Here is a 129,487-nt window from a genome sequence, read left to right as displayed (position 1 = left end):
TTCTATATCCCCGTTCATGATACCCGTGAAATATCTTAGGTCTCGTTATGACTCCATAAAATTAGAAACAACAATATATACTTCCAAGCAAACTAAAAGTAAAGACCAATACTGTATAAATTAGAAGAAAAAAAAAATGTAAACTTCCTTGCACACTGAAAATTCCCAAACTAACACATATATCAAAACTTAAAATACTTAGAAATATAACAATAAAATATGGTTATGATTCTTCTGGTTGGCAGGAAATCACTTTCAATGTATCACGTGCATAGAAATACGAAATGTGAAATATGAAATCAGCCACCATCAAATCAATAGATAAATGAAAATTTTAAAACAACTCAAAACTCCTAATAGTTGTAAAGCCCTCACACTCTCAGTTTTCCTATTTATATGCAAGAACTATGGAATTTCATGATATTGAATAAGAGAAAGTTTGGTCCAAAGAGGGGCTAACTTAATTACAGCAACATTTGATAATTTTAGGGGAAGAGTTTCATTGAGATTTGTTTACTTTAAAACATTATTTTAAGTCATACACTTGCTTGCATTAATCCTGACCCTTCTCAACTACCCTGACCCCTTGCAATCAAAAGACATTCCTTAAAATTGAGTACATAATCATAAAACTTTAAACTAAGTGCTTAAATTTCCCCTTTACTAGCATTTTCTCAGCAACCAACCAAAATGTTTAAACTGATTAAACATTTTGATAAAACCCTAGCCAAAAAAGTTCAAACACCAAATTTCCCCCAACATACCCATTTGATTCACATGCAATTAAGTGACTTAAAGCCTCACAAATTGCATAAACAAAGAGAACGCAACCAAATCACAAGGATCCCATCACAAACTTGGGGTTGCAAGGCTACCAGAACAGAGTGATACCAAAATAAAGTGAACAAACAAATCACACCATTTTAATCACGAATTTAAAAATACCCAAATCACTACTCAAAATCTCAGATACCACAAACCACATATCTTAACTCGTAAGTCTTAACCACAAATCATATCGCAGAATCATTATAAAAAAATTAAAAATAAATAAAAAAAGAAGAGAGAAAGAATAGAGTGATACCTGAGATTGGTGGAAAACCAAAGCAATGGGATAACGAAGGCAGTGGCGGCTTCGACGAAGATGAGCTAGGCTTCGAAGTGGGTGAGGAGGATGATGAATCGGGTCGGCAATGGTGTGTGGGTCAGCGATGATGCGTGAGCTTCGGCAATGGTGTGTGAGCTTCAATGGCGGTGGTGAGGAGGTTGATGAATCGGTGAGAGTTTGTGGATGAGGATGATGGGAATCGGTGAAGCTAAAGCCTTTGTGGAGGATGAGAGTTTGAGCGCTATAAGAGCTGAGAGCTTGAGGAGTTGTGCCTTTGTCTTTGTGTGATAAATGGAAGAAAGAAAAGAAATAGAAAAATAATTAAATAAAGAAAGAGAAGAAATATTATTTTAATGCTAATGGGGGAAAAAAACATTTTTTCTATTTAGCTTCAAGCTACAGTATACAGCCAAAAGTAGCTGCGTACTATAACTCTAAAGGTAAAATATTTAGATATACCTTCACTATTGTAGAGCACTTTTTGTATTTTGGTGAAGCTAAAATAGCAATATAGCTATTTAGCTTCATTTGTGTTTTTGAGTTTTTTGAAAAAAAATTTCTTCGTTTGGGACCATGAAACACTTTCCTAGTTAGCTACAAACTCTTGAAACCTATTTAAACTTGGTTAGGGACTAAGGTAGCTTATTTTAGCATCTAACCTGCAAACAAATCTCTAAATCAAAGTTATCAAGAAACAATAATCACATGCAAGAGTTATCTACGGCTAACAATCAAAATATTCCTCATCCAACCATTCATGATATCAATAGATGGGTTTGTAGCTTTGATTTTAGTACTAAGACCAATTTCATAGCCTATAAGCTAGAAGGAATCAATGCCATGAGGAATGTCAAGATCAAGTGGGATTTCCTCCATGCTGTAATGAAGTTCTGGGATACTGAAGACCTTCTATTTCAGTTTAAAAGCACTGAACTTTGTCCCACAATTGAAGAATTTTCAGCTATTTTGGGTTATGATCCTGGCAAAAAATTCATAGCAGTTTCTTGTGATCCCAAGCATAGGTAGATTTTATCTGGTGCTCTAGGACTTCCTACTTCAATTGCTAGTAGTATGATTGAAGGCCACATGGTTAATCTTCATGCAGCTGTTTCAAGACTGATTAACAAGTGTACTCATGAAGTTACTGACAACATACAGGAAAATTTTGGCTTAGCTTTTTGCTTCACGGGAGAATTTTTGCTTTGCTCAAGAAGGCTTGGTTTTGTGGATGCTCGAGCCATAGGCATTGTGAGTCAAGTTAAGGATGGTGATAATCCTGCTTCTCTGATCTTGGCAGAAAATTTTTTAGGATTGGATTCCGTATTTCTTGGTGGAGAGTCACAAAACTTTCTTGGGAGTCCCTTGACTTTGCAGATATGGTTGATGGAAAGATTGGACATGATTGCCACACCTACTATTGCTGATTATGGTCCTAGAAATTTCCTCAATAGGATTGTTCTCAAAACCGAATGTCAAACTAAAAGTGACTGGGTGAAATTTTTGAACAAAACATCTAGTGTCTCAATTCGATGGAATTGTTATTGGTGGAAGTGCCCACCTCCTTTGTTGTGGTCCCTAAGATCAGGTCACATCTTTATAGTTGGATTAAGGAGGACAACTTTATATAAGGCGGATAGACTCTTGAGGCAATTCCAATATGAGCAAGGAATGCTTGATGGAAGAGGAAGAAAACCTTTTATCCCTGTGGACACTAATCCTACTTCTATAAGTAACATGTTGTTGGGCTTAGAGATGGCTAACCGAGTGGATCAATCTTTTGTTAAAGTTCACTTTCATGGGATGAGCACAGACTATTCTAACTGGCTGGTGAACAAGATTGCGAATAAGGAGGCTGACATGGTTGCTATGAGAAAACAATTTCTTAGAGACAACTGAGAAAGACATAGGGCTAACAACTATGAGTTTAAAAGGAGGGAAAAAGATGACAAAGTACCTAGTACAAATGGAATCAATGAACAACAAAAGGAGAAAAGACTGAAGAAAAAATGATCTTCTTATTTTTGGCTTTGAACAAGTTTATTTTAAAAGTTGATGTGAAACTCTTGGGTTTAGAAATTATTTAGGACTTTCAGGTTAAGGGTTCTGTTTAAAGTTTAGGTTTTTTTATTTATTTTTTTTTAGGGTTTGGGTTTTGAATTCTGTGTAATGGCATGGTTTAATAGAATGGTTGAATTTTGGAAACAATTTTTTTTGCTTAATGGGTAAATGTTGGGTTTGGGGAAGTTGTAACCGAACCAATATGTGGTTTCCTATGTACCTCCTGGGCAGAAGGATCAGGTCATCATGTAGTTCATTTTTTATTTGCCTTAACTTTTGTCTAGGCCGCCCTTTCAAGTTTTCAACCTAGTAAGCTCTCTCACTTTTTTTTTCTCTCTCCTTTTGCATAAATCGCCCTTTCGGGTTTTCAACTTTTTTTTTTTTTTTTTAACGAATTTAGGAAGGGAAATAATATAATTTACAACCACTTTAGATGTGGCGCTTTTAGACTACCACCTCAGACGTGGTATTTCCTTCAATTAATCCATATTGGTTGGCTCAGTAAAAGGGTTTGTATTTAAGTCCATCAACCTTACTACTTCACCAGAGTATATTTGCTTAATAATATATGGACCTACCCAATTTTGCTTGAACTTCCCGTTTGTCACTTGAACCGGGGCTCGAATATCTTTCAGCACTAAATCTCCTTTGGTAACCTTAAATGTGACACAAGGTCTTAAGTCTCTTCTCATCCATCATGCATAATTGGTCATATCTACTTTGCAACCAATCTACTTTAGGGATTTCACTTTCCAGTATTATTCTCAATGAACAAACACCTGTTTCTATGTGAAGGACTGCTTTCATCCCATACACTAAGGAATAAGGAGTGGCTCCTGTGGAGGACCAAATTGATATCCTATACCTCTAAAGTGCATAGGGTAATTGTAGATGCCAATCCTTATAGTTTTTTGTGCTTTTCTTCAGAATTTGCCCTATATTATTGTTAATAGCCTCAACTACTCCATTAGTTTGAGGACGGTAGGGTGAGGATCTATGGTGCTGAATATTGAATTGTCGATGTAGTTTCTCTATTTCTCCCTTGAAATGCATCCCATTGTCTGAGATAATTTCATGTGGTACCCTATATTTGCAAATGATATTAGTTTGAATAAAATGAGCAACTTTCTTCGAGTTTAAAACCTTGTATGAGGCAGCTTCCACCCATTTAGTGAAATAATCAATAGCAACCAGTATAAATTCATAGCCATTGGATGCCGTTGGGTAAATCTTCCCAATAATATCTATTCCCTATGTAGAGAATGGCTAGGGTGAAGTCATGGTATGTAATGGCATAGGTGGCATGTGCTTTAGATCTCCATGGACTTGGCATTGATGGCACTTCCGAACATGAGTTGTGCAGTCTACTTCCATTGTAGTCCAGTAATAACTTTGCCTTATTATTTTCCATAACAGCATGTGTGCATTCATATATGGCCCATAACTTGACTCCTCTTCAATTATTTGCTGTGCTTCCTTGGCAGTCACACAAAGGAGATGAATTTCGTCATATAATCTTCTGTAAAGCCTCTCCCCACAAATAATATAATTAGTGGATAACCTTCTGATGCTCAATTGGTCATTCTTGTCTGCAGACTTTGGGTATGTCCCATCCTTGAGGTACTGTAGAATTTCTGAATACCATTCACCTTCTTCATTCATTCCCTTATCTTCTTCTATTGACATGCAAAAAGCTGGCTCTTCTTTTTGTTTTGTCACTATTGGTTGAGCTTTATCCTCCTTAGGTCCATCCATCATGGATGCCATTGTTGCTAAAGCATCTGCAATCTGATTCTGCATTCTCAGCACATACTGGTATTGGATCTTACTGAATTTCGAGGCCCACTTCTAGAGACATTCATGATAAGGCATTAGCATTTCTTCCTTGATCTTTCATCTATTTTGAATTTGAGAAATTATCAAGGCTGAATCACCATATACTTCCAACTCTTTTACTCCAAGGCTTAGAGCCGCTTGTAACCCGATAATGCAATCCTCATATTCAGTGGCATTATTAGTGGCAAGAAAGTTGAGCCTACCAGAGAATGGGATATGTGTCCCTTTTGGAGAGATTAAGAGAACTCCAATGCAATTTCCACTTTGATTAGTTGCTCCATCAAAATACATCTTCCATGATTCTAACTCTATCCCCATGATATCCTTATCTGGAAAGTCTCATTAGATTTCTTCAGCTTCTTCAGGTGAACAGTGGGTTAAGTGATCAGCAATTGCTCTCCCCTTCACAGAATTCTAAGTCACATATTTAATATCAAATTCTGACAGAAGCAAAACCCATTTAGCTGTCTTCCCATCTTACACGGGCTTTTCCATTAGATATTTCAAAGGGTCCATTATTGCAATCAACAAGACCTTGAAAGCAAGCATGTAATGTCTAAGTTTTCGAGTTACCCATAAAAGTGCTACACATGTCTTCTCTATTGGTGAATACTTCTCTTCATAATCCAACATCTTCTTGCTAATGTAGTAGATCGCATTCTCTTTCCTAGACTCCTCTAGGTACTGAGCTAGCAAAGCCCCCATTGTTGTATTCGTAGTTTTGAGATACAACAATAATGGTTTTTTAGGTACTAGTGGAACCAGTATTGGTGACTTTATTAGATAATTCTTAATCTTCTCAAAAGTTTCTTAGCATTGTTCATTCCATACTTTGGGAACTTCTTTCTTGAGTAGTCAAAAAAGTGACTCACATGTCATGGTGAGTTGGACTATGAATTTATTGATGTATTGTATCCTCCCTAAAATCCTTGGATCTCCTTCTCAGTTCTGGGAGGCTTCATCTCCATGATTGCTTTGATTCTGTCTAGATCGACTTCAATTCCCCTCTGACTTACCATAAACCCCATCAACTTTCTGAATGTTACACCGAAAGTGCACTTCTTTGGATTCAATCGTAATTTATAGACTTGGATTCTTTCAAAGAACTTCCATAAAGCTAGTATATGCCCTTCACGGTCTTTAGACTTCACTATCATGTCATCAACATAAACTTCTACTTCTTTATGGATTAAATCGTGCAACAAAGTAGTGGCTGCACATTGGTAAGTAACACCAACATTCTTAAAGTCAAATGGCATGACCTTGTAGCAATGCGTCCCCCATGGAGTAATGAAGGAGGTCTTCTCCATATCTTCTGGAGCCATCTTTATCTAATTGTATCCAGAAAACCATCCATAAATGACAGTAAAACATGTCCTGTTACCAACCAAGATATTAATATGAGGTAAAGGAAAATCATCTTTCAAGCTAGCCTTATTAAGATCTCAAAAATCTACACACATTCTCACTTTCCCATCCTTTTTCGGTATAGGAACCACATTAACTAACCATTCTAGATAGTTGACCATCCTCAGGAATCTCGCATTGTACTGTTTCTTGACTTCTTCCTTGATCTTGAGAGTCCACTCTGGCTTCATTCTTCTCAACTTCTGCTTGACCAGCTTCATGGTTGGATCTATTGGAATGCAATACTGCACTATATCTGTATCAATCCTAGACATGTCTTCATATAACCATGCAAATGCCTCTTAGAATTTTGTCAGTAGGGTAACTAATGCATCTTTCTTAGAGGAGGTTAGGGTGTTGCCCACTTGTATCATCTTAGATTCATCATCAATTACTAGGTTAACATGTTGGGTTTCTTCTTTTATAGGTTCTACATGCCCTTGTTTTAATTCCCTATTATTAAGAGTTTCTTTACCAATTTCCAAAATAAAAAAATTCAAAGCCAACAAATAATTAGAATCAGAAATCACATTATAAGGAAAAGAGTTCTCAACAGAAACAAACTCTATAGGAATACGATCATAAATAGACTCAATAGGAACAATAATACTAGCAGAAACAAACTCAATAGGGATAGAAACAATGTCTTTGGCAAGAGTGATTGGCTCAATGGACTTGATCTCCTTCAAAGAGTCTTCCATGGGGTGGGCATCTCCTTCCTATTCCTATCTTCAACTCAATTATGGCTTCATTGATGGCAAGTGGCTCCCAATGAGTTCCTTCTTCCCTTAGCATCAGTACCATGGGGTCTTCATCCATATAATTCTTGCCTTCACCATCAATCTCCATATCTATGGTCTTGTTAGTCACATAAGCATCTAAACGCTCTATACTGTCCATCCACTCACCAAACAGATCTTGCTTTCCTTTGTTGCTTGGGTGGATGTATTGGGGTAGGTATTTTGACTCATTCCCTTCCATTCTCTCATCTTCACCTTCAAGACTCTCTAGTGTTAAGTTTCTAAAATTATGGATCATCAGCTTTTTGTCTAGAGTGGCTAATCTAGTGTCTATGTCATCTTATTCCTCAATGTATGGGGTCGGTGAACCAAGTTCTGAATTATAGAATGACTCTAACTCGGGAATTTCTCTACCATGCTTGTTATATCTGGGGACTGACCTTGAACTAATTTATATCTACCTCGCCCATAGGGGTAATCTTGATAATTTATATCATCAGCCTCTTCATCTTCAATTTCAACCTCATCTCCTACAACTTCGAGCACATTTTCTAGTTCTTTTTCTTCACTTTCAGCACCATTCTCCATATCTATAGGTTCAGCTTCAGCATCATCCTCTATATCTCCATCATAGTAGTACACGTTCTCTTCAAAGTGGTCTTTAAGGAAAGGTCTTACATCTTCATCTTCTCTATCACTAGAGGGTTCACCCCAATCATTGCCATTAATATTGGCAATCATAGTCTTCACTATTGTTGCTATCAGTATCATTGTTGTTGTCATCCTCACCATCTCCATTGTCACTACTACTACTATCACTACTACTATCATTCTTATTGTTGCTACCTTCATCATCATCACTATGGGCTTCTCCCCCTTCCTCATTTTCATCACTTGTTCTTCCTTCATACGGGCCCTTCAATGCATGTTGGCAAGCCTCCTAGTACTCTTCTTCTTCTATATTGCAAATGACATCTCCCAAAAGCATAGACCTTGCATCGAGGTCCATGTAATCAACCCAATTAGTCAGGACCCAATTTGTGTCTTCCTTCTTCAGCGCTAGAAGCATGTTGTTACAATCAAATAATAGCTCAAACCCAGGCACCATTGTTCTTGACTCAAGATCAAATCTCAATTCAGGGAATCCCCAATAGTAGTGACTATCTCCAGCTTTGACAAACTTTCTATTCAACGTGGGAGTATAGGGCTTTAGGGGTTCTAGGGGACAAGGAAGTCCCTTGGCTTTAGCCTTTGCACAGGCCATTCTTCTCACCTCTATCTCTAGCAAGTCATCATCAATGGGCTTATAACCTAGCCCAAAAGGTAATGTGGCAGTGGGAATTATGGGGACTTTAGCAATTTCCTTCTTCCTAGTCTTCCTAAGTTCATCCCCGAAAAGTAGTTCATTCTCCTCATCATTGCCACCACATTATTGTTGTTGTAGGGAGCAAAGTCCATGGGGGATCCTCTCTACTTCCTCTTCTCTTCTTCCAAAATCAAGCTTCTCAATTTCAAAGCCATCCAAGGTCAATGGCTCATTCTCATAATTGATACCAAAAATGGGCTTTGGTATGGTCAAAGTATCACCATATATGGTAACTATGGCTCCTTCATGCGCAAATCGAACCTTTTGGTATAGGGAAGAAGGTATGGCCTCTATGTCATGGATCCATGGTCGACTAAGGAGCATTTTGAAGCACGATGCTATGTTCAAGACTTGAAATTCCACCTTCTTGATTATTAGCCCTATAGTGAGCTCCAGTTTCACGATTCCTAAGATCTCCCTTCTACTATTGTCATATGCCCTCACGTGCTGATTAGTCAACACAAAATCTTCAATACTTAGGCCCAAGTAACTTGTAGTCTTTAAAGGACACACATTTAAGGCACTTCCTTTGTCAATTAGGGCCATTGGAATCCTTTTGCCTTTGGCGTCTTCAGTAATGTGCAATGGGTCATTGTGGTGCTTCCCCTTCTTTGTCAAATCTTTGTCAAAGTAGGAAATTGTGAGTTCCCTACTTATAAACCCAATCATAGCATTCAAATCTTGAGATGTAATGGTTGTAGGAACTTGGATTTGATTGAGAAGGTCTACTAGATTCTAACAGTGCTTGTATGATGCCATAAGTAAACCCCGCAAAGATATATTGGCTTTTGTCTTCTGCAGCTACTTGAGGATCTCATCCTCTTCAGTGGGTTTTTGTTAGGTAGATTTTTTCAAGGCTTCTATCAGGTTGTCTCTCTCCAAGTGTAGGGGTTTGAAGTGTCTCCCCCTTATGATATGGGCAATTTTTTATGAGTCATTTAGATCGATATCTTGGGGTTTGAAGTGTCTCCCCCCATATGTGGGTGTTGGGTTATTTGATTGGGGTTTAAAATGTCTCCCCCCATATGTAGGTGCTTCGTTACTTGCTTGGTATTTGAAGTGTCTCCCCCTATTTGTGGATGTTGGGTAGTTTGGGGTTTCTATAACATCTTCACTCCATATGTCATACCCTGTAGTGGCTGTCATACCAATAACTCTTCCCATGTCATCATAAAGCACTCAAGTAAGTCACAAATCAACTCAGATAGGTCCTTTTCTCCTTCCTCTTCACTCATCAAGCAATTAATCCTCGCTCCTCTCCCAAAATTGTGGTTGGGCAAGGGATTATTAGTGATGCTAGGCCTTGTAGGCGGTGTAATCACCTTAGTGTCTATTAGATCTTAAATTGCATGACAAATACTAAAACACTTGTCAGTGTCATGGTCAAGGCTTTGATGGTAGGCACATCTCTTACTCACAACAAATCTTGCAAGCACTGGGTTTGGGATTGATCTTGGGTGTAAGGGTTTTAGTAACCCCTTTGCTTTTATTTTTTCAAACACTTGATTAATGGGCAAACATAACTTATGAAATTGCCTCCTAAGCCGTGGAGGTGGCCCTTGTGATATTTGCACAGGGTTAAGAGGGGGAATAAGTTGGTAAGGATCATTTTTGTATATATTAGAGACTTCTGTAGTTTTAGAACTAGATCCTAAATTCTTTTTAAACCTTGGTGGGTCCACATTCTTTATAGTGCCATTATTTATTGCATCCTCAATTTGGGTTCCAACAGTAATCAAAGCTTTAAAATTAGGGAAATATTGAGCAAACAAATACTTGTATTATATAGGTAATAAGTTTTTTATAGCCATGGTTAATTGTTCTTCTTTACTTGGCCTATTCATCATCTGTTCAGCTTTAGACCTCCACTTGGTAATGAAGGTAGAGAAAGATTCTTTTGACTCTTGCTTAGTGGTCTCCAAATCTCTCCTTGTCACATCCACCTCTATGTTATACTTGTATTGTTTGTGAAACTTGCGGCAAATGTCCTCCCAACTCCTTGCTCTAGCATCATCTAGGTTAAGGAACTACCTAAGAGTGGCTCCTGTCAAAGTATTTTGGAACATTTGAGCAAGTAGTTCTTTAGTTGCTCCTAAGGGATACATGGCCCTCATGTACATCTTCAAATGAGACTTTGGGCAGCCAGTCCCATCGAACTTGTCCAAGCTTGGCATCTTGAACTTGGGAGGCAATCTCACATCAGGGAAAAGTGAGAGTTATTTATAGTCCATGAGGTCTTCCATCTTGCGAGCTCTCTTGATCATCTCTTCTATCTTGTTTATCCTCTTGTTGATCTTCTTCTCACCCTCTGTGGTTGGGGAATTATGATTGGTCTTGTTCTCCTCTTTAACTACCCTTCAGGTTCTAAAATTGTTGTACGATAAGGTTTATGTCTTCCCTCAATTGAATTTGACTAACTACCATGGTGTTTAGTAGCTCTTAAGTGTTCATAGGTTCTTCAGTGTTTGGATGTTCTCCCCCTTTTGCCATAGTGATGGAGTCTTCGAACTTCTTGTGGCTTAGGCTATCTTGTAGATCAGACACAGGATTGTGATGTTGCAGTAGTGTAGTGTCTTCTATGCTCACGGGCTTCAGTACCATGATGGGCTTGGAACTGGAACTACTAGCTTGAGTGTCGGTCTTGGGTTCTCTTTGGAGTCTTCCCTCTGATCTTGACCAAATTCTCCCTTAAGAAAAGGCTTGATTGGGTCAATCAAAACTAGGTTCCCATCTACATCAATTAACCAACCAAACAAACACACACAACATGCAATGCAATTTTAACATGGACCGGCCTAAGGGTAGGTTCTAAGTCATTACATTGTGGGTGGGTTTGTTGTTTCATTGTTTCCTATAGCTAGGAGGTTACACCTTCCAAATTGTAATGTAATGAACATTACGTTGGTCCAAACGGCATGGTCTATCCTTTATAGTCAACAAGAAATGATCCAGTGACTTTGGGCTATGAGTTGGTGAGTTCACCATTGGGTACCTGAATCTAATGAAGACCGATGATCCCTGGTTACTACCACCATATGTTGAGATGGGTGTATGCATATTTGTTGTTTTGATGGCACACACTATGACAGTTAGGGAAAGCTTTTAACAATCAACATGGCAACAAAAACAAATAATATCATACAAACATCTCAAAACATAGACAATCAAACAAACAACAACAACATACAAAAAACAAGGGTATATAGTTGGTCACTTAAAGTCTAATACGAAGCTTAGTCCTCGACATCCCTAGTGGAGTCACCACTGTGAGAGACTGGGAACTTTCAGGGTGCTCTCAAAAAGAGATTTGGGTGCTTTAAAGCCCTTCTCTTTTGGGTAGTGGTGTGGAGTTGCCACTTATTTTTTTTTTATATACAAAAAAATAAGAAATAAATAAATACAATTACATATTCAAAATACATCAAATGTCATTGATTGAATAAAAAAAGTACAAATTGGTAGATTAACCTTACAAGGCTTTGGCCCTAGTTACAATCTATACAAAAAATCTACAATCTTCCAAAATTAAAGACAAAACACTAATCTACTAACCAAAATCCTAAGTTAGGGGGCTAGGTTACGGAATGGGAAAGACAAAGTCTGGTCTTCTAGGCTCTAATGACCATTATATACCCTTTTTGATGATGTTGAATGATATGTTATGATACATATGACAAACACTTGACAAAAATTAATTTAAATAAATTTTCCTTATGAATAATGTCCTCTTTTTGAAGAAAAATCAGATTTGTTTTGAAAAAAAAAGGATTTGATTTGTAAAAATCAGATATGTTTTTGTAAAAGAAAAAAAGAAATATTTTAGAAAGAAAAATCAAAACTGTTTTGAAAAATTAAAAAAAAAAAAATGAGGTTTGATTTGTAAAAATTAGATCTATTTTTGAAAGTAAAAAAGAAAAAAGAAAAAAAGATTTTTAAAAGATGATTCATATTCATGAGACAAACTTATTATGCGTGCATCACATATTAAAAAAGAAAGATTTTAACCTAACTCTTAATTCCTTCTTTGGAAATTTCAAAATCTACAATTTTATAAAAGAAAAATTTTCAGAAAATTTTTTATATTTGTATTTAATGAAAATACAGATATGTTTTGTAACCAGAAAAATTCAAATTTGTATTTAATGAAAATATAGACCAGTTTTATGACTAGAAAAAAAAAATCAGAACTGTATTAAATGAAAATACAGATCAGTTTTGAGACCAGAAAAAATTCAGATCTGTATATAATGAAAATACAAATCAATTTTGAGTTTTTAAAAAAAAAGGTTTTGATGATCATTAGTAGATTTTGAAATCAAAGAAAAATTTAAAACAAACAATCAACTAAAGAACATGTCAATGAAAATTTCAACTAAATATCTAAGCATGACAAACATGAATTAAGAATAGGCACAATATAAAAATTAAAAAAAAAAAAAAAAAAACACATATTAACCACATTCATGCAACGAACAACCACAACATACTAATTAATGGAAAAGAAAAAAAGCATATAGAAAAATATAACTAAATACCTCTTGCATGAGCATGCTCTTCATATAAAAGAATATTTTAAAAATCAAAGAAGTTTTCACTTCTTTGAGGTCTAAAATACTTTACTTACAAGAAAGAAGTTCTTAAAGCAAAAGCCTCTCGAACGTCTTTATCGTAAGGGGAGCAGAGAAGTCAGAAAAGAAGAGCCCTTAATTTTGATCTTTTTCCTCTATTTATATAGGTTGGGATGCTCAAAAAATAGCTGAATGAGATCAAATACGAATTGAAACGCGTCCTTAACTCTAAAAATCTAAAAAAGATAGACTATATCTCAATCAGGAAGCTCCCAGGCCAGGTTGAGCCTTCGGGCCAGTCGGCATTTGAGAAGTGCCGATCGGCACTCCAAGAGTGTAGATAGGCCTTCTTGGGCGCCAGGCCCGCATTTGAAATTTGGTCTAATTTGGACTCCTTTTTTGAGGATTTTTTAGTCGAAAATTGCACCTAGACGCATTTTTTATTCGTATTTTAAAAATTAATCCATTTTTCTTGATATTCAAGTCTTTAAAGTGATAATTATCTTGTAGATAAATATTCTAAAAAGACTTAATTATCCACAACTTCTTTGTTATCCGATTATCTACTTTATTCCCATGCAAGCAGGCTTGCTTTTGACACTAACCAACAACCAATCACAAAATTATTTAATTAATTTTAATTGTTTGACTAATCCGAATTAATTTAAATTAATTATGCATGATCGGTTCCATCCAAACAAAAGGTAGACGGACCATGAAAACTTGATCGTGTGATATCTTTCAATCCGATGGTCCGATTTGGAAATCGGGCATACCGTCGCGACTATTAGAATCTTAATATCATTTTTATGATATGCAATGAATGAATTAATGCATGTAATACAACTCTAAATTTTGGGTATATGAATGGTCACTGCGGTCATCTTCCAAGATTAAATTATTGGTGCAAAATCGAGTGTCTACACAAATATTGATGAAAAACAAAGGTACTTCCAATTTGGTGCCTAGTTATTTCTTGATATTATTGATGATGTCAAAAATCGTTCATTAGATCACTTATCCAATCTGGAGCTTTTGAAGATAAGAACTACATGAAAAAACAGAGTTGATCAAAGAGACCATCAAGTTGTGCTCAGTACGGGAGCCTTCGTTGCTTAAGTTAATATCAACCTATGTATTTTGTATATAGATGATGTTTTGTAGTTTTTTTTTTTTTTTTTTTTTTTCTCATACATTAGCAATTAAGTCAGATTATCCCTTTTATAGGTGATTTGGGTAGCTATTGTACATAATTGGAAGCGATTATTACTCCATGTGCAATGGTTATTGTATTGATGGGAGTTCAAGGTTGACGAGTAATGGTTGTCTTCTAATGCGTTGAATGTGCTTGAATGGTTACTTCTTTTACTTTGATGGCCTACTAATTAGGCAGTTCACTCTAATGATTTTTCTAGACTCGTTAGATAATAATGCTTTTTAGTTGTTAATGTGTAATTGCAAAAATTACACCAAATATAATTGCAAATATAACCAAATATATATAATACCATTATAATTAGACATGTAAGTAGGAGTTACAAGTTAGTTTCATTATAAAATCAACAAAATGGTCTAAAATGTCCTTTCAAATTTTCTATCAATTAAATAATAACATCAACAAATTAACAAAGACTTTATCCTTCCACTTTTTTATACGATTCTACCAAACAAGATAATAAAGAATTTATCTTATTCTTAGTGCTTCGTTCATTTCTATATTTTATTTTCCACCACTCCATTTTTTAATCCTCCCAAGACCCAACCGAGAACTTGGCGAAGTACTAACCAAGAAGTTTCTCACTTTTCCCTCGAATGTGTGGTACCAACAGCTAACGCTTCATTAGTGCAACGAGCATCAGCTTCTCAAATCAACTTTCTTTTCCTACTTTTCCGAGTGCCAAGGCCTGATAGAAAAGGAAACGGAGAGCCGATCGATCTCTAACTATTTATGAGTTTCGAACCTCTATAGTCTAAGTCTATAATAATCAGTAATCACCAACACGACCATCGATCACAGTATATTACTTCTTCCATGACTTTCCAATTCCAAGGACCCTTTTCTTCTTTCTCTTCTTCTAATTCTATCATCACCCATAGATGTACTTACGACGTATTCTTAAGTTTCAGAGGCAAAGATACTCGCTACAACTTCACTGGCGATCTAGACAACGCTCTGCATAAAAAGGGAATCAATACCACCTTCATAGATGTTGATGATGATGACCTTGAAACTAAAAGAGACGAAGAACTTTCAGAGACCCTTGTCAAAGCCATAGAAGGGTCAAGAACTTCAGTGGTTGTACTCTCTAGAAACTATGCATCATCCACACGGTGCTTAGACCAGCTGGTGAAGATCCTTGAGTGTAAGCAAACAAAGGGACAAGTAGTTCTACCAGTGTTTTGGAAAGTAGATCCATCAGATGTAAGGCATCAAAGAAAGAGTTTTGGGAAAGCATTAGCTCAACTTGAAGACAACACTAAGATGCAGAGTTGGAAGACAGCCTTAAAAAATGTTGCCAATTTGTCTGGCTGGCACATAGCCAGAGGAAAAGGGTATGTGTATCTAATTCTTGTGCTTTCATTTTACTTCACTTTCCATGATCTTTTCTCTGTTTACTACAACACATACACACATGACTATAAAAAGAGATCTGGGTATTTACTTCACTTTACCATGATCTTCTATTTGATTCTTCTTAAAATTTTGTTTTTAGACAAGAGAGTAGGAAATTGAAGAGAAATTTTGAGACAAATGTCCTGGATCTGGAGATGAGCTGCATCTTTGACAAAACTGTTGTGAAAATACACCCACTAAAACAAGATTAAAGAAGAGAGAAGAAAATAATAGACACAAGGATTTATGTGATTCAGCAATTGCCTCCAGCCACAGGCGGTGACAAAGAAAGTTTCACTATAAAATAAGGAGATTACAAGAGTAGCACAAGAGCACTCTCACAAGACCCACCCAAGCCCAAATACCATTAGCTCTCTCACACAAAGAATAAAGCACCCATTATATTTGCACTAGTCTTGTAGAACTATACTTTCTCACGTACTACAATTTCAAACAACTGCCGCCCCCCCCCCCCCCCCCCCCCCCCCCACACACATATATTTATATTATATAAGGTCCACTAGTTCAATTCCTAAACCAAGTGGAACTTGGTTTACTAGTCCTTGTTGTTCACGGCAAAACAGGCAACACAATACCAAGTAGGCAAAGTCACCAACTTTGATTTCCATATTACAACAAATCTCCACCTTGGCTCAAGCCTCACGAACTAACACCTCTGTCGCCACCACCATAACCCATAGCGCTATCACAAGCTACAAACACCAAGCAATGCTTGAACTTGACCTTTGGAACCGGCTTTGTCAACATATCAGTTGCATTCTCCAAAGTGTGAACCTTTTCAGGAGACTTTTTTTTTTTTTTTTGTTAACAATTAACTCCCTTATCTTGTGGAACCTCGCAGCAATATGCTTTTGTCCTCACATGATAAACTTGATTCTTTGCCAAATAAATGGCACTCTAATTGTCACAATGCAACTGTATTCCTCCTTGGTTCAAACCAAGCTCTTCGACAAGCCTTTTCAACCATAGTGCTTCCTTTGCAGCTTCACCTGCAGCCATGTATTTAGCTATAGTAGTAGACATGGCTATTACGGAATTGTAATGTGGATCTCCAACAAATAGGTCTGCCTGAAAATGTGAAAATAAAACTTGTAGTAGACTTACTATCATCCATGTTGCCTGCAAAATCTACATCCACATACCCTACCACTAAATTATCACCCTATTGCCCCGCAAACAAGATCTCATGTTCTGAAGTACCTTTCAAGTATCTAAATATCCATTTCACTACATTCTAGTGCTCTTTACCAGGTTTTGCCATGTACATGTTGACAATACTCACTGCATGAGCCAAATCCTGCCTAGTGCAGACCATCGCATACATCAAACACCCAACAACACTTGCATACGGGACCTTTGAAATTTCTTCGAGTTCTTCTCATCCTTCTGGCATTGACTCTCAGATAATCTAAATGATTCGCCAATGGAGTGCTTATAGACTTAGCATCTTGCATGTTAAATCTTTCAAGAACCTGTCTAATATAGTTCTTCTGAGACAACCACAACTTTCTTGCCTCCCTATCCCTATGAATCTCTATACTCATAATTTTCTTAGTAGCACCCAAGTCTTTCATGTCAAACTCTTTGTGCAATAGAGACTTTAGCTTATCATCCTACACATTCTCTTAGTAGCAATTAACATATCATCGACATATAGTAACAAATAAATATAAGATCCATCGTTAAGAACTTTAACATATACGCAACAATCATTCGTATAACCAATCTGAATCATATAGGAATCAAACTTCTTGTTCCATTGTCTAAGTGATTGCTTGAGCCTATAGAGTGACTTCTTCAATCTGCAGACAAGATTTTCTGTACCAAGTTTCCTCAACCCCTCTGATTGTTCCATGAAGATCTCCTCCTCCGAATTCCCATGAAGGAATGTCGTCTTCACATCCATTTGTTCCAATTCTATCTATTGATGTGCTACCAAGGCCAACACCGCCCTGATAGAAGCCTAACCACGGGTGAGAAAATCTCATCATAGTTAATCCCTTGTTTTTATGAGTATCCCCTTGCTACCAACCGTGCCTTGAATTATTCTCCTTCCATATCTAATATTGCTTCCTTCTTCTTAAACACTCACTTGCAACCTATCGGTTTCTTACCCTTTAGAAGTTCTCATAACTCTTGAGTCTTGCTCTTATTCAAGGATTCCATATCCTCCACCATAACTTCCATCCACTTGTCCTTTTCAAAACTATCAATTGATTCCTGAAATGTGGAAGCATCTTCGCTACTGATTAGTAAACAATAAGAAGCAAGATCCTTGAATTTATACCTGACCGGTGGTCTTTTGTTGCATTTAGGCCTGTCTGATTTCGTACTATGAGCCTCCTTTTCTAGCTGAGGCTCCACTTCATCTAGGTCCACTTGCACGACTAATTTACCACTATAACTACTGCCTCACACTACTTGAGATTCATCTTCCTTTCTGAAAGCTTTTATCATGGACTTTTCGTCGAAGACCACATCTCTGCTTATCATCACTTTTTCTACAATCGGATCCCAAAGCTTGTACCATTTTACCCCTTTCTTAAACCCAAGAAAGATGCACTTCTTTGATTTTGAATCAAGCTTTGACCTTTCTTCACTAGGAATATGCACATAGGCAAGACACCCGAAGATCCTCATCAAAGAATAATCAACTTCTTTCCTAATCCAAACCTCTTCAGCAACTTTCCCATCAAGTGAAAACCTAGGTGATCTATTAATGGTGTAACAAGCCATATTCACAGCTCCAGCCTAGAAGACCTTAGGAAGCACAACATTCAATCTTATGCACCTATTTGTTAAGCCTCTTAGCTCTTCCATTTTGTTGAGTTGTTCTTGGTACCGTAAAGTGCCTCTTGATGCCATGCTCTTCACAAAACCTCAAGAACTCCTTATTTGTTTACTCAATGCCATTATTAGCTCTAAGGCACTTGACCTTCCTTCCCGTTTGGTTTTCCACTTCTTGAATTTTTCATAAGGCATCAAAGTTGTTTTTCAAGAATTAAACCCAAACTTTCCTAGATTAGTCATCAATTAAACTTATATAATACCAAGATCCATCTTTAGAGACAACCTTTGATGGTCCCCAAATATTAGAATAAACATAATCCAAAATATCTTCTGTCTTGTGTGTGGAAGTTTTGAATTGCACCTTACACTGCTTTCCCATAATACAGTATTTACAAAAATCTAATTTGCATGTGTTAACTCTAGCCTACAGATTTCATTTCTGCAATTTTCTTATACCATGCTCACCTATATTCCTTGATCGCATATGCCACAAGAGTATATCATCTTATTGAGATTCAGTAACTACAACAGCTCCACCTACAATGGTGCTGCCAAGCAATTTGTAGATATTATCATCTACTTTTGGTCCCTTCATCATAATCATAACACCCTTTAATACGATCATTATCCCATTTTCAGACTTATATCTAAAACCATTAGAGTCTAGGGTTCCCAATGAAATAAGATTATTTTTCAAATCTGGAACATGTCTTACATCTTTTAATGTCCTCACAACATTATCAAACATCTTAACTTTAATTGTTGTTGTTCCAACAACTTTGCAAACAAGATTGTTTTCCATTAGAATAGAACCACAATTAACTAACCTGTAAGTGTTGAGCCAGTCCTTGTGAGGTGTCACATGGAATGAACATGCTGAATCCAAAACCCAAGAATCGATCAACTGGTCTACATTTGAAGAAACATAACACAGATGGGTGCATTTGATGAAAAAAAAAAACACAAATCTCCATTTGAATCTACATCTACCGCCACTACGTTGGTAGATTTTGAGGACCCTTCCTTGTCTTTATCCTTATCTCTTTTCCACTCTGGACAGTCTCGCTGTATATGCCCCTTCTTTTGGCATTTATAGCACTTCACTGTCTTACTCTTAGATTTGGATCTACTGTGTCCCTTGGAAAAATTGTTATCTCTGTCTTTCTTTCTTCCACAATCTTGATTACCTTTTACCATGAGTCCTTCCCCAGAACTCTTACCTAAATTCTGTTTCTGATGGTAGTGATCCATCAAGGCTCCTGAGATCTCTTTAAATTCTAGAGTCTCCTTCCCCCAACATAGGGTTGTAACCAAGTGTTCATAGAAAGCTAGGAGTGAGGTCAAAAGCATCATCGCCTTATCTTTATCATCGAATTTTATATCGATCCTCAACATGTCACTAATAACTTGGTTGAGCATGTTGATGTGCTGAGCCAAATCCGCACCCTCTACCATCTTAAGCTCATAAAGTTTCTACTTAAGATTCAATTTATTTATGAAGGAGTTGGACATATACGGGCTCTCCAACTTCAACCATATAATGGTAGTTGACACCTCATTCATGACATTGTACATAAGCTCATTTGCCAACATAGCCGAATTGTACACACTACCCTCATCTTGAGTTCTTCCTACTTGTTATCGTTCATCTTCTCTAGTTTCTTTGTTTTCCCATACAAAGCGTTCACCAAACTTTGTTGTACCAACAAGTCTTTCACCCTTCTCTGCCATAACCCGAAGTTACCAGTTTCGTCGAACTTAACTAAGTCTACCTCGGCAATAGAAGCATTAACCTCCATTGGATCAATCAACCTAGAACTCTAATACTAATTGCTGTGAAAATACATCCACTAATGCTGCGAAAATAATAGACACAAGGATTTACGTGGTTGACAATTGTCTACATTCACAGGTGGCAATAGAGAAAGTTCCACTATAAAATAAGGAGATTACAATAATAACATAATAGCACTCTCGCAAGACCCAAGCCCCAAATACACCCTTGGCTCTCTCACAAAAAGAATAGAGCACCCTATTATATTTGCATAGTCTTGTAGAACTATACTTTCTCATGTACTACAATTTCAAACAATAGCCGCTAGCCGCATAACAACCCACACCACCACCCCCCTCCGCGGCAAGTTCAATTCCTAAACCAAGTGGAACTTGGTTTACTAGTCCTTGTTGTTCACTGTGTGTTTTTCCAATACCAAGTAAGCAAAGTCACCGACTTTGATTTCCAAAGTCAAGCCATATTACAACAATATCAACCAGCATTCTTTCAACAATGACTTTGATTTTGTTTTGTTTTAGGCTAATTGATTATATATATATATATATATATATATATATATATATATATTATTTCTTGGCCAAAATGCAAATTTCACCATCTAAGCTTTATCTCTATTCATTTCAATCCTCTAAGTTTGCATTCGTTTATTTCAATCATCTAAGTTTCAAACCATCTCAATTCAGTCCTGAAGAACTTGCCATCCATTGCTACTATTAAGCTCCCAAAACAGCGTCCTTTTAACCTTATTTTAATATTTAATTTTTGTTTTATTAATTAAAAACGTTAATTCAAAAAACCCCAAAATTAAAATAACAAAATAAGCAACCACGTTGTCCCTCCCCACATCTAAAGAACACAAAATTGAAACCCCACCCACCCCTAGCCTAATTGGATAATTGAGAGATTGGGAGAGAGATATCGCAAGGGAGAAGGAGAGCGAGAGACCGAGAGGGAGAGACAAATGGAGAGGGTGTTCTTTTGTGGCTCGGCTCCAAGTTTACTCAGCTGCTTGGCTCTGCTCAGCTCAGCTGAGTATTGGTTTTTAGTTGTGGACCGAGAGGAAAGAACGATTTCTATAATGCCGTTGGTTATTTTTTACTAATCTGTGTAATACAATAATTCACCCCGAGTTATTAGTAATTTTTAGGTACTCTCGAAACACGGAGAATATTACTTCATCCTCTCATATTTATAATAAGGTCCATCATGAATTAAGAAAAAGAAATACCATTTCACTATATTTCGGAAATACTTAAAAGAAATTTCCCCCAAGTCATATAGCCTTGCAGAGGAATTGACGCAGTTTATAAATTTCACGTTCAGGACGTTGCAAATAATGCAATTCCCTTTATCCCTACTCCTTACTAGCACTAGCACTAGGTAGGGATGTTATTTAGCATTTAATGCTATTGGCTATCAGCTGTCAATTACTATGGAGGTGGCAGATCCTTTCTCTTTACAACTTTACTCACCCCCGTCAGGCTGCCGTTAATACGTAGGTAGGGGCAACATCGGCCCGTTCAAGACTACTTGTGCCATGTGGATTCTTTACTTCAGTAGGCTTCCTCGGTCCAATCAGGCGGGTCGAATTACTTGGGCCGAGATTTGGTGGATGCATCGTACTTGTCTCACATGCCAAGTAGCAAACTAGATGCATCATGAATTTGATACAAGAAAAATATTGTAACTACATCATTTTCTTTTTCTTTTCAGGTGTAAAATACTCGACTAACTCTATGTTTTATCTTTTTATGGGCAGGAATGAATCTGAATTCATCCAAGAAATCATTCAAACGGTCTCTATCATAGTAAATTGTACATATCTAAATGTTGCCAATCATCCAGTTGGAATAGAGTCTCGTGTACAAGACATCAATTTGCTTTTAAGTATTAGGAGGAATGACATACGCATGGTAGGAATCCTGGGAGTTGGTGGAATTGGTAAGACAACTATTGCCAAAGCAATTTATAATTTGATTGCTCACCAGTTTGAAGGTAGTTGTTTTCTTTCAAATGTTAGAGAATCTTCCAAGAAAGAAGTTGGACTGGTTCAACTACAAGAGACACTTCTTTCTAAGATCTTAAGAGATGCTAGAAGTTCAAAGGTTGGCAGTGTTGACCGAGGAATCAATGTGATTAAGCATAGGCTTTGCTCTAAAAAGGTTCTTTTAATTCTTGATGATGTGGATCATTTGTTTCAATTAGAAGCATTAGCTGGAAAATGTGATTGGTTTGGTTTAGGAAGTAGAATCATAATAACAACAAGAGATAAATCTTTGCTAACTAAACATGAAGTTAATTTCATAATAACAACAAGAGATAAATCTTTGCTAACTAAACATGAAGTTAATTTCATATACGAAGTGAAGGAGATGGATCACAATGAAGCTCTTGAGCTATTTAGTTGGAATGCCTTCAAAAGAAACAAACCTAATGATGAATATGTTGAACTCACAGAATGTGCAGTACATTATGCTAGAGGCCTTCCGCTAGCTTTAATGGTTTTAGGTTCAGATCTATATGGTAAAAGCAAAATTCAATGGAAAAGTGCATTGGATAAATATGAAAGAGTTCCTAACAAAAATATTCAAGAAATACTCAAAATAAGTTATGAAGGATTGGACGAAACTGAACAAGATATTTTCCTTGATATTGCATGTTTCTTCAAGGGGCGCAACATATATGATGTTATGAGTATTTTAGATTCTTGTAGTTTATATCCAGATTCCGGTATTGCAAGACTTTTTGAGAAGTGTCTCATAACTGTTGATCGATGGAACATATTGTCAATGCATGACTTGTTACAGCAAATGGGCATGGAAATTGTCCGTCAAGAATCCCCACAAGTGCCGAGAAAACGTACTAGGCTATGGTGTTATGAGGATGCTCTTGAAGTACTATCTAAAAATAGGGTACAACTTCTTTTCTTCACTTTTTTTTTTTTTATCAATTTTATTTTTATTTTTTTCCACAGGGTAGAAGCAATGAATTTTTTTATTTAATATTCAAGAAAATATACATTTGTTGATTTTTATTTTCAAAATTTCAAATTGTAAATACTTTTGACAAATTCTAATGTGCACTGTGTTTCACTTAATGCTTTGTCCAATTAGGGATCAAATAAAATTCGGGGCATAGTGTTGCGCTCTTCTAAACCAATAACTGTGCAATTGGAAGCTAAAGCTTTCAAACGGATGAAAAATCTCAAGTTTCTTATTGTGGATGATGTACGCACTTGTGGACAACTAACATATCTCCCCAATGGGTTAAGATTGCTTGATTGGCCTTCTTATTCTTTTGCCTTACCATCCACTTTTTGTCCTAAGAAACTTGTCCAACTCAACATGCCACATAGTCACATTACATTGGAGATGCTAATCAAGCAGGTATGCCTATTAGTATTTATGAATTTAGATCTTTAAATTTAATTTAAAAGTTTGTTGAAGACTTTTGAATTTGTTTCTTCTACAGGGGATCCAGTTTGCAAATTTGAAAGTTATCAATCTTAGTGAATGTGATTCTATTATAAAATTACCTGAGTTGTGTGCTCCAAACTTAGAAATATTAAACCTTCATCGTTGTAAAAATTTAGTTGAGGTTGATGAGTCCATTGGATATCTTGATAGCCTTCAAAATTGGGAGCTCACTGATTGCGAAAATCTCCACATTCTTCCAAGCCGCCTTATGTTGAAATCTCTTTACATTTTTCGTCTTGAGGGCTGCTCAAGGCTTGAGAAGTTCCCTGATATTCAACCAGAAATGAATTGTTTATCAGTTTTAGAATTGCAACATAGTGGTATTAGAGATTTACCTTCATCAATAGGTTATCTCACTATGCTCAAATGTTTAAACCTATATGATTGCCAAAACCTTATGGAACTTCCAGATACCATCTATAAGTTGCGGCTACTTGATGAATTATCTGTTTGTACTACCAAATTGATACCGACACACGATCCTTTTGATAGCTTTTCTGAATATGGGTTTATGAGGTTAAAACATCTATATCTCAATGACGGTGGAAATCCAATTGCATTAGATTTTTTATCAAAGCCCAATTACTTCCCTGTATTGAAGTTTCTAGATCTAAATGGAACCAATATAAGTGCCATCCCCGAAAGAATCAGCAAATTTACTAGGTTAGAGGGACTTCGAATAGACAATTGCAAGCAGCTTCAGGAAATTCCAAGTCTTCCACAATCTATATCAAAAGTGTACGCAACAAATTGCCTGTCGTTGAATCCACAAGCATTAAGCAGATTATTGACAATGGTATCTCTCTCTCTCTCTCTCTCTCTCTCTATATATATATATAAGTCATAAAGAAACACATTTGTTATTTTTCCCAAATACATTATTAGATTATTAAATTGTAATTTCTTGAATTTGCTATTTGCTTGCAGTTTGAAGAATCTTACTACGAAGAACATGAGATTCTACAGTCACCAGGCCTATCGTTTCCAAAATATGAACTTATACTACCAGGAACTGAGATTCCAAAGTTGTTCAACCATCAAAGTTTTGGAAATTCCATCTCATTTTGGGTTGGTCAAGATTTTCCAGCAATTCTTTTGTGTATTGTTTTTGGGCTGGAGGAGCACATAGGTAATGGATTCGTTCCCATATTTCATCTAAGATTGATCATCAAATGTCGTGAAAAGACAGTAGATATTTTGGCAAATGTAATTGACGGAGAGAGCGAGTCTGATCATCTGTGGGTTTCTTTTGTACCTTATGGCGAATTCCATGAGACATTTGATGACTTAAATCTATATGATCTGAATGAGGTTGAAATTGTATTTAAAACCGTTTCTACATATGATCCACCAAAAATTACTCCAACCATAAAAAGGTGTGGTGTCCATACAAAATGCATCTGTCCTCAAAACTTTGGTGAATCAAACATGCACCACCAATGCCACTCCGCCAACCCTCTCCAGCCTTTACTACCTCTCTTCCCTAGTTCAACGAAGATAACAGATCATGGGATTGACTCTAATTTGAGAGGCCTTTATGGTGATGACTCGGATGTAAGAGAATGCCAACCTCCTCTGGTCCCTGATGACACTAGGCACCTTTTGTTTCCATCTACAGTGGGGCTTCAATTGGATATGATAAATGGATCTGACTTAGGCTTAGGCCGATTGGTATTTGAATCAACCATGAGTGATGGGTGTGATTTGGGTTCATCTTCAATGGCCCATACCGTAAGCAATGAACCTGATCTGAATTCACATCCGCCATTGAAGAAAATGAGGACATCATGATCAGTTCAAAGAAACAGGACTTCATCTTCAGTTCTTTCACGCACGTTTGATGTAAGGTATGTCACCTTCTTTAGTGCAATGTTTCATTTGCATCTTTGTTGCCATTTTCACGTTCTTCTTGCCGTTACTCTTATTGATTATCTCCTCTCTATTATGGTTAGAATTAAAGTATGATACATCTTAATCTATGGACATAAGGATTATGTTACCTTTGAGGTTGATCCATCTATGGATTGAAAATTTCAAGTTTGAATTGGTAAAATGTTCTTATTAGACTTCTTTGTTATAACACTAGTTGAACCTTTTTGCCTTTCTTTTTTTGCTTGGGCATGCTATTTTATAGCATTGAAATGTAAAAGGGTACACCGAAGCCTTTGACTTCAATACATTAAAAAGTAAAGAATTTCTTTCTCAAAAAAAAAAAGTAAAGAATTTCATTATGCACATTATGGAGCTATCAGATATAGTAGCTCCTAATGAAACACTTTCATCCTCAAATTTTTCTGTTTTTGTGTCTAAAATTGATCTTTCTGTCCTTTAGGATGTATTTTATGCTGATGAACTTCGTATTTATGCAAATCAGTACAACTGTAAGTCCTTGTTTCTATGGTATGTGATGTCCTTATTTTCGAGACACGTCTTCTATACCTCTGAAGATTATAGTTATATATTTTAGATATCTTTTGGATCCCCCAACTTATTCAATTTCTTTGGATGCAATTTAGATGCCATGGATATCCACTTCATCTCTTGCGTGCTTGCGTATCTTTCAAAATAAATTAATATGATTACTTCCAACATCCCAAATACTTGGGTTGAAGCTTTTTTTGATTATAGTAATTTTCTAAGGTTATGTGATAATCGATCTGTACAAAAAAATTGGAAAAAAACAATGTGATTGTTTAATAATATTACCTTAAAAATCACCTTTTTATGTGAGTGTGTCATTAGTCCCACATCAAGCATGTATCAAGTTGATAAGCTTAATTAACAACTATAATGAGTTTCAATTATGACTAGACTAGTGTTAAGACTCTGTCACTTGGGAACATGTTATTAACCAATTGTTAATTGGGATATTAGTTATTTTGATTCAATTGCAAAATAATTTTTGTAGGGAATTGGTGCCCTTTATGTGAGTAATTGCAATATAATTTTGCAGGTTGTTCTCTCTCTCTTTCCTGCTTTAGTGCTTTTGGACCTTGAATGTTGCTTGCTTTTGAATTTTTTTTTTCCCCCAATTTGCAGGCAACAGAGCTGAAACCTTCATAATAACTTTTGCTAAAATTGCCATATTTTGCTGGTGAAGTCATATTATGCATTGTCTCAAAATTATACATTGCGATTGGGCTCCCGATTTGGTACAAATTCCCTGAAGACCACATATCAAAGTTGAGGTAATAGAAACCATATTTGACGCTGTCTCAGTTAAATTACTAATGTCTTTGACTTTGAGATGTCAATTGATTCTGATAAAGACACAAACTTGGAAGTTGGAACTAGAATCTAAAATCTCCTTTTAGAAGTGGAAGTAATAATACAATGGGAACTAAGTACCACTAGAGAAGATTGCCGTTGAAAGGATGAACACAATTAAAATTGTTATGCCACTGTTGAGAACTAGATTTCCAATTTTGATGAGTTTTCTTTGTTGTTTACTCTTATTAGCTAGTTTTTTCAAATGCAAAAGGTGGAAAGGCTGAACACCTTGTGGCTACAGTACACGAGCAACTCAATGGTTGATAGATGAATTGTCTGTTCAGTTGGTTCAGTAGAGCCATACTCAACTCATGTTGCAGTAGGTCCTTAGCATCAGAGAAGACAAGTGATTTAGCAACTTGCATATTGTTGCTTGTCTCTAGGATGTATCATTCTTTACACATCTGTGGCAAAGATAAATCCTTTCGGTTTGAACAAATTTTTATTATTGATGTGACGCTAAGACACATAGTCACTGATCATTTTATGGGTATGCGCTAAGACATCACTGATTTTTAATAGAGTCGATTGTCTGTGCATGAATATACTCAATGAATTTTGTCTCATTATATTGAAACAGGGCGGTTTGATGTATTTGGAGGCTTTAGGTGAAAACTGAACCGAGAACTTTTTTATATTTAAATGACTTTTTAAATTTACTTTTTTAATATTATCTGAACTCTATTATCTTGTTTTAGATGCAAAATTACTAATAAATCTAATAGATTTTTTTTTTTTTTTTTAAAGAAAGCCTATAGACACAAATTTGACAAAACTTTTCACACTTGTTAATGTGGCAGATTAATAGTGATAAGTAAAAATGTAATATTAATGGTGGACCTACATGAAAACTAGTAAAAGTTTTCCAATGTGAAAAATGTTATGAAATTTTTTGTGTATTGTTTTTTTTTTAAGTGTTATATTCACAACATTTTCACAATAAATCTTAGGTGTTAAGTTGTTACTAATTCTAATTTAAACGTACTACTAAAATTATTTTTTTTTATCTACCAATAACAGGTAATAACAACCTGATACTCAGAATTTACTATGAAAAATATTGTTGACGTAACATTTTTCTCTCTTTTTTTTCCTATTTTTCATTTGATAAAAAAATATTATTTTATTTATTGACTAATATTTTGGTTTAATTAATAATATTACAATGAAAGAAATAATCCTATTGGTTAAAATTTATTGGGTGGCATTTAGTTCAAGAAATGTTGAATTTTTGAAGTTTCTAATGGTTAATAGAACTGAAAGATTGATGGTTGATAATACATTGATGGCATATTCTTGGTGCACAAACATATCCCTCTTGACGAATCAATTGGAAATGGGCAGAGATCTATACATCCTAGTAAGCTGTAGACTCTGCTTTGTTGGGTAAGCAACAGCGAAGATTTTGCCTTACCTATTTTCCTCCCCTTTATGTCTTGGGGCCTTAGGATTTTTTTTTTTCCCTAATTCAGCATCTCTAATAGGCTCTATAAAGCCAATTTTGGAGAGTAAAAACATAAATTTTAAGTAAACACCCTCCAACAACCTCTCTAACTCTTTTTCTTTGTTTTTTCCCCAGAGTTGCTACAGTAGTTTTCTTGGCATGAAGAGCACTGTAACAACTTCAAATCAACATTCTCTCTTAAAAAAAATTAAAATAAAAAAAAACTGGCTGAATAAAAAAATTATTCTCTTTCATCCCTTCCTCTTTTCTCTTTGTTTCTTCAGAACATTCTCTCTCTCTCTCTCTCTCTCTCTCTCTCTCTCTCTCTCTCTCTCATTTTTTGTCTCTCGAATGTCTCTAAACGAAGACAAATAATCAAAGCACAAAACACAATCTAGTTCTCATAAAAAAAATTGTAACAATAAAGTGTTGGTGCAAACACAATAATAATGGAAATAATACAAAAAGAAATTGAATAATACTTTTGAATATTATTAATTTGAGATTAGAAAATACATAATACTATTTGGACTGTGGCACGGCACTCGCTCTTTTTAAGGAGATTCAAGCCATTGGTTGGCTAAACTTTGTAATCAATGCAGACATTCTCTGACTTGTCTCCCTTAAGATGCAACATCCCAACAAATGTCGTATGACTAAAACAACATCTTGCATAAAGTGTTCAAGTCCAAAACTCCATCAGAAAGAAGGGTTCCATTTTTTACACCACCCTAAACTATAACCTAGATTATGCTTTGCACCATAAACTATTCGAATGTATAGTTTGCACCTTAAATTATGATTCTTGTTACATTTTGCAACCCTACATTAGTTTTAATGTTAAGTTGGATAAAAATATGAAACATGTGACTTGCACATGTGATTTTCTTAGAGCCAATTTCGGAGAGTAAACACACAAAAAACACCCTCCAACAGCCTCTCTAACTCTAATTTTTGTTTTTTTTTTTTTTTTTTTTTTTTTTTAGAGTTGCTACAATAGTTCTCTTGACATGGAGAGCACTGTAGCAACTCCAAAACAATATACTCTCTTAAAAAAAGTAACTGGTTGAATAAAAAATTATTCTTTCTCTCTCATCCCTTCCTCTTTTGTCTTTGTTTCTTCAGAGCATTCTCTCTCTCTCTCTCTCTCTCTCTCTCTCTCTCTCTCTCTCTCTCTCTCTCTCTCTCTCTCTCTCTCTCTCTCTCTCTCTCTCTCTCTCTCGTTTTTTGTCTCTTAAATCTCTCTAAATGAAGACAAATAATCAAAGCACAAAACACAATCTAGTTCTCATAAAACAAAAAGCTCAATTAGTGTGAAAACACTAAAACTTGTTTAAACCCCCAATTTTAAATTACAGCTAAATTGCTTTTACTCTAACTTATCTAAATGCGGAACAAAAGTAAATGAAGTGCAATAAACGTAACACTACTTTAAGCCATAAGCACACCACAATGATACAAACACAAGATAACACCAAGAAGTATTATCGAAGAGGAAACCGAAGTACTCGGCGAAAAACCTCTCCGCGACCCTCCAAGTTGAAATTGATCTACTAGTGAATAAGTTGAAGTACACAAATATCAAAAAGACCCTCCAAGCCTAATCCACCCAATGTACTTAAACCCTCCAAGTTCCTACTACCAACGGACTTCTTGGAGCCTTGTCTTCACTAGCTTTTCGGATCCCGCAATTCTGCGTGATTGCATCTGCCACTCAATGGCTTCTTCCAATACTTCCCAAATGTACCAAAACTTCTCTCAACACTCATAATGAGTAAAGTAAGTGTTTGGACTAAGAACCTCTCAAGGATGTGTAAATGGAGAGGTGGGAGTAGATAAAAACTTTAGAGAAATTATGTAGAGAATTGTGGGTAAAACAATCTCTAACTCTCAAGTGTTTGGCTAGGGTTTCTTTCTCAAAAGTTTCTTCAGAAAATAATCCTCCTTCTTCTTACATTTCTTGGGTAATAAGGATTTATATAATGTTGGTAAAGAATGGGAAAAGTCACACTCTAAAAAGCAACAGGCAGTGAGTTTCATGGGTCACTCGCGACTCAGGCCTGTTAAAGACTTTTAAATTCCAGCATGTGCTTCTCACATGACTTGTTTCACGAGTCATCAGTCGCGAGTCAGTCACGAAAACCACTTCTTCACAAATTCTTCACCAAACTCTCACACACAGCCCATATATAAAATCTCACAAAAATACAAGGAAATGATTGAACAGAATTACAATCAAATTTCACACGGAATTAAAGCCAACATAAAACATAGTTGTAAATCACAAATTCTTTACACAAATTGTAACAACAAAGTGAATTAGAACAAGAAAAGAAGGAAGAAAAATGGGTAATTATACTTTACCACCCTAAACTATAACTCAGATTATGCTTTGCACCCTAAACTATTTGAATGCACAGTTTGCACCTCAAATTATTCGAATGCACAGTTTGCACCATAAACTATTCGAATGCACAGTTTGCACTTTAAATTATGATTCTTGTTACACTTTGCACCCCTACATTAGTTTTAATGTTAAGATGGACAGAAATATGAACATATGACTTGCATATGTATATTTACTTAAATGGCACAAACTTAAAAGACTAAAAACCCCATATTCTCAATCAATTAAATTTGTTTTTCCCTGCTTGCTCTCTTTCTCATGCGTATACCCCTCCCCAAATCAAAATCCCTACAGTCATAAATCCACAAAGAAAAATCATCTTCGACACTACCACTGTTTCACCACCATGACATTTTATTTATCAACTTTTAGATAAGCCGATGATTTTGCAACATAGCATGTGAAAATTCCTAAATGGTTTTGAAGGAAAAGTTGTTACGATAGAGCAATGAGTAATGGTTTTCAAAATAACCCTCCATGCTAGCTTCCTAGATTGCTATAAAAATGTGCACAAACAACAAAGAACAGCAAATGGTGATAAAAAAATTCAGTTGAAAGCTTTGTACATAATTCAATTATTAATACCATGGAGTAGTATCTTCTTTTCCTTCCCTAGGCATCAGGATTGAAGAATGTCAAATGTCGTCCATATATACACACTTCCCATCCTTGAAATACACCAAAGAGACCACGTTACCAACTATATAAATGTGGATAGTAAAAAAAATACTGAGCTGCAACAAGCATGGAAATCTAGATAATTTTTTTCCCCGAAAGTTATCTAAAATATGAAGTCCAAAGACTGATGCTTCTAGGCATAACAGTGGCAGAGTAGTAGCAATTCCAAAGATCATTTTGATTTGGGGATAAGGTTGCAGGGATTTTGATTTGGGGGAGAGGGGCTGATATGCAGACACATGTGAGAGACTAGGAAAAAAAAAAGTTTTGTTTTTAATTGACTAGGAAGAGGGGGTTTTTGGTCTTTTAAATTTGTTTCACTTAAGAAATACATATTTGCAAGTCACGTGATTCATATTTCCGTCGGTAAAGTTGTAATTTATAATTATGTGTTTTGTTGACTTTAATTTCGTGCCAAATTTGATTATAATTATATTCAATCTTTTGTACCTTGTATTTATTGTGGGATTTAATTGTAAGGGTTGTGTGATAGAGAGAGAGAGAGAGCGTGAAGACTTGAGCAATTGAAGACAGAAGAGTTTTTGTGGGTTGCTCGTGACTAAGCATCCCATGAAATAATGCATGTGCCCTGCACATGACTGGAATGCGAAGAGTCAGGACAGATGGAGACAGCTGTGTTTTGCGAGTAGCTTGCGGGTAAGCCTTCCAGCGAGACATTCGTGAAACATTCTGTTTTACCAGACTGTGTTATCCGATACACATTTTCTGTACCCACACTATATATACCCACACTATATATACCCACAAAAGTTGAGGAGTGCTTTAGAGAGAAAACCCTAATCACAAACCTTGAGAGTTAGAGATTGTTATACCCACAATCTTCTACACAATTGCTTGTGGATTTTCCTCAACTCTTACCTCTCCATTTCTATAACATTGAGAGGTTGATAGTCCAAACACTTACCACACACTTTCAAAGTGTTCAGTGAGGTTTTGGTGCTGCTGGGAAGTATTGGAAGAAGTCAAGGATGGCAAATGCAACATGGAGCTTGTTGCGGGATTCGGAGAGCTAGACAAGACACGGTTCAAAGAAGCCTTGTTGGAGTACGAGCTTGGAGGGCTTAGGTACATCGCGTAGATTAGGCTTGAAGGGTCTCTTGCTAACCCATGTATCTCAATTGATTGTCTAGTGGATCAATTATCGCTTGGAGGGCAACAGAGAGGTTTTTCGCCGAGCTCTTTGGTTTCCTCTTCGATAACACATCGGCGTGTTATCTTGTGTTTGTATTCTTCTTCTCTACTAATATCGGGGTGTAAAGTGTATCAAGGATCATAATTTAGCGTGCAAACTGTGCATTTAAATAGTTTATGATGTAAAGTGTAATATAGGGCATATTTTAGGGGGATGAAGTGTAATTTCTCCACAAAGAGAGAGAGAGAGAGAGAGAGAGAGAGATAAAAGTCGATCTGATCCAACTAGGTTCGCATGCACTTGGTGGTGGGGAGAAGGACCAGCGGCGGTGAGTGGATGATCTCCACTAGCCTTCACAGCTACAATCTCTCTCTTTGGGCAATTTCTGTGTGTGTTTCACAAAGGTACTTAACTTAAGTGAGGGAGGCCTTCTTCGAGGGTGTGGTGACGCGAGGGTGTGGTGATGATGTGATGGAGCAGGGGTGATTTCTCTTATCTTCTCATTTGATGATAATGAAACCAAAAGGGAAAGGGGTGGAGGAAAAAAAAAAGAAAAAGGAAAACGTGTGGTGTGTGACTGTGTGGTGGACTTTTTAAAAATGATAATTAGTATATAATTTTTTTTTAAAGAAATTAATTATAAATTAATGAATAATAAGAAAAAAAAAATTATTGGTCTAAACATGTGGTGGACTTTTTTTAATGATAAGTAAGTTTTTTTAAGGAAATTAATTATAAGTTAAAGAATAATAAGAATAAAAATCCCTTAAAAAATATTAACATTTGAGAAATATGACTATTGGAAATTTTAAAAATGTTATCGTTAGATAATTTAAAAATATAGCTATTAGAAATTTGAAAAATATAGTTATTGGGAATGAATAGAGGAAGAATAACGAAAGATTTTAAAGAAATAATAAAGAAAGAATGAAAAAAATAATATTTTAATGAATAGAGAAAAAAATGTAGAGTTTATTGGAAAATGTATTTAAAAAAGTAGGAAGATAAAAGAAAAATATAAATGTTCACTGTCCAAATAGTACTAAAATTTGGAGAAGCGAGATGCTCTAAAGTGTATTTAATTATTGATTACAGAAGCAAATAGAGAAGGAGGCGTTTGGTTTGCCGTGATGTTACATTATACCGTAATATTACGTTATTGTAATCTTACATTAATTTAATCTCAATACAAGAATACAAAATTACATTGTTTAGGAGGGTGATGTGATTAAAATAATGTGATATATTTTATAATTTTAAATTATGATAAGGTTAAAAAAAATAATATAAACTAAAAATTTTAATATCAAATTATCGTAAAGTCCGTTACAACAAACCAAACGACTCATCAACGATGGTAATATTGCGATGGTACTTAGAGCATCCACAGCAGTGGAGCTAAAAATTTAGCTTTTTAACTCCACCAAAAGTTACTTTATCTATTATACCTACACATATGCTACAGTAGTGGATCTATTTTAGCTATCAACGCAATAAAATAATATAAACATCACAATAAAATAATATATCCCCTACAATAAAATAATATATCATACTATCCAAAAAAACAACCCAGCACAAACCATAACCACCTCTACCATCAGCCACAACCACAACCACAACCACCACTACCACCACCACCAGACACAACCAAACCCACAAACAAAATAAAAAATCAAACCACCATCATAGTCACCAATCCACCACCACAGCCACCAAACCCACAAGAAAAAAAAAATTCAAACACTGTACCACCAAACCATAGCCATAACAACCACCATCGCCACCACCACAGCCACCAAACCCACAAGAAAAAAAAATCAAACACCGTACCACCAAACCATAGCCACAACAACCACCATTGCCACCACCACAGCCATCAAACCCACAGAAGAAAAAAAAAATCAAACGTCATTCCACCACCACAACCAAAATCCACAAACCCACTGTCAAAATCATCCACCACCACTACCATAGTCAAAATCAACCACCACCACCACAGCCACCAAACCCATATGAAAATACATTAAAAAAAAATAAAAATAAAAAAAACTCAATCACAACAAAAAGAGAGGTACGGACTGGGCGATGGGGCTTGGGGAGATCAGCGAGCTGGGTCGGCAATGGGGCTTGGGGTGGGTCGACAAGTTGAAAGAGAGTGGTGAGAGTGACTGAGAGAGAGAGGCACGGACTAGACGATGGGGCTTGGGGTGGGTCGGTGAGCTGGGTCGGCATAACATATCGGAGATGAGGGAGCTGACTGGCGAGCTGAGGGATGAGGGAGATGAGAGAGCTGGCCGGTGAGCTAGAGAGAAAAAAAAAATGAGAAAGAAAGAAGAGAGAAGAGAAGCCACAGAGAGAGAAAAAGAAGAAATGTTATTTAATGAGAGAAGGAAAAAGAAGTGCAATAAAAAAATATTTTTTTTTTACCTTTAGGCTGTGTTTGAATCCACTTCAAAGTAATTCCGGAAATGATTTTCCGGAAAATAGGTGTGTTTGGTTGGTCCGGAAAATTCTATTTTCCGGAAATTGAAATCCGTTGACTGAAAAAAACGGCCTTTGACCACGGAAATCAATTACCGTCTCTATTTTCACTTCAAACGATTTCCAGAAAAAGAGAGAGAGAGAGAGAGAGCGCGCGCGTGCGAGGGAGAAGACCAATCCGCGCCGATCTCCAGTCCGCGAGAGGATAAGAACAGTCCGACGACGGCGATCGACGCTTCGCGAGATCGCGCCGTCGATCGCGATCTCGCGAAGCGTCGATCGCGATCTCGCCTTCGCGAGATCGCGCCGGATCGAGATCGCGATCGACGGCGCGATCTCGCGAAGCGTCGTTGGCGAGATCGCGCCGTTGATCGCGATCTCGCCTTCGCGAGATCGCGCCGGATCGAGATCGCGATCGACGGCGCGATCTCGCGAAGCGTCGATCGCGATCTCGCGAACGCGAGATCGCGCCGTCGTGAGATCGCGACGTTGATCGCGATCGCGCCGTCGCGAGATCGCGACGTTGATCGCGATCGCGCCGTCGCGAGATCGCGACGTTGATCGCGATCGCGCCGTCGCGAGATCGCGACGTTGATCGCGATCTCGCCTTCGCGAGATCGCGCCGGCGAGATCGCGATCCGCCGGCGAAATCGCGATCGCACGATCTGGATTTGTGTTTTCGGGTTGTGGCTTGTGTCACAATTTGTGTTTTCCTTTCTTCTTTTCCAAACACTAGAAAATATTTTCCGAAAAATTTTTTGGAATGCAACCAAACACACAGAAATATTTTCCTTTTCCAGAAATTAGCATTTCCGAAAAATACATATTTTCCGGAAAACGTTTTCCGGCAACCAAACACAGCCTTAAACTACCATGCACATTGTGCACGGTAACTGAGGAGATGCTCTTACCAAGGCGAAAAGCCACAGAGCCATTCCAAGAATAATTTCTCTCTTTGAATTTCAGTCCTTGGTTCATTTCTATATTTTATTTTCCACCACCCCATTATTTTAATTTTTTTATTCTCCCAAGAAGTTTCTCACTTTGACTTGAAATGCGTGGGACCAACAAGCATCATATTCTCGAAATAAACTTTCTTCATCTAGAAGTTCTACACTGTTACTCGATAGTGTATAGCAATCAGTAATCATCGACACGAGAATTAATCACAGATAGTTTCTTCTTCTTGAGAATTTAGCTATTTTCTTCCATGACTTTCCAATTCCAAGGACCCTTTTCTTCTTCTTCTTCTTCTTCTAATTCTATCATCACCCATAGATGTACTTACGACGTATTCTTAAGTTTCAGAGGCAAAGATACTCGCTACAACTTCACTGGCGATCTATACAACGCCTTGCATAAAAAGGGAATCAACACCACCTTCATAGATGGTGATGATGACGAGCTTAAAACTAAAAGAGAAGAAGAAATTTCACAGAGCCTTGTCAAAAGCATAGAAGGGTCAAGAACTTCAGTGGTTGTACTGTCAAGAAACTATGCATCATCCACATGGTGCTTAGACCAGCTGGTGAAGATCCTTGAGTGTAAGCAAACAAAGGGACAAGTAGTTCTACCAGTGTTTTGGAAAGTAGGTCCATCAGATGTAAGGCATCAAAGAAAGAATTTTGGGAAAGCATTAACTCAACTTGAAGACAACACTAAGGTGCAGAGTTCGAAGACAGCCTTAAAAGATGTTGCTAATTTGTCTGGTTGGCACATAGCCAGAGGAAAAGGGTATGCGTATCCAACCATATCTATTTACACTTTACTTTGATTTTGATTTTGTTTTGTTATTTCGCTAAACGATTTTGTTTTGTTTTTTTATTAATTACTTCTTTTATGTCTATGTTGGTCAATAAATACTAAATAGGCTGCCAGATAACTCTCTCTTTTTTCTTTTTTCTTAAAAAAAAAATTTTTGGGGACTTGTTTTAGAAATTTATCCGAAAGATCTTTCTCCTCAAAATCTGACTTGGAGAGGTAACATTTGAACTAAAGAGTTTGGTAGTAGCTACCAAATAACTTCAACCACTGCTCCTGTAACTAAATTCCACTATGTTTTGTGCTTTTAATTTTCTTATTTTTCAATAAATTTGGGTTTCTGATTATGGTCAAAGAGTATTTAAGTAGCCTTTATGCAAAATCATTATAAAATTTTCACTTCATTGCTCTGTAAATCACATACAAGAAAATTAACAAAACTAGATGGAGAGACCAATAGAGCTTGTTTTTAAAATTGTAGGACTAATATCGCTTATTTGAACTATCATGAGCTAAAAATGCTCAACATGTGAACTTCAATGGCAAAAAACGTATTTTGACCGGGAAAATAATAATAAATTAAAATTAAATGAATTCGATTTAGCTTTTCTTTTAGAAGAAAATTGATTAACCCAAGTTACGGAAATTTCATTCTGTTAAGTCCCCTATTGTTACTAACGTCTAGAAATTCATACAACAAAAACTCTTTTTGATTTATATTCTTCATTATAAACAGCCCGAATAATAGTTAAATTACTTAAATTGATTATATGCTATTTGTTAAACCCAATGTTTTACCAAAATAATACCAAAATGTTATCTTCATTTAGCTCATACATAAACCATTCTACATCATTATTCTATATCACATATCTCACACACCAAGAAGCATGCATGATGAGTTTGGTACAAGAAAAATATTGTCACTAAATCTTCTTCTTCTTTTTTTTCACTTGTATAAATACCTAATTGACTAAATGTTTTTTTATTTTTTATTTTTTATTTTTTTTATGGCTAGGAATGAATCTAAATTTATCCAAGAAATCGTTCAAACGGTCTCTATCATAGTAAAATGTACATACCTAAATGTTGCCAATCATCCAGTTGGAATAGAGTCTCGTGTACAAGACATCAATTCGCTTTTAAGTATTGGGAGGAATGACATACGCATGGTAGGGATTTTAGGAGTTGGTGGAATTGGAAAGACAACTATTGCCAAAGCGATTTATAATTTGATTGCTCACCAGTTTGAAGGTAGTTGTTTTCTTACAAACATTAGAGAACATTCCAAGCAAGAGTTTGGATTGGTCCAACTACAAGAGACACTTCTTTCTGAGATCCTAAGAGATGCTAGAAGCTCAAAGGTTAGCAATGTTGATCGAGGAATTAATGTCATTAAGAATAGGCTTTGCTCTAAAAGGGTTCTTTTAATTCTTGACGATGTGGATCATTTGTCTCAATTAGAAGCATTAGCTGGAAAATGTGATTGGTTTGGTTTAGGAAGTAGAATCATAATAACAACAAGAGATAAATCTTTGCTAACTAATCATGAAGTTAATTTCATATACCAAGTGAAGGAGATGGATCACAATGAAGCTCTTCAGCTCTTTAGTTGGAATGCCTTCAAAAGAGACAAACCTACTGAAGAATATGTTGAACTCACCGAATGTGCAATACATTATGCTGGGGGCCTTCCACTAGCTTTAATGGTTTTAGGTTCAGATCTATATGGTAAAAGTATGATTCAATGGAAAAGTGCATTGGATAAGTACGCAAGAGTTCCTAACAAAAATATTCAAGAAATACTCAAAATAAGTTATGATGGATTGGATGAGAATGAGAAGGATATTTTCCTTGACATTGCATGTTTTTTTAAAGGAAAGCATGCAGATTATGTCATTAAAATATTAGACGGGTGTGGTTTCTTTCCAGATATTGGTATCCAAGTGCTTATTGATAAGTCTCTTGTAACTATTGATGAGAAAAAAAAATTGGGAATGCATGACTTGCTGCAAGACATGGGTAAAGAGATTGTTCGACGAGAATCACCAGAAGAACCTAGCGGGCGTAGCAGGTTGTGGTTTCATGAAGATGTTCGTCATGTATTAGAAGAAAACAAGGTAAGAGTCACATCTAAAACATTTTTCAAGAAATATATATACTTAATCATTCCAAGGAATGATTTCTTTTTTTTTTTTTTTTTTGGTTGGCACCATGAGTGTTTCAGCATAAATAGAATTTCAGCATAAATAGAATTTCTTAATTACGAAAGAATAAATGAAATTACTTGGTCACCCTTTCTCCTATCAAATATGAAAAATTGAAAGCGGTTACTCACTTTGGACATCAAAAAAAAAAAAAAATTAGGACAAATTACAACTTACCCACTCGTGGATTGACCTAAATTTAAGTTGCTTACTTGTGGTTTAAAAGTTGGCTACTTTGGCCATCTGAGGTTCACTCCATTAGACTTCCATTGCTCACCTCTGTACTTTTACCATTAAAAACATAAAAAGCATAACAAAAACATTAAAAAATCATGATCTAAATGTATATTTCTTAAAATGGTGAAGCTTTCGCTTAGGAACATTCTTTCTTGTCATAATAACACTCTTAAGCCTATCAATCCAAACAAAACTGTTAAGGGATATTCTGATATGAGAATCAAAAAGAACTTGACAACTCAACAATTGTTAAAGTTGTGGTGAAAAATGTTGTGTATCTGGCATTGCTTCTTTCTTATTCTTTTTATTTTTTATTTTATTTTATTTTTTTGGTTCCCTTCATTTTGATTGATAGTCCTGGTTTAGCTGTAATAGATGGTTTATTAGTGTGGCTGAGATTTAACTTCCTCCCAGCAGTTGAATACTTATTCATAATTCTAATTCACAACAAGATAAAAATAGAAATCCTCTTGAAAGTACAGAAAATGCTAAAGGAGTACAATACACAAGGTGGCGTCCTACATGGAGTATATCACACCAGGAACTTAAAAAATGTGTACATTTCTGACTTCTACATCCAAAATTTAAAAATTCATCATTTCATAAAAATTCGAAGTAAAATAAAATTTTGATGAAATTCAAAATCATTAATCTCCCCCTTCTATCTCATCTTCATCAACTCTTGGTAATACCCAAAATGAACTCCATTCATGCACAACAACAGAGTTGGAGATGAAGATGGCCTTTCTCCTAGTATATAATAATTTGGTTTTGTCTAGTCCAGAATAATTTTATCGTATCAAAATATGCTAAAAATTAGTTTGTAAGAGGCTAACATCTGTGATTTGCATAATATCCATAAGTCCAGACACAAAAATTCAAACATTCATTGATTAAATGGAGGAAGAATATCCCCTTGACAGTTTTGTTTGGATTGATAGGCTTGAAAATGTTCTTAAGCTAAAGCTTCATCATTTTAAAAAATATACTTTTAGGCCTTGATTTTTATGTTTTTGTTGATAGTTCTGTTTGGATTAATAGGCTTGAAAATGTTCTTAAGCTAAAGCTTCATCATTTTAAAAAATATACTTTTAGACCTTGATTTTTATGTTTTTGTTATGCTTTTTGTGTTTTTAACGGTGAAAGTATAGAGGTGGGTAACAGAAGCCTAATGAAGTGAACCTTAGGTGAGCAAAGTACCAACTTTTAAACAACATGTAAGCAATTTAAATTTCAGCCAAACCATAGGTGAGTAAGTTGTAATTTTCCCAAAAAATTATTACCTATTTACAAATCAAAAAAGGAGAAGCAAGATAAAGGGAAGACAAAGACATAATAAATTTCTTTATTTTCCACAAAGTGAATATATTTTGTCAATTAATTTTTTGAAGTTACTAGTATAATTTTCGCAAATGTTAAATGTGGAGAGCGTTCATTTTTTGTATCTATTTTTGCTGGCACACTTACCCGTTGTCTTGCTAGGGAACAAATAAAATTGAAGGCATACTGGTAGATTTGCCTAAAAGAGAGATGATAAACTTGAGTTCTAAAAACTTCATGAAGATGAAAAGACTCAGATTGTTTATAAACCGCAATGCACTCTTTTCTGAAGGGCCTAATTATCTCTCTAATGAGTTAAGATTGCTGGAATGGCCTGAATATCCATTACAATATTTGCCATCCAATTTTCATGGAAAGAGACTTGTTGTTCTTAATATGCGTAATTACCTCTTCAAGGGATTGCATAATGGATTCAAGGTACAATTATTATTTTTAATATTCTGTCCTCTAAATATGTTGGGCACTAATTGCTCGGGCTGATTTATTTCCTATTTTTTTACAGAATTTGCAAAACTTGGCAATCATGAACTTCTCAAATTGTGAATTCATAACCAAAGTCCCTGATCTTTCAATGATGCCAAATTTAGAGGAATTGAATCTTGAAAATTGTACAGACTTAGTCGAGGTTCACTATTCTGTTGGACTCCTTGATAGGCTTAGACTTATGAAATTTGTCGAATGCCCTAACCTCAGGAGTTTCCCAAGAAGCCTCAAGTTGAGATCTCTAGAATTACTTATGCTCGAAGGTTGCTCTGGGCTTGAGAACTTTCCTGAAATTGATTGCAAAATGGAACGTTTAGAATACATTGGCTTAAGAAGTACTCCTATAAAAGAATTGCCTTCATCTGTTGGGTATCTCATTGGGCTTAAAGAATTAAATCTAGATGGCTGTGAAAATCTTATGAATCTCCCAATTAGTATTCATCAATTGCAACGTCTAAAGCGACTTTTTCTCAGAGATTGTTCAAAACTTGTCATACATTCCATGCCCTTGATTGAATCAACAAAGGAACCCGGAATTTCATCAAGTGCGGAATTAAGCATTACCAATGATGATTATTCCTCAATCGTATTTCCGGAAATGCGACTATTAGATATTGGAAACTGTGGGCTATCAGATTCAGATTTCTTTATGACACTTGATTGTTTCTCCAGATTGGAGCAGCTAGATTTAGCAGGGAGTGATTTTGTTAGTCTGCCTTCGTGTATTGGTGGATTTGTTGGATTGAGGAGCCTTAAATTGGATGATTGTAAGAAACTTCAAGATATTCAAGTACTTCCACCAAAAATGGAAGACGTATATGCAAGTGGGTGCATATCATTGGAAAGATTTTCAGAAGTTTCAAAAAGACTTCAATTTAATACATGCGAGTTACCAGCACTCGAGTGGATTGATTTGTCCAGATGCCATAAACTGGTACAGAATATAGGAAATGATGCGGACAATCCTCTATTAAGTGAGGTAATTCATTTTATATATATGTATATGCCTAGACTAGGGGTGGCAAAATCTTACTCGACTTGCGAACCCAATACGACTAATCCATTTATAAACAAGTCATGGGTTGAGACTAAATGAGTTTGAGTTATATTCGGATTAACACGGCTAATCCGTTTAATAAACAGGTCATGTTTATGTTCAGCATGCAAACCCGTCTGACTAGTTTGATTTGTTTAGCTTATAAAGTTATTAGTTATTTTGATATTATTACTTAATTTGTGGTTGGTTTTATATATTTATTACTATATTTATAGTTGTAATTGTATTTTAATTATATATATATATATATATATGAGAATTGATAAAAATTATATTAGTTAGGTATGACCTATTAATTAAATAGATTATAAAACGGGTTGGGTCATTTATATTTACCTTTACATGACTTGTTAATTAAACGAGTTAAACATGTCGGGTTGGGTTGACTTGTTTAATAAACTAGTCATGTTCGGGTTGAGGATTCCTAACACGTTTAGTAAACGGGTCAAATTCAGCTTAACCCATATAGTTGAATACTCATGACTTGATATGACACGAACTCGACCCGCGAATACGAATTGCCACCCCTCGCCTAGACATATAGAAGAATGAGTTTAAATTACATGTTAACTTAATAATTTAGTATATTAAAATAGTCTGCATAATTCATATTTGCATTATGACTTCATATACATACAGTGAGGTATAATGCATGTCTGTGTGTGTGCACGTGTGCCAGGGTTTGTTTTAGTAAGGTATGATGCTCCAAATTTTTTATGGTTGTGACAGGGACATCAATTGAGTATGATATTTCCGGGAAACAAGATTCCACACTGGTTCAGCCATCGTAAAGAGAATTCAAGTAGCAATATATGTGAAATAGATATTAATGAGCCTTCAAATGTGGATGGGGAGATAATAAGAATGGCTCTTTGTGCTGTTATTGGACTAAGGGATGCAAAAGTACCCAGTCGTATTCTTTGTAGTATTAACATCATCAGTAATGGTTTACCAATATATGGAGATGATAAAGCATTTCATTTATCCAACTCAGATCATGTTTGGCTGCGTTACTATGTTCCAGAACACAATGAGCTAAAGGGGGACAAGCTGCAAGTTAGGTTTTGGTGCTCTACGAAGTCAGTGTCCTTTACAAGTTGTGGAGCTCATTTGGTTCGCAAGTATGAAGAGAAACCAAAAGATTGTATAGTACTGAATGAACACAATGATTTAATGAATGATATTCAACCTACCAAGAGGCGCCGCAATGATGATGGTGATGGTAGCAATTTGGAATCCAATTTGTACCCACTAGTACCACAACAAAAGAGGTGTCCTTCAACCATGAACTTCATAGTTTCTGATGATTGACCACTGGCAAATCACATCTGCAAGCTTTTCTGATGGTTGAGGTGCCCTTCAACCATCACAATAATTGTTCTTGATTGTATCTGATTAACTGCTTGATATGCTGTGATCAAACTTTGGAGGGATGGCTGCATCATTTGAATCTTATCAGCCTATTCTTGATTGCTACTAAAGGTAACATTTTTAAATTTTTACAGTAATGGAATGACTTAGCTCTACCGTTTGCCTCTTGATTTGGATCTAATCCAAGTTTGGAAAACTCAGGTTCAATTCGGGAAATCTGGGGACATTCAGATTTGACTATGAAGTAGTTTGTGCAGGTAAGCATTTGACAGAGTCACTCGCTTCATAACGTAATGAATGAAGTGTTTGTAGTCGTTCTGGTCATTGACTTAGCTATTTTGATTTCAAATTTACAAAAAACTTGTTTCATTCACACAAAATTGAAATTCAGCAATCATTCCCAAGTATTCCTTTATTCATTGGTTGGTTTTAAAAGATACGTTATCAACTTGTGATAGATTGATCAAATGACGGTAATGGTGATGTTGTATGTAGTTTTTGTGGAAATCAATTGGAGACACGGGATCATTTACTCTTTGAATGCACTTTTCTACTAGAGTTTGGAAGAATATTTTCTGACAATGTTTCAGGAAGTAAATTGTTAACAAGTGGGATGTAGTCATTGAGTGGGGCAAAGAGTTGAAGGGAAAGACTATTCAATCTCCAATAGGAAGACTATTTATTGCAGCTTCTGTTTATCACATCTGGAGGTAGTTAATAAGCCATTTTAGGAAATATTTGATACCAATTTTACAAGAAATATTTTTCTGTTTATCACATCTGGAGGTAGTTAATAAGCCAATATTAAGAAAATTATTATACCAATTTTACAAGAAATATAATATATTGTAAAAAAAAAAAAAAAAATCAGTCATTTTTTCCCTTTTTCATAAAAAGTTTTTAGAAGTATTTTGTTAATGAATGTCCAAAAAGTATCCGCTAACAAAATCCTTATTTTTATATTCTAAATAAAGTATAAAATAGCAATAAATAATTTTATTTTGTTATTATTGTCATAGTTCCAAGAAACTTGAATGCCAAGAAGCAAGGTAAAGAAAAAAACAAGATATTAAAATAGAAGAATGAGAATCTATTGTAAATGTTGAAGATGATGAAAAAGATGATGGATAAGAAGAAGATGCCTCTAATGAGAGGTTTGCAAGATTATGAAGATGTTGTAACCTTCATTTTGTATTATGTAGATGAAGTTGATCAGTCAATATGAAAAAAAAATTATTTTTGTTTGCATTATCTCTATATATTAAAAGGATTTAAAAAATTAGTTATGACTTAATAAAATATCAAAAATGCCTCTAATCCAATTAGATAATCCGTATTCTTAAAAAATAAAAAATAAGGTTAAAATTGTAATTCAAAAAAAAAAACCAGATAAAAATTTTTTCCTAAAAATTAACAAACTCTCTATTTGAATATATTTCACGTTTATTTATTTTTTTTCTTAAAACCTAGCACACACTAAACCCAACAGTATACTCATTTTTAAATCTTAAATTTTAGTTTTTTAAAAGTTCATTTTTGTGTAATCTCACTAACAGTAGATAAATTCAAATTGAAAAAATACATTAAGCTTAAAAAAAAAAAGTCTCATTGCACGTGTGGAGTGCGTGTGATGAGGCTAGTCACGTATTATTACTAATACCATCAACCAAGTGTTATAAATAAATTTGCATTTGATTTACTTACTTACTTTTGCTATTGAATAAGTTATGATTGATCAATCATTAGTTAAATATGTTTCAAGTTTATAACAAATTGACTTTTTATATAGATATATTTAAAATTTTCTATAAATTTATAAAGTGTGTATTTCAGAATACATGTTACAAGGGTAGTTTTTTTTAAAAAAAAAATCAGTACTCAATTTTTACAATTATATGCACAGCACGCATCACTGGTACAGGAAAATTAAGAGGGTCCTCCCTATCTTTAAATGACATTCTAGAATCAATTATCTAGTATTTAATGAAAGCGTAGCTAATGAAGTTATTACTTAACCAGAACTAGAAGGGCTGATTATAACTTACTTTCTATGGTTTGACTGAAATTTAAGTTGCTTATTTGTAATTTGAAATTTAGCATTTTACTCATCTAAGATTGGTTCTGTTAGAGATCTGTAACCTATTTTTGTTAAAAATTGAACTAGATATGTATTTTTCTTCTCCTTTTATGTCTCTCTTCTTCTAAAGCATAAAAATCATAAAAGAACAAGAGAGATTAAGAAAAGAAATAAAAATAAAAATTCCAGAGCCAACCTAAATATAACACAACTCTTAAAAAAAAAAATTTACTCAAAACAAATACTTAATTTCATAAATTAATTTTAACTTGACAACATTGTGTTGTAAGTTATTTCTATGTATTAAAATCATTTGTAATTGATCTTGAATTAATCAAGAATTACATTCTAAGGAAGCAATATCTATTTATTTAAGTTTAAATCTTTGAACCTTTCTAAGGGGTTCAACATCTAAAATTTCATCATTTGGAACAAAATATTGAGCAATGGCTTCTAGAACTTTTTTTTCCCGCTTAAAATATTTATAAATCAGATTGTGGATATTTTCCCATTAACTTAATTTGAAACCAATATGTTTGAATTTTATAAATTAAGTAATTAAAAAATAAAATTGAAAAACCATGTGTAAATTACTAGAAAAATTATTAGGTACTCCCGGAGTACCATAAATGCGTACTCCCCCTCTCTCACATGAATGGTAGATCTCACCATGAATTTAATTAGTGGAACCTACCATTCATATAAGAGGAAGGAGTATGTACTTATGGTATTTTTGGAGTACACAATAATTTCCCAAACTACTATATTTACGTACCCAATACCAAATAAAACCTCCAATTATTATCAAATATAAAAATATATAAATACATAAATTCTAAGCTAATTACTCGAAACTCAAACCATCATTTCCGAATCTAAAAATACAGAACTTATAATAAATAACACTATTATATCTTATATTATAATATATTATGTAATGTAATAGACGGTACACTCAACAAACATATATTATATTATTAATTAGGATGGTCAGACAAGCTTGGCAATTGTGTTTACATCCAAACAAACGCATATAATATTTCTCCAAAAATATTTTTAAAAAAATAAAAAACACACACACATGTACACATACAATAAAGTCAGTCAAAGTTGAAAGTTACAACTGTACATTCAGTAACAACAAACATTCTCAATTCAGCACAAAAATTAAAAAAAAAAAAAAAAAATCAGCAAATATGCTCAAATCAAAATTAAAAAGAGCAGAAACAAGAGAAATTATAATATTCTTCTAGTAAAGAATTGCCCTGTTTAAAATTGTTGAACAAGAAAAAAATTTTAAATAGAAAAAACTAGTGACTCAGCAATCTATATTATCTATCAAGAGGTGTTATGTCTATAACATTTTCACAACATAACAAATCATAAGTAGTTAGTTAATATTGGTTTAAATTTAAACCTAATACTAAGATTACATTTTTATCCTAACAATAACAACCAATAAAATATAGGATTTTTTTTTTTCCCTTTCATGCGCACCTCTTTTTTCCTAAAACATAGTATTTTTTTATTCACTTTTCATCCAAATAAAAGTAAAACACTCCAATTTAAAAAATAAAAAAAATAAAATAAGAGAACTTCTAAAATTTAGCATACTTTCCCCTCACATTCATATTATTTTTCTTACCAAAACTTTTCTCTATAGCCTATTCCAATACACCATTTTCAAATACACGTTCAAAATAGAAATTACAGTTATGACTTATTTTTAAAGTTTATTATTTTTTATTTAAAAAATAAATAAAAATATATATTTTCAAATTATAATAGATGTAAATTATCAACTTTTATTCAGAAAAATAAAAGAGACCCTGAATATGTACAAAACATGAATCTTTTAATAGAACGGTGGATAAATAAGTAATGCGATCAAATTACGCTATAATTTCTCCGGAAACACGCATGAAATCACGAAGAAACCCAGAGAGAGACAGAGAGAGAGTGAAATATCAGTGGCCGCAAAAGTTGAGGCAGTTGCTAAGAAGCCCTCTAAATGCGTAAATTTCACATTATGGAACGCATAATTTTCTTTTTTATTATATATGCTTATATGGAACACGGTATCAAGTTCAAGCGTCGGAAACCTCCGAAAAGACTTTCTTTATTGACTATTCAACTTTCATTTTCTATAAGATTCACTCGCTCTACTTTACCTTCAACCCCTTGTTCTCCAACTTCTTTTCTTCTATGACCTCTGAATTCCAAGAATCCTCTTCTTCTTCTTCATCTTCTTCTTCTAACACCCATCAATGGACTCACGATGTATTCTTGAGTTTCAGAGGCACAGATACTCGCAACAACTTTACCGGGCATCTGTACAACGCTTTGCATAAAAAGGGAATCAACACCTTCATAGACGATGAGCTTAGAAGAGGAGAAGAAATATCACCCGCACTTCTCAAAGCCATAGAAGGGTCAAGGATTTCAATCCTTATACTCTCTAAAAACTATGCATCATCCTCATGGTGCTTGGATGAGCTTTTGAAGATCCTCGAGTGCAAGGCAACAAAAGAACAAATGGTTCTACCAGTGTTTTTCAAAGTAGATCCATCGGATATAGGGCATCAGACAAAGTGTTTTGGAAAAGCATTTGATAAACTTGGAGACAAGGTTAAGGATGATGTCAAGATGCAGAGGTGGAAGGATGCTCTAACAGATGTATCCAATTTGACTGGGGGCTGGCATTTGTCCAAAGGGTAAATCTATCTCTAATCACTTCTTACCTTCATTTTACAACCTTTTTTTTCTCATTCCAATTACTAATAATGCATTCTTGTATTACAATTACATTTTGATCCAATTCTATTTGTAGAATACTATATATAATAAATTAACTTTAGATTCTCATTTTTTGGTTGCAGGCCAACTTAAGAATTAAGATGGATACACATATTTTAGGGGCTAATTTTATTTATATACTTCATATACTGTGTAATCCTTTTTTATATTTTACTGAACTAGAATGAAATAGTTTTGGAATTAGCCACTCTCTCAGTATTTAATTTTTCATTTCATTATAATTAGTAAAACAGATTTGAGACGAATCTATTTTCAAAGCTACTCTGTTTCTTTCCTTAAGTTTAGTTTTGGTTTAGATTTTAACAGAGAGAGAAGCAATGAATGAATATATATATATATATATATATATATATATAATCCCACCTACTAGTCTTAGACCCCAAGGAACACAGTGATTTATGTAGCTTTGGCAGCCCCCTCTCACTTGCATCTCTGGAATTACATTGTTGTCATTTTTAGTGCTTTCAATTTTGAAATGGATTGCTTAAGTCTATAGTTTAGTGGAGATATTACTGTCACTCAATGGCCTGGGGCAGAAGAGTATCACTTTCCAAAATAAAAATAAAGATTTTAGAAGTAAATAAACCTACCTTGTAACATAGAAACCTGTTTCCGATTGAGGATCCAGTAAAGGGAATCCGGGCTTTTCTAATAAGGGGAAGGACCTGTGTTCAACCCATATATATGAGGAGTGTGAGGTGGAGGTGGAGGATTATTCCCTATCTTCTAGCCTACCATTATCATTTGTTAGTTGTTGCGGGGAAAAAACAAAAATCTCATATCTAGATCATGTTCTTGTATTTCAATGTTTAAAGTATCCAACTCATCAATACTTCTTCTCTATTGACTTTGTAGGAATGAATCTGAACTTATCCAAGAAATTGTTCAAAGGGTTTCACTTCTAGTAAATCGTACATACCTCAATGTTGCTAAATATCCTGTTGGAATTGAGCCTCGTGTAGATGATGTACATTCGCTTTTAAGTATCGGGAGTAATGACATACGCATGGTAGGGATCTTGGGAATCGGTGGAATTGGTAAGACAACCATCGCCAAAGCCATTTATAACTTGGTTGCTTATCAGTTTGATGGTAGTTGTTTTCTTGCAAACATTGGGGAAACTGCAAAGCAAGAATCCGGGTTGGTCCACTTACAAGAGACCCTTCTTTCTGAGATTCTAAGAGATACAAGAATTTCACAGGTTGGCAATGTGAATCGAGGAATCAATGTGATAAAGCATAGACTATGCTCTAAAAGGATTCTTTTAATTCTTGATGGTGTGGACAAATTGGTCCAATTAGAAACATTAGCTGGAAATTGCGATTGGTTTGGTTTAGGAAGTAGAATCATCATAACAACAAGAGAGAAAGCTTTGCTAGCTAATCATGAAGTAGACTTGATATACCCAGTGAAGGACATGGATCATAACGAAGCTCTTCAACTCTTTAGTTTGAATGCCTTCAAAACAGAAAAACCTTCTGAGAATTATGCTGCACTCACAGAACGTGCGATAGGTTATGCTAGAGGCCTTCCATTAGTTTTAACAGATTTAGGTTCGGAGCTATATGGTAGAAGCATAGTTCAATGGAAAAGTGCATTGGATAAGTACGAAGCAGAGAGAAAAAGAAAAAGAAAAGTACGAAAGAAATCCTCAAAAAAAATATTCTATAAAAATTCAAAATAATTTACTCATACCTAAGTTGAATGCTATTGATGGTCATTATTATTTTTTTGTAAACTCTTTGAAAAAGCTTTGTAAGGATTTTATTTGGTAGACTATGCTAATTGTTCATCATTGATCGTTTTATTTCTAAAAAATATATAATATTTTGTCACTTCTTAACTTAATTCTCGTTATTTTGGTACAATAAATTTTTTTCATGTTTCTATATTTCAAATGGGATATGACCAACTAAATTTTCAGAATATGATAAAAATTTTCAATGAAGTTTATATTTGTAAAAAAAAAAAAAAAAAAATGATTAGTTTTAAGTGCATCGTAAGTGGTTTCAAATGAGATCTTAATATAATTGGATGAAAGTAATTTTAGGGACTTAAAATAGTTTTAAATATGTTAGAAGTATTACACATTCAAAGTGTTACACAGATGTATAATAAATTCTAATTAAGCACTTTATAGTTTTTTAGTTGAGATTCGTGAATCTATATTGTAAGGACATTTGTTTCTAGAAAAAAAATATAAGGACATTTGAATGACTTGGTACAAAATAGAAACTCAGTTAGATTCCAAAGATATAAGGCATCAAAAATTAAAGAAAAGTTGAAGGATATTTGACACAAAATTAGAATGTAATTAGAATCCAACTTGAATGTTTGATTGAACTTTATCTCAATTTTTCATTATCATATTCGATGGATGCAAGTATTATTTGCATGGTATGGCACATTTTGATTGGTATCAGTGTGTCAGTTAGATTAATATTCTTTGGTTGGATGGGTGATACATGGTTAATGAGTAAAAATTAATATTACGATTCAAACATGATCGCCATAAATAAAGGTCTTTCAAAATTAATAAATCTACCGAATTTCAATGTAATTGTTAGGATACTGACTGTGTTGTGCCAAGTGGTGTGCTTAACTGTGCCTGTAGTTGTAATGTACTTAAGCCATGTGCAAGGTGTAATGCTTGGTGTTGTATTTCATTGTAGCAGTTAAGTAGTTGGTTAGTGCTGAAGAAGTGGAGGCAATTAAGGGAGTTAGTTAGAAGGTTGTTAGTCAGTTAGTAGTTACTGGTTTGACAGTGTGTGCTTGGCAAGATCATGATTGATTGTAATTGTATATAAATAGAATTGTTGAGTGAGAATGGATAAGCATAGAATCAACTAAGTTCCTCTTCTCTATTCTTCCCTAATCCTTGCTCTATTTTGGAGGTGGTTACCCTCGAAGTAACTGACATTTCATCATCCCAATTCTCCATTTCTGTCATCACCCATTATCTTCCTTCCACTTTTTCAGATTGGCCAAACCCTTAACAGTAATGGATGAATGATTGATATTTATTTTCCTCAATTTTTGAAATGAGCAATAAACACTTACACCAAAATTAAGAAATTGAATTGACACATAACACAAAATTAGACTCTAAGGTCTATCTTGTTGATATCATTGGTTTAGTTATTTTCACCAATACTTAAGCCAAAAACTAGCTATGCCCATTTCATAGCTTTTGTGGCTATGAGAAGCCTCCAGATCTTGGCTATGGAAAAAAATGTTATTGTTTGTGCCTTAGCCGTTGATTCCACTAGATCAATGGGATCCCAATTTTGATTTTCTAGGTATTCTAGATTACGTTGCTTTGATTTGTGAAAGTTTTTATACTATTTCTTTTATTAGTGTTCTATTGGGATGTAATAAAGCTACTTTAACTCTTACTAGTGTCGCAAAAGAGAATGAGAAGGTTGTTGTTTGCCTTGAAGAGTGCCCCTCTTTTCTCTCCTCATTGTACAACATGAATATGAATGAATTCAACAATTATTGTTTCTTAGTTTTATATATATATATAGTCACATATAAACATAAACAATTTTCTTCTTTGAAGAATATAAAACAAATAAAAAACCATAAACAATAATTTGAAATTTAATATTAAAAATATAATCAAACTTATTTGAAATCTAAAATTAAGAAATAACACATATCATAAATTAAGAAATAAAAGTAGAAAAAGGACGAAAGAACATACATGATTGTTTCCTCTTTGGCTTTGAGATGTAGAGAGAGAGAGAGAGAGAGTAATGAAAGTGTAAGAATGTAATTGAAACTTGTTGATAGGAAAGAAAAAATGAGTATGAAAAATTTGACAACTCATAAATGAAAAAATGAAAACTAAGAATCAGTTATTGTAGAAGAGAACAAATGAATATAATTTTTTAAAAAAAGAAAAAAAGAAAAAGAGAGAGACAAATTCATACCTATTGATAGGTAGGGTAGATAGAAGAATGGGAGAATACACCAAAAAGTTGTACGGTATGTACAAGAATGGAAGAATACATATTTTATATATATATATATATATATATATATATATAAATTCCACCATTATATATAGAATTTTAAGTTTGGTTGAAGTTGATATGGAAAAAAGGAGTTTACGTTTAACTTAAATACTTATTAATCTCTTCTCAAAACAAAATATATTTATTACGTTATTGACAATTTTTTTTACTCAATCCAAAAAAAATTTGTAACTCAATATGAACAAATAACGTTGCAATCTTTTGTTTCTTATGGCTAGTAATCAAATTTAAGTTAAATTAATCATAAAAGATTAGATGACAAATTTATATTGTAACCAATTTAAGATATTTAATTTTTTATAAACTTAGAAATTATAGGAGAATATTTTGTTACAAATATCTATTTTTTTAGATCTAAAAGATATAAACAAATAATTATTGTTGCTATTTTTGGTTTCTTATGGCTGTGTAGTAATATAATTTATGTAAAAATAAATAGTAAAAAAATATATTGATAATAAAATGACTAATTGAAGAATTTATTATCAACTTAGAAAATATAGAAGAAGATAAGAAAAAAAATTATATCTAGTTTTGGGGGGTCAAAGAATTTGGCAACCCCGGCCCACCTTATACTAAGCCCAAGACCCACGCCGAGAAGGAAGAAATGCTCGAGGACGAATGAAGAAAGCCTAAATTGCCAAGAAACATCGCCGAGGACAACCCTGTTCTCGGCCAACTGAGATCCTAGAAGGGAAGAACAGCACGCCATCGAAGGCAGCCTCCTAGAGCATCCCAAGAAAAAGGACAAGTACAGTAGGACAGCCATGGAAGCATGGTGGAGGAGCAATTCAAGCAGAAACTGTCTTCTCTACATTAAATGCCCACAACTAACGTTCTGGCTGCATTAATGAGGAAATGACCCTTGAACAGTGCTGTCTTGGTTGCTGCAACGCACAGAAGGTTTGGGAAGGTGGCCAATGAGACAAGCACTCGAGTAGTGACCTGCATGATCAACAGATAGAGGGCCAAGATCAATCGGAAGGGAGTATATAATGTGAGAAATCCTCCTGTAAAGGGGGATCGGGAATTAGAAGGAAATAATACAATAGCAATTTGCATGATCTTGGAAACTTTTGTAACCAAGCACTGAATAAATAATAAGAACAATAAGTTCCTCGAAAGAAATGCCCAAGGACAGAATTTCATACTTTAGTCCACGTCATTGTTATTCAACCCATTCATAACCATGTCTAGTTGTTGTAACCCTCACTAAGGCCTAGTTGTTAAACCCATTTTCTATAAAATTAATTGTATTGAACTAGTTGGGCCTAAGTCCACTCATCTAATAGAAGAAGTGCTCAATCCCAGTCCCTACAATTGGCGCCGTTTGTGAGAAGAACTTGTGTGTTGGTAAGGGCAACAATCAAACATGGTAGGATCAGGCCCTCATCAGGTAATCTCCCATCAGCCTGAACCGGCTAGATCCCAACAACAGGGTAACTTTCCCAACCCTGAGCGTGACCAAAATGAAAAGAATGGAAGGTTTCGAGAGGGAAGCGTGCACACCACTCAAACCAGCAGAAGCCACTCTCGTGTGGGCAGTCACGTGCTCCAGAGACAAAATAACAACCGGGCCATGCAACCAGAAGAAGTTAGGAGTCACGTATCTCGGAGATAGAATGATAAGCAAGCCATGCAGCGAGAGATAGATGATTTGAAGAGAAAGCTGCGCCAAGCACAATAAAGGCGATCTCATTCTAGCCCTGACATGCCCTCCGATGATGAAAGCGATGATGACTATAGGCAAAGATTGAGATCTCCTCCAAGCGAGACCTTCTCTCACGAAGAAGAGCACTACCGAAGGCGTAAACGTAAAAGCCCATCTCCTAGAGGCTTGGGAAACAATGCCATGAGCAGGGCACTGGATCAACTTTCCAAATCACCTTTCGCACATCGCATAGAAGGGGCTACACTTCCTCGACGATTCCAACAGCCAACCTTTGCCATTTGTAACGGCAAAACAGACCCCGTAGAGCATGTGAGCCAATTTAACCAAAGGATGGCTATCCATTCTAAAAACGAGGCGCTGATGTGCAAGGTTTTCCCATCTAGCTTGGGACCAGTGGTGATGAGGTGATTCAATGGCTTAAAGACGAATTCCATAGATTCGTATAGGCAGCTAACCTAAGCTTTTGGCTCCCGTTTCGTTACAAACAGCAGAGCTCCTCGGTCCTTAAGTGCTTTATTGTCGTTATCCATGCATGATGGAGAAACTCTAAAGGCCTACTCAGACAGATATTGGGAGATGTATAATGAAATGGACGATAATTTTGACGATGTCCCCATCAGCACCTTCAAAAATAGTCTTCTAGCCCAGCATGACTTAAGGAAGTCTCTGACTGGCAAGCCTGCCACTAGTGTGCGCCAACTGATGGATCAGATCGATAAGTATAAACGAGTAAAGGAAGAATAGCTGCAAGGTAAGGGAAAAGAGAAGGTTATCCCTCAGGAGAGGAGGGATTTCAGGTTAGACTGATATAACATCAACCGCCCAAGGAGAGATTTCGTAGGGCAATCCGGAGTAACCAACACACAGACTGTCAATACTGTATTCCGAGAACCAGTACATCGAGTATTGGAAAAAATCAAGAACGAGCCATACTTTAAGTGGCCGAATGAGATAGCGGGAGAGTCCATGAGGCGCAATCAGAACTTTTATTGCCAATACCACTAGGACCACGAACATACCATGGAGAACTACAGGAACCTTTGGAACTATCTAGACCAGCTAGTCTGAGAAGGAAAGCTGAAGCACCTTCTGCATCATCCCAGTGGTCATCAAGTTCAAACCCATCAGGAACCCTAGAGAGATACTGCCCTAAGGCCACCAGTAGGGACGATCAATGTAATCTTGGCCGTGCCAGGAAGAACAGGCACGCGCCCTTCACAAGTGTTATCTGTGGCTCAACGGCCTGCCAAGGAGTCCCAGCCAGAGCCGAAGAGGGCCAGAATGAATTTTCACCCAATCTTAAGTTTTTCAGAAGAAGACAAGATCGGAACCATCCAGCCCCATGATGATGCGCTGTTGATCACTCTTAGAATCGGGAACTATGATGTGAAAAGAGTGATGGTGGATGGTGGCAGTGGGGCCGAGGTTATGTACCCTAACCTCTACAAGAGGCTGAGGTTAAAACTGGAAGATTTGATACTCTATAACTCTCCTTTAATGAGTTTCGACGGGAAGCTTGTCATTCCAAAGGGCATGATTAGGCTACCCATCCAGACCGGCCCAGAGATAGTGGAGGTGAACTTTATCGTGGTGGACACCTACTCTCCCTATACAGCTATCGTCGGTAGGCCCTGGCTCCATACTTTAGGGGCTGTTGCCTCCTCATTGTATCAGAAGGTGAAATTTTCGTCAGGGGATCAGGTTCTCGAAATCTGTGGATGCCAATCCACGGCAAGGCAGTGTATGGTGGCTGCCATCTCACATCGGCTCGATGCAGAGTCCTCGGCCTTTGTTGAAAAGAATTTATAGCAATCAAGGGCCCTAGTGTCGCCTCCTGATACAGCTGCCGAGGAGGCGAAATGTGAAGATCTAGAGAAGGTGGTCATTGGTTGTGACTCGGAGAAGTTCTTTCGTGTAGGGGCTCAGCTGCCTCTTTAGGATAAGGAGGAGTTGATTGAGTTTCTTAAAAGAAATATTGACGTATTTGCATGGGATACCTGCGATGCTCCTAGGATTGATCCAACCTTCATCTGTCACCATCTCAATGTCAACCCGTCCATCACTCCTAAGAAGTAGCCACCCCGTCGCCCATCAAGAAAGCACGCCGATGCTATTAGGGACGAAGTGGTGAAGCTTAAGCGTGCAGGGGCTATCAAAGAGGTTTTTTACCCCGAATGGTTGGCCAACACCGTGGTGGTCAAGAAGAAAAGTGGAAAATAAAGGATTTGTGTAGACTTCACAAACCTAAATAAAGCATGCCTAAAAGACCCATTCCCCCATGCCTCAGATAGACCAGCTGGTGGATGCAACAACAGGCCATCCTCGGATAAGCTTCTTAGATGCCTTTCAAGGCTATCATTAAATACCACTAGCCCTGGAGGATCAGGAGAAGACAGCTTTCGTGACACCTACTGGGAACTACCACTACAAGGTAATGCCATTCGGTTTGAAGAACGTAAGGTCCACTTATCAAAGGATGATGACAAGAATGTTCGAGCCGCAGTTGGACAAGAGCATCGAAATCTATGTTGATGATATGGTGGTGAAGAGTAAAGTGGTGTCCGAGCATTTAGGAGACCTCGGCAGCACCTTTGATGTCTTAAGAAAGCACAAGCTGAGCCTAAATGCTTCCAAATGCTCATTTGGCGTGGGATCAAGCAAGTTTTTAGGCTACATGGTTACTTATAGGAGAATTGAGGTTAACCCTAACCAGATCAAGGCTATTAATGATTTAAAACCACCGCAAAATGCCAAGGAGGTCCAAAACCTTACTAGAATGATCGCAACCCTGAATCGATTCATTTCCAGGTCGGTGGATAGATGCAGACCATTCTATCTCTTGATCAACTAGTGGAAAGGATTTGACTGATCCGAGGACTGTATTGTGGCCTTCTAGCAACTCAAGGAATACTTATCCTGGCCACTTATCATGTCTAGTCCTGAGGCCGATGAAGTCCTATACGCATATATTGCTGTGGCCCTTCATGCGTGAACTTAGTGCTAATACAGGATGACAATGGCCTTCAAAAGCCAGTCTATTACGTGAGCAAGTCGCTGCATGAAACTAAGGTCAGATACTTACCCTTAGAAAAAGCCATACTAGTTGCAGTCCATGCTACGCGAAAGCTTCCCCATTATTTCCAAGCCCACACAATGATTGTTCTAACCTAACTACCCTTAAAATCCATACTTCAGACTGCCGATTACACTGAAAGGATTGCCATATGGAGCACAATTCTGGAAGCTTTTAACATCAAGTACATGCCTTGGACCTCTATAAAAGACCAGGTCCTAGCTGACTTGGTGGTCGAATTTGCTGAACCACCAGTAGAAATAGTAGCAGAGGAGCGCAACATGGATGGAAAATCGGTTGGAGTGATCTCTATGCCAGGACCCCCATGTTGGAAGGCGTACGTTGATGGCACAACAAATCAAAGAGGGTCCGGAGTGGGGCTAGTCCTAGTATCTCCTAAGAAGACTATCATAGAGAAATCCTTAAGACTTAGGTTCTCGACCAACAAAGCCGAATATGAGGCCTTAATACAAAGAATGGCCATGGTGTAGAAAATGGGAAGAAAAGCAGTAGAGATGTTCTCAGACTCGAGGTTAGTAGTGGGCCAGGTAAAGGGAGAGTTGGAAGCTAGAGATGCAAGGATGCAAGAGTACTTAAGCTAGGTCAAAAACTTGCAGTCAGACTTCGATCTTTTCAGCCTGTCACACATCTCCAGAAGTGGAAACACCCATGTAGATTCCTTGGCCACGCTTGCTACCTCCTCAGTAGGGGGTCTGCCTCGAATTATTCTTGTCAAGCATCTGGATAGAGCAAATGAGGTTGTAAAAGGCATGGTCCATATCCATGAGGTTAGAGTGGGTCCTAGCTGGATGGACCCTATAGTGAGGTTCCTCAAAGATGATATCCTACTCGAGGAGAAGTCAGAGGATGAAAAAATATGAAGAAACGCTCCTTGGTTCTGGTTGTCCGAGGACCACAAATTGTATAAGCGCTCTTATTCTAGGCCATATTTACTGTGTATTCACCCTGAAGCATTAGAATTACTACTTGAAGAGTTGCACGAAGGGATCTGTGGGAGTCACACAGGAAGAAGATCTCTGTCGCACTGAGACATTACCCATGGATATTAGTGACCGGGGATGCAGAAGGAAGCCCTAGAATATGTTAAGAAATGTGACCAGTGCCAAAGGTTTGCCCCAAATATTCATCAGTCAGGAGGGGTCCTCAACCCTTTGTCCAGTCCATGGCCGTTCGCCCAATGGGGCCTGGATATTGTAGGCCCTTTCCCCAAGGCAACAAGAAATAAGAGATATCTGTTGGTCAGCACAGATTACTTCACCAAATGGGTCGAAACTGAGCCATTGGCCAACATCAGAGATGTGGATGTTAAGAAATTCATTTGGAGAAACATTGTTACACGATTCGGGGTCCCTTGTACCCTCATTTCAGATAATGGACTCCAATTTGACAGCAAAGCCTTCAGAAGATACTGTTGGGAACTGGGGATCACTAACAGGTACTCAACTACAGCTTATCCTTAAGGAAACGGACAGGCCGAGGCTATCAACAAGGTCATAGTCAATGGGCTTAAGAAGAGACTGGATGATACCAAGGGAAGATGGGTAGAAGAGCTACCGCACGTCTTATGGACTTATCGGACTACACCACGGCGGTCAACAGGGGAGACACCTTTTGCCATGACCTATGGGGCCGAGGCTGTTATCCCTCTAGAGGCAAGCTTCCCAACGCTGAGGATGAGCTCCTTCACTCCAGGCAGTAATGATGAACTATTAGGGAAGAGCCTAGATCTGATCGATGAACGAAGAGAAAATGCAGTGATCCAGTTGGCCTATTACCACCAAAAGCTCAAACAGGGATATAATGCCAATGTGAAGTTGAGACCACTAGCACCAGGGGACCTAGTGTTGAGGAAAGTTGTGGGTGCTGCCAAGAACCCATCTTGGGGAAAGTTGGGACCCAATTGGGAAGGACCATACCGAATTACTTCAGTAGCAGGAATAGGTGCATACTACTTAGAAGACTTAAATGAAAAAGTTGTACCTCGTCCATGGAATGTAAATAACCTTAGAAGGTATTACTATTAACAAAAGCATTTCTCTAATTCAAATTTTAAGTCTATTATGATAATATGTCTTGTATTTTGGCAACCGTCTAAGTACTAGACAGAACCAAGGTCTTGCATGGTCCTCGAACTCAAACCTATGGGGGAACTAGTTGCTTCCAGAAAAGTCTAAGTATTAGATAAAACCAAAGTCTTGCATGGTCCTCAGACTCAAATCTATGGGGAAACTAGTTGCTTCCAGAAAAGTCTAAGTATTAGACAAAACCAAAGTCTTGCATGGTCCTCGAACTCAAATCTATGGGGAAACTAATTGCTTCCAGAAAAGTTTAAGTACTAGATAGAACCAAGGTCTTGCATGGTTTTCGGACTCAAACCTATGGGGAAACTAGTTGCTTTCAGAAAAGTCTAAGTACTAGACAGAACCAAGGTCTTGCATGGTCCTCGGACTCAAACCTATGGGGAAACTAGTTACTTCTAGAAAAATCTAAGCACTAGACAGAACCAAGGTCTGGTATGACCCTTGGACCACAACCTTTGAAGAAATTAGCAAGATCAAGCATTCATGCAAGTTGCAAATACAGCCTAAGTATACGCTCGGTACCTCGGATCATCTACTTGGCCCCCGCCCCCTAAAGATGTAAGTAAACGTAAACGAAGTGTCCCCTTAATGCCGATGAGTTAGAGTTTAAAAGTCTAATTTCAGATATGGTATGTACATAACCATTTTTACCCATTAGGATAACCAACTCATGAGACACAAGATTCACACTAATAATAATAATAATAATAACAATAAACACATAATGTAAAAAAAAAAAGAAGGAATTTCATACATTTGATCTAAAGGTCTGATTACAATGATTCCAATGTTCAAAAAAAAAAAGGGGCAAAACTAAAACAGAAGCTAGCCAAGATGGCCTATTTCTGCAGCTTTATCTTGATTCCATCATTGGAAAGCTGAGTAGAAACGACCTCAGGATCCTTGGAGCCCTCACTTGGAGGAATAATCTGAAAGGGCTCAATAGGGAGAGCTGACTCCTTGGCATGAGGGACCTGAGCATTAGCTGTAGACTCTGTAGTCTTCTGAGGCGCTTCGGGGTTCAAGCATTCATTTGTTGCGATCGCCCCAGAAAGCTCACTCTCCTTGGCTAGCTTGTCAGGAACGGTTATGGCCAGAGCAGCTTCAGGCTGAGCAGTCTCAGCCTCCTCAAGAGCAACCTCAACCTCAGAGCTAGCGGGGGCAGTTTCCCGGATGGCAGGAGGGTAGTATACATTCTCCATCTTCCATAAGTCGGATGACGCCTCAACCCCAGCATGTTTAAGGGATTCATTCCAAACCTGGGAATAATAGAGCCTACATACCCCAAGTACTTGAGCCTTGAAAGTGGCCTGGGTCTCAGCCACTCCCAAGGCATAAGCCTCCTCCTCGGCTTTCTCCTTGGAGCTCTCGACCTCTGCCCTGGCGAACTCCGCCTCTGCCTAAGCCCTCAAGGCTTCATCCCTGGCCCACTCCATGACATTCTTGGCCCTCCTCTCCCTCGACCAGCTTCTTCTTTAGGTCAGTGATTTGCTTCTTGGCAATCTTCAGTTGATCCTCGGTTTCTAGCAGGTGCCTCGTCTGGCCTTCAGCCTATTTTTGAGCGCCAGCTAGGCCTGCTTCAGTGCTATCTCTAGCCCTTGTCATCTCCTTCAGATCCTCCCTTGCTTCCAAGAGATCGGCCTCGGAGTTTTTAAGGGTCTATGTAGCATCAAGGCAATTGTCACGCTTAAGCTCCAGGGCCCTGCTCTAGTCGTTGGCTGCCTCTTCTAATCTATAAGTGGCCTGGATAGCCTGCCAATTGAAACAAGCACATGGTAAGTTGGAAACCAAGGAACAAAAATCAACGGAATCACAAGTGTTAGAAGTCTTACCATGCCCAAGTACCTCTTGATGCTGAGGAAGACCTCCTGCCTCCTCAAATTCCCCAACTTGGCTATGTCGGAGGGAAGTAACAGGGACCTCTCCTGCGTATCGGCCATGTAGGTGCCTTCACCCCCTCAGAAGTCCCTGAGGGAGGCGTTGTCCATCAAAGGCTCCCCGTGGAGCATTGGGGCAGGAAGCCAAGCCTGGGGCTCGGACTGAATGGCGACTTCTTTTTCTTAGCCCTGGTGCCTGATTTTTAGTTGTTTTGAAGCTCGTCGAGCTTCATCTTCCTCCTGGAAGGAGTGAGACCTCCCCCTATCCATGGGCTCCTTGCCTTTGGAAGCCCTCTTCCTTTTTGGATCGGCGGGCTCAGGTCAAGGAGGCAAAGTCGATTGAGGAGGAGGAGAAGGAAGTTTGGACTGTGGAGATGATGGCTGTGATTGGTTGGAAGATGACCTGGTCTGAGCAGGCTGAGGCTTTGGTGGAGGAGGAGGAAGCTTAGATTGTGGCTTTCCCAGTTGGCCTTCAATTAAGTCGAGCAAGTTGGTTGGAGGTTTCCTCTTAAAACCCATTTCAGCTTGAGAAGAAGTCCCTACTGATAGGAGATCCGCTTCAGTCAAACTGGGGTCACCTAAGTCATCAGAGGGATCCTCGGATAGATTAACTTGGCCGAATACACTAAATTTGTCCTTGGGCATACCCAAATCAGCGACCTCTTCTTCACTTTCTACTTTTCCTCCCTCAGTCTCTGCAACTTGATGGGATGAAGAAGGGCCTACCAATGGAACGCCTTCTGGGACAAGAGATCCTTCGGGAAGCAAGAACTTGTGTTCTGCTATGGTGATTCTGTGAAGTTGAGGATCTTTAACTCTGATCACGTACTTCAGAGCCGAGAATGATTTCTGGATGGGATTGTACCCGAGGATCTTGTGAGCGGCTCTGACTTGGTTGTCAGCTTCGTTTACAAAGACCTCCGCCTTAAGGATGGTTTCCAAATCTTCCCGGTTAACCAAGTGAAAGTGTCGTTCAAAGGCGTGTGGATCTGTAAAAAGAAAGCATATTCATATTAGCAACCGAACAATGCAAACTATGATAGCACAAAAGATTAACCATCTCCTACTCTGAATACCCCACCTAGTTCCCCCCCCCCCCTCTGTTGGACAATGAAGGCCGTCATGCCACTCCCCAGACACAATGAGAAAGTCCTTATTTAACCCCTTGCTGGTCTCGGGGAGGCACTAAATAAGCCAAACCTTATCGTCCCTCGTCTTCATATAATAGGATTTACCCTTTAGGTGTTGGAGGTTGTAGCACCAGTTTACATCGTGATGGGTTAACCTCAACCCCATTTTCTCGTTTAAGGCGTCCACACAACCCAGGATCCTAAACACATTGGCGGTGCACTAGGTGGGAGCTATTCGAAAATGCCTAAGGTGATTATGGGAATCACTACTTCACCCTCTTGCCTCCTAAAATGCCACTCCCCTTCTTCATAGTATCTCAAACCTACATTACAGGGTATTCTATAATCAGCGACAAATTTTTTCATTGCCTTTTCGGACTCAACCAACTTTTTTAACTTACTCATCCCTAGAAACGTCTAAAAGACTCAAGGAAGGACGAAAGAAAGAGAGGAATAAGAGGAAAAGAAACTTAGAAGAGAGAAAACGTGAGTTAGAGAGAGAAGAAAACTTACAGAAATGAGGAAAAGCTTATTGGACAGGCTTTTTATGCTGAAAAGAGACGTGAGTTTGGTTGGAGATTTGACCGAACTCAGGATATGTGCGCAAGAACTCTTGAGTGTAAAAGTAGAGAGGCAAATCGATTCAAATGGGTATTTATACTTTTAATTAAAAATAACCGTGCGAGTTTTCCCGCCCGTAAAGTTAAAGAAATCCCCATCGTTAGATTACCATCATACCATTGAATGTGGGGAGCACAGAGCCGCCAGAATTTAATGAGGACACACTCCGTATACCAAAGCACTAGGAACGTGCCTTAGACAAGTGAAAAGGCTTTGGCACTGATGGAGGATAAGACTTGACAAGCCATGACAAAAGCCCGAGGACATCAAAATCCTCCTCTCCGTCCGAGGGGCCGAACAGCAGGATTTTGAGGGGCTATTGTGGGGTCAAAGAATTTGGTAACCCCGGCCCACCTTATACTAAGCCCAAGACCCATGCCGAGGAGGAAGAAATGCCCAAGGATGAACGAAAAAAGCCCAAATTGCCAAGAAACATCGCCGAGGACAACCTTGTTCTTGGCCAACCGAGATCCTAGAAGGGAAGAACGGTACGCCATCGAAGGCAACCTCCCAGAGCATCCTAAGAAAAAGGACAAGTACAGTAGGACAGCCATGGGAGCATAATGGAGGAGCAATTCAAGGAGAAACTGTCTTCTTTGCATTAAATGCCCACAACTAACGTTCTGACCGCATTAATGAGGAAATGACCCTTGAACAGTGCTGTCTTGGTTGCTGCAACGCACAGAAGGTTTGGGAAGGTGGCCATTAGGACAAGCACTCGAGTAGTAACCTGCATGATCAACAGATGGAAGGCCAAGATCAACCGGAAAGGGGTATATAATGTGAGAAATCCTCCTATAAAGGAGGATCGGGAATTAGAAGGAGAGAATACGGTAGCAATTTGCATGATCTTGGAAACCTTTGTAACCAAGCACTGAAGAAATAATAAGAACAATAAGTTCCTTGGAAGAAATGCCCTAGGACAGAATTTCACACTTTAGTCCACGTCCTTGTTATTCAACCCACTCATAACCATGTTTAGTTGTTGTAACCCTCACTAAGGCCTAGTTCTTAAACCCATTCTCTATAAAATTAATTGTATTGGGCTAGTTGGGCCTGAGTCCACTGATCTAATAGAAGAAGTACTCAATCCCAATCCCTACAAGTTTATTTTTATAAATCTAAAAAATTACTCAATTTAGTGAGGGAAAATATCACATGACACATTAATTTGATTGTAAATCAGTGTCATGGGCGGCTAGCCATAACACAGGGGTTCAAATGAACCCCATAACTTGGCCAATCTATAAGTATATATATAATCTATTTTGACCCTCTAAAATAAAATTTTGAACACTCTGATCCTTTTTTTTTAAGCATAACTAAAATAACCTTAAATATAATCCTCTTACTAACATCTTAGCATTTAAAAAAAAAAAAAAAAAAAAAAAAAAAAAAAAAAAAAAAAAAAAAAAAACCCAACAACAAGCCAATTTAATCTAAACCTTGAAAATAAAAATTAGTTATTGAATCTAAAGTGTTTTTTATTTGTTATTTGTTAAGTGAGGACCGGGCGAGTAGAACAAGTCAAGAGTGATTGAGTGACGACAAAAGCAAATGTTAACACAATGAAAATTAGTATCTATTTGGGAATCATTTATCTAACTTTTTGCTAAAAGTATTAAATAAGTAGGAACTCACATGAGACCTGCAAATATTAGGAAAAAAGTGAAGTAATAAGTTGGCTTATAATCAAGACCCAAACACACTTAATACAATTACAAAGGACAATAGTTGTCAATGTTGCGTTGAATTGTTAAATACAAGAATTGTTAAGACTTAAAACAAACTAATAAATAAAAGAATTTTGAGCAATAATAATTAAAGTTCACTTAGTGACAATGATTAATATGTTTATTGTATTCGAAAACAATGGATGATTTCCAAGATTTCATCTTAGTAATAATTAGTATGTTCATTATATTATGAGACTATATGTCAAATGAACTAATAGTTTATATTTTATTTTTTTGCTAATATTATTGACAAATTTGTAATAAAGAAACATCGAAAACAACAAGATTCATTTATCTTCTTATTGGGCCTCCTAAAAAAAATTTCTAGAGCTGCCATCTATCAGTGTCACTACTTTTCAACACAAAAAACAGTTGGCCAGTTGGCCTGCCTTCAAATCTAGCTGATATTGAATCGAATCACGTAAAAGAAATTTCATTCATAGAAGAAAGAATCTAATTCTCCACCATTCCCTTAAGTGCCGAATATTGACATATGGTACAAAAAATGATTCCTGCATGGTTCACTTTAAAATCCGTAGGAACTGGGTCTAGCACCATTAGGTGTTGTATGCAGAACATTAAGTAATGGAAGGCAAAAGTGAAAGGTGCAGTTGGTGTGGGGTGCAACTACTTGTGCCCCCAGAAACCAAAAGCATTCAATGTTCTGTATGCAATGGCATAACTCGGGTTCGATCAAATGATCGTTGGGTTCAAGTCCAGGACTCAATTAGCCATACAGCAAATCGGTTTAAAGACCTTGTCAATACAGTGGTTTCTGGATCGGTAAACAGCTATCCAGCATGGAATGCACAAGTTTATGGTTATTATCCTCAGCTGCCACCACCACGACCATCACCGCCATTGACGCCTCCTAACCCGCATGGGAGGAAGCGAGCCCTTTTATGTGGAGTGAGCTATTATGGGCGTAGTTACAAACTCAAAGGAAGTGTGAATGATGTCAGGTGCATGAGATACTTTTTGGTGGAAAAGATGGGTTTTCCCAACGAGTCAATACTCATACTCACAGGTACTAATTAGAGGACCTAATGGATTAATTGAAATGACAGTTCAAAATAATTAGGAAAAACATTTGGATGTTTAAATTTTTCTATATTGTGCTGATAAAAGTCAGGACCAGCAGTTAGTTCGCACATACATTCCAAAGCTAGGACCATCAATTTCATACAAGGTACTGACTTATAAAATTGATGTAATAACACTATCCACAAGCATCAATTTTCAACTCAATTCTCCTCATTGAAAAGAAGCATCCTCCTTTCAAAAGAAGCTTTTAGTACCAAACCATCTTTGGAATAAACAATATCTCAATCTGATGTAAATGTGTGTACTGCGTTTAACTATTAAAACAAAGAAGTTCAAGGACATTAATTTCATGAGCATTAGTTAACAACTTATAAGCTTCTTTGACAAATTAAATGTCTAAGTTGTCACCTAGTTACCAAGTACGGGTAACATTCTAAGTTAAGAACCTGTAGATCAATGAAAATGCAGGTGAGCCTATCATTATATATAATGATATTAGCTAGGTGCCAATATCTGATAGTTATGTTTGAACTGAATAATTTTATTTCAATATTTCATAGAATTCTAATCTTAAATCATGAACGTAATCAACAAACTAACTAGCACTTCAAATTCTAGCCTAGTAATAGCTGGACTCTAAATCTTTCTAAAATAACAAGATTAGTGACTCGCGGTCTCAAGGGAATCTGGACCAAAAATAAATATCTTACCTTCCCAAAACGAAAAACCAAAAGAAAAACAAAAGTAAATTATGCTGTTTATTCGTATCCTTCCTGCTAACATTTTGAACAACCTACAGAGGACGAGACAGACCCACTTAGGATCCCAACAAAACATAACATCAGAATGGCCTTAAAATGGTTAGTCCAGGGGGTTCAGTCAGGTGATTCATTGGTCTTCCATTTCTCGGGCCATGGCTCAAGGGAGCGTGACAAAAACATGGATGAGATTGATGGGTACGACGAAACACTATGCCCTGTTGACTATGAGACTCAGGGGAAGATAATTGATGATGAAGTGAATGACACCATCGTTAGGCCAATACCCCGTGGTGCCAAACTTCATGCCATTATCGATGCCTGCTATAGTGGAACCGTACTTGACTTGCCTTTCCTGTGCAGGATGAATCGGTATGATACTTGTTTTATAGTAATGATTCTTGATTAGTTGATCATATTGAAAACAGAAGTACATTCTTGTGTCGGAGCAGGGAAGGAGTATACACCTGGGAATTTCAAACATATACACCAAGTGTTTATAAAGGCACCAGTGGTGGGCTAGCGATCTCTTTTGGTGCTTGTGATGATCAGCAGACTGCTTCAGACACAACTGTGAGTTATATATACTTCTTCAACAATATATCTATAGATTTAGATAGCTACACCCCAAAATAATCTGACTGTTTAAAATCAGAGATGAACATACTATTTTTTTTTTTAATAAGATGAACATACTAATTTGGCAATAGGGTAGTACTGTTGGTTTTCCTAGCCAATGAGAAATTTTTATGCATCTTTCTAATTGCTATCAAGGATTGTGATTGCTTTCAAAGTGCACTCCATCTTGTAAATCCTCCATGCTATTGCTTCACTATTGATTTATATATGTGTGTGTATATATATATATATATATGTGATCCGTTGGCATTCATAAGAGATTGCAAGAATATTATAAAGGAAGAATTGAGAATTCTTGGCTATTAGATTGATTTATTTTGAAACATGGGAAATGATGTCACATAAGTCTAAAGAAAGCACACACAATACTCTCTTGATAGAACATAAACTAAATTGTTAATTCCTGGTAGTAAACTTCGAATTCATAAGGGGTTTCCCTAAATCCACAAGGAGAAGAAAACTAGAATCCACCAAAGAAATAATTTGACATAAGTCTGTGTTTATTGATAATAGTCTGATTTGCCTCTGATGGCTACAAAACATATAATTACTGAAAAAAAAAAAAAAAAAAAAAAAAAAAAAAAAAAAAAAAAAAAACCCTAATTCGCACTAATTACGCGATTAGGTGACAAAATACTGAAATTTACCAAAATGGCAAAATTGAGTTAAATGTAGAATCATAAACTACTGGCCTTTATATACTTCTTCAACAATATATCTATAGATTTAGATAACTACACCCCGAAATAATCTGACTGTTTAAAATCAGAGATGAACATACTAATTTGGCAATAGGGTAGCACTATTGGTTTTCCTAGCCAATGAGAAATTTTTATGCATCTTTCTAATTGCTATCAAGGATTGTGATTGCTTTCAAAGTGCACTCCATCTTGTAAATCCTCCATGTTGTTGCTTCACTATTGATTTATATATATATATATATATATATATATATATATATTGTGGGGCCAGAGAATTTGTGATCCCGACTCACTTTATGTTAGGGCCCAAGGCTCGCACCGAGGAGAGACGTTGCCGAGGATATTCGACAAAAGTCCCAATAGCCTAGAGAGATAGCCGAGGATGATCCTGTCCTCGACATCCCAAAACACTCCCAAAAGAAAATGCGAGTACAGTAGGACACGCACAGGGGTACAATGTAGGAGCGGTTCAAGGGAAAGTTGTCACCTCCACATTAAATGCGTCAACAAACATCCTGGCCGCATTAAGGGGGAAAGGACCCCTGAATAATGTGGCGACAGAGAACAAAGGAAAGGCTGCCATTACTGCAATTAAGTACTCTGCGTCTGACAAAGTCATGCTCTTCAGCTTTTACAACCACCCCCAACCACTTTGGGTATGGGCTGATAAGACCAATATCGGCCCTCTAAAGCTAAACCTACACGTGGACGTTCGAGAGAGAAAAAAAGCCAATATAAAAGGAGGAGGAAGCACGCCAAAAAGGGAGATGGTCTCCAGGGCCATTGAACCCTAGCATAAAAAGAATAATAAGAACATTAAGCTCCTCGGACAAGATCCAAGGACCGGAGCCACTCAGGCCGTGCCGAGGATAAAGTCTTCTTGGATACGCTCAGTTCACCAAGACTAACGACTGTCCGTTCACCAAGGCCTAGCCTTTTAGCCCACTCTCTACAAATTTATTGTTTAGGCCTTTAACGTTCGAACCCAATACCAATTTGAGATCGAAACAAATTGAGTCCTTATAATTGGCGCTGTCTGTAGGAAGGCTTGTGCGTTGGCGCAGGCGGCGGTTAGTCATGGTGGGATCAAGCCCCTGTCAACCAGGGTCCTTCAAAAGAAATAGTTTTGGCGGTGGTGCAAGTTATGCGAAAGCCTCTCCATCATTTCCAGCAGCGCGCGTTTGCTGCCCTAACTCAGTTCCCACTCAGGGCTACACTTCGAAGCGTCAGTGGCACGGGCAATTCTAGGGGCTTCTAACATAAAGTTTATGCCACACACATATGCTGAGGGGCTAATCCTCGTTGTACAAGAAAATATAAGTGTTGGACAGAACTAACGTCTTGCATGGTCCTCAGACTCAAACCTATGGGGAAACCAACTACTTCAAGAAAATATAAGTGTTGGATAGAACCAAGGTCTTGTATGGTCCTCGGACTCAAACCTATGGGGAAACTAGTCACTAAAAAAATATAAGTGTTGGACTGAACCAAGGTCTTGCATGGTCCTCGGACTCAAACCTATGGGGAAGCCAACTACTTCTAGAAAATCTAAGGGCTAGACAGAACCAAGGTCTTGCATGGTCCTCAGACTCAAACCTATGGGGAAACTAGTCACTAGAAAATGGCTTAAGTCCTAGACAGAATGGAAATCCCGCGCGGTCCTCGAACCCACAATTCTAAGGAAACTAGCACAACCGAGTGCTTAGACCCAGTGTAGTCATACCTCGGTCCTCGGACTGGATGCCCAAAACAAGTTAAGGCTATGAATACCGTCTAAAACGCGGCAAAGCACCCTAGTGCCCGGCGACCCCCTCGGACAATTCATTTTAGGTTACACGCCGTCGGGTGATATCACCCCATATGCAATACAAAACATTCAGCTATTATCCCGGTTAGTCTCATAAGGCTAGCCTACTTGAAGTCGGCATTGTTGTGCCCGTCAGTTTTAATAAAGTTCAAAGTGATAACTTTCTGGTAACAAGGGCATCGGCCCTAAGTACTGTTCGAAGGAAAAGGACACCAGCACATCCATTCACAAAATAATTATTGCGGAAAAGAAAGAACACGCAAAATGGGATAAAGTCATCTTTTATTAGACAAAGAAGTAGTACAGCGTACAATAAGGGGGTTAAACAAGCCTACACCAGAAGCTAACTACAAAAGCAAAAGGAAAAAAAAAAAAAAAAAAAAAAAAAAAAAAAAAAAGGGATACATGGGAACGATAAATCCTCCAATTTTGCTCTAGCAACGACTAAGCACGTCCGGATGGCACCAGTGATGGAAGAGAAGAAGAAGCAGAGGCGCCTGGGTGGCACCAGTGATGGAAGAGAAGAAGAAGCGAAGGCACCTAGATGGCACCAATGATGGAAGAGAGGAAGAAGCAGGGATGCCAAATCCCCGTACCAGCTCTGACTGCAATCGAGCAAGTATCATATTAGCAGCAATCGAGCAAGAACGGATGGTACCGGCGATGAGAAATCTCAGTGTTGTCGCACCAAAAATCTGATCGACCTCCACCTGCTCCGGATTTTGGCTGAAGGAAGAAAAGGCTCATTTCTTGCCTTATCAAGGGGAAGAAGTGTCTTGAGTCTTTGTTTCCCTTGCCCTGACCGGGCCATCTTGAGTCTTGAAGAAACCCAAGGCTTCTGGAGAGGGTGTGGTCCTTTTGCCCTAATCCTGGATTTGACCATATCACCCCCTAAGACTCAGTCACACTAGTAATGGGGACTATGGGCACAACTGGAGGGTTAGGGATTTAAAAAACTTAAAGGGTCTGCAAATAAAGGAAATGACCCCCCACCGTGCTTCTTATATGGGGGGCAAGCCTGGCGGCATTTAATCTGTACAAATCTCCAAGAAAAACTACAAACGAGATAAGTCCCGCTTAATTCCCAAAGCCGTCTTCAGCCGTTGGATTTGCGTCGCCTCGTAAAGAGACCTTATTATAGGCGCGCCTCGTGTACCGAAACGGTAGGAATGCGGCGTGGGTAAACTAAAAGAATGTCTCACAATTAGGAGCGTGTCCCAGGCAAACGAAGAGGCTCCGGCATTGATGAAGGACAAGACTTGGCAAGCCATGACATAGGCCCGACGTCACCAAAACCCTCATCTCCGTCTGAGGAGCCGGACAGCAGGATTTTGAAGGGCTATTGTGGGGCTAGAGAATTTGTGATCCCGGCCCACTTTACGTTAGGGCCCAAGATCCACGCCGAGGAGAGACGTTGCCGAGGACATCCAACGAAAGTCCCAATAGCCTAGAGATATAGCCGAGGACAATCCTGTCCTCGGCATCCCAAAGCGCTCCCAGAAGAAAGGGCGAGTACAGTAGGACACGCACGGGGGTACAGTGTAGGAGCGGTTCAAGGGAAAGCTGTCACCTCCGCATTAAATGCGTCAACAAACGTCTTGGCCGCATTAAGGGGGAAAGGACCCCTGAACAGTGTGGCGACAGAGAACAAAGAAAAGGCTGTCATTACTGCAATTAAGTACTTTGTGCCTGACGGAGCCATGCTCTTCAGCTTTTACAACCACCCCCAACCACTTTGGGTATGAGCTGATAAGACTAGTATCAGCCCTCTAAAGCTGAACCTATACGTGGACGTTCGAGAGAGAAAAAAAGCCAATATAAAAGAAGGAGGAAACACGCCAAAAAGGGAGATGGTCTCTAGGGCCATTGAACCCTAGCGTAAAAAGAATAATAAAAACATTAAGCTCCTCGGACGAGGTTCAAAAACCGGAGCCACTCAGGCCGTGCCGAGGATAAAGTCTTCTTGGATATGCTCAGTTCACCTCTATGTGACCATCATGAACACCATGACTAACGACTGTCCATTCACCAAGGCCTAGCCTTTTAGCCCACTCTCTACAAATTTATTGTTTGGGCCTTTAACGTTCGAATCCAATACCAATTTGGGATCGATACAAATTGAGTCCTTACATATATATATATATATATATATATATATAAAAATATATATCTGTGATCCGCTGGCATTCATAAGAGATTGCAAAAATATTATAAAGGAAGAATTGAGAAGTCTTGGCTATTAGATTGATTTATTTTGAAGCATGAGAAATGATGTCACGTAAGCCTAAAGAAAGCACACACAATACTCTCTTGATAGAACATAAGCTAAACTATTAGTTCCTGGTAGTAAACCTCGAATCCATAAGGGATTTCCCTAAATCCACAAGGAGAAGAAAACTAGAATCTACCAGAGAAATAATTTGACAAAAATCTGTGTTTATTGATATTAGTCTGATTTGCCTCTAACGACTACAAAATATATAAATACTGAGAAATAAAACATCTAAAATCCTAATTCGCACTAATTACGCGATTAGGTGACAAAATACTGAAATTTACCAAAATGGCAAAATTGAGTTAAATGCAAAATCATAAACTACTGACCTTAAGGGTTGTCCCAAAACAAATGAGACCTTATTCTGACTTTTAAATTAAAAGTTGTTAAGGAAAAACAAATATTACTATAAATAGCAAAAACACTATTTTCAAAGCCTTAATGAAGGAATTCGCCTAAATTTTGGCGACGTTCATGAATCTGGATCAAAATGCCATTTCTCTTCAACCTACCAAATTTCATGCAATTCCAAAACTATCACCCCGATGGCCTCTATTAGCACCTCCTTTTGATCTTGCATTGTGACTTCCTACACCCTTACTACTCTAGGAAGGCATGTGCTGTCTGTTCTACATCAAGAAGCATTTGTTGGGTATGCTTGTGTTTGTGAAAGTCCCATGTAGAAAAAAACAATAACAAAAACAAAAAAACAAAAAAACAAAAAAAAAAAAAAAAGAATTTGACGAATTAATATAAAATGGTTGGACCGTCACAAGTCTTATAGCTTAACTAGCCCGTTTTCATATTTCCCAATAAAGATTTACAGGATTAAATCCCCCTGCGAATTATATATATAATATATATAGGTAGTCAAGTGATCATATACACGCCTTTTAGAAAGCTTTTTGTGCCATATGTGATTGCAATTACATGAAAGTCTATGAACAGCGTATTTCCTAATCTTAAATCCATGTAGAATGAAGTTATGAAAAGTGAAAATGGTCAAGGTTGACAAACATAATTGAAAGCAAACACTTGGAGACAAAATATTCTTTTATTAATTGGATGGATAATATTTGTTTAGTATCCAACTTCCAAGTGCAGGCTTTGGCAGGTAAGGCTTCAACAGGTGCCTTGACATATTGCTTCATCCAAGCTGTGCAAACTGAACCTGGATTAACTTATGGCCGCTTGCTTAATTCCATACGCCAACAAATTCGTGAGGCCAAAACTGGAATACGCCTCAATGGTCCAATTGCATCTCTCATTAATAAAGTATTAGGCGCAGACTTATCACAGGTACTATATTAATTACTATCTATCTTGGTAAATGCAGTTAGTTGATTCTCTCCCAAAAAAAAAAAAAAAAAAAATGTAGCTAGTTAATTAATTCTTATATACAGTTTGTGTGTATGTGTATATATATATATATATATATATATATATATATTCACAGGATGTAAAATATAGTGATACAATAAAAAAATATCCACAGAAATTTACAATTAGGGAAAGAGTTAGGATTTCCCCTTTGGAGGGGCCAAAGTATTAAGATAAATTTTTCACCATTTAAGAATAAGAATTAAACAAAGATTCAAAAATAAAGTACATAAAAAATAAAATTAACCTATATTTGGTGTTAACAACGAAGTATAAATAAAAGAGATAATAGAATGATTGTTTCTTAATACATTTTACTTTAATCATATATGAAAACATAACTTGATATTCTTTTAATTTCACAGTAGTTTCCTGAACTCCAAAATTAGAGGCTACCTTAAATTCTTTTATAAAAACAAAATCATGTTATCATATTTTATTTGGGCACCTAATTCTATACAAAATAAAATAAAATAAAATAAGCTTTGCAAGTAAAAAAAAGGATCAATTGATAACTAAGACAGTGATAATGTGAGAAAAATATAATTTTAAAAAAAATGAAAAAAATAAATAATTCGTAATAAAAATATCACTTCTCTAGTTTAACTCTATTGAAATTATTCAATAGTATTTTTTATCATCAAACTATAATAAAAATGATGGGTTTTTAGCATAATTTGTTCAGGTTTTTTTAGCTATATCAACACCCAAACATAGGACATATATAGTAAGCCTACAGTTTCATTATTTCTAACACGGAAATCAGTAAAATAAATGAAATAATATATTTTCCCATCTCAAAGTTGAAGCATTTTTTTGTCAAGAAAATAAAATCATTAATAAGATTGTTATAGAAATTTTTTTTTTTCAAAATTAATTCCAAAGATAGAGAATGATAGTATCACATGCCTTCAATATATAGACAGTATGACATTTAAAAAAAAAAAAAAAATCAATAGTTGGGAGAAAGGGAATTTCAATTTTAAATATCTCCATTAAAAACATCATGCGGTCTCAGTTAAGTTACAAAGTGTTTAGCTCGCCAATATCACTTGTGTCTATTTATGTAATAACCTTTTTTGAAAAAAAAAAAAAAAAAGATCATAACGGAGGATTTCTTGGTCATTTCCATTTCTTTTAATAATTTTGCACTTATTAAATTCTTAAAAGAGGTTAGGTATACCTTTTGGAAAGGGGAAAAAATTCAAGGACTGGGAAGGCCATGGCCCTCCTAGCCTAGGTCTAAATGCAGCTCCATTCCGGTTTACAACCCTCTCTACCTTTCTTTCATATTGGATAAAATAGTTATATGGCATAGGGATTTGAACCCAAGTCCCCCATGCTCAAAACTGTTAATGACACATTAACCATTAAAGTAAGTCAACTTCTTGAGTCTTTATGTTACAAAATATTTTATTTGGTATATATAATTAAATAAATCTTTTTTATTTTGTCACAGTTTGACCTTAGTTGAATCTCCGTCTAACCTTAAAAATCTTAAACCTCTCATTTTTTTTGATTCTTTGAACAGATTAGGTTTCAAAACAATATTTTCTCCCCTTTTATTTATAGGGCAGTTCACAATTCCTCCTTAAACTATAAAATTAAAGCAATGTCCCCTCTTAACTATTGAAAATGAGCAAATAGCCCTTACCATTAGTTCAATTATGAACCCATAACATAATTTTTAAATTTTCCACAACCAAATTACTAAAATGCCTCTAAGAGGGGAATCTCTCTCTCTCTCTCTCTCTCTCTCTCTCTCTAAAGTAATGCTATAATTATTTTGTGATTGCAGGAGCCTCAATTGTCATCATCAGAGAAGTTCGACATTTACTCAAAGCAATTTCTATTATAACTTAGTTTACCATTAGCTATGGGTGAGCCACTATTCAAAAGTAATGAATTTTATCATCTAATTACGCATTTGGTCCTCAAACTCTGCCTCATGTTTTAAAACAGTCCTAATATTTTGAAATGTTTCATTTTAGTACTTGTACTTTTAAGTTTGTGTCAAAAAATATCTATGATGTTAGTTTTGCTTTAATTTTGAGTTGAGATTGTTTAGAGAAATCTTAGGGATTTTTATAGTAGCAAATGAGGAAAGGGTTGGTTATTTAAAAACTTTGTTTGCTTGTTGTATATCTGTTTGAAGATAGATAAAATCAAAGTAGAGTTAACAGCAGGACCTTTTTTACATGAACTTATAAGCATAAGGACTAAAATGAGACACTTCAAAGGATAAGGATCCTTTTGAAACATGGGAAAAATGTTAAGGGATGAATGTGTAATTAAATCTAATTTTATTCATAAGATTGTCAATAACAACTTGGGATCACCTTCCAGAGAATTTTTTTTGTATATTGTGTTAAGATCGCTATTTATTATCTTATTTTGTCTTAGCCACATGTCAGCTCTTTATTCGTTCACTAATTCCCTTTTTTTTTTCTTTTTTTGAGAAACAAACACACACACACAAGAGAGAGGGAAAGAGGTTCTAACACAAAAGCACACAACTCCACTCAAAAGCCATGGTAACTTTTAAGTAAGGGAAGGGCAAGTTATACTAATTCCCATTTGAAGGCCACATCAACACAATATAAGAAATTGGGCTAAAAACCACATATGTTATGTCCAAGTCAAGAACTCTATTCAAATCAAATGGCATCGGCTTCTTGTGCATGTTCCTTATAGCTAAAAGAATGGCTTATATTTTGCTACATCGCAAATAGAAGTATAGAACTCACGGCCCATATTTCATCACTTCTGTAATGGGCTTGTGGCGCACATTTTTTCTACTCCATAGATTAGGCTTATGACCCGTATGTTATGTACATCAAGAAATAAACTCATGTTTCGTTTCTCTTTTATCATGGACTGGGCTCAAGTAATATATATAATCCTCAATGGATCAAGATTCAATGCTTGCATCATTTCTCTCAATTTGGAATGCGCTTCCTCAAAAAATTATCCATATTTACTCAATGTAACGCCCATATATTTGTAACTAGATTTTAATCATAAGTTTCAATGGCACCAAATCAATATAATGATTTATTATTGAAATTTTAACCGAACCCACTACACATTATCTCCATGTTTCTTCTTCTTCTTCTTCTTTTTTTTCTTTTGAGAGAAAGGTAAAAACACATAATCTCATTCTCATTTATTACAATTAGGGGTGTGCATGGGTTAGGTTGAGGAGTTTTTCAACTCAACCCACCATAGTGGGTAAAAAAAAATCCAATCCAACCCAACCCAACTCATTACAGGAGTCCAACCCAACCCATTTGGATCTGGTTGTGTCAGGTTGAACCCATGGGTTGGATTTTTTTTAATTATTATTATGATTACTAAATTGAACATCAGAACAACATCACAAATAAAAACAAACTTATAACTAAATAATTATTAGCATAACACCAAACAAACAAAAACTATACAAGGAGAACTTAGGGTTTGGGTTTTATTTCAAAAGAGTGGCAAAAAAAAGTAAATAACAGAATTATATAATATTTTTTAAATTTTAAATATATTAAATATAGGTGGATTGGGTCGAGTTACACAGATTTGTGAATCTTATGATCCAAACCCAATCCGACCTATTGTTAAAAAAAATTCATAATCCAACCCAACCCACCAACCCTTAAAAACTGACCTAACCTGACGGGTTGAGTTGGATCGAGTCAGTTTTGGTGGGTAGGCAAGTTCGCTGCACACCCCCTAATAATAACTCATTAACTCTCATTATGCAATGCACTAGTTTAAGGATAATATAATTATTCAATGTTTTGGTAGCACAATAAATTCGTTCTCCCCTCTTTCACTTGAACAATAGAACTAACCATAAATTTAATTAGTAAACTACAATATTATATGAGAGGGGGAATACGCATTTATTGTACTCTTGATACATTGAATAATTACTTGTACAGTAAAAAAATTTATGTCACAACTTTTATATGATCAATTATGAGAGCATTCAAATTAGCTCATGCAAAAATTTCTATCTATTTTACAATAAGAACTTACTTTTTCTATTTTACTTACTCACTTTTCAAAAACCTCACATCAAATTATTTATTTTACACTACATTTTTTTTAAAAAATCAATTTTTCTTGATTTTTTTAATTGGCTCTCTTTTTTCACATACAACAACAATCATCCACTCTCTTCCTTCATTCTCAAGATAGATAGATAGATAGATATTTATATATATATATATATATATATAAAGAAAGAAAAAAAGAAAGAATAAAAAATAAAATGCAAAATGAGTAATACTGGTATAAATTTACATGGTTATAGTAGCAACGATGTATTTTTACAAAACTTTGTATGACCTGATGTGAATGAATTTTGAGTTTGGTTGGCTACAATATGGTTATTTTTCTATAATACGAGTACGGATATAACTGATTTGAGTTTTAGGGAAAAAAAAATGAAGGGTCCATGTGAAAACAATGATGGTTATTTTTCTATAATACGTGTACTGATATAAGTCATAACTTCTATTAAGACCGTAAACGAATCAAGTTCTTTATGAACAACTCAACTCAACTCAACTTGAGAAAAAGTTTGTTTATGTTCTTTTATTTAGTAAACAAGCAAGACTCATGTCCAACTTTATGCTCGATTATTAAACAAGTCAAGATTAAACATAATAATGTGTTCGTGAAGAAACTCGTGAACATGATGGCTCAATTAACTATTAATAATACTACACATTTATATGTGTCCAAATAGCTCGCGAACAAGCTCGAGCTTGCTTAATAGGCATATGAACCAAGTTTGAATATTTAATATTGTTTAGTAATGAGCTTGAGCTCGACTTGTGTTCGAAATAAGATGAAATAAACAAGCCTGAATTTTTTAAAACTTGACCTAGCTAGTCAGCTTGGTTCATTTACCTCCCTAATTTCTATAAATAGTGTTATTCTAAAAAAATAAAAAGAGATGCTCAAGTAGACACTATTCATAATGTCAAAGAAATTAAAAATAAAAATAAAAATAAAAGACAAAATACCGATAGCATTGTACAAGCATTTGACTTTTGTTATTCTCAATGCAATATTCTTAGGTCCGATTTTCCTTTATGTAAAAATTAAAAATTAAAAAAAAAAAAAAAAAAAAAAAAAAAAAAAAAAAAAAAAGAGGAAAAAATCACAATGATAACAGTACAAACTGTCAACCATTCAACACATACGTAGGTAAAGATTAAAGAGTTTTTTTTTTTTTGGAAATAAACGGCAGAAATTTATTCAAAGAAAGAATAAGTTTATACAAAGTAATGCAGCATCAAAAAACAACCATGCATGCTAAACTTGTACTAGCTACATAACTTTCTCTTCACCAACAAAACAACAACTATAAACAAATAAGTTACAGCAAGAAATGCCAAAGAAAAAACAAGACTATCTAACTATTCCTCAAGACAAAATTCCATAATTAGCTTCCAAATATTCTAAAACATGGGCTGCAGCAGACATGGCTAGAAAAGAGATGCACAAGTAGACACTATTCATAATGTCAAAAAAATTTAAAAAAAATAAATAAATAAAAGACAAAATACTGATAGCATTGTACAAGCATTTGACTTTTGTTATTCTCAATGCAATATTCTTAGGTCTGATTTTCCTTTATGTAAAAAAAAAAAAAAAAAATTAAAAAAAAAGAGCAAAAAATCACAATGATAACAGTACAAACTGTCAACCATTCAACACATAAGTAGGTAAAGATTAAAGAGTTTTTTTTTTTTTTTTTTTTTTTTGGAAATAAACGGCAGAAATTTAAATACGGCAGAAATTTATACAAAGTAATGCAGCATCAGAAAACAACCATGCATGCTAAACTTGTACTAGCTACATAACTTTCTCTTCACCAACAAAACAACAACTATAAATAAATAAGTTACAGCAAGGAATGTCAAAGAAAAAACAAGACTATCTAACTATTTCTCAAGACAAAACTCCATAATTAGCTTCTAAATATTCTAAAGTATGGGCTGCAGCAAACATGACTAGAAAAGAAATGCTCAAGTAGACACTATTCATAATGTCAAAAAAATTAAAATTAAAAATAAAAATAAAAGACAAAATACCGATAGCATTGTACAAGCATTTGACTTTTGTTATTCTCAATGCAATATTCTTAGGTCCGATTTTCCTTTATGTAAAAATAAAAATTTTTAAAAAAAAAAAGAAAAGGAAAAAATCACAATGATAACAGTACAAACTGTCAACCATTCAACACATAAGTAGGTAAAGATTATTTTCTCAAAAAAAAAAGAAGGTAGGTAAAGATTAAAGAGTTTTTTTTTTTTTTTTTTGGGAAATAAACGGCAGAAATTTATTCAAAGAAAGAATAAGTTTATACAAAGTAATGCAGCATCAAAAAACAATCATGCATACTAAACTTGTACTAGCTAGATAACTTTCTCTTCACCAACAAAACAGCAACTATAAACAAATAAGTTACAACAAGGAATGCCAAAGAAAAAACAAGACTACCTAACTATTCCTCAAGACAAAACTCCATAATTAGCTTTCAAATATTCTAAAGCATGGGCTGCAGCAGACATGGCTAGAAAAGGGATCAGGTCGTAGAGTACCGAAACGAGCCTCATTCCGCTTATTCCAAATCATCCAGCTAGATAGGGAGAAATTAAAGAAATAAGAGTAAAGTAGAGAAATGAGTAAGAAAGGGAGAGATGCTGACAGAATGAGACGTACTAGATGGTGTTGAACGGAGGGACTGCATCAATGTGTCACTCTCGTTGATTGGGATAGACTTAGGCAGTGCGGCTCACATGGTGCCTTCTACCAGAGTCTAGATTGTCCAGACTAGACTCTATTTTGATTTATTTGGCAGTGCGGCTCACATGGTGCCTTCTTGGGTTGGATGGGTGATACACGATTAATGAGTAAAAATTAATATTACGATCCAAACGTGATCACCATAAATAAAGGTCTTTCAAAATTAATAAATCCACCGAATTTCAAAGTAATGGATGAAGAATGACTGATATTTATTTGGCGTAAATGCACTTTGGTCCCTACGTTTTAATCTTATTTCTATTTTGGTCACTAAAATGAAAAACACATTTTATTTTGGTCCCTATCATCATCTCACTAACAAAAATATCCTACATAGTAGATAAAGTGTACTGTTGGCACATTAAATATTGATGTAACCAATAAAATAAGAATAATACTAGAAATACAAACTATTTTACAAAAAATTTTACAAACTGCTAATGTGGTAAATGATTATTGGTAAATGAAAAAATGATATTAATAATGGGCCTAAATAAAAACTAATAAGAGGTTAGTCACATCAACATTTTGTAAAAATGTTATAAAATAGATTGTGTCTGTAGCATTACTCATAAAATAATACTCATTCCGTCTCAATTTGTTTATCCTGTTAAAAAAGTTAAACTTTTTAAGTAATTATCATTTATTGTCTTGTCTGTTTTATAAAAATGTATAAGTTTACAAAACTACTTTTAAATAAATTTATCATCTTTCTTTTAAAAAAATAGTTATTCTTAATGAGACAACTAAAAATGTGCCTCAATTAGATTGATTTTTTAAATATTTGTTAGTTTTCTTTTCAAATAATTTTGAAAATAAAGTAGGAGTATAATAGGAACATTAGTAAATTAATGACTTTTATTTTTAGAAATAGGACAATATTTTGGGATATCCCAACATGAAATAGAGGACAAACAAACTAGGACGGAGGGAGTATTAAAAAATGTCACATCAGCATAAAATAATGATTAAAAAAGACACATTAGCATCCACATCAACTTTTGATTTTTTAAAATTAATTTATCAATTTTAACAAAATAAAAAAACAAAAAAAAAATTAGAACCCAAAATACACAAGAATTCAGATGTAGTTTCATTTTAAACATGAATAAGAAAGAATACAAATCCTTAAAATTTAATCACAGGAACACAAACCCATAAAAAAATAAATTTACCGACAAGATAAACACAAATTACCAGCAAAAACATCCAACCAAACACCACCAAAACCAGCAAAAACTCCACTAAAAAAAAACCAAAAAAAAAAAAAAAACTCTCAGTCTTTAAGGGTGTGTTTGTTTGGAGGTAAAATAGGATGGATGAAAAATTTTGGAGAGAAAATAGGAAGGAAAACTTTTTTGGTAGGTGTTTGTTTGGAAGGAGGGGAGGGAAAAAAATTGGTGAGGTCCGGGTGTTTTCTCTCTGGACCTACCAAAATATTTTCTCTCCAAAATAAAAAGAAAATTGAGTGAGAGGAATTTAATAGATAAATGAAAAAAATGCCAATGAACACTTACACATGGGCCTGTCCAATCCGTTGCTCCTTTTTCTTTTTCTTTTTGTCTAGTCCTCGTCTGGTCTATACGTTGCCTTTGCCCTTTTCTTTTTTTTTTTCTTTTTTTTGGCCATTGCCTCTTCCTTTTTTTTCTTTTTTCTTTTTCTTTTGATTTCCTGGGCAGCTTCGTCCAGTTGCTCTTCTTTTTTTTTTTTACTTTTCTTTTTCTCGTTTGCTTTCTTTGTGATTTTTTGTTTTTTGTTTTTGGTTTTTTTTTAGACATGATTTTTTTTTCTAGATATGGTTTTTTATTTCCTAATAGATTTGGGTGATTTTTTTTTTTTTTTGTCACTCTTCTTGTTTTAATAGGGCTTCATTTTATAATAAGGGTATATGAGTAAATTTATACAAACACATTTTTCTATCCTTTCACTTTTCTACTCCCAACCAAACAAAAAAAAAAAAATTAATTAAAATTTTTTCTATCCTTTCACTTTTTTATCCTCCCACTTTTCCACTCATTTAACCAAACAGGTCCTAAGATTTCTCCTCTCACATCTCTACCCTCTTCATATAAAAAAATAAAAAAACTCAAATACTCATAAAAAAATCTACAGAAAAGCCACCAAAAAGTACTTAGAAACAGCCCCAAAACCCACTGAAAAAAAAAAATAATAAAATAAAATAAAATAAAAAAATCCTAGACGAATCTCATGGACAGCAGCAATTACCCAGAACTTTCTCATGGAATTATTTTGGACGTTCTTGCCACATGTATGTTCATTGAAAATTTAGGACAAAACCATCACGTTACACTATCATTGATTCCCATATATTCTCAAAAAGGTAGTATTGAGATTCAAAATTGTAGATGTATTTTTCTCTTTTCGGTGGCTGGACAAGATTCATGCCTCAACCCACTCATGGATACCCGAGCCAGGCCCTAAGGAGCAAATACTGTAACCAATCCCATCCTACCCCCATTTTACTCTCATTTATTTAATAGATCTAGTCCACATGAAGTTTTCTGTAACTTTGGGAAGAGTCACAAGGTCCGATCTGCCACCATAAGGTCTACAATGCCAATCTGCCATAGCTTTGACAGTTGTGAAAGCTCCAAATATGGGTTTGTAAAATCTTGGGAGAGAAAGAAGTGGAGGAGAAATAAGGATAGAGTAGAAGAAGGGGATGATGAGCATTAGACGTTAGTGAATATGAAAATTTGAGAGATGCTACAAAATTTTCATTGTTGATTTTATTTCAATTCAAATGAAAATTGAGAAAAAATATTTTAATTTGTTTTAATTAAAATGCTAACGTGGCATTTATTAAATGCCAAATAAATTTTTTAATATTATTTTATTAATCACGTCAGTGTTTAGTGAGCCAATAGTACACTTCCATAGGATATTTCTGTTAGGGAGATTGTGAAAGGAACCAAAATGGAATGAATTTTTCATTTTAAAAACTAAAAGTGGTAAAATAAAAAAATAAGAATCAAAATAGAAATAGAGTCAAAATATAGGGAATAAAAGTGCATTTACGCCTATTTATTTTCCTCAATTTTTGCAATGAGTAATAAACACTTGCATCAAAATTAAGAAATTGAATTGACACAGAACACAAAATTAGACTCTAAGACCTATCCTTCCAATATCACCACTGGTTCAATTATTTTCAACAGTACTTAAGTCAGAACCTAACTATACCCATTTCATAGCTTTTATGTATTTAAGGGTATTTTTTTTCTTCCATCTAGCAATTTTAGTTTTTATCAAATAAACTAAGATTTATTAATCCATCACTTGAAAGATAGTTTTGCCATGGTATTTTCTCTAAATTGTACGAAAACTCTTGCGGGGAAAATTTTGATTTCTGACAATTTATAAATTTCTTCTTTCTTTACTTCTTGTTTCTTTCGTAACTCTTCTAAATGTTCTTCACTGAAAGTTATTAATTTTAAATTTTCTATTTTTTTGTCATGGGATCATTGTTTGATCAATAGACTATGCACATTATTTGTTTATATAATTAAGTAGAAGATATATACAGCCTACCAAAAGATAGTCCAATAATTTTAGGGATATGGGAAAAAAATGTTTTTGGTGATGTTAGGATGGAGTTGAACCGATTGAAAAAATCCCTAGCTAAAGAAGAAAGGGTAGCCATGGTGAGTGGAAATAATTTTAGGGTCAGGCAAATTAAAAAAGAAATTGAGGTGATGCAGGATAGGGAAGCCACGATGTGGGCTCAAAGGTCTAGAATCCTATGGGCTAATGAAGGGGACAAAAACTCTAAATATTTCCATTGTTGTGCTACTAGGAGATTCCGGAAAAATTCATTGCAGGGTATCAGAGATGAGGCAGGAGTATGGAGAACCAGACAGGAAGAGATTGGTGAAGTTATGGTCAACTATTTCAAGTCTCTATTTACTGCTTCAGAGGGGATTGTATCCACTGGGGCTTTGGATTGTATTCCACCACTGATAGATGAGGAGATGAATGGTGACTTGTGTCGTGAGTTTGAGGCAAGTGAAGTTGCCATTGCCCTCAAACAAATGGCGCCCCTCAAAGCTCCTGGCCCGGATGGTATGCCCCCGCTCTTCTACCAACATTTTTGGAGCATGGTTAACCAGGATGTCGCCTCTTCCATTCTGTCTTGGTTAAATTCAGGTACAATACCAACCAATCTGAACCATACTTTTATTACTCTTGTGCCGAAATTACACTCCCCTGAATTTCCCCACCAGTTTCGCCCCATTAGTCTTTGTAATGTCCTTTACAAAATCTACTCTAAAGTTCTTGCAAATTGCCTTAAAAAATTCTTTCATCCATTATCACTGAACACCAATTAGCATTCACTAAAGGTCGTTTGATTTCTGACAATATTCTGGTGGCCTTTGAAACCTTACACAGCTTACAAAACTTTAGGGGAGGTAACTATGGGTATATGGCATTAAAATTAGATATGAGTAAAGCGTATGATAGGGTGGAGTGGTCGTATTTGGAGGGGGTAATGAGAAAGACGGGTTTTAGGGAGAGGTGGATAAATCTTGTAATAGGTTATGTGAAAACTGTATCATATTCGGTGTTGGTGAATGGTGATCCATGTGGGATGATTTTTCCTACAAGGGGAATTAGGCAAGGAGACCCACTCTCTCCTTTCCTATTTCTTCTTTGTACGGAAGGATTGAATGGCTTAATTAAAAAGACAGATTTACAAGGTGAAATCCATGGATACTCCCTTTGTAGGAGGGGTCCAAAACTAACGCATCTGCTCTTTGCAGATGATAGTTTGATTTTTTGCAGGGCAACAATGGAGGAGTGTGGGAAGGTTTTGAATATACTTAAGGAGTATGAGGAAGCTTCAGGACAAAAAATGAATAGAAGTAAAACCTCACTGTTCTTTAATAAGTCTGTACCAAAGGAGGAGAAGCATGGAATCAAGGTGGCCATTGGAGTCCCTGAAATCTTGCACTATGAAAAATACCTTGGGCTGCCCTCCTTGGTTAGAAAAGGTAAAAAAGAAAGTTTTAATTACATAAAAGAGAAGGTATGGCGGAAGCTTCAAGGGTGGGAAGCTAAATTGCTTTCGCAAGCGGGGAGAGAAGTACTCCTAAAGGCAGTCATACAAGCCATCCCTACCTACACTATGGGGTGTTTCAAATTGCCATTGGGTTTGTGCAATGAGATTGAGTCTCTAATCAAGAAATTTTGGTAAGGCCAAAGAGGTGATCGAAGAAAAATCCATTGGGTTAAATGGGAGGAAATGACAAAATTGAAAACTATTGGAGGTATGGGCTTTCGAGATCTTGCTATGTTCAATGACTCACTCTTTGCAAAGCAAGCTTGGAGGCTATTGCATGATAAATCATCACTTTTTTACAAAGTATTTGAGGCTCGTTTCTTCCCAAATTCAACAATTATGGAGGCTATCGACTCTAAGATGGGGTCATATGCTTGGAAAAGTATCCTTAAAGGTAGAGACATCATTCAAAGAGGGGCTTTATGGAGGATAGGTAATGGAGAAAAAATAAACATTTGGCAGCAACGTTGGTTGCCAAGAAAACACCCAACGCAACTGCCGATTTGTCCCTTGGAGAACTTTGAGGATCATACAGTAGCTACTCTCTTTGATCCAATCACAAGAAGGTGGAATGAAGAGTTGGTGGATGGGTTGTTTGTGACTGAAGATGCAGACTTAATAAAGAAAATCTCACTCAGCCGTAATGCAGCAGAGGATACTCTTTATTGGTCGTATTCTCCAACAGGAAATTACTCTTGTAAGTCGGGTTATAGATTTCTTAAACAGGAGGCGGAGATGGAATCAAATCTGCAAACACCACCAATCTGTGAGAAGCGGATGTGGAAAAAAATTTGGGAGATGCGAGCTCCCCCAAAGGTAAAAAATTTTCTTTGGAGAGCTTGCTGTTATGCTTTGCCAACCAAACAAGCTTTGATGCGAAGAAAGATCCTTGAAGACCCAACGTGTGAGGGGTGTAAAAGTGTTGTGGAGGACCCGCTTCACGCATTATGGTTATGCCAGGAACTGGATGTGGTGTGGTCAGATCAAAGTATGTGGGGATTCCGGTATGAGGTCGGCTTTGTCACTATCAAGGAGCTGCTACTATGGATGACAGATGAAGGTAAATCCCTGGAACTTCTAGCTTTTACGGCATAGGGAGTATGGAACCAGAGGAACAAAGCACGGTTAATGTTGCAGTCCAGCCCGCTTCATCAAGTTGATGCAAATGCACGGACTAGTCTGGTGCAATACAGAGCTGATTTGCAAGTTTTAGAAGTACAAGTGGGGTGTAGCGGCAGGGGGGGAAATAGATGGACGGCACCGCCAAACGGTTTTGTTAAAATAAACTTTGATGGAGCAAATGCCGAATCCTCAAGGCTGTCTAGTGTGGGAGTAGTGATTCGAGACTCGGAGGGTGCTGTTTTGGCATCTTGTGCAGAGAAACTAAATCAACTGTTTAAGGCAGAAGATATGGAAGCTTTGGCTGCATTGAAGGCTCTGTCCTTCACACAAGAGCTTGGCTTCCAAAATATTGTCCTTGAAGGTGATGCGTTGAACTTAATTCAAGCGTTGAAGGCACAAGAACAAAACTTACTGCCGTGGGGTCTGTTGGTTGAAGATGTGAAAGAGTATGGAAAAAAATTTAGAAGAGTATTGTATTCTCATGTTAAGAGAAATGGCAATAGTGTAGCTCATAATCTGGCCAAATATGCTTTACGCATACCAGATTTTCAAGTTTGGATGGAAGATGTTCTATCCCATATTGTTCAATTTTTACAATTGGATGTAACTCATTTACGTTAATGAAATTTCATAAGTTCTTTCTCAAAAAAAAAAAAAAAATAGTCCAATACTTTTTACATAGCTACACTTCAATTCTTACCAATTAAAAGTAAAAATTGACCATGCCAAAAATAATTATCTATTCCTAGTTAAAATAAATAATAATCATCTATTCAGAATATGAGTTCTTTTTTTTCATTGGAGGACTAAGAGCTTCCGAGAAGCATTACACCAGCGAGTATAGGAGGCATGGAGGTTGGGCCAATCGGAGGAGGGGCAATGTGTGAAATGGTGAAGCCACAAAGACAAAACCTGCTCTTGGTCCTCCTCTTGTTCCAGCATCTCTATGCTCTCTTCCAACACTCTCTCCAGCTCAACTCTTTCACTCATGCTTAGAATTGGCACATCTGTGCCATTGCTTGCTCTACATAGCAATGGTAGCCATGATAAGAGCATCTTCTTCTTTGTTTGCCTTCGTTGCTCTTTCTTGCTTTCTTCAATTTCATAGAGTCCCAAATTTTTGGCTTGCTTGAACAAGAATGCTGCAATAATTAGATAGTTTAGTATTTCAAACCTTAGGTATCTATTTCAAGAAGAGTGGGCGAGGCGACAGATCTATGTCAACATCATTTTTTTTTTTTTTTTGAGGGGGATCTATGTCAACATCATGATAAATAAAAAGTTGAATTACTATTTGTATAATTGACAACTCATCAATTTTAGTTTGTATAGTATTCCTAAACGTCAATTTGACAAAAAAAAAAAAAAAAAAAATCAATTTGGACATCACAATTAGTCTCTTTATAACAACAACTTGAAATTGAATGAACTCTACGCATAGTAAATATGTGATACATCTTACCATTAAACTATGGGCAATATTTAGGTAATACTGTTTTTTAGGTTTTCCTCTTAAAATTCAACTATGTTACTTTTTTCTTATGAGATGAAAATGTATTTTAATTAAGCACAGTCACATCTCATGCCCAATCTTTGATTTTTTTTTTTTTTTTTTTTTTTTTTTTTTTTTTTTTTTTTTTTTTTTTTTTTAACTTTAAACGATATGGTCCAAGTTTTAACAAAGTTGGCATTGCTTTCATCTAATGTGTTGCATTGGTGGAAAAAGATTGAGAATGAAGGAAGGAACCTTAAAACCGTGTATACCGTATAATTGTAATTAGAATGTCGTGCACCCCAAATCTAGTGGAATTTTCAATTTTCTAACAATCTTCCTTGGTTGAAAAGTCAAATCAAGATGGCAATAGCCGCCGATCCCTATTAAAACTTGTACTTAAAATAAATAAATCCCAAATTAGAACTAATCTTCACTTCCATGCCTGATGATGAGAAAATAATTAAGGTCTGATTAAATAATCCTGATCGAGTAAAGGTACTACAATACATGAAGAGTTGAAGACAAATACAATTCATAAACATGTCCGGAAAGCAGTTGAACAAGGACCACCAAACTAATGACCAAACCAATCCTCAAGCATTACATAGACTTTGTCCCAAGTGACACATAAATTTACGCACCAATAATACCCATACGAATAAGTCATCGAAGAAGCATATTCTCTCGCAAGAGCCGTCAGAACAATACTAAATAATAATCTTAGACTTGTATATGTCCCTCGCATATCTTCTGTATTTGTAATCTAATCAATTTTAAATTTACATGCTCGAATATTTTTACGCAAGTATCAAATTTTTCTTAAACTTATCTAAATATTCTTTTTGTAATTCAGGATTTTGAATTTGATTTATCAATTCAATTATTAATTTTTCATTCTCTTCACTCTTAGTGGGAGTATTAACAGATTTAATAACATTACAACAAAAATCTTTACAACTAATTTTAATATTAAGTATAATAAACTAATGTAATAAGCTATAATTGATTGTCAATTACTTTTATACGTACTTAACTTTTTTTTCTTTTTACTTACGTTAGTATAACTCCTTTTATTTTTTGAGAATCGTGTCAGTATAGCCTAGCTAATTACTGTGGGTACTCACTTGGTACATTCAGCCATAATTAATTAATTTGAAAATTACACTGTATAGTTCTAAAGCTTTACTTTTATCCCCAAACATTAACATATTTGCTTTATATCCCTATCAGAGTAGGGTTGAAGCTCATTCCTGCATTCACTTTTGATTCGTTTGTCGGGATTTATTTTAAATTATATTCGTGTACTTTAATTTATATAGATCTATTTTAAATTATATTCATCTACTTTCATTTATATAGGACAAAAAAATATATACTTAAGCATAGTTGTTGAGATGACAATGCATATTTGTGTTTTTAATTTAATTAAATATTTTAATGTAATATATTTAAGACTTAGGATTTGTTTAGATACTGTTTATTGTTGAGAATTGAAAACACTATAACAAAATAATTTTTAAAAATATAAATAATACTATGAGACTCAATTTTAAAATTATTTTTACCAAAAAAAATAAAATAGTTAAGAGTCTTGTAAACAGTACATAACAACCAAAAGAAAAAAAACACACTCATTGAAAAACACGGCAAAAGGCACTTTCCAAAATCACTCTTATAACAAACTTTTGTCTTTCATATAGCATTTTAAAACTTTACTATTTTAGACATATTTGTGTTGGATTTATTTTAAGTACAATGAACCAATAAGACAATAACAGTAAACTCCGATAATCTAATTCAGGCAAAGCATATTAATCATATTCTAGAAATTTTAGAAAGAGAATAAAAATAATATACCTGAGATCTTTACAAGGGAACCTTGTAGCCGAGGCTGAGCCCAAAGACCCAACCAAGCCAAATTCGACGCCACCGCCCACTTGGAAACAGCTTCCTCCGCGCAGCCACAAGCCACCAACTTCTGAGCCAACCACAACAACTCAGCCGCCAGTTTCTCACCCGAACAAGGCTCCAACCCGTTCATCCCAACCGGGCTCTTCTTACTAATCCCGAACCTCCGAACCACCTTCAAAACCCAGCTTAAACTATACTCGACCGGTCCAGAACCAGAGCCGCCATCCCCAGCTCGGTCCTCGTGACCCCCTTGCTCAACCACAGCGGCTTCAAGCTGAGTAAGAGTCCTATCAAAAGCCAATGAAAGTACCTTACGGTTGACTTCACGTAAAGCCTCTGAACCTTCCCTATTATTCTCATCAAGAAGCTTCTCTGCTAAAGATCGAACAACTTCATACTTTCTAGAGCTAACTGGGATGTCATTAACTATGGACAGAAGCTGTGAAAGTGCTCGAGAAATACCCGAATCGCCTGTGGGCACGTAGTTATTGTCAGTCGTCTTTGTAGTAGGGTTTTGGGGAATAGGGTTGAGGAGGGAAGGAAAGAAAGAAGGAAGAATACGAAGAAGGAAAAGGAAGGCAGCGATTAAAGTGTAGCGAATGAGTTCGAGGAGTTTGTATTTTTCGGCTATGTTGACAACGGATTTATCGGCATAGATGAATAGAGTGGTCAACAGATTTCGGAGGAGAAGAGGAGCCATGGTGGTCGGCGAAGAACCTTCCATCATGCCCATATGATTGTTTTTGGTCGATGTGGGTTTGTGTGAATCAGTGAATATGCTTATGAATTTAAGGACTGAAGGAGTGATATTGGCTGTGGGATTGTTGATGGATAGGTGGTGAGATGTGGCCTGGTTGTAAGGAACTGAGATTGAGATTTCTAATGCTATTTATTTGAAAGAGATGTGGGGTACAAGTGCACAACTGTTTGGTGGCTGTGTGCCTGTGTTCTTATAGAAAGACAGTTGCGTGAAGACCACAATTAATTTTCCTTTTATTTATTTAGATTTTAATTTGTTTTTTTTTTTGGTAAAATACGGTAACGTACCATGAGGTTTAGGATAATGCTAAAAGCATCCAAAACTTCTTTAAAATGTCCAATTTAATCCTTTAACCATTAACGGCGTGGAAGGCCATTTGTGCATTAGAAACATGAGAGAAGAAGAGATGGGAGAAAGAAGATCCACGAGGGTAAAATTTGGCCTAGCAAAGGAAAAGAAATTAGAAAGAGATAAAAGAGAATCAAGAGAGAAAGAGAGGAAAATGAAAAGAAATAAGAGATATGGATAAGGCCAAGTGTGTGGAGGTGTGGTATTGATTGTGAGGATAAAAAGAAAGAGTGGAACCACGAGTAGGTGTGGTAAAACTGGTAAGTGATTGCTAGGAGTGTCAAATAGGTGGGTTTGGGGTAGACATAATTAGGTTGGATATATGAAACTCATTTACCTATTAGAACTTATTTAACTAATTGTTTCTAACCCAAATTCAACCCAACCCAATTATAATGGGTAAACCCCAACTCACCCAATTACCCAATTATCAAAATTACCAAAATACTACTAAAGTAAAAATGACCAAAGTACTCTAAAATCTTCAAAAATTACCAAAATACCCCCAAAATCCAAAAAATGACCAAAATACCCCCCCAAACCCAAAATTTTACCAAAATGCCCTCGAAAACCAAAAAATTACCAAAATACCCTGAACCAAAAAAATGACTAAAATACTCTCGAAACCCAAAAAAATGACCAAAATATCCCCGAAACCTTAAAATTACCAAAATACCCAAAAATTACCAAAATACCTCATAAAACCCATAAAATAACCAAAATACCCCCTAATACCCAAAAAAATGACCAAACTAGTTATAAATTTATAATGGAAGATTTGCATTTCTCTTATTCTATTTATTTTGTTAATTTTTAGTTGTTTTGGTGATGAAGTAGGTATTTGGAAACTAAAAAAAGCAACTAGTCAACTTTAGCAAATTGAATGGTTGACAAGTGGCAATTAGTAGTGCAAGTGTATGGTGGCAAAACCTTGATCCAAAAATTCCAACTTACCTATCACCTAAAAAACCCCCAAAACTCAGTAACAAGAAAAGCCAATAAATTTGAAAACTTGGAAATGCTAAACATTGACAAAAAATTAAAGATTACTTGAGGAGCATAGTTTTCAAAAGTGATATTCTCAACAATAAATTCCTCTCCTTCCATAATAGTACTTCCACACCCAAAAGTCCCAGTCCCAATCAACCTAGCTCCCTACAAAAACCAAACATAAAAGTTAAACTCAGATGGGGTATTAGCACATATATATGATATAGTAGTGCAAAAAAAAAAAAAAAAAAAAAAAAAAAAAAAAAAAAAAAACCTAGTGGTGATCGATCTGGGTGGTCGTGTTGTGCCAAGTGAGAACAGTGTCCTCAGGTCTAAGGCCAGCCAAAGTAATAAGGTTCTTGGTTTTTGGCACGTACACAAGTTGCTTGTAAATCCCTGGGGCCACACGAATCACTGTCCTACGATTGTTGTCTAGTGCCACACGAATCACTGTTTGGTAATGGAGAAAACAAAGGAAAGCAAAAGAAGTCTTTTGAGTAACTAAAGAGAGGAACCAAATCCGAGATTCGAAGCTTACCAATGAGTGTTGGAGTGACCGGAAAGAGATAACGTGAATATTCTAGCGAACAACTCAGAAATCTGCTGAAGCTTTGAAGAGTTTTGATGTGATTGGAAGCCGAGAAAATGAGGGAAAATGAAACACTTATGAAACTTGAGGGCTGGGTTTTTTTTTTTTTTTTTTTTTTTTGTGGGAAGGACTGGGTTGAATTTGGGGTATATTGTTTTTGGGTTCAATGAGTTTTTAGTTAAAACCCAATAATTATTGGGTCTAATTGGGTTTATGCCCATTTAATCCAACTAATAATTGGATGTTTTTGATTTGGGTCTTATGCCCATTTAGATGTGGGTGAGTGGGTGGGTTGGGTGGGCAAATGGGTTTGGGCTTACTTTGCCACCCCTAGTAACTGCTAAGGCTTCATTGCCTTCATCACATCCTAGGTTCGAGTTCCCGCAAGGACTGTAATTGCATATTCTAGCAAGTCCCAAAAACCAATAAAGCCTAGGGTGTGTGTAAGTTCGGGGTCTTCGAGCTCCGGCTTGAGCTGGTGGTACCCATGAGCTTACCTAAATGTACCATGGGGCATGGGATAATGACTGCCACACGCGAGTTCCCTTTTTTTCTTTTTTCTTTTTTTTCTCTCTCTCTCTCATAAAAAAGAAGAAAGAATGGAGAAAAGATATTAAAAAATAAATAAGTAAATAAATTCTTTAGGTCTAAAACAAACGGTGTTACATGCAGTTTGTCTTCAAGGACCAAATTGGTTTTTTCTTTTTTAAGAAGCTTTAGATGTGCTTGACATTACCCTAAACCTCAAGGTAGGTTAGTGTAATTTACCCTTTTTTTTAAGAGGGATAGATTCAATTTGATTTCTCTTTATTGTGAGATCGCCAATTAGTTTTTTGTGTAGGTGAAATTGAACTTCAAATCTCTTATTCAAATACATGAAACTTTTAATTTACCAGTTAACCCAAAATTTTACTTCTATCTTTTAAAATAATTTTAAATATTAGATATCTTCGTTAGAAATACCAAAATATGCTAACTAGTTAAGCTACACAACACTTGACTTATTTTTCCCTTTCAAATTTGTTATGGACAAAGAAACTTATTAATTGATGTCTCTCTTTATATGCCATACATGATACCATTCTCATTTAAGTTTTTCAAAATTTATCAATTAAAATTAGATTCATGAAGAATAAAAAATATTCTGGCCCATTAAATGTGCTCCATATCTGCCATATCTTTTTGAATAACAAAGATTAGCAACAAAATTGATTGTAGCCTAAGGCTACAACCTTACTCTATATCTTTTTTTATTGAAGGTGAATTTTGACAATGAATTTATCAACATAGATGAATAGAGTGGTCAACAGGTTTTGGAGGAGAAGAGGAGCCATGGTGGTCGGAGAAGAACCTTCCATCATGCCCATATGATTGTTTTTGGTCGATGTGGGTTTGTGTGAACCAGTGAATTGATATGCTTATGAATTTAAGGATTAAAGGAGTGATATTAGTTGTGGGGTTGTTGATAGATAGGTGATGAGATGTGGTCTAGTTGTAAGGAACTCAGATTGAGAAGTCCTAGTGCTATTTCTCTGAAAGAGATGTGGGGACGATTGTTTGGTGGTTGTGTGCCTGTGTTCTTATAGAAAGACAATTGCCTGAAGACCACAATTAATTTTCCTTTTATTTATTTAGATTTTTAAATTTACTTTTTTTTGGGTAAAATACAGTGTTGGGAAATTTAGACCCCGATTGATAGAATTACCAAGTTTTAAACCCAAGTTGTTAATTAGATTTATTATGAATAAACCTTATTAAAACAAACAAAGATCAATATCATGTCAATATCATGCACATAGGAATAGTAAATAAGACAAGATATGATGATTCAGGAAAACTAATGAAACAAACTAGTTTCACAGCAAAAAACCTGGGAGGAAACATTCCCGAAAGCAATTCACGATAGTAAAGAGAAGTTTCAGATCTAGTACAAAACTTTTGTCTCTAGACTCTACAATCCCCGTAGATGAACTTATAGCAGAAACCTTCTACCGCTTCAAAACCTCTGAATTCTTCAAAATATGAACGCCACATTTTTGCACGGATCCCAGTACATGACTAACTCCAGCAACTTGAAGATGTTGTTAACTACAAAGTTCTTCACTTCATCAACAATGAAAATCAAGAAGTACTTGGTTACAAAACTCGTTGGAGTAAAAACGCAGTAGCTTCTTTCAGAGAGAACAAGGCACTATGTCAAGACCCTCAATGCATGTGTTCTCCATGTATAACAGCCTTTAAAATAAGCCTTATATATGTCTAGGGTTATGAGAAAAGAAACCCTATACATACATGTCAGCTAGGGCCAAAAATCAGATCTAGAAATTTTGATTTCGTAGATCTCGACAAATTTAGCTTCTGTTGAGCTTCGTTCTTAAATCTCAATAGATATTGTTTTGGTCAAGATATCTGTCGAGTTTTAATGAACAGTTTTTCTTCACTTGTTTCTTGGTCCAATCTTTATGACTTTAATACTTGACTTGAACTCTTGTTTCTTGAAGTACTAAACCTATCCTAGATTTACCCAATTATAAGTAAAGTGCATTTTGTCAAAAGATTAGCCAATTACATAAAATATATTCTTAACAATCTCCCTCTTTGGCAATCCATGACAAAACCACAACAAAACAACTAATCATGAGAGAAGTCTTAAATTACTTAACTCATAATCACTTGTTATATTACAAAATAAATCTATCCCTACTACAAACTCTTGAAAAAATTTGCAAGAAAAGAGTTCACAGCATGATAGACTTTCACAACTTGTCTTTTTGAAACACTTAAATAAAACTCATCAAGGCATCACATGTGAAACAGAAATAAAGATTGCGTACATAAAGAAACATGCGTATAAAGATAGAGAAGAAACAACACATGTAAAGATAAGTAAAGAAAACATACATCATATATATATATATATATATATATATCAAAGATAAGCACAATGTATGTAAAAATGGTCACAAGACCGATGTACAAGAAACTAAAAGAAGCTTCTAAAACAACAAGGTGGTCAACACTTCCCCTAACAAGATGAAACACAACTCCCTCTTACAAAGGCATGTATTTCTCCTCCTAACATGTAGAATCTTAAAAAGAAACCACATTTTCTCCCCCTTTTTGTCATGATTGACAACAGGGTACAAGAAGCTATAAAGTTTCACCCATGAAATATAAAGATGATCTAAGATGATCAAGGGACACAAGGAAACCATATAAATGCATGAATGTAATGAAAAAAAAAATGCTATAGATGACAAGATAATAGAAAGATGCAAAACATGTGAAAAACAATGCATTTAAAAGGGTCTCGATAGATCGAGAAGCTGTCAAGTTGCTATTAAGCTGGCAGAGAGCATATGAAATTACCTCAATAGATCGAGATATGTGTTGAGAATCTATTGAGAAGCTACCTAGAAATCTCAATGGATCGAGAATCTATCTAGAATGTATCGAGCAGATAGAAAGCACAGAAATTTGGCTTGATGGATTGACCTAGCTGTCGAGAAGCTATTGAGGTCAAATCTAGAAATCTCGATAGAAGAAACTTGTGTCGAGCTGCTATCGAGATGCTATCGAGAAAGTATCAAGCAGTTGTCGAGAAGACAGAAGCAAGGTTTTCCAAGGGAGGAAAAACACACAAGATGAATGCAACAAGATAGCTACTCAAACAAGCATCCAAGCAGCATGTTAAGAACTCAAACATAGCTCAAATCTAAATGCAAAGCATTCCTAGATCCACAAGACACACATACATACTAAACAAGTCTAATCAATTTTATTATTCAAAAACAAGTTAAGACAGTTTAGCAAGCATATATTAACACATGTATCCTTTGGGATGGCCAAATCACATTGTACTTGCACATGTATCAAGAGTAGTAAAGAATTTGCGTGTTGTATGTGAAATAAAGCAAGAGTGCATAAGTGTCTCATATTATGAAGATTTGAGACATGAGAAAAACAAATACACTCACACACAATATAAATGCTTGATGGAGGCTATCATCTTCGAGGTACTTCATATAACTTTCACATCTCTTGGAAACACGCTTGCAACCATATTAAAAGCATTTTGATTCTTTTTGTTTTTATTTTTCTTTGCATATTTTTCTTTTAAGCATAGCATGCATGGGCATATAAGAGAGAAAAGAAATACTCAATTATGTAAGCCAAAACATCACAATTTTTCTATGCCAAAGCACACAAATGTTATACATGATTGGCGGGCTTTAGTGGTGAGATAGTTATTTATGCCTTTCTCTTAGGATTTTCTAGTCATTCCTGTCAAAAAGAGTGATATGAGCATAAGATATAAGAGATCATTTTAATCGTACTCATCACAAACACGAGCTACAAAGTTCACTTGCTTAGTTGTGTATTGAGATGCTTGTCTAAGGTACAAGAGATATAAAGTTTAGAAACTTTGTTTCAATGGCCATTAAAGGTACATAAATACCAGCATACACAAACACACATTGTTTTTGTATTCTTTTTCCTGATTTTTCTATTTTTATTTTGAAAAACAAACAAAATAAAGACTAAACAACAAACAAAAACAGACAAACAACATGAAAGCACAAAAGAAAGATGCAAATGCATGAAAGCATGATTTCAAAAGCAGATAAGAAATCAAGCAAAGAGAGTCCTACTTTAAATAGAAAGAATCAAAGTAGAGGACAACAGAAAAGACAATTAAGTCTTAGGCTCCTTTCTCACCCATACAGCGCGAGTCTTTGGTCGTGAAGATGAGAAGGCACGTGTCCTAGTATGTCTATTAAAGGACATAAAAGAATTAGAATTCTCCTGAAATTGAGTTAAAAAACTCAAAACTTTATTGACTCTCCAAACAAAGGTGTTGAACCTTGAGAGGGAACTTGTAACCGTTTGGACACTTGTAATCGTTTGGACACTTGTAATCATTTGGACACTTGCATATGAGGATACAACTTGAAGCAATTAGGACGAATGTGTCCAGAAACTTCACAATGGTGACAAATATGAGCAGTTTTAGGACTATTAGACTTCCTAGAGTGAGGTCTAACAATCAGTTATGGATTTCATACCCTTTATCACCTTTCTCAGACTGGGGCACAAAAATAGTCTTTGATCTAGAAGCGGTGGAAGAGGAGGGACCAGAGGAGTCAACATATCCTAAGTTAGCCTTATCAGAACTAGGCTTTTAAGCACTCAAGACCTCATCAATCTTTGCACTAGACATCCTCTCTATTTTAGTTCTAGCTTGACTAAGTTCTACTCAAGATTCTTGACCTTCTCATCTAATAAGGTGTTCTCCATAACAAGAGTCTCAACCAACCTTGTAGTCTCATCTAATTTGACTAATAGAATAGTTTTTTCAGTTTTTACCTCATTAAGCTTTTTTCTACAAAGATGTAAAACCTTTTTCAGATTTTATAAACTCAGTGCATAGCTTATCATAGGCTTCCTGAAGGTTTAACTTCTTTGGTATTTCATCATCAAAAGAATCCTCATTGTCATTAGCACTCTCCACAATCACCTTATCAATTGTGGTAGCAAACGCCATATAATGACCACATTCATTCTCATACTCATCAGAAAGATCACTCTCAGAACCACTCAAGGTAGCAACCAACACTTTACCTTTTGAATTCTTAGTCTTTTCCTTCATAAGATAATTTGAGAACTCTATCCTCATATGAACAAAACCTTTGCACTCATAGCACTGGATGAGGGGTTTCTCATTCTTGCCCTTCCTAGAGGATTCAGATTTTCTAGGGGCTTTGTTCTTATCCTTTTTCCTATATTGGAGAAGCTTGATAATCTCATTAGCTATGAAGGTTAAGTCCTCATCCTCATCCTTATCTTCATCTTCATCTTCAGAGTCATCACTCTCTTCCTCTATACCCTTAAGAGCCAAGTTTCTACTCTTTCCACCTTTTCCCATTAAACATAATCCCATCTCATAGGTTTGAAGGTTCCCTACAAGTTTAGTCAAAGGAATTTGATCAATGTCCTTCACTTCTTCAATGGCAGTGATTTTGGCATGGAATATTTCAGGTAAGGACCTAAGGATTTTCCTAACAATTTTGGATTCTACTATAGATTCTCCAAGGTTGAAGGCAGAATTCACAATATCTTTGAGTTTAGCATAGAACTCATCAAAGGTCTCATCCTTCTCCATCCTTATTTCTTCAAAACTATTAATGAGTCTTTGAGGCTTTATAGTCTTTAGTGTCTTGGTACCTTCATAGGTGGTCTCTAGAATGGTTCATGCTTCCTTGGCAACTTCTGTGGATGATATTTTCTTGAATTCCTCATTGGTCACCCCACTAAACAAAGCATTCAAGGCCTCACTGTTGAAATTTGCCACTTTGATTGCTGCTTCATCCTAATCCACCGGCGCTTCCTTTGGCTTAATCCAACCAACTTCAACAACTTGCCATGCTTTTTTACATAGATCCTGCAAAAAAACTTTCATACAAACTTTCCAGTATGCATAATTAGTGCCATCAAATAAAGGAGGAATCAAAAGAGATTGTCCACGATCCATGACAACGGGGATCAAGGATCACACTTAGGATATTAATCCAATCAAAGTGAACCTGCTTTGATACCACTTATTAGGAAATTTAGACCCCCGTTGATAGAATTAATAAGTTTTAAACCCAAGTTGTTAATTAGATTTATTATGAATAAATCTTGTTAAAACAAACAAACATCAATATCATGTCAATATCATGCATAGTGGAATAGTAAATAGGACAAGATATGATAACCCAGGAAAACAAATGAAACAAACTAGTTTCACAGTAAAAAATCTAGGAGGAAACCTTCCTGAAAAGCAATTCACTATAGTAAAGAGAAGTTTCAAATCTAGTACAAAACCTTTGTCCCTAAACTCTACAATCCCCGTAGATGAATTTACAACAAAAACCTTCTATCGCTTCAGAACCTCTGAACTCTTCAATATATGATGCCACCCTTTTACACGAATCCCAGTACATAACTAACTCTAGCAACTTGAAGATGTTGTTGGCTGCAAGGTTCTTCACTTCATCAACAATGAAGATCAAGTAATACTTGGTTACAATATCCTTTGACGTAAAAACGCAGTATCTTCTTTCAGAGAGAATAAGGCACTAGGTCACTCAATGCATGTGTTCTCCATGTATAATGGCATTTAAAATAAGTTTTATATATGTCTAGAGTTGTGAGAAAAGAAACTCTACATATACATGTCAGCTAGGGCCAAAAATCAGATCTGGAAATTCTAATTTTGTAGATCTCGACAAATTCAGCTTCTGTCGAGTTTCTTTCTTAAATCTCGATAGATACCGTTTCTGTCAAGGTATTTGTCGAGTTTTAATGAACAAATTTTCTTCACTTATTTCTTGGTCTAATCTTCATGGCTTTAATACTTGACTTGAACTCTTGTTTCTTGAAGTACTAAACCCATCATAGATCTACCCAATTACAAGTAAAGTGCATTTTGTCAAAAAATTAACCAATTATATAAAATATGTCTTTAACATACAGTAACCTACTTGAGGTTTGAAATAATGCTAAAAACATCTAAAACTTCTTTAAAATGTCCAATTTGGTCCTTTAAATATTAATGGCATGTAAGGCCATTTGTGCATTAGAGACATAAGAGAAGAAGAGATGGGAGAATGAAGATCCACAAGGGTAAGATTTGGCCAGGCAAAGTAACAGAAAATAGAAAGAGAAAGAGAGAATCAAGTGAGAAATAGAGGAAAAAGAAAAGAAGAAAGAGATAGAGAGAAGGCCAAGGGTGTGGAGGTGTGGTGTTAACTGTAAGGATAATAAGAAAGAACAGAGAAAAGATATTAAATAAAAAAAATTCTTTGGGTCTTAAACAAATGCTATTACAAGTAGTTTGTCTTCAAGGACCAAATTAATTATTTTTAAGAAATTTTGGATGTGCTTGACATTACCCTAAACCTCAACATAGGTTAGTGTAATTTACCCTTTTTTTAAGAGAGATTCAATTTGATTTCTCTTTATTGTGAGATCACCAATTAGTTTTTGGTGTAGGTGTAATTGAACTCCAAATCAATGTTATGAATACTGTTTCGGAACCTGTTTCATTTTTCTATTGGAATAAAATATTTCGGTACCGACTTATTTCAGCGTATTGTTTTAGACCGTTTCGGATTACCACAAATAAATAAATATAAATAAATATATATATATAATGTAATATAATGAATTTAAAATATTTGTTTTTTTTAATTCTCAAATAAAGTAAGCATATGATTATTAAAAAATCATTTGTTGCATTTTTTAAATAAAGTGAACATGTTGAGTAATTAAAAATTTGGAACATTCATGAAATTTAACCTTTTCCATTTCCCGTTTCTTAAACCTACACGCGTGAACCTCTCCATCTCTTTATCACCTACCCCATTTATTTCCTTTGTTTTACACACTTCTCAATGTTCCCATTCAAGAGTTTCAAAAGTCTGGAGCCTCACCGCTCACCAGTGCTTTGTCTCGGTCTCTCCTCTTTGTTCTATTTTTCTGTTTCTTCTTATTCTTTCTTTCTCTGCAATGTTTGTTTCATTTTGTTCTTCATTATATTTTTTTCATCTTGTGTTTTTTCTTCTCCGTTTTAAATAGAGATAGGGGGAGTGCCAAGGGATAATCAGGTGGTCACATGACCACCCTGAATTTTTTTTTTTTTTTTTTTAATATACGGTTAAAAAATTTTGAATTTTAAATTAATATGGGTCTTTTGACTACCCTAAAAAAAACTTGACCACCCTAAAAAAAAAATTGAACACCCTTAATAAAAATTGAGTCATTTAAAAATAAAATTCAACCTCTCCAAAATTTTGGTCTGTTGAATGTTGAACCAAAAAATTGTGAAAAATGCCATGTTCACAACATTTTCGTCACAAATCCTAATTAGCAGATTGTTACGGCTTAACAGAAAATTAATTTCAGTGGTAAGTTCAAATTAGAATCAGTAAAAACTTACCACCTATGCTTTGTTGTGAAAGTGTTGCAAAAATATTATAGACGTAGCACTTCTCAAAAATTGTCCAAACAAACAAATTAGCCTAAAAACCCAAATCAAACGTTTAATTGTGATTTTATAAATTGTGTTTTCAAATGGAATATTTTAAAATTGCTATATTTTTATATATAAAAAAATGCACACTTTTCAAATAGGTAATTTGTTAGTGCTTACTTTAGTCTTTAGCCAAATTTGTTGGATTTATGTGATAAATTTTTTCAAAAAGATAATGTATTTTATTTATATTATTACTTCTTCTTTTTTGAGAGAGAGTTTCAACCTATGGCGTCCGCTCCTGATGATAGCTCTTTATCATCAGACCAAGATACCAATCAGTTTTTGGTGTAGGCGGGGATTGAACCTCAGATCTCTTATACAACCATCAGAGACTTTACTAGTTGAGCTAACTGGAACTCACTATTTATATTATTACTTATTTAGGCAATATGTTGGTAATTGAATAGGAGATCAGTAGCATAATAATTGTTTGGTTGTGTACATTGAAAAAAATGTAGCAAATAACATTGATAGTGAAACTATCATATCACAAAACGATTTCAAAATATAAAAACATGTGAAATGAAATTTTAGAACTTTATGTATTTGCATATGTTTTTATTTTGTAATGTTAATATATTCAAGTTTTATTTTTATTAATTTTTTTTAATAACCACTCTGAAAAAAATTCCTAGAGTCGCCACTGAATAGAGACAAAGGCAGTGGATCTATTTATTATTATTATTATTTTTTTGGGAAAGGCAGTGGGTCGGACTAACTCAGACATCAAATTTAGGGGGAAAAGGCCAAAAATTCATATTCCGAATCTTTAATCTCAACCGATATTGACCGAAATGCTTGGAATAGCCCGAAATGGGTCGAAATCTCACCTGAGGTGGAACAGGTGTGGTCGCTATTCCAGTTTACTCATGGTACAAGATATTCCAGCCAGAACGGAATGATATTAATAACAATGCTTCAAATCTCTTATTCAAATACAAGAAAGTTTACCAGTTAACCCAAAATTTTAATTTTATCTTTTAAAATAATTTTAATAAAATAAATAAGATTCATATGTCATAAGTTGTAATAAGTAAGTTTGAAAATCATCCTAGTTTTATTTATTTTTTAATTTTGATAATTCAATAATTGGAAAGCGGAAATTTAAATATTAGATATCTTCATTAGAAATACCAAAAGGATTTGCCTTATCTCCAGTACTTTTTTAACCTTTTTTTTTAGAAACAAACACACACACACACAAGCGGAGAAAGAAAGGGGTTCTAACATAAAGGTACACCACAACTCCACTCAAAAGTCATGGTCTTTTTTAACTAGAATCTCATTTTGTTTTAATGAGAGACCGCCACCTCACCCACTAACTAAATAAAATGTGGAAATTAAAACTCACTTCCACTTGTCATTGTATATTTAAAACAAAATGACATGTCCATTTAAAAAAGTATTGGAGGTAAACTAAACCCATACCAAAATATGCTAACTAGTTAAGCTACACAACTCTTGACTTATTTTTCCCTTTCAAATTTGTTGTGGACAAAGAAATTTATTAATTGATGTCTTTCTTTATATGCCATACATGATACCATTGTCATTTAAGTTTTTCAAAAGTTACCAATTAAAATTAGATTCGTGAAGAATAAAAAATATTCTGGCATATTAAATGTGCTCCAGATCTGCCATATTTTTTTGAAAGTGCTAGAGGTACTACTACTTTTATTACAATAACAGAGTTTGGCTTCAACAGGTTGTCAATGGGCTGAGTCGGCCCGGCCTAGCCCATTTTTACTTAGCTTATGGGCACAATGGGCTAGGCATAGTGGGCTATTAACTAGTTAACGAGTTGGGTCGGGCTAGGTCAAAAGAGAAAACTACAGCCTATTACCTAAGGGTCATTAAATAACCCACGGCCCACAACCCGACCTAGAAACCCGACGGCCCACCATGCTAATGTGCGGCCCGACCCGTTATTATTGAGGCCCATGGGTAGTCCACTAGCCCAGTGGGTGAGGCCGTGGGCTAGTTTTTATGCCCACGGGTACTCGGTGGGTTAGCCCAGTAGCCCAACCTGTTGCCCAGCCCGTTGGCCTAACCCATTGGCCCAACCCATAACTCATAATTCATAACAAAAATATATAGGAAGTGTATGATGGATTGATCTTGAGATATTATAGAGGAATTTCTTAATAAAACTCCCTAAACCACTAAAATACTCAACTCAAAGTAATTGTGCTAAACTTAGTTTACTAAATATATATTTTTCTAGTAGTCTAGTAAATTTGAATTAACCATTTGACTTTTTTTTTAATTAAAGATTAAAAAAAAAAAAAAAACTATTTAAAGCCTTAAATAAAAAAATTAAATAGGTTTCCATCAACAAAACAAAAAATTAAATAGATTTGACTGTAAAAAAATTTGTAATTAAGTATTAAATTCTTTAATTCTTTCCTTTAAAAAAATAGATTGATTATTCCCTTATAAAAAATTGATTCTTTCCTTATAAAAATAATAAAATAATATGCTAATACAAGCCCATGGGTAGCCCATTAGGCTCAACCCGATAACCCAGCTCGCTAAAAATAAAATGGGCATTACCATGGGCTAAGGTTTTTTCTTTCGGCCCAGCTCGACCCAACCCGTTAACTAGTTAATAGCCCATTATACCCAGCCTATTGTGCCCATGAGTTAAGTTAAAATGGGCTGGGCCGACCCAACCCAACCCATTGACGACCCTTCCTATTACCCTGCCAATGGGCAATGCCCATTTTGTCTTTAACGGGCTGGGCTATCAAGTTGGACTTAATGGGCTGCCCATGGATTTGTGTTATCATATTATTATATTAATTTTATAAGAAAAGAATCAATTTTTTATAGGGAAATGATCAAATTTTTTTTTTATAGGAAAGACTCAAAGAATTTAATATTTAATTACAAATTTTTTTATAGTCAAATCTATTTAATTCTTTGTTTGGTTTATGGAAACCTATTTGATTTTTTTTTTTTTAAGGCTTTAAATGGTTTTTTTTTAATCTTAAATAATAATAATAATAAAATGTCAAATGGTTAGTTCAAAGTTGCTAGACTACTAGAAAAATATATATTTAGTAAATTAAGTTTAGCACAATCACTTTAAGTATCTTAGTGGTTAGCACTTGGGGGAATTCTCTTAAGAAATTCCTCTATAATGTCTTAAAATTTATTCTTTATACACCTCCTATATATTTTTGTTATAAATTCTGAATTATTTAGTTAGGCAACAGGTTGGGCCAACGGGCTGGGCTAGCCCACTGGGTGCCTATGGGCATAAAAACTAGCCCATGGTCTGACCTACTGGGCTAGAGGGCTACCCATGGCCTCAATAACAACGGTTCGAGCCGCCCATTAGCCTAGTGGGTTATTGGGCTTTTGGGCTTTTGGGTTGGGCCGTGGGCCATGGACTATTTGGTGACCTTTAAGCTATCAATTTGAAGCCTTAAGCTCCAACCAATAATATGAAGATGGCATTTGTACCTGTCATGTGCAATGCACATGATTCACTTAACCCAACTAACCAAGTGAGTCATGTGCAGTGCACATGACAAGGCACATGTTATCTTTGATCTTTCTATGCGTGATTGGAGCCAAATATTTTACTTACTACAAATGCTTTATGAACTAAGATGGCAGCTTAGGTTTCTAATGACATATTAGCTATTCATGAACAGAGCCACGTGCCCCCCAAATGTAATATATATATATATATATATATATATATATATATATTAGTATATATATGTAGGTACTAATTCTAGCAATTTGATTCAACAAAATTGCACATGGCCCCCCTTAAGGATATCATTGTTCCTCTTAAAAGCCATAAAAAATTTTATAAATCTAAAATTGAAAAATAAAATTAGAAATCCCCAAAAAAATTAGCCCAACAAAAAAAAAAAAAAAAATCACCAATAGCAAAGTTAAAGAAAATTTAGCCCAATCAATCAATTTTAGAAAGCCCATCCTTAAAAAAAAAAAAAAAAAAAAAAAAAAAAAAAAACCAATCTATGAACTAAATTCTTTGATTATTTCATCAAATTCCAACTATGAATATTATAAAAAATAGTATCTCCCACGATTGAGTCTAATTAATATTGAGATAGCAAGATGATAGAGGTAGAGAGAGATGAGATAGGTAGAGGGGAAAGGGAGAGAGATCAAGTTGCATAGTTCTGACCATAGAGTTGGATTTCAAAAAGAGATTAGAGAGGTATAGAGTTTGGTTGGCTTAAGAAGAAGAAGATGAGAATGGGACATGGGAGAGAAAAGAGATGAAAGAGAAATAAAGTTTATGTGTTTTAATTGTAATGTCAAAATGTGTGGGTCTCAGGCCTTTCAAAATATTTACCACAATGTCATTCAGTATTGTTACTAAAAATTTGAAAACTACCCCAAACATGTTCTTAAAATACAATGTTTAAATACTCTAAATTGAGATTTGTAACTCAAATGCTCTTGATCAAACACATTTACTTTTAGGGCCCACAACTTTCATGTTTAAACCTTGAAAACTATTGTTTGAGCTCACATACAAACATACCCTAAATTTTGTCTATTTTTTTGTGTTTTACTTTATGTTCCACTAATAACAACTTGCCATGTGTTTGGGTTTTTTTTTTTTTTTTTTTTTGTCATTTTAAACTTCGATTATTCTATAAAGAAAGTCAAATGGATATAAACATGTTATTATTGGTGAAATATAAAGTAGAATACAAAAGGTGAGATAAAAGATTTGTATTCTCTTTTTGTTTAAAAACAGTATATTATTGCCAAAAGCCTTGTAGCTGAATTGGCACCTTCCCATGTACAAAGTGCTTGGAGGTCTAGGGGGGAAAATGTTCGAGCTGCGGGGTTAGCAGCATGTTGTAATTATTTCTCAAAAAAAAAAAAAAAAAACAGTATATTACTGTTTAATTAACAAAAATCAAATAGTAATCTACATTAATTGCTTTTGTGGAATTGCTACCAGAAAATAGGTAGAGGAAGGGGGTGAATGTCAACCAAGCAGAAAGAGTTTTAAATTTTTGACAAACTCCTTGGGCTTTTCTAGGTTGACTGCATGGCCTGCGTTCTTGATAATGACCAACTGTGCATTTTCCCCCACATGCCTACTCCAAATATGTCAAAATTCACTTGGTTAGTTGGTTCAGAAAAAGTAATGGACATTAAAATTCAAATAATAAGCTGAAACTTTTGCATTACCTTCTTAATCTGTACCCCAATTCCAAAGGGAATATCTGATCTTGCTCTCCCCAAATTATTAGTGTGGGCTGGTTTGAGAGACAACCAAAAATTTTGAGACAATGTTAATAAAATGAAGCAATAAATTAATAAAAATAAGTGTTGTGATACTATGATTGAATAAGACACATTACTTTTCCCTCAATACACTCGATAACTTTAATATAAATATATATATATATATATATATTTTACCGTACAAAATATATACATATATATTAAAGTTATCATCCTTAGAATTAAATATTTTGCTATAGTAATTCTATTATGCCATGAGGCTTATAGAGTAGAAATCCTCCCACTATTTAACAATTGAATTATTATTATTATTATATATTCTTTTTCCAACTCATTAAGAACAATTCTCATATAAGCATCTAATGTACGTAGCACGTTGGCAGCATAGAAGCAAATTTAAAATAAAATAAAAGAAGAAGAAGATTCAAGACGTCTGTTATCATTTATGACTACTAATAATAATAATAAGTGGTTTTGGCAGCAATGTAAATAGAGTCGGTCAGGAAAACCATTTAATAAAAGAATTTGTAATTTTGTAGTTATCATCCCACACGATAATGGTAACGGCATAGAAAAAAAAATCCATGTTTTAAAAATTTACATAACAAGATAGAATTATATAGATACTAAAGATATGAGACAAATTGATTTTTTTTTTTTTGGAAGACATGAGACAAATTGATTATGAGCCTATATATTTAAGTTTGAGATTCCACAAGTTTACCACTTATATCAATAAAGTTTCTCTCAGGGTTCATTTTTTTTTTTCTTTTCTTTTAATGTTTATTGACATTAAACACGCTTTTCATTAAGTATGAATAAGAGTGAACAAGAATGATATATGATAACCTGTTTGATCACAGGAAGGTCGGAAAGTGAACGATCTTTGAGTACTGTCTGAATCAATTCTCTCCTTTCTTCAACAAACCCTTTACACATCACCTGTCCAATTTGAAAATAATAAAAACTCAGCTTTCTTAAAACATGACATTTGCTTAAAATGAATAGTTGGTTATAATTATTAAATTATTTTTTTTTTCCTAGCTGAGTATAGGTTGAGGGAATCCAAACCTCAAATGGGGGCCGGAATGTCATCAGGAACTAGGCCAGACCCTAATCGGAAATTCAGACTTACTTTCAAAAGCATTTAAATTTAAACAAATTAGATGTCACATTTTCAAGCCATTTTTGGTCAGTAATGCAATTTGAAAAATACAAAATAGCTTCTTTTTTGAACTTGACTCTTTCAACATTTGACATGAAACTCACCTCTTTAACAGCCAAGTTCGACTTGAAACTAGTAAAAAGAGGTTAATCTTCTAGTAAAAGTTTTGAAACAACTCTATTTAACCAAACCATTTTAATTTTTTTTTTATTATATGAAAAAATAAAACATTTTTATAGTTGTATAAATTTAAACGTGATTTTGTCTTACAATATTGAGAATGGTAAAAACTTAACTTTTTACTAAAAAATCTACTGTAAATTAAACATTTATACTGTTTTTATAATATCCTTATAAATTTATTCTCATTTATAATTTTTATTTTAAAAAATATTTGAACCTCTCAAGTGTTTGAATTAAAAAGGTTTAACTTTTTTTCTTTTGAGAGAGGGAGATCATAATTTTTAAAAATTTTATTATTTTTGTAAAGGGGTTAAAAAAATTTTACAAGTGCCCATCACCTATCACTCTATTTTCATAACTTCTTACTCAAAAATGGTGGGACCAATGCAGAGAAGGCTGTTAGGATTTGTTTTCAACTCTTGTTTCCATCACTCAATTCTCTAATTTTTGAATAATGAGTTAAAAAACTAAAAACAAGTTTTGGGTGTTTTTTAGTTATGAAAACTGAGTTATGATAGCATTCTTGTAAATACACACACATTGAGGGACCCACAGTCAGAGCACTTCTCAGGTCCAGTCACAACTTTTGACTTCACACCAACGGCTCCATCATGTGTTGAACCTACATGATCACTTCACTCCACAAAAAGTGATGAGTGGGTCCCACAAAGAGTTTGGATTTTGGAATTATCAGAAGTTGTAAACAAGTGCCAAACATGCCACTTTAAGAAGTTAGAGTATTTTCAGTGATGAGTAATGAGTGATAAGTGATGAAAATTGAGTGATGAGTGATGAGTGAGAGGGTAATGGGCATCCAAACAAAGCCGCTTTCAGGGGCACCTGAAACGATGTCAACATACAAGTTCATCTTATTTCATTTCTATTAATTCTCCCCAATTTGGAAGTAAAATTTTCCTTTCTCGAGACAATGTCTTGCTACAATATTAATCCATTTAAATTTGAGAGATGCTACGTCTACAACATTTTTACAATAAATTACAAGTGGTTAGTTGTTATTGGTTTAAATTTGAAACTAACACTAAGATTACTTTTTTGCTCTAACAATAACAACCAGTAACAACCTGCCATTTAGGATTTGTCGTAAAAATGTTGTAAACATATTATTTATCTTTAAATTTTGGTCCATGATTGTCGTTTTATTGATTTTGACATTTGGATCTTTATGAATGGAAAAGAATACTTTCTTCTACTAGAGAGTAATCACTAGGGATGGGTTAAAAAACAGGGGAACGACAAAGCAAAGTGTAATGCCTACATTAATCAATTGATTTATCGAGCTAGAGAAGAATGATTTCATTCTTTCCAGTCTTAATATGTGTTTGATAAGTTTATTTTAAGCCTTATTATTTAATACATAAAAACTTGATATCTATATTTAGAGTCCCCAATAAAGCTTAATTTGGTGACGATATTGGCAAAGCTTAACTATAGTATATTATGCTAAAACGCCTATTTGAAAGGATCTAATAGCTCAACCCAATTAACCAAACCTCAAAATTTTCCATAAACCTATACAAAATTCCATTACCTAAACAAGCCGAGACAATATTCATAACATAAAGTGAAAGAGAAACGTGAAGAGAGTCTTACATTAATGAAATCTGAGAGGAACCAAGAGGGCATAAACCTAGCTTGTTTGACAAACGAAAGGCTTATCAATTGCCTTAGCTTCTCGGGTTTTTGTGGTAATAAAATGCTTGCAGCCTCATCCAAATCCGAAACCTTAAACAAACCATCCTCCATATCCTTCTCCTCTAAGCACACACCAGCACAACACAACACCACCCTCTCCACAGCCTCTGGAAACTGCGCTGCCATGCTATACCCCACAAACCCGCCATAGCTTATCCCAACCAAGCTCATTCTCAGCACGCCATGCGCCTCCATTAGCTTCATCACGCAACTTGCTTGGAAAGACTCGGTACGCTCAGGCCTAGAAGTGAATGAGCGGCCAAAGAAAAGAAGATCCGGGACATAGACGTTGAACCGTGTTGTAAAGTGGCGGAGATGCTCCCCATATTGCCACATTGCATTGGCACCGAAGCCATGGATGAGAAGCAACGTGGGCTTGGAATGTTTATGGATTTTGGGGACCCAACAATGCATGACTGTGCCATCCCCCAGATTTGTAGTGACAGAAGAGAGGCCTGCACTGGTGAAGGAATAGCGGTAGAACCAATCCCTTGAAGCTGTAAAACTAAACCATTTGGACAGCTTAATGGGAGACATATATATATATATATATATATATATATGGAAAGATTCAAATCCTGGGAATGATTTAAATATGGATTAAAGATTGAGAATTGTTTCTGAATCTGAGGAAAAGGACTTAAGGAGCTTGTTTTAGTTTCAGTATCAGAACTAGGAATTAGCAAATGATGACAATTTGGATGTGTGGGAAAGAGAAACAAAAGGTTGATAGGGAAAGTTATTTTTAGTAATTTTAGTTAATGTTGAGATGGCATATCGTACTAGGATTTCGGAATACATGCGACCATAATAAGGTAGGAAAATTAAGGAGATAGAGATTTGGCTCAACTGGATTTGGTAATAAATTCACGTGTCCATATTTAAAATGATATAAAGTTTAGACCTCTATGTCAATTTTTTTAATTAGCTGCCCATCATATGTCACATGTCACTAATGATTATGATTTATCATTAGATGGTGAAGATCTTCATGCATTGATTACCCTACTATGTGTCCATCCGTCACGAACAGTGATTAGTCTCTAAATGAAAGTTTTGAGAAATCACGGTAGGAAAAAAAAAAAAAGATCTTCATGCATTTGACATTTTCATGCATGAACAGATCTTCATGGTGAAGATCTTACGAATAGATTCTACAAATTTCATGCATTTGACATTTTAACATTTAAAGCATATCATTATATCATTTTATAAAACAAATGGATCTAAATGCAAAGAACATAATTTTTTTTTATGAAAATTAAGATTTTCCAAATCTCATGCATTGAGATTTCGACGTTTAAGCATGTCATCGTATCATTATTTTACAAAACACATGGGAACCTTAAGGTATAGGTTAGTTTTATTTTAGTGCTTAATGCCAAGAAATAAAATTATGTATCATTTTATGGCTTCATTTTTGTACTTAGGAGTTGGGTAAACAAATAAAAGTGGGATAAAGTTTTAGATTAGTTTTTAAATAAATCTTAATTAACTTATCCTTCAAAAAAAAAAAAAAAAAGGAAAAAAATAAAAATATTGGTTTCTTTGGAAATTTGATGGTGTATATCTTGAAAAATCATCTATTTATATTATAACTTGACGTTGAATAAATCTGTCGGGAGAAAATATTATACATAAGTGGATCCGATTCATGTGGTCCTCTACGGCATTGGTGTTTCAGTGAAATCTCCCCTTGGGAGGTTGGTTGGTTTCCCCCAAGAAAACTAATTACTTTGTATCTCCCCTTTCTTTTTCTTTTTCTTTTTTTTTTTTCTTTTTTTATGAAGTCTAATTTCTTCTCTACTATGTTGTGGTGATTTCTGGGGTTACCCAGCGAAACAGTCCGGGACGACCAATACTAGGCTTCAAATATAGTCAGAATCTTGACTCTTGAGAAAAATAACTTGAGCAACTGAAACAAACAAACAAAAGACAAGGGAAAAAAGCTTTGCATGCACAGTAATGCATGCAAGTAGGCAACGCTTTATAATTATTTCTCAAATGATAGTTCAGATTAAGATTACTTACAATGAAAAAATATGCACAGCACAGGAACAGAATAAAAATGCAGCAGCCGTATACAAAATTCCACACCTCTTTCTTTCCTTTTCTTTTACTCCAAAAGGTTGAAAACAAAAAGAAGGGTCTATATTCTTGGAAACCCAAATCTAACTTGCAAAAGTGCTCTTTGTTGGTTTTCTTTCTGATGGGGGAGAGAGAAGAGAGACCAGTGAGCTTTTGTATCAACTCATCAGCTTTCTAAGTCTCTTTTCAGCACGACTTGCAACCTTATTCTGTGGTTCAAGAACAAGAGCATGCTTGAAATCTGCACACAAAAAGAAGAAATTCTATAAGAGGGTTGAATATTACAAATCCTGTATTAATATTTTACAAATCTCTCTGCATATGTGAATGAATGAACCAATGTATGTGGGGATGTCCCTCTTAAAAGTCTTTATCCTCAGTTATTTTTGTATTCAACTAATAAGGAGACTTGTATTCTGATGTGTTAAGCCCTTCAGTGTGTGATAATGACAGAGTGTGGAATTTAAGATTTCAGAGGGAATTCAATGATTGGGAGTTGGCGGCTTCCTACTCCCTTCTTCATTTCATCTAAACCCAAATCCTTAGGGGTGGAGGGTGTGACAGGCTTTGTTGGGATCTTAATGGCAGTGGAAAGTTTGATACTCAGTCTTTCTATCATAAGATTCGAAATGCAGCTCCCTCCACCTTCCCTTGGAAGGGTATTTGGAAAGTTAAGGTTTCTAAAAGAGTGGATTTTTTTATGTGGACAACAGCTCATGGTCAGATTCTAACTTTGGATAATCTTATGCTTCGTAGTCGTCCTTTGACGAATCTTTGTTATTTTGTGCTGTTGTAATTTGGAATCTGTGGATCACCTATTACTTTTTTGTCCGATAGCTCATTCTTTGTGGATGTATATGCTTCGGTTGTTTGGGATCGATTGGGTCATGCCTAGTTCAATTGAGGACTTATTATTCTGTTGGTTCCATTGGCTTGGGAAGCATAGTTCTGATATTTGGGATTTGGTCCCAGGCTGTTCAATGTAGACTATTTGGTTTGAATTGAATCGGCGGGCTTTTGAGGATGAGGGAAAAACTGTGGTTCAATTATTAGAGTTTTGCCAGAGGACCCTCTTTGATTGGTCTCGATGTTGGGGTTTCTCAGATTGTTCTACCCTTATGGATTTTATTTCTTCTATTAGAATAGATTAGGGGCTGTTTTTGTCTTGTTGTTTTCTTTTTTTCCATTGTTCACTACCGTGAACTCTTTGTGTTTCTCTTGCTTTTCTTTTATTAATAATATTCTCTTCTTACTTATCAAGAAAAAAAATGTATGCATTTTGTGTGCATGTGATTCATGTGGATTAAAAGATCAAAGCAAGCAAGTTCATTGTGTCCCATAACACGACATGGCAACGGAAATTCATACGGATCATAACAAGCAGGTGGCAGAACACAATTTTGATTGGCACAGTTGATAAAAGAAATGAATTACATCCCTATTGGAGTCCAAATACTTGACTTATCTGATGTTTAAAAAACAAACATGCATATAAGATACCATCACTTAAATTTGCAGCAGGATCTAGAAAATATCCTACACACTCATACAAACAGAAGTATGGACATATAACTTAATCATCTACAATCCCCAATATTTTGACATTCAAACAATTTGATAACTAGAAAATGCATATGGGCATGCAACACACTCGGACTGAACATTTTCTCCACCTCTACTGCAGGGGCATAACTGGACCAGTACAACGAACACCTTTTACAATACGACCAGTAAAACAAAGTCGTCCTATTTCCCTTAAAAATTAGTGGTTCATCTACCCCCAAGAGGTAGAACAATCAGCTAGGGATCACACTTCATGGAGTAGAGGTCACTAATTAAAGTCCCCCCTAGGAACCAAAATTTACTTGTCCAAAAAAAAATGTACATCGTATAAGGATTTAATATGCAAACCAACATGCTCTATGACTCAAGGATATAGGTCTTGGGAAAGTCCAGGTCATTGGTGTATATAGTAATTCCTCTGGATCAGTAATTGACCTCTGAATTTTTCTGCAGCTCACCACATACAAGGTGAACATTTTTTTTTTAATAAGTTCGGCCCCATTTTGGGAGTAGAGAAGATTCACTTCATGAGATGTGATCTTAGTAATTTGTGCCACCCCTTGGGGTTTCATACAAGGTGAACACTTAAGCAGTGTGAATCCAGATTCTTACCTTCAGCAGATTCTTTATAATGGAGGAGTGATTCTCTAGCTGTTCCACGCCTCAGATAAGCCTTCACATTCTGCACAGAATAAATAAAAATTTACTGATTAATAAGTAACAAGAAATATTATTGGAAAATGGGGAAGCTAATGTACAAGTGATGTATACAAAAAACTCACCAAAAAGAGACAAAATTTAAAAATTACATTGGAAAGAGGAGTCAATAAACTCTACAATAGAATGCCAAACATACGGGACCACACGAACAACCTTAAAAATTTTGATTGCAGCTTAATAACAAAGAGCTAGTAGGACCGTTCATTCTTTTCAGATTATCTACATAAAGCAAAAGGAGACTAGATTCCAGGTAGCACTCCTTTCCTTAGCAAACCAATTCCTCCACCACTCCACCCAACAAGTATGTTACTTATCCTTCTAGGCATTAACCAATGAACTCCAAATTTAGCAATAACAAAAGACGACAACTCATGAGCCACTACATAATGAAATAACAAATTATCTACAAACTCTCCTTTACATTTGCATGTAGAACGCTAATCTACTAATATAATACCTCGTTTAATAAGATTATCAACTGTTAAAATTTTTCTAATGCTACTATCCTTGCAAAGAACACAACTTTCTTTGAGACCTTGCTACACCAATAACACTGTCAAGGAAATGGCTTACCATTAGATCCTCTTAACACCTCATAAAGAACGAACATCAAACTTAGTATTGGCATTAAGCCTCAACCTCATACAATCAAAACCTTCTCCTCTAGTGGTATTCAGAATATAAGATATCAAGCAAAGAACCAACAAATTTTGATTTCAAATCTTGCAAGGCTCTTACAAACTGGTAATTCGACAGATAAAAGTTTCTTCCACCTAGGTAACCTCCAATCCCTTTTTCTATAATTGGACTCCACACCACTCTTGCCTTGTATGGAGATCCCAAGGAAATACCAAGATAGTTCATAGGCAACAGCCAACTTTACAACAAAAAAATACCAACCAAAACAGAGATTCCTTCAACTTCCTCTACAGGTACACCCAAATCAACATTAAGGCCAAACACTGCCTGAAAAAAAATAAGAAAAAGTACCCAAAAAAATTATGAGGTAAAGATGTTCTACTTTTGCATTAAAGAAACATATAGTATCATCCCCAAAGGGTAATTGAGAAATCTTTAGCGTACCACCAAAACCATCCCCAACCTGAAATCCTGGTATAAAGTCACCATCCACAACTCTATTTAGCAATCTACTAAGGATCTCCATTACCTTAATAAATTAAGGAGATAATGGGTCTTCTAGTCTCACCCCCTAGAGCTATTGAAGAAAGCAGTTGGACTCCTAATGACCAAGACAGAGAACTGGTCCATAGTAATCCAGTTGACCAGGACACATCATTAATGTGTGATTAGTGTTCAAACACATACATCTCAGATTCCCATGTTCTGACCATGAAGGACACTAGGCAAAAATCATTTGTAATGCTAAATGTATTTTGTTACTCAAAATTCAGCAATATTTATATGTGCTTAAACCCCTAGCAACAACATCCAAGTCTTAGTCTCTAAATTTTGGGCTGGCTATGCATTCTCAACGTACTAGTCATGGTTGGCTTTATGCATTCTTTTCTGCCATTCTATTTTATTTGAAGTCATACTCTCTGTATCCTCTTTTTTTTGGATAAGTAAATAATATAATTTATTGAAGAAAAATGACAGCCAATACACAAGATGCGTGCTGGAAGTACAGAAAATTACAAATGACAAGAATCTATAAAGTCTAAAAAATTAGAGCTCAAGTGTTATGGGGTTATAGACATCCATACAATCAAAGATCACAAAACCAGCATCTTAAGTTCCATCGTCAAACGTTCCAACCCTTCAAAAGCCCGTCTATTCTGCTCAAGCCAAATGGCCCACATGAAACACAAAGGAATAGCCTTCCAGCTTTTCCCATTTCTAAACTTACAAAAATGCCGCCTCCAACACACCAACAAATGTACCACACTCGGCATAACCCACTGCACTCCAAATAAACACAAAACCAAATACCATTATTCCCTGCTATAATCACAAGTCATCAGAATATGATCAACACTCCCCACTTTGCTTGCATAAGAAACAACGATTAACCAACACCATTTCCCACGTCTTTGAAGGTTATCCAAAGTAAGAATTTTGCCCCACATTGCAGTCGACACAAAAAATAATAAAAATAAAAGCAACTTTCAGAGTTATTTTGGCCTTCTGAATAGTCTTCCATGGTAAAGACCTACTGCCACTGGCAGAAAATAGACTATAATAAGATTTAGGTTAAATTGCAAACTAAACCCCTAAAGTTTGGGGTGTTTGGATTTTATATTCTGAAATTTCAAATTTTGGATTTTATCCTTTGAAGTTCTATTCAATTTGCATCAACAGCCCCTTCATCCATATTTTTCATTAAGTGCCACATAAACTTGCCAGGTGTATATAGTTCATCCAATAAAATGATGGCACATCATTTTTATCATGCCATGTCTTCTTCAATTTTTAAATTTTTTAGGCTACATAAATGATGTGGCATCATTTTATTAGACAAACTAAACATACATGGGAAGCTTATGTGCCACTTAATAGAAAATATGGACGAAGGGACTACTGATGCAAATAGAATATAACTTCAGGATGTAACATCCAAACACCCCCAAACTTTAGGAGTGTTGTTTGCACTTTAGCCTCAAATAACTTACTAGTTGTGGGACTCCAGCAAATACGATCTTCAATTTCCGGTCTGATCTTGATGGAATAAATGAGTCATGAAGTCAGCCGAAAGCACCAACTCCCAGTCATGAACAGCTTGCACAAAAGTAACATCCCAATGAATAGCCCCCATGTTCCAGCAAATATAACCAGCCACATTTGCTTCTTTATTGACAGCTAAATGGTATAGAGGGGGAAACAACTCCATCTGACCTTAGTAATGTGGCCTACTTCAAAATTAATATACCTGGAAAACAATTCCCAACCAAATCTAATAAACTTCCACAAACTGAAGCCATGCCCTCCCCACACTTCCTTTGAACTCCAACCAACCCATTCACAACCATATTTGCTAGCCACCACGGTCCTCCACAAAGCCTGCTCCTCCATAGCAAAATGCCTAAGCCACTTCCCCAATAGAGCTTTATTAAAATATACCACCTCACGCACACCCAATCCACACTGCTGTATCAGGGCACAGATTATTTTCGAATTAAAAAGGTGAAATTTAAATTCATCACCCATTCCACCTCAAGAAAATCACCCATTCCACCCCAAATACCTCATATGCTGTTGAAAAACCTTACAACCCAAAACACCAGCTAACTCAATGCACCCCTGGAACCAACCCCAACGGGGACAAGTTCAGACCTACTCAAATTGATTTTTAAACCCAACACAGCCTCAATACATAGCAAAATACATCAGATGTAGTATCAGCCAGCTCAGTACCACAAAAGATCAATGAATCATCAATGAACAGAAGATTGGAGAGATTGTCATAGGAAAAATGGAAGAACGAGCCTCCTTGAATCCTGTAAAAAATTGACCCCAACAGATTTATCTACCAGTTTACTAAGTAAACTCCTTAATTGACATGTCTTTTTTCTACTACTTTTATTAATGTTATCTTTTGTCTTCCTCTTCCTTTCTGCTACTTCAACTTGAATCAAGTCACTCATTTTCATTGGTACATTAATCATTTTCCTCTGCACATGACAAAACCAGCTCAAGAGATTCTCCCTCATATTTCAATCAATAGAGGCCACCCCTATCTTTAAGCTAATTTCCTCATTTCGAATTCTATTTTTCCTTATATTTCCACTTACCCAACTTAACATTCTCATTTCAATTACACTCATTTGTGAACATGTTGCTCGACATTCAATAACACGTGTATAGCTGGTCTTATAGCAATATTTAAAAAAATTACATTAAATTAACTTAACTGGTACTCTACAACTACACAATACTCCAGAAGAGCTTCTCTACTTTATCCACCTTACTCTTATACCATGTTTCACGATAGTAAAGAAAACCAAAACAACTATAAAATATATTCCATATTACCAGATCAATCTCCAAGAGCCTTGTAGCTCAATGGTATTGCATGTTCTCCTGTATGATGAGAACCAAGGCTCAAATGCCCCTCCTCCCACTTATTATAAAAATTGAATTATCAAAAAGTGATACCAGATTAATCATTTAAGCATGATAGGACCTGATATGTGGTATTATGGACAATGGCTACAAAATTAAAGAATTAAAAAGATGCAGATATTTAGAGAATGATTTGCAGGGACTAGTCAGTACAACAAACTTGTCTGCTCACCTTCCTATCAAGTAATATTGCCTTACTGCAGTCCTCTTCAGCTTGTTGAAAACTGCACGTATTCAGAACAACAAATATGAAGACTTTGGCTATAATGCACAAAAATTAATAATATCAAATAATATATTAAAGAACATACCATCCCAGCTCTAGGTAAGCAGCGGCACGGTTGCAAAAGTAAGTTGCAATTGTCGAATTCAAATTGATAGCTTCAGTGTAGTATTTGACAGCCTTATTCCACTGCATTCCCTTAAATGCAGCATTTCCCTGCAACAAGATTTTATAACAAGAAAAGGCTCAGACAGCATACCTTATGTGTGTGTCCGTGTGTGTATGCATCTCTGTATCATAAGAGACTAATAATTAATATAGATAAGGCTCGTCTTAATTCTCAAACAAGACTTGTAGTATTGATGATGAAAAAAATAAAAATTCAGCAAAATATAAAACTAAAACAACATTTTCAAGAGAAATGTAACCAAAACAGTTTTTGGATGCCTGTATCTAAACCGACATGGATAGATAAATCTTCAGCACGAGAACATCATTAGTGGCAATAAAGTAACTTACATGTGCACCTCTTTAGATACACCCAATAATGACCAGAGAAATTCATTATGAAAAGCTGACCAAGCACTTTTGAAAGTTGCAACAAAAACCATGTCGGAAGACGGTAATAAGACAGCATACAGGATTCAAATTTTTCCCTTCAAGGTTCCAAAGAAGCTTGACCAGAAAAATAATTAATCAGACTTATTATGGCACTGACACACAGCAAAGTTCTAAATCCATTTACATTATCAAAATTCTAAAAAAATAATAATAATAATCTTATGTTTGATCCAACATGGAGAAATACTAGTGATTATGTACTCTTAAGTTTTGAAACAGTCAATCAATAGTTCATATCCTTTGTATCCGAAGTGACATATAAATACCAGTTCCAGGACAGTAATTCAGTAACTATAACTTCAGATACAAATATATTCATCTTAAGTGAATGCCAGACAAAGTTTACAGGTTTTTTCTCCGCAGAAACAGACAAATCACATCTTTCTGCTCGCATTACAGCATCATATCCATTCACTTATCAACAAAAAGATGACATAGAAGTAATACGGAAGCAGAGGGATGTAAAATCTAAATTAGCAAGAAATTCTTTTCTTTTGCAATAAGTAAAATGTAGTAAAATAGATCCCCTAATTACGTCTGAAAATTTTTAATCACTTCCCTCAAATCCTTACATGATTAAGACGCAGAAGGAAGATTCAACAAGAGAGAGAGAGAGAGGGAGAGAGAGAGAGAGAGATAAAGACAGAGCAGTTATCAACTAACTTTAAAATGATCATCTCTAACATCTATCCCCAGCCACATCATTTCTTTTTGAAAAGCAAAACAAGAAGACACTAAATCCTGCCATTACAGATTACCCTAGTTCAGGAAAACTTGAGTAACAGTGAGAGTGCACACAGTAATCCATTTGCACCCATGGAACATACAGGCTTATTGGCAAAAGGAAAAAAGAAACATACTGAAACTTTGTTATCTGGGAAAGATGGCAGTATGCACACCAAAAGCCTCATGATCAGGAAAGGTCAAATTCCAGTCCCTAATCTTATGCATTAAGTGTTGGTAAGTACATATAGAGCAATAATCAAAAGGGAATGTCAAAAATGCTTCACCTGATCAATAACTAGATTAAAGATTGCACTAGAAACTTTTCATCAAATGCAGAATCAATATTTCATGACAAAATACTTAAGGGTGAACATACCTTTTCTTTCAAGAGTTCAGAAGCATCCATGTTACCATTGGTATCTGGCAAATGCACTGAATTGGATGCGATGCTAGCTTGCTCTTGGAGAGATGAATACATATCCAAGACCGTATCAAGAAGAAATTTATCAGCACCATGGAATGTGATAAATGAAACAGAGATTGGACAATCATTGTGCTTTCCTAAGGGAATGGAAACCTGCCAGTAAAATGCAAAATAGATATAAAAATTCTACTAGGCTACAGAATCTACAGCATAGAGACAAAAACTGAAGTAACAAATACAAAGTCACCTGACAGCATCCAGATATGCTAGCAATGCTTGACAGTGCAAATATGCGATCATGGAATTCAGCTGAAAGTCCCTTCTTTGTATTGAGCTTTAATGGGGAGTCAGCCACCGTGGGAATTACTAATATACCATCATCCTAGAGAAAGAAGAAAAAAACACAATAATAAAGTGGACAAATAGTGGCACATGCAAGTGCGATTCCACATTTTCTTGTGTGGCCAATTTGGAGGGAGCAGAACAACCAAAATCTCGAAGGTTTGGAATGATCTGTCATTAAGATCAATTATACCTTCCTGAGTTTTTTTTTTATTTTATTTTGATGTTGTACAATGATTGGGGTTTTCATAATTCAGTTGATTCCATGGATCACTAAAACCTATGTTTGTAATTCTTTAGGAGGCTCATTTAAGCTTTCCTTTTCTTTAATAAAATTCTTTATTACTTATCCCCAAAAAAAAATAAAAATAAAAATAAAAAAATCCTAATAGGACCAACTAAAGAAAATGGAAGAAGAACAAAAATATTATTAGAACTTAACACTTTGAGTTGAAGTCCATATGAAACATAATAAATAAGTTGAGGGTACCTTTAAGAGATTTTGAAGGGCAACCCGCATCTCAGTTCTGACTTTATATAAAATTTTCATGTTCTTGTGTGTGGTATTAATTGCTGCAAGAACACGATCAGACACATCAGGTCCTAGCTTGGGTTTGACTGAATTTACCCATTCTTCATGATTTGTTTTGAATTCATATCTGAAAACATGTGCACACATCATAGACGTTAGTGAGAAGGAAACCAGGGCATCAACTAGACTGCAATAGTACTACCAATATCCAAGGGCTGCATCAGCTAGAGAGAGAGAGAGAGAACTTGTAAAATATCAATTTTATATCACAATGGATGGTATGAATATGAACTAAAATCATCTAAGACAATTTTAGAAGGAATTATAAGCAGGAAAAAAGGCTTACAGAACTAAGCAAATTATTCCCAAAACAAAGACTGGCCCAATGGTATACCATGAAGGAAATTTGCAGCCAATGGAGTAAACTTACATCAATATCATACAGTCTATAAGCTAAGTACAAAAAATCTTTCTCTGAACAGCTAAGAACACAAAAACTAATCAAATTTAAGTAAGACATTAAAAAGAAAATTATCTTGTGAGTTAGGATTTTTTTTTTTTTTTTAATAATTTTCAGATTTTTTTTAGCTTATTTGCTTATGTACAACATTTTAAAGCCTCACTTTTTTCTAAGTACAATTGTACTTTTGCTTCAATCACACATCACATGATGGCCCCACACTCTTAAGCTGCCAGAACTGAAAATTACTGTAAAGATAGCAAGTTAACTCTTTTTCTGCGGCTGCATCACCTGTGTAACAGGAAGAGTGCTACTTTAGCATTTGCTTCCTTACAATACACATCACACAGATACATCCAGGACATCTTTATAAGCCTTAAATATATCAAATGTTGAAGTTAGACTAAAATCAAGGTTACATCAGCAGATCATTGTACAACCATTGGACATGAACAAACCAGTAAACGTTCTCAGTACATAGTGTGCATACATATATATATATAATTGTCAGCTTGATTTATCTAATTTCCAAGTGATCGTCCAGATTCACCTATTGAGTAATGACAATTTTTCTAATTTCCAAACAATGTTCCAGATTCACCTATTGAGTAATGACAAAAATAGGAACCATGAACAAGAGGGAAAACATGAATCTCAAATCTCATCATATATATTTATTAATGAAAACCAAAAGACCCAAGTGAAAGGAAGAAGAAAAAAACTAAATCTCCTGATTACCTTTGCAATGAAACCATTACAGAAGAGAGCGCTTTTAAAGTAGATGTCCCATTTTGCAAGTTGGATGACGGCTCTTGAAACTGTTTTAAACTGGGCACATTTGAACCAACATACTGACCAAAATTCGTATGCTTTGGAGGCTTGTCTGTACAACCAACAAAACAAAATAGCAACTTCAACATCAGCATTACATTTCTTTATGTAAGTATCATTGTCCAATGAGAACCAACATATTTTGTAGCAAGTATTGATAATCAGTCATAAATAAGAGCAACTAAATAGGAAACTACAGATTTTTTTTTTATACACGTGTGTAAGTAAAAATCTATGTACATATTATATTATCATTAAGTTCAGCCACTTACACCCAGAAAGGTTTTCAATTGCTTTGTTAACAACATTTAATATCTTTTGCGGGGGAACTTTAGAAAACTGAAAGAGGTCATCAGCAAAAATAAGACGTCTTGCCCTTCTAGGCTCCACTGAATTTAGTTTAAGTAAAACATGTCCAACACGATGTAGAATAGATGGATCACGAGCAAAGCATCCTGGAAGACCGGACAAAAACAAGGTAAATTAATAAGGAAAAATTAGAAACAAATAGGCAAAACAAAGTTAGCCCCACTACGAGTGCATGCACATGTGCACAAACAGACATCAGTCTTGGGAAAAGGAAAACTACAGTCCACATAATTCAAATTCTAATAAAGTATGACTCATTTGTAAGACTAAAAACTCATACACCCTGCCCTGACCGATTTGCCCATGAAACCAGAGAAAAGGAAAAGCAGACACTTTTTTGTTGATAGGTAAAAAAGGAAAAGCAGACACAGAGTGATACAATCCTGAATAGATACAAATCTGGTTGTCAACATGTCCACATGGTCATTCATTATAAACCTAAAGAGTCTAGAAATTTGGCACTAATTATTTTCCATACCAACAGTGTCTAAGCTCTGTGAATTTCGCAGTACTCCAATCATAGATACAGCCCCATGAGACGGTCGAAATCCAAGGATACCACAAAATGATGCTGGGATTCTGACACATCCAATAGTATCAGTACCTACAAATATAAGAACCTTAAGAGGATCAGACAGCATTGTTAAGAAGCAAAAACATATAAACAGGTATTTTAGTCTCCACAATGAGGTAAGGAGGACATCATAAAAAACATCAATAGGCACATCAACCATAAAATACAACAAGTACTTAGTATGCACTAACTATCCTCATTTTCGTCTGATTTTTATGGACATTACTAACAAAATCAGGAAACAATGGCAATTGACTGGCCACAAGGGTGGGATATTGTTGTATTTATTTTCTTATCTTGTATGAACTAGCATAGTCATTATTGATGTGATTATATAAAAGTGGTTTTTATGTTTATGTTGGGCCCATAATAGTATGGACCAACCTCTTCTTTTTTTTTTTTTTGGAGGGACGGGGGGCTTTTCACCCTAAATAAATGGCAATTGGCCCATTAAGTTGCCATTTTTTTTTAATATGGGATAATAGGGTTTCAAAGTAGCTCCCCCCCCCCCCAACATCCTCCCCACAAACAACCATCCTTTTCATCTTGCAGCCACCATCAATAGAAAAAATCAAGAATTTCAACTTTCAAGGCTTCCATGGAGGGCTCAACATCAAGGTATGGCAGTAAGTTTTTTTGAAACATGGATGGTTGGGGCTAGGAGGATTCAAACTCTGCATGTCTCCGTTGGAAACACAAGGAGGTACCAATTGAGCTACAACTGACAAGGCTCTTGGCATGGCAGTAAGTTTTTAACAAAACATTTATATATACTTTGATAAAATGGGCATATCTTGAATAATGCTAACAATTGGTATGGAAAAGGAAAGGTAAATGCTCATGCCTTGATTTTTGCTCAGAATGTTGACAAAAGCTAAAGATAAGTTAATAAAACAAATCTAGTGTCACACACACAAAGTTCTGTGAAATAAATAACAGATTCCACCCCCAAAAGAATAAACCTTGAATGCAATAAATTCAAACACAACTTTTGCCAAGAGAACAATCCCTTTTATTCACCAGAACTGGACCTGAACAATACAATGGATGAGATTGCAACGCAAAACATAAGGGGGGAAAAAATACCAAGAGCAAAATCGACAAGTCCAGCTGCAACCGCCACAGCAGAGCCACTAGAGGAACCTCCGGGGATACATGATGGCATTTGTGGATTGGTGGGGGTTCCATAATGCCGGTTCTCCCCAGTTATCCTGAGATAACAATCAGGCATAAGCAGCATACACAAGTTGGCGTAACTTTGAATCTTTTCGACAGAGACAAAACGAGCAATGGTGAACTTAAAAAGGCTTACCCGAATGCCAATTCGTCCATAACAGTCTTGCCAACACAAGTAGCCCCATTTTTCAACAGAGCAGTCACTGCCACCGCCGTCTTCTCTGAAACCTCATGTGTTCTCTCCCAATCTCGACTCCCAAACCCCGTCACATAATCCTTCACATCAAATCTACAAAACCCACCAAACCCATCAAAAATCAATTTTTTTAACACTAGTAAACCCCAGTCCGATCTTATGGAAAACTCTACAACAATATAAGAATGAAGTCTACTTTTTGGTCCTATAAAAGTTTAGGAACGAAAATCGAAATTCCACAGTGAAATCAGGAAAGGAAAAAGAAGAGAGAGTGGGAGAATAGAAAACGAACATGTCCTTGATGGCGAAAGTAAGAGAAGAGAGAGGCAGTCTAGCGGCAGGAGGAGGAGGCTGAGGGAAAGGGAGAAGCTCGAATCGGACGACGAAAGCACCGAAGTCCTTTCTTTGGGCGGCGGCGTTGGCACGCCTCCGCCTCCTCCGGCGAGTCTCGGTGAGGATCACGACACCGGCGGCAAGGCCGATCCCAAGTGCGATCAACAGCTTGGGATTGGAAGCATTGGCCTGTATAACTTTTACTGCCTTTGACATGGAGCAAGGATTGGAAGTGGAAGGAGGCTTCTTTGGAGGGTTTTGGGAGGGTTTTAGACACACTTTTGGACTTGTTTATTTATTTGGGTCAGTGGATGCTTTGATTCTTCTCTGTCTTAATGAAATTGTGTATCGTGCTTGACTTGGACAGGAGGCGCGAATATTCTAACGCATTAACTTTTTTCCTTTTTTTCTTATACTGATTTTTAGGGACAAAAAAAGTCAGTGTTGGAACACCTTGGTAGAAAATTATTGAATACTCAGTAACATCATAAACTAGTCACTAATTCGCATGATGCACGAAAAAGCTATTGAATATGACTTATTATTTTATAGGAATGTTTTATGAATATAACTTTTGTAACCTCTTTGGTTACATATTAAGATTCCAATCTTAAAAATTTAATATGAAACATTAAATTACTAACTTTTTTTTTTAGCATTAACATTTTCTTGGAAAATATCAATCAAACAAAAAATTAAAATTAAAAATTAGTATTCAATAATCTAATAAATGTTGCGATGTAAGTTTTTTTTTTTTTTTTTTTTTGAAAATACCGAGTATTTTAACACACACACGGGAAGAGAAGAAGAAATCTTAAAGCAAATTACAATGATTTATATTCAAAATAGCTTAACTTTTGGATACACAACATAATAGTCATATATCCAATAGTTATATATATTACTTATATATGACTATTATTAAGCCAATGATATAGTTTAATGAATTTTATTTATTACAATATTTCAAAAAAGAAAATCATAATAAAGTTATCAGAATGGTTATTAAGGAAAAAATAATTCACATTTTGGGTTTTCTTGTAAATAAACAAATATATTAGTATATTTATAATTTTATAAATCATGAAACCTCTCCACTCCCAAGTCCAACAACCTACCCACGTGATACCACATTCCAATGCTCTTGCCTTTTTATATTTCCATGTCTCATTTAGTCATCTCACTATACTAGTTTGAAAACTCTACAGACTTACAAAGTACAGATGCAAGCCTTCAAAAACCAAGAGGAATGCTTCTTCGTCCATCCCAACCCACAACTGAATTCTTTCTTCTACTTTTTTTTTTCCTCACAAATCATTTAGTAGCAAATCTGAAGTTTTATGTTTGATCATTGATGTGAGGAAAAATAAACACGGAATGAAATTAAGAACATTGATTTGAAAACACGGAGTGTCTCACTATTGCCACTACAGCATCAAGGTAGAGTTGAGGAAGAAGGAGAATATAGAGTTTGTGGAGCAAAGGAGTTGGACTTTCTTTTTAAAACAAATTGGAGGAAGCTGATGTAGAGAATCGCGTTTGAAGGAAGAGAAGGGTATAGAAGATTTTCATAATTGAGGAAAAAAATTCGGGTTTTAGCTTCTTTTTTTTCTTCTTTTTTTTACTGAAATTTTTAGGTTAGAAATAGTTTTTTTTTTTTTTTTTTTTTTTGTGTGTGTGGGTATGGTAGGTTTTGATTCTTGGAGATCTCTGTTGGTTTGTGAGTATGGTGGGTATGGTGGGTTTTGATTGAGGAATTTGTGGGTATGGTGGGTATGGTGTCTTTGTCATGGGTATGAGGAAGGAGATCTGCCTTGGGTCTGAACGTTGGGGGAACTAGTAGAGGAGGAGCGTTGGGTTGGGGGAGCTGGTAAAAAGAGCTTAAGGTCTGCATTTTGGAGAAAGAGAAGGGGCAGAGCGTATATCAGGGTTGGGTTTATGTTTTTTTTTTTTTTTTTTTTTTTGGGTTTATGGTTTTTTTTTTTTTTAATATTGTGCTGATGTGGAAAATTATGGGAGTTTTAGAGATTTTGATTATATATATATATATATATATATATTGATGCATACTCTCCCCTCTCACATGAATTGTGGGTCCCATTATAAATTTAAATAATAGGACTCACAGTTATGTGAAGGGGGGAATACGCATTTATGGTACTTCGGAAATACCCAATAACTAGTCGCTAACCCGTGCAATGCACGTGAATAGATTTTGGATGAGTTTTAGGGGAAAAAAAATCATTACTTTTGAGTTGGAGTAGTAAGCAAAAATGCACAAAATTAAAAAAAAAAAAAAATATATATATATATATATATATGTATTGAAAGAAATACCTCAAAGTTTTATTAGTAGAAAGAAATGTTGTTTTATTTATTAGTTTTTTGTGGGAAGGAATAAGAGACAGAATGTTGAATCTCTAATTTAATTTGTGTTGTATATATAGGTATATAAAATATATATTGTAATATATATACTAAAAGGTGCTTATTGAAATGTCATAACTCTTCGTATTAGATATACCAAAATGTGCCTATTGAATGAAAATGTATTTATTAACTAAAAATGTGTTTATTGAATGAAAAGGTAACTATGTAAATAAGTATGGAATGGTGTTTGTAAATCAAACACCTTCCAAAAGGCTTCATTTTTCACTTTTGCAAAAGTATACCACTGCCCACGGGACTATCTCAAGAGAGTCAATCCTGAATAGAAACATGTTTTGATAAAACCTTTGAATTTTTTTGAAGTTACCGCTAATTTTATATATAAATAAATAGATATAAATATTTATTTATGCATTTATGTGTTTATTAGGCAAAACTTAAATAAATTGTTAAAAACTTTAAGATTTACAATAGTTGATATACTTCAATATTATCAATAAAAATTTATGTACAATTATAATTATTATATTATTATTATTATAAACTAAAAGACTAATAGCACCTGTTTCCAGATGCTATTAACATTGGTAATGTGCATAAATTGAATTAGAATCAATTCATGTGGTGTGTCAAATAGGTATGGGCACGTTTAACTAAACATCATACTAAAAAAGTTAAAAAGGAAACCCAAACTACACATCTGGGTAAAGCAACAAAAAGAGGGAAAAAAAGAAGAAGAAGAAGAAGAAGAAGAAGGGCGGGACGATGTCAAATACCAATACGAAAAATTCAATCTCTTTCTCACCGTGTCTTCTATAACTATCTCTTCTTGCCTCTTTATTTTTCTTTTTCTTTTCCCCACAATCAAATCCTTTGTTATCCCTCTCCTGTAGTAGTGCTATTTTCTACATTGATCCTTCTCTTGTAGTATTGCTCTTTGTTATCCTTCTTTTGTGTTCTCTTCAATTAGTTAAGCCATTTTGTAATGGAAGTTGCGAAGATTTGTGGGTTGGAGTAAATTGGCCTTGGACCGAATTTTTTTTCCATTTAACCTTATTATTAGAAGAATTTTGTTAGTTGACAAGTTGCGAAAGAAAGTGGAAAACTAGCATCTTGAGTTTTTAAAACTCGAGTTCAATAGCAAATCGAGTTTTAAAAACTTGAGTTCCAGAGTTCTGATACAGCTGACGTGAATAAAAATTCCATGTGGAACTCGAGTACCAATGCGTGGCTAAAGAATACAACCCCACAAACGTACCTGACTTTAGAAAGAAGAAGCTCCAATCAAGAACCAACCCACCAATCTCCAACAAATGTTCAACCCTTCAAAACCCAAAAAGCAACAAGACCCTTTTCAATACAAACCAAGACAACAAAAAGCAAGCAATGCCCACATAGGCATTAGACCAGCTGAGGCAGTTTTGGTTGAAAAATCAACAAAAAGTCTCAATCTTGTTCATCTCTCTTCCATAGCTTTTTTAAGAGTTGTGTGTAATATGTTCAGATCGTTTGCTTAGTGATGGAGATCGTGAACTGTGCCGTAGATCAACAATCGGGATGTGCTTGATGGGGACTGGATTTGTGTGTGTCGTGGGTCTTCTTCTTTGTTGTGGATCTTCTTTTTCTTTCTTTCTTTCTTCTGGGTTTCCTTCTTCTTCTTCTTCTTCTTCTTCTTTTTTTTTTTTTTTTTTTTTTTTTTTTTTCTGGGTTTGTACGTTTTTGGTTCTCTATTTGAAATCGAGTGTAAAAAACTCGAGATTCATATTTTTCTAAACTCGAGATCTATGTGGCATAAACGTGTCCAACTTAGCAAGTAGGAAGTGAGTCTTTAAGCCTCAAGATTTATATGGAACTCGAGTTTCTAAAACTTGAGATGCTAGTTTGCAATAATCTTTCAAACCCATATTAACTTACTATAT

The 129,487-nt window shown here is 35.5% G+C and overlaps 9 protein-coding genes across 13 annotated transcripts; 6 read left to right on the top strand and 3 right to left on the bottom strand.

The window, feature by feature from the left end:
* Positions 1 to 15,013: 15,013 nt before the first annotated feature.
* LOC115969243 (TMV resistance protein N-like) lies at positions 15,014 to 27,570 on the top strand. Of its 3 annotated transcripts, XM_031088850.1 has the most exons (9): positions 15,014 to 15,636; positions 22,063 to 22,592; positions 22,644 to 23,215; positions 23,417 to 23,689; positions 23,775 to 24,575; positions 24,707 to 25,626; positions 26,688 to 26,732; positions 26,819 to 26,967; positions 27,239 to 27,570. In XM_031088850.1, exons 1-6 carry the CDS (start codon positions 15,116 to 15,118, stop codon positions 25,568 to 25,570), a joined length of 3,561 nt encoding a protein of 1,186 aa, XP_030944710.1. In that variant the 5' UTR covers positions 15,014 to 15,115; the 3' UTR covers positions 25,571 to 25,626; positions 26,688 to 26,732; positions 26,819 to 26,967; positions 27,239 to 27,570. The 3 variants fall into 3 exon arrangements, with proteins under 3 accessions (XP_030944710.1, XP_030944711.1, XP_030944709.1); XM_031088851.1 differs by lacking the exon at positions 26,688 to 26,732 and having other exon boundaries at positions 27,243 to 27,570; XM_031088849.1 differs by lacking the exon at positions 26,688 to 26,732.
* An 8,788-nt stretch (positions 27,571 to 36,358) lies between these two features.
* LOC115969472 (TMV resistance protein N-like) lies at positions 36,359 to 44,213 on the top strand. The gene is made up of 6 exons (XM_031089133.1): positions 36,359 to 36,949; positions 37,995 to 39,096; positions 40,903 to 41,178; positions 41,264 to 42,223; positions 43,031 to 43,783; positions 43,874 to 44,213. Exons 1-5 carry the CDS (start codon positions 36,426 to 36,428, stop codon positions 43,610 to 43,612), a joined length of 3,444 nt encoding a protein of 1,147 aa, XP_030944993.1. The 5' UTR covers positions 36,359 to 36,425; the 3' UTR covers positions 43,613 to 43,783; positions 43,874 to 44,213.
* A 3,635-nt stretch (positions 44,214 to 47,848) lies between these two features.
* Positions 47,849 to 50,345, top strand: LOC115967389 (TMV resistance protein N-like). Its single transcript, XM_031086472.1, has 2 exons — positions 47,849 to 48,463; positions 49,422 to 50,345. The coding sequence occupies exons 1-2, from the start codon at positions 47,955 to 47,957 to the stop codon at positions 50,248 to 50,250; spliced, it is 1,338 nt and encodes a 445-aa protein (XP_030942332.1). The 5' UTR covers positions 47,849 to 47,954; the 3' UTR covers positions 50,251 to 50,345.
* A 3,972-nt stretch (positions 50,346 to 54,317) lies between these two features.
* Positions 54,318 to 55,022, top strand: LOC115966564. The gene is made up of 2 exons (XM_031085776.1): positions 54,318 to 54,682; positions 54,767 to 55,022. Exons 1-2 carry the CDS (start codon positions 54,318 to 54,320, stop codon positions 55,020 to 55,022), a joined length of 621 nt encoding a protein of 206 aa, XP_030941636.1.
* Positions 55,023 to 65,387: 10,365 nt separating this feature from the next.
* LOC115969263 (metacaspase-1-like) lies at positions 65,388 to 75,375 on the top strand. The gene is made up of 5 exons (XM_031088874.1): positions 65,388 to 65,844; positions 66,661 to 66,991; positions 67,072 to 67,192; positions 73,146 to 73,340; positions 75,220 to 75,375. Exons 1-5 carry the CDS (start codon positions 65,403 to 65,405, stop codon positions 75,277 to 75,279), a joined length of 1,149 nt encoding a protein of 382 aa, XP_030944734.1. The 5' UTR covers positions 65,388 to 65,402; the 3' UTR covers positions 75,280 to 75,375.
* Positions 75,376 to 86,445: 11,070 nt separating this feature from the next.
* LOC115966563 lies at positions 86,446 to 87,060 on the top strand. The gene has a single exon (XM_031085775.1). It carries the CDS (start codon positions 86,446 to 86,448, stop codon positions 87,058 to 87,060), a length of 615 nt encoding a protein of 204 aa, XP_030941635.1.
* A 17-nt stretch (positions 87,061 to 87,077) lies between these two features.
* On the bottom strand, positions 87,078 to 90,752 carry LOC115966242. The gene is made up of 2 exons (XM_031085495.1): positions 89,792 to 90,752; positions 87,078 to 87,581 (listed from the first exon to the last, which is right to left on the bottom strand). The coding sequence occupies exons 1-2, from the start codon at positions 90,576 to 90,578 to the stop codon at positions 87,235 to 87,237; spliced, it is 1,134 nt and encodes a 377-aa protein (XP_030941355.1). The 5' UTR covers positions 90,579 to 90,752; the 3' UTR covers positions 87,078 to 87,234.
* A 15,792-nt stretch (positions 90,753 to 106,544) lies between these two features.
* Positions 106,545 to 110,564, bottom strand: LOC115967240 (monoacylglycerol lipase ABHD6). Its single transcript, XM_031086299.1, has 4 exons — positions 109,821 to 110,564; positions 107,711 to 107,803; positions 106,805 to 106,872; positions 106,545 to 106,710 (listed from the first exon to the last, which is right to left on the bottom strand). The coding sequence occupies exons 1-4, from the start codon at positions 110,457 to 110,459 to the stop codon at positions 106,599 to 106,601; spliced, it is 912 nt and encodes a 303-aa protein (XP_030942159.1). The 5' UTR covers positions 110,460 to 110,564; the 3' UTR covers positions 106,545 to 106,598.
* A 1,303-nt stretch (positions 110,565 to 111,867) lies between these two features.
* LOC115968839 (outer envelope protein 64, mitochondrial) lies at positions 111,868 to 125,538 on the bottom strand. 3 transcript variants are annotated; one of them, XM_031088354.1, is made up of 13 exons: positions 125,140 to 125,534; positions 124,788 to 124,940; positions 124,562 to 124,686; positions 123,380 to 123,505; positions 122,805 to 122,987; positions 122,440 to 122,584; positions 121,200 to 121,368; positions 120,615 to 120,749; positions 120,320 to 120,520; positions 118,685 to 118,812; positions 118,546 to 118,597; positions 114,186 to 114,255; positions 111,868 to 112,251 (listed from the first exon to the last, which is right to left on the bottom strand). In XM_031088354.1, the coding sequence occupies exons 1-13, from the start codon at positions 125,394 to 125,396 to the stop codon at positions 112,169 to 112,171; spliced, it is 1,827 nt and encodes a 608-aa protein (XP_030944214.1). In that variant the 5' UTR covers positions 125,397 to 125,534; the 3' UTR covers positions 111,868 to 112,168. The 3 variants fall into 3 exon arrangements, 2 of the variants coding, with proteins under 2 accessions (XP_030944214.1, XP_030944215.1); XR_004086805.1 differs by lacking the exons at positions 111,868 to 112,251; positions 114,186 to 114,255; positions 118,546 to 118,597 and adding an exon at positions 120,078 to 120,154 and having other exon boundaries at positions 118,736 to 118,812; positions 125,140 to 125,537; XM_031088355.1 differs by lacking the exons at positions 111,868 to 112,251; positions 114,186 to 114,255; positions 118,546 to 118,597 and adding an exon at positions 120,078 to 120,159 and having other exon boundaries at positions 118,736 to 118,812; positions 125,140 to 125,538.
* Between the last annotated feature and the right edge of the window lie 3,949 nt (positions 125,539 to 129,487).

This window comes from Quercus lobata, chromosome 11 (assembly GCF_001633185.2).
Source record: "Quercus lobata isolate SW786 chromosome 11, ValleyOak3.0 Primary Assembly, whole genome shotgun sequence".
Taxonomy (NCBI): Eukaryota; Viridiplantae; Streptophyta; class Magnoliopsida; order Fagales; family Fagaceae; genus Quercus; species Quercus lobata.
The sequence above is the reverse complement of the archived record's forward strand: the minus strand, read 5'-3'. Positions and strand labels throughout refer to the sequence as shown.

What these genes read in the sequence shown, in the direction of transcription:
- LOC115969263 (XM_031088874.1), top strand. Translation starts at nt 65,403, where the DNA reads ATGGAAGGCAAAAGTGAAAGGTGCAGTTGGTGTGGGGTGCAACTACTT. An exon ending in TTCCTGTGCAGGATGAATCG is followed by an intron (nt 66,992 to 67,071) that starts GTATGATACTTG and finishes GTGTCGGAGCAG; the next exon opens with GGAAGGAGTATACACCTGGG. An exon ending in TAGGCGCAGACTTATCACAG is followed by an intron (nt 73,341 to 75,219) that starts GTACTATATTAA and finishes TTGTGATTGCAG; the next exon opens with GAGCCTCAATTGTCATCATC.
- LOC115967389 (XM_031086472.1), top strand. Translation starts at nt 47,955, where the DNA reads ATGACCTCTGAATTCCAAGAATCCTCTTCTTCTTCTTCATCTTCTTCT. An exon ending in GGCTGGCATTTGTCCAAAGG is followed by an intron (nt 48,464 to 49,421) that starts GTAAATCTATCT and finishes TTGACTTTGTAG; the next exon opens with GAATGAATCTGAACTTATCC.
- LOC115968839 (XM_031088354.1), bottom strand. Translation starts at nt 125,396, where the DNA reads ATGTCAAAGGCAGTAAAAGTTATACAGGCCAATGCTTCCAATCCCAAG. An exon ending in ACAGAGCTTAGACACTGTTG is followed by an intron (nt 122,988 to 123,379) that starts GTATGGAAAATA and finishes CCGGTCTTCCAG; the next exon opens with GATGCTTTGCTCGTGATCCA. An exon ending in CCCTTCAAAATCTCTTAAAG is followed by an intron (nt 120,750 to 121,199) that starts GTACCCTCAACT and finishes TTCTTTCTCTAG; the next exon opens with GATGATGGTATATTAGTAAT.
- LOC115969472 (XM_031089133.1), top strand. Translation starts at nt 36,426, where the DNA reads ATGACTTTCCAATTCCAAGGACCCTTTTCTTCTTCTTCTTCTTCTTCT. An exon ending in CACATAGCCAGAGGAAAAGG is followed by an intron (nt 36,950 to 37,994) that starts GTATGCGTATCC and finishes TTTTATGGCTAG; the next exon opens with GAATGAATCTAAATTTATCC. An exon ending in GATTGCATAATGGATTCAAG is followed by an intron (nt 41,179 to 41,263) that starts GTACAATTATTA and finishes ATTTTTTTACAG; the next exon opens with AATTTGCAAAACTTGGCAAT.
- LOC115966564 (XM_031085776.1), top strand. Translation starts at nt 54,318, where the DNA reads ATGCCCTCCGATGATGAAAGCGATGATGACTATAGGCAAAGATTGAGA. An exon ending in TTGGGACCAGTGGTGATGAG is followed by an intron (nt 54,683 to 54,766) that starts GTGATTCAATGG and finishes CGTTACAAACAG; the next exon opens with CAGAGCTCCTCGGTCCTTAA.
- LOC115966242 (XM_031085495.1), bottom strand. Translation starts at nt 90,578, where the DNA reads ATGGGCATGATGGAAGGTTCTTCGCCGACCACCATGGCTCCTCTTCTC. An exon ending in TTCCCTTGTAAAGATCTCAG is followed by an intron (nt 87,582 to 89,791) that starts GTATATTATTTT and finishes TAATTATTGCAG; the next exon opens with CATTCTTGTTCAAGCAAGCC.
- LOC115969243 (XM_031088851.1), top strand. Translation starts at nt 15,116, where the DNA reads ATGACTTTCCAATTCCAAGGACCCTTTTCTTCTTTCTCTTCTTCTAAT. An exon ending in AAGTACTATCTAAAAATAGG is followed by an intron (nt 23,216 to 23,416) that starts GTACAACTTCTT and finishes TTGTCCAATTAG; the next exon opens with GGATCAAATAAAATTCGGGG. An exon ending in TGGAGATGCTAATCAAGCAG is followed by an intron (nt 23,690 to 23,774) that starts GTATGCCTATTA and finishes TTTCTTCTACAG; the next exon opens with GGGATCCAGTTTGCAAATTT.
- LOC115966563 (XM_031085775.1), top strand. Translation starts at nt 86,446, where the DNA reads ATGTTGCAGTCCAGCCCGCTTCATCAAGTTGATGCAAATGCACGGACT.
- LOC115967240 (XM_031086299.1), bottom strand. Translation starts at nt 110,459, where the DNA reads ATGTCTCCCATTAAGCTGTCCAAATGGTTTAGTTTTACAGCTTCAAGG. An exon ending in TCCTCTCAGATTTCATTAAT is followed by an intron (nt 107,804 to 109,820) that starts GTAAGACTCTCT and finishes CAAATTGGACAG; the next exon opens with GTGATGTGTAAAGGGTTTGT. An exon ending in TTGGGGTACAGATTAAGAAG is followed by an intron (nt 106,711 to 106,804) that starts GTAATGCAAAAG and finishes TATTTGGAGTAG; the next exon opens with GCATGTGGGGGAAAATGCAC.